Below are 133,110 nucleotides of genomic sequence, written 5' to 3'. Positions count from 1 at the left end.
TGTTTGCAGAACGGCATGATTTTATGATTTGTGTGAACGCTGCTGCACTGACCGTTTCTATATTTGGCTCCTGGCTGTTGGCCAGCAAGCCAACCTGTGTGATCCACAACATCTTGCTCTGTGCTGAAATTTAAAAGAAGAAGATATATAATCTCTTTTACACTAGACATTGTATTTCACAGACATCCCAAAGGAAACACAGATAAAATAGACCCGTAAGGGAGCAAAAACAACAACAACAACAACGTGGGAAGATGTTTAACTAAAAGAACTTCCATAAGAGTTTCTGGTCAGTGACTCACTGACTGTCTGGTGAAGCAAGTTGTTTACAGAACTTTAAAAAAAGTAGATGCTGAATAGTAATTGTCATTTCTCATTGCAGGTCACTTCATGTTTATATTCAAGAACAGCAGCAGTCTGTTTCCAAACGCTGCTCTCCGAGGACCGCGGTTCCAGCAATCGGCTGCTGCCTGCACCATGACCTTCTGGTTAGAGTCACACTACTTTAAAGCCAGCACATCACAACCAGTCTTCATTTCTTTGTCAAGCCCACAAAGTAGTTTGACAAGATTCATTGCTATGAAAACACGCTTTTCCACTTGCTGTCTCTCTGCTTTCTACTACTTGTTTGATCTCGTTCTTACCTCCACTCATCATTTTACCTGTCTCAGTTTTGCACTCTAAGCATATCTCATCTTTCACAATCACACACAATAAGAAGTATCTGAATCTGTCCTGTTCTGACAGTTTTATGGCCCCTGAAGGTTTATGTCTAATAACAGATTATAGTTTTCCCCTGGGTGATTGGAGAAGTTCTCCAGGCAGAAAGCAGGAGCTTTATAAATGGTCATTTTTTTCCTTCAGTGTCCTCAGGTATTATGTCCATTGAGTATTTTCACTACAGTATGTGGATGAAGGCAAAGGTTTCAGGTATAGCACGGGGGAATGCATCCATTCAAAATTAACATTTTGTCTTCCATCACTGTCTTATTCCCCTCAGGCATTATAATTCAGGCATATCTGTGGGAGCTGCTGACATGTCACTTCGAATCGAAGGAGTTGAAAACCACACTGTCATATGGAGAACATTGTACGACCAAGGACCCCACTGGAACCAGGTCACCGTACAGCTGGGACGCATCACCCAGCCTTTCCAGATCTCCCTGGCTAAAATCAGCCTCGGCGTGTTCGATGGAGTCGCCGCTCTAGACGATATCGCTTTCAAGAACTGCTCTCTGCCTCCGGCGGTGGATGAGTGCCCACCCCACACACATTTCCACTGCGTGCACACCAAGGCATGTGTGGAGCATCTGCAGCTCTGTGACCTTGTGGACGACTGTGGGGATGGATCAGATGAGGCAGGATGTTGTGAGTGTCTTTGATGTTTGTTCTGGATCAAAAGTAAAAGTACTCGTCATAGTGTTGCATCAGTGTCTACAGGGCATTCCCCTGTCTTAGCTTGTTGAGATGAAGCTACTTCATTTAATTTCACTTGCAACAGACTTGCAACAGTCTTGGTTTATAAATGCAGAAATAATAAACAAGTTTAATCTGAGGCATTCAGCTCATAAAAATATCTGTTTCTCCTCCCAAGAGGACTATATTCTTTGGTGGAGGAATTGTTCAGATATTTTACATAAAGCTGCTCATCTCTAATTTCACACATTAAAATCTGTTTGCAGGTCCTGGGTAGCGTTACTGCAGATATGAAAAAAGTTTTTAAAAGTTGCATAAAGCATTTTGAAGCTCCTTACTTCTGCTTAACGCTACATTAGCTGCTGCTGCTGTGTTAAAGCAGTAGATCTGAAATGGCACTATCTGTGGCGAAGTTAAATTATGGGTAAAACGTAGTCATGCATTCTCAAGTTCTGCTTGTAGACTGTATATGAAAATATTTATTATTTTCATGTGTGGCCAGTAGACTCTGCTGCACTGATTTTGGCACTTTTTTGTGTGTTTATCAATGTTTATCAATGTCAGTCTGGAAAATTCAAGTTTTCTTAATGGTAGATAAATACAATTAAATGGACAAAGACAAGATGTTGATTGCTTTTTATTGCTTTATATTGTTGTAGTTTTGTCTGTAGTGAATTTCTCTCTGTCATGTGTCACAGCTCCAGAGCTGCAGTGTGACTTTGAACATGGGCTGTGTAACTGGAAACAGGAACAGACTGGAGAAGATGTTTTTGACTGGACCATCTACCAAGGCCCGACTCCATCCTTTAACACAGGCCCTTTGAAGGACCACACATTGGGCACCGTCTATGGCCACTACCTCTACATTGAGGCGTCTGCCCCTCAGGAGTTCAAAGACACGGCGGTGTTGCTCGGTCCAGTCTTCAAACCCACCCACCACGATGGCAAGTCGTACAACCACTGTGCTTTCCGCTTCTATTACCACATGTTTGGAAAATATGTGTTCTACCTGGCGGTGTACTTGAGGACCACTGCTACAGGCCGTGGCCAGATGCTGTGGGTGAAATATGGAAATCAAGGAGACTTCTGGCACAGGGAGACTCTTTACCTCAGCAGTGCTCAGCCTTTCCAGGTTAGCTAATGGTAGCATTCACATAGACATTATTATAAAGCAGTGTGGCATTTTCAGTGAGGTATTTACACGTTTATTTCACGTTTGTGGGATTTTTCTTGGATGTTTTAACCTTTAAGCATCATTTTAAGAGTGTAATTGGTAAAACATGTGATGTGTTCAATTTAATCTGTGACTGTCGTTTTAAAAAACCGACTTTCAGACAGTACACTCAATACATGGCAAAATGAAAATACGGAAATAAGAAGAAAATATCTCAAAGTTCTGCTTACACAGTGGTTAAGATATAACTCTTAGGTAAACCCTGTGATGTTACAGTCTTGGCATCCCACTGTGAGTCATTTGCTTTTGGCTCCCTTGTGTAATCAAAGTAGATATGCACACATAAGCTCTAGGTAAAAACAGTTCCCTTTGCAGACAACGCCGAGACATTAGTGAAGCAAAGCGTCTGCATGGAGTGCACTCCACCATTGCGTGATGAAGATCCATTTAAAAGCTTCACTGCTTAACATCGATCCCTCAAGATGGATGTTCTGTTGTCATTACTCATGAGTGAGTATAACTTGACAGGCAGTTAAAGACTTTTGCTCTGCTATGGCAATGAAAACAGCAACTCTGTGTGTCAAGTCAATTGACTGCAGAAAGGGTAAAAGTGGGAGAAAAACAGACACTGATGAATTAAATTCAAATTCAGAGTGATCCATTTGCTCCCAGTGCAGGCAAAGTGCCATGAAATGACAAACTCTAAAAACCGGGCATCTGAATAGTCAGTTGTGTCAAATTCATCCTTTTACATTTTCATTAAGACTTAATGTGGTCAATGTAAGAACAAAAAGACATACATTAGTGCATTTCCTGCTTAAATCATCCAAATGTGATAATATGAAAACTTAAACTATTAAGGTGCCTTATTCTGCACGTATGTAGGATCTTATAGAGGCAAAATTATCTGTAAAAACATTTCTGTACTTTTCACGTTCAAGCTGTTTTCTTTTTAAAACCTGATGAGAATCTTTGTATTCGAGTATTTCTAAATGATACTTCCCTTTTTTTGCAGTCACAAGCATGCAAGTGACTGCTGAAACAACATCTCTGAGAAAATTGTTTAAAAAAGGGGAAACACATATAACCTGGATAACTGAATGCTTTCTATAAGAAAAATTCAAGTCAATAATTAAATGAAGAAATATGCGTCTAATTTATTGGCATTTCGGCAGTTTTAGATAAAGGAGGCTTTTGCCAAGTATTGATAATTGTTAATTTGCATTATTGAGCCACTAATATATCGAATCAAGTTGTCCGTTGTAGGTACCAAGGTGCTACGCATTGCAACAAAAACCTCCATCTAAACTTGCTTTGGTTGCTAGCAGATTGCTGCTGCCACTCAAAAACTTGAGAATTAGTGCCTTACTGTTAAGCAACAGTAAGGCACTAATCAAGAGCTTAGAAAGAAAAGCCTCCAGACTTCTTTAAGTTTCTTGAAGACGTTTCAACCTGTGATCCAAGAAGCTTCTTCAGTTCTAAAAGCAATTGGTAGAGAATCCCAGATTTTTAAGCCATATTGGGAGTGTCCCTAACAGGGTCGTGGACCAACTATTGATCCTCTGCCTAATCACACGAGTCAAGGTGGGAGAACAGTTGTGGGTAACGATCAGCCAAGGTTTCAGGTGAGCCCTTGTGAGACCTTGCCCCACTCATGTGACTAACCCTAAGTCACATGATAAGCTTGTGTGATTAGGCAGAGGATCAATCGCGAGGTGGTTTCTGGTGCACCACCATGTACCTATTTGTGACCAGTTTCACCTTGTCAACTAGTCCCTAGGCCTCTGTGCCTGAGGCCTTACAGAACAAACACACAAAGCTAATGTTAGCAAATTTTAGCATGTTGCTCAGACTGAAGGTGATATGATTAAACATTAAAAAAAAAAGGTTTTTTCAGTGTTTCCTCCGTAAAACTTGTGTGTAATCTGTCTGTGTGCAATCTTTTCTGCGGTGGCCCTGAAAGGCCAAACGAACTGCAACTTAAGAAAACACCAGCAATAAGAAAAATGCTGCAAAAGCACACAAAACACAATGGAAATAGGAAAAACGACAACGGAAATAGGAAAAATTCAAAACAGAAATAGGAAAAACGAAAACCGAAATAGGAAAAAACACAAGGGAAGTGTTTCTGGGGAGACAATAACCCGACAGACCAGTTGCAGGAACACAAAACATGGTAGGTGTGTTTTATCATGATTCATATAATACTGATGATGAATTTTTAGGCTAATAGTAAGGCTAACACCATCGGCGTAACTTTGTGCTGAACATTGGGGGGGTCAAGATCTCTAAATAAATAAATAAATCTGGATAAATTCCCAGATGATTAAACATGCAACTATTTGGTTGGTAATACCTGAAATTAGTAAAGAAAATCAACAGCCTATTTATGCAAGATAATTCATAATTTTATTGGGGGGGTTATATTGGTTTGGTCTGATTATTGGGGGGGTCATAACCCCCCTGGACATTACGCCCCTGGCTAACACACTTACCTCTCATCTTTTCGTTCCTCACAGGTCCGATAGATCCTACCCTTCTTTTAAGTGTCTCCCAGCGCAATTCTTAGCATATTTTGGTTCCTGCAACTGGTTGTCGGGTTATTGTCTCGCCAGAGACACTTCCCTTGTGTTTTTTTCCTATTTCGGTTTTTGTTTTTCCTATTTCCGTTGTCATTTTTCCTATTTCCGTTGTGTTCTGTGTGCTTTTGCAGCGTTTTTCTTATTGCTGGTGTTCTTAAGTTGCAGTCCGTTTGGCCTCTCAGGGCCACCGTACTTCTCTCTAACAGAGAATTTTTACTTAGACCTTCGTATAGCTATCTAATTGGGCTTACTTCAGTAGATATTAGCAAGGTAACAGAGACTGTTGTGAGTGAACCAAAAGGTTATATGAACATTTTTGAAATAACCAAAAGTGTCCCAGCAGATGTACTTAATACCAAAATCCTGAGTTCACTTTTAATTGGTTCCTAAATTAATACACCAGCAGCTACAGCTGTTCCTGTTAAAAGTTTTGGACGGACTTTATACGCTAACTCCTCGACTGAATATGCCGTGTGTTTATTTCCCAGATTTTGATTCAAGGTACAGTTGGAGATGATTTTACTGGAGACATTGCTATTGATGACCTTTCCTTCCTCAACTGTGAGCCTTATGAAGGTAAATGATTACAACACAAAACTGTACAGTGAAATTCTGTTTCCAGTGTTAGTTATTTTCTACTGTCTCTTGCTCTAGGAGAGCTCCCCACACTGAATAATACAACTCCAGCAGTGACGACTCCAGCCCCCACAGTTCAACCCAATATGTGCCATTATGGAGAGTTTCCTTGTGGGACATATGGGGAGTGCATTCCCTTCAGTAAAGTGTGCGACTTTAGATATGATTGCTCTGATGGATCAGACGAAATAAGTTGTGGTAAAACATTTAAAAGGCTTTAACTATTGCATTATCAGTCTTCTTAAATGTTTTTGAGACATTTTTTATTTTTATGTCCCCTCTTTTCCAGTGAAGGAAAGCTGTGATTTTGAAGGAGGTGACACTTGTGGGTGGAAGATCGTCAAACCCTCTTTCATACTAAATCACTCATTTCGCTGGTCATGTGACCAAGGGGAGAGCAATCATTTTGGAGAGGAGTACCACCGTCCTACTAATGACCACACCCTGTAAGCACCTACCTAAGAGTTTTTGTAATTTTTTCAGTATTATTGTTCATTTTGAAACCTTTATAATACCTTTCAGCATTGATACTTCCTTCCAAAACGTGCATGTGCACTTAGGCACCTCCATACCATCAGAGATGCTGGCTTTTGAACTGAACGCTGATAGCATGTTGGAAGGGCTTCCTTCTCCGCAGCATCTGGGATTACCAACAAGATTGTCTAATCTGGATATAGAATACTTTCCCACTGTGAGACAGTCCATTTCAAATGAGTCTTGTCCCACAGGACACGACGGCGCTTCTGAAGCATGTTCAAATATGGCTTTCTTTTTGCAGCTTTAGTTCGCATCTTAACTGTCAGTGGTTTCTGGGCCCATTTAGTAATGTCAGTGACACAATCATGCTGATGAGTGTTGCAGTCTTGTCTGAGGGACGGAGCACCATCCAATAAAGGTCTTCAGCCTTGTCCTTACACACAGAGACATTTCCAGTTTCTCTGAATCTTTTGATGATATTATGCACTGTAGACGATGACAGTTGCAAAGGCTCTGCAATTTGACGTTTTGGAACATTGTTTTTGAAGTCATCTTCTTACGCACTCTTTCACAGATTGGAGAGCCTCTGCCCATCTTTACTTCTACCAATTAAATTAATTAATTGCTAGATTTTCTCCCAGCTGAGTGTTTTTGAACTTTCTTACTTCTTCAGCAATTTATTCCCTCTGGGAAAATGTAACAATCTACAAAATATACAGACAGCTGCCAGTGGTTCTCCTCAGCCTCCTGGTAGATGCAGCTATGGTATCAATTGAAAAATCCTACATGACTTCCTTCTCGAGTTATCGCATTCACCAGATTCCCGTCCTTGAGATTTTTAGTAGAAACCCCAACGGTATCAATTTGAAAGTCCTACATCGCCTCTTTCTTGCATTCGTATTTGTAAGGGTGTTCACCTTTCCCGCCTGCCTGGCAGGGCAATAACAATATCCCATCAGCCGTTTAGGCCTGAAGGGTAAAAATCATAAACGAATATTTCCCAAGAGAAATGCCAAGAAATCACAAATGGGTTGTTTCCTTTAAGACAAATATTTTACTGAAAAAAAGTGTATATTTTTGCACTATACTACACTAAGTAAAAATACAGCTGTCAGTTCCAATGCAGAGCCCTTTCTCAGTATATCCAAGGCACTCAGGCTAAAGACATTACTAAAGCTGATTTAAATCCTCATTTCCGTCTCAGATCCGCAGCTGAATTTGAGATCTTATTCTGTATTCCTGATATTCCTCTGATAGCAACAGCTCCAAGGGGTGGTATATGTATGCAGACAGTTCAAACGGTGGATACGGTCAGACCACTGACCTCCAGACTCCTGTCATCTCCTCCACTGGACCGCAGTGCACCCTGGTCTTCTGGTACCACATGAGGGGCTTCACCGTGGGAACACTGAAGGTAAAGAGAGCAGACAGATCATTTCTGTGTATGGGGTCTCATCAGAATTGAGTCACGGAAATATGTTGCTTTTTTGATGTCTGCAGGTGCTGCTGAAGCAAACAAACATCACTCATGAGGTTTGGACTGAGACTGGTAACCAAGGCAACAAATGGAGACGAGGAGAAGTGTTTTTGGGGTTATTGAGTAATGTCCAGGTCTGTTACATAATTTTTCTCTAAGAAAACTAGTGAGATATCTAAATCAGTTTAATGCAATGAAATGGTTCATATCAACTTTTATATAAAAATAATATAAAATAGTCATTTTTAAACAATTTAGACATTTCATACAGTGGTATTTTTATAATGATGTACAGTAAAAGTATAAAATGACAGAACAACAGCAGCAAAAGTGAAAGGGAAGGTTTACAAGATAGTATTTACACCTGCTATGATGTGTGGATTGGAGAGAGTGATACTGACAAAACCAACGAATCTGAGCTGGAGGTGGAGTTGAAGATGCTCAGATTTTCATCAGCAGCATCAAAAGGGCAGCTCGGGTTTAGTGGTTTGGAGACAAAGTTAGAGAGGCAGGGCAGAGATGTTTGGACATGTGCAGTAGAGTAGTGGATGTACTGGACAAAGGATATAGACGATGGAGCTGCCAAGCAGGAGGAAAGAGGTAGACCACAGAAAAGATTCATGGATGTAGTAAGGAAGGATATGAAAAGAGTTGGTGCCACAGAAGAGGAGGCTAGAGTGAGATGAAGGCAGATGATTTGCTGTGGTTTCACCCTTTTATTGTTTTTAATAAGTAAAATTCTGGACAATATAATTTGGCTTTTTTTCTGATAAAAATTAATTCAAAATCATGTCAAAGTGAAAACAGAGTTTTACTAAAAAATGTCAATGATTTAAATTCCATTTAATTCTTCACAGCCACTTGACCTAAGGCAATCTTTAGAGAAGTACCTGTCCTTTCAAAACAAGAGATAATCAATGTCTTCATCTGAGGGGCAAAACTGCCACACCCAGATAAAAGTACAGTGCCTGCCCCGGTGGCTTGATTGCACCGGAGAAGTCATCCCACTGATGCACATTAACCTTTGTCAGAACAGAGAGTCAGATCAGAGCTGATGGTACAATCAGCAGCTGAAAGGCTTTACACACCAAACCTTCAGAGCCCTTTTTGAGACTACAAGTGCCCTTTTCCTTTCCCCTCCGAGCACTTCATCAGCTGACTGCCACTAGACGCGGAATAACAAGACTCATTAGGACAGGGGCTATCGGCTCTTCTGTTTCCGCGGCTTGCCTGATAACATTAAGCATCGACCTCTCCAAAAATAGTGAGGACTCAGAGTTGATCCCGGGTCTGTTGTTCTTTTTCAGGTGGTATTCTCTGCTAAACGAGGGATCAGCTACATGGGTGACTTGGTAATAGATGACGTCGGCTTCGTGGATTGCTCCCCTCCTCTTCCTTCAGACCAGCCTTGCACACCTGAGCAGTACACCTGTGCAAATGGCCACTGCATCCCTCAGGACAACCTGTGTGACTTCATCAACCACTGCGGGGACAGCTCAGACGAGAACCCCTACATCTGCCGTGAGGCCTCTTCTAATGTTTGGCTGATGACTTTAAGTGGAAGATTAATTTTCTGATAAATGAACAGCCGTGATTGAGTTCTTCTTTTATTGCCATCTTTCAGAGGGTTTTATTGAACGCTGCAGTTTTGAGTTTGACCTCTGTTCCTGGCGCCAGTGCCAAGAGGATGACTTTGATTGGAGGATCAGCAGCAGTCCAACCATTGGAACTAGGCCATCAACTGACCACACCCTGGGAAACTCCTCGGGACACTACCTCTACTTGGAAAGTTCATTTCCTCAGGAAGATGGCAGCACCGCTCGTATAATAGGACCCCTACTGAGCCGCAGGAGCTCACAGTGCAAGGTCAGGTCAAGGTCAAAGGACAGAATGTACGAGAATTATTAAAAATACAGCTAAATGAAGACGCTAAAAAAAACTTTACCACGGATTAAATTTTTAAATTCTGAGGTCATCAAAATTTGGCCGTTTCTATTGGTTTTGATGTGGCATGATTTGAGCTGGTAGGCTGGTTGGTAGACAGGTGTGTCCTGGTACCAAGACCACTAACACAAATTCCATTTAACCCTAGGATGGATGGATGGATTATTTGATCTATATAATAAAATACTGTATTTTTAATTAATATTGTAAAATATACATTATTTAACAATATATTAATAATCATCATGCCCTGTTGAATCCTCCCATCTTTGGGTTTTGTGAGTCAGTGGATTCCTAATTAGATCTCTTAAGAAACATTGCTTTATAACAACATGATTGATGTTATTCAGATAATTGTCTGGGACTTGTGTGTGTGCAAAACCTTTGAACTACAACTGATTTCTACATATTTTGCTTCCAATCAGCAAAACTTTCTTATACTTTAAATGATTTCAAGCAATAATTTTCCAAACTTCCTGAAGATCCTTGGAAGTTGTTCTTTGGACATTGGCTGTTTTTCAACTTTATGCACTAATGCATAATTTATTCCCATTTCTATTGTTGAATCTTTGAAAAATGCCAAAGATAACACAGTTTGACACTAATAAAATTGTATAGTTGCACCAACAAGATGATTCCCAAAGATATAATAACTGAAAATGTGCCATCTTTTTGCATGGTATGCAGTATGAGGAAACTGGACAGATAGAGGACAAATGAACAATTAACTGGCCTGAAAACCTATCTACAGCAGATTAATAGTATTTTTAAGTAATATCTTTAAGTAATAGGGGGAAAATATCCAACAAAGATCTGACAGAGGACCCAAGCCGTGCCAAGCTTTTGTAGGTGTCAGTGGAAGGGAAACAGGAAGAAAAGGCTGAGGTATGCCAGATTACACAAGAACTGCACTGAAAATCAGTGAAAACAGGTCTTATGAAGTTATGAATCCAGATTTGAAATTTCTAGTTGTAATTGCCACCAATGTGCTTACAGTGCTTACAGTGATTTCTAAAACACAGTGGAGGCTTTATCTTGATTTGTGGCTGTAGTGTTGAAGTGAACATTTCAATAAACCTCTACTTCTACCTTCAGTTTTCTTAGTAAAATATAAAGAAATAAAGGGTGTCTTGAGAACTTTTGCACAGCAGTGTATAATATAATATATGTATGTTTGACTTTCAGTAGTAACTAATGTAAAATATATATATTTAATATATATAAGAAGAGCTAAATTCAGTGGTTTTGGTATATTCACACTATCAAGATTCAAGTTCAACTTTTTGGAAAATACGCTCAGTTGCTGCTAAGAGCTAGCTGTAGCTAAGCTAACTTAACTTAGCTTAGCATAAAGAGGCGATGGAGATGAAAATAGTCTTTCTTGTCATTTAGTCCTCAAACAAGTGTAAAGATGAGATGTACTTTTCATGTAAACCCAACCAGCTGCTGACTTTAGTTTCTTATGTATTTCAGAGATGAGTGGAAAACGTTTATTAGGAAGGACATGAACGTATTTCTTAAAATTAAGAAATTCCTGTCAGCTTGCAAGTTTTAGTCTTAAGAAATGACTTTTAAATATTGACCTTCTTGTTCTTACAATTAGAACTGAAAACATGATGCAACTAAACAGGCAATTAGCAACTGAGTGTGTATGCTTGGTTGGTAGTATGTGTGTGTCCTCCCAGCTGTCAGCCCCATGCTCTACTGGGAAATGATTTCTTGATTGACTGCCTGGTTTGCTCTGTGTGTCGTGTCTGTCTTATCCTGCTCCTGACCTGTCAATCAATCACACGGTTAGCAAAAAGGCTCCAATTAAACTGAAGGGAGGGCTGTGCTATGGGGGAAATGCTCTCTCTGGCGAACGAGAGAGGGAGGTGTGCTGCCACAGCTCCTGAACAAGCCTCCATTTGGAGAGAAAGCCCATAAAATATACTGCTAACTCACTGATGTGTGATGGAAAAACACAATTTATCTCTGTGCCTTAATAAAGGCTACAACTGAAGGGAAAAGCACATCGATCCAGTGACAGACCGAGTGGATTAAAACTTAATCACCTTAGCATGCCTCTACTTTTTGTTTCTTTCCACAGTAGACCAATATAAGAAAAAAAAAGAAGAGAACAAAGTGGTATCAGTGTGTCAAGCAAGCGACCTTTGAAAGATCCAAGCCTATTATTTAGAAAGAGTACCAGTGTAGATATAGTAGCGATTGAATTATTTGACATCTTTATTACAGTACGGATATTAGTCCGTACCAACATTTTTCCCCATTTCCCAACAAAAAATTTAAAGTCTTCAGGGTTAGACATTACTGTTACTAAACTATTGATATTTTTTGTGCTATTTAAATTAACACCTTTTTCATTTTCCTCCTTTTCTCAGATGCGTTTCTACTTCCACATGTCTGGAGATGGCATTGGGACTCTCAGTGTGTTCAGCAAAAGTGAAGGCCATCTCCATCTCCTCCTGACCCTGACGGGAGATCAGGGCAACTACTGGCAGATGAAGGAGATCCCGCTGAGCAGCTCCAGGGACTTCCAGGTCATGTTCGAGGGCAAGGTAGGCCGAAATCCAAAGGTTGACATCTGCCTGGATGACATTACCTTCTCTCCAGGATGCCTTCTCGCTTCCTCAGCTACATCGCCCGATAACACTCCTTCACCTCCTCCAGGTACGCAGTTCACTTTATTGGATATATGTTTCATTTCGACCTTGGCTGTTTCTTTCCGTGTTATTGTACACCCTCCTATCATTCACAAAAATATGAAAAACTGTAAGCCACCAAAAACTACATAGTGCATATATTGCTTATAGTAAATAAACTAGAGCTTTCTATAAATCACAAACGTTTTACATCATGGTCTTCTCATGTGACGTCACATATTGCTCGAGAGTTGTCTGCCATATTGTACCTGACACAACCACCAGACGTAAGTGGAAAAACATGTATTCCCTGACTGGTTTGTGAGTGGTTTTCTAATAAGAAAAGCAAACAGTAAATGCAGAATGTTCAAAGCATTTCCTTTGGTCACCAGCAGATTGCTGCTTTTCCTCAAAGTTTGAATCACGTGGATTTGCCTGCAGCTACTCTTCAAGCGGTAGAGCAACGGTGAAAGGTGTGACACAATCGAGATACAGAGATTGTTTGCCTTTAAAGTAAAGGTTACTTTTGATGCTTGTTGACTGCAGCACTGAGGCATGACTTTTACTGAATCCTTGTAACTTTGCTGTTTCCCTGTTTCACCTATCAGGCGAAAAGTCTCAAAATCTGCAGTTGCAATAACTTTGGCAATCCTCTCTTTTTATAACTCACCAACACTGGGGTAAAAATGTGGAACAGCTACAAATACTGCTGACAAGAACCTCATCTGCTCGTGGTTCTTAGTACTCATTAGCAAATATTAAGGCAACAAGCTATACTGCAAATATGGCTAACATAATATGCTTATGACAAGAACTACTGTGCATGTATTCATGAATACTGTAGTTTAGACTATTTCATGAGTGAAGGAAAGCATAGCATAAAGCATAAATCTCTTTCAAAGCACATCTTATTGCATGCCATAGCAGCTGATTCCACTTTTCAAATTTGATCCCAGTTGGTTTACTCTCACGATTTACACCAAAGTTCTTCTAGAAAACAAGTGTCAGTACTCTCCAGCCATCTTGGTAACAGCTTCAGGCAGAAGCTGACTACCGAGCAAACGTCATATAAGTTATGTACAGAGAAAGCCCAGAAAACCATTTTATAAGCTTATCTCCATCTTTACTATAACAACAAGTTGGTATTTCTGCCAAAACAGTGAAAACGGCTCTGGTAAAAATGTGCCAGTGCAACAACACAACAGGCTCAGTTTTTGGTCTCTATTGGCTCTTTGGGCACAGAGGTTTGACATCCACCATCTTTTCCATCATGTCAAATGCCTCCTGTGAAGAATGCATTAATATGGGCCTTCAAATTCCAGTGAGACATTAAATATATGTACTCTTACTAGATGAAAGTGGTGAACTCTGAGAGCTTCAGTGCAATATTAACTCAGGGGCCAGATCTCACAGTTGCAAGCACTTAAATTCAACAAGGCGCTCACCTTGCCAAACAAGAGGTATTGCAATAAATGCCTGGCATGTTTGCTCTGCAGTCAAAATTAAAGGACTGCGTGTTTCTGCAAAAGACTGAATGACCAGATGAAGGCCAGAGTGTAGCAGGAAAAAGCTGTTTTTATATTATTGCTTCTAAAAGACCCGGCTATTCTAATAATGACTTTTTAATTCCGCTGTGGCAGGGCGAATTCTGGGACTGTAGTCATTTTCTGTGAAAAGCTGTTTAACTGTTTCCCTCTAGGGCTGCTTTATATGAGGATTTTATCACAAAAGCTTAAAGATCACTGTCATTGAGGCAGAACGGAACAGCACAGCCCCGAGTTCCCAATTAAACTATTTGGTGAATTTTCAGAAAAGATTTCACTAAGATGTCGATAACTACAGTTTTGATTACTTTCACCTTGATAGTTTGCTCATATGGGCAATCGGAGAATTAATAATGGCTCCTGGGTTATTATAACACCACCTTCATTTGGAGGTGAAAACTGGAGTTGATGAGGACTGGATTAAAATGAGCTCAAAAGCTCAACCAATCCAGATTTAGAGCTCTTGAAAATAGAGGTGGCCTATCAAACATGCTGGTTTTCTTTGGACTAACATTGTCAAACGTTGCACATTTCCATTTTTAACCTTTTCGGTATCTTCGGTTTTCCGTTAGACACTCGTCTTAATTTAAATTACCTATATAAAACATTCCTTTCTTGTTTTTTTGAGCAATTCAACAGTAACATCCAGTTTAAGCTGGAGTTTTGCTGATATAAAAAAATAAGATGTTTTGAACTAAAACGAACAATCTAAGGAGAAATGCTCTGAAACGTTTGCTCACCTCGGGGCTGAAGCTCTGACCAAAGCGAACCCATCATAGTTTGAATTTTAGACTAGGGAGATGTTCAGCATGTAGAGGTTCCTCTGCATCCCTTGCATTTTTTATGAGCGAACCCTTTAAAAGGCAAGAGAAAACAACAAGAGCTGATTTATCGGCATTGTCACTGTGGCTATAATTGGCCTATTAAACGTACTGCCTTTCCGATGCAGCTGATGTCGAGGGAGAAGAGAAAATCTGATTGCCTGTGCGCAGAAAGGGATAAAAACTGTGAAGCTCCCTGTCATTTTGAGCTGTAGAGGGTTTGTATCCAGCTGCATGGTGATGTGCAGGATTGTCCTTACAGCTGTCTCTTTCTCTTACCTCTCTCTTCGTTTCACTGTCTGTTTGCATTCGTCTCTTTCGGTGCCTACAGTGAATAGCTGTGCTCCAATATTAATCAGACATTATTAGAGAAGTAGTGTGGTGTCAATAAGAGTCGCTGCAGGTTTGCATGCTAATGATGCTTACCTTCAGCTTACTCCACTGCTCAGCTTGTTGATTTTTCTCATACTGTTGAGACTTAGAGGAAACTTTTATATATCCATCTTGAGCATGCAGCTCATTTTATATAGTTTCTTCTCATTATGATGGTTTAAAAAAAGTGCATGCGTTTTAGGTTTTATTTAGAATAGAATAGAATTCAACTTTATTGTCATTGCACATGTCACAAGTACAAGGCAACGAAATGCAGTTTGCATCCATCCAGAAGTGCTTTAGCCATGATATAGATATATTACAAAATTTATATTAGCAATAATATAGATATATTACCGAAATGGGTCTGTTATAGGTATGAGGGTACAAAAATGGGTCTATTATGGGTATGTTACAATGTACACGGTATGAAGGTATGTTATGAATATGCTATAACTATAAGTATGTACAGGCTGTAGTGGGTATACAAGCTATGTACAGGCTATGAACAGGATATAAATATAAAGCTATAGAAATATGCAAGTTATAAACAGTTGTTAACAGTTGTAGAATTATAATTATCGTATTGTACAGAATGATTGTTTATACAGAATTATGCAGTAGTGCAGTTAAGATAAGTGAAATATGTGGCTACTTTATTTATTTAGCTTGTCTAAAATTATGACAGCTAGGATAGGCTCCAGCGCCCCCCGCGACCCTGAAAAGGATAAGCGGAAGCGAATGGATGGATGTCTAAAATTATTTCATTTAAACTTGAGAAGGTCACTCATCCTTTCAGACTGAACGTCTATGTATGCTGGAATGGGAATCTATTCTGCTTTTAATTATTTTCATAGATATTAATTACACTGGTAGACACTTAAAAGTGGTCGTCTGACACTCTGGTTGCTACCATTCGCCCTCTGGCAGCTGGTATAGGCTCCAGTTCCTCTTGCAGCACTGAGTCATATAAGTGGAAGAAAATGCATGGAAAGATTTACAGTTTACACTATGCAATATATGTTAAGGGCTTAAACATAGGCCATAAGGAGCTGAAATCCAGTGCATAGGACTATTAGTTTGAGACATATAGCAAAATTAAAAGGGTCAGAAGATGCTTTTTTTCCCCCTTTAAACATGACAGGATAATTTTCTGAAAGAAGAAGGAAGAAGCAAATAAAGTAGTGTGAAAACAGGAAAGAAAGGCATTGTAAAGAACACGGTGATATGAAGTGTTTCTTGAAGGTTAAGTCAGGGAGTATCACCGCTGCCCTGACAGTGAGGTGAGTCCAAGTGGCCATTAATGAGACAAGAGGGAGAAGACTTGAAACAGAAACCTTTTCTCTTTGTGTCTCAGCAGCTGCAGGCTGCAGAGGACGTACAGTAATACTGATGAGAGCAGAGACAGCAGGAACTGTAATTATATACTGCTGTTCCCTCGGGAGCTTTTTCTTCCACAGCTTCAATCTATATAAAACCATCACACGATGGAGCAGAAAGACCGACCGCTTTTACTCTCCACTTGCACTTATTTTATAGCTCTGCCTGGAAAAAATACCCAAAACTGTAGAACAACACACATGAATAATGTTAACGTGGAGTTCTTTGTTTGTATCTGTAGACTGCATGTAAATGTGAGCGTGTGTAAAGGAGAGACAGAACAAAATGCAAATCAGATTTGAGCCGATCTTCTTCTTCAAGTCACTATTGTTTTGGACTTGCAATAGAACTGGGAAAATACAAGTCAAATAAGTTTTCCATTAAAATCCTTTAGTAAAGCAGTGAAAGCAAAACTTTTTAATCTTTTTTGTGGCTCTTTCTGTAAAAGATAAAAGCTGCAAACTGGAACATTTAGGGTCATCTACTCTTTAATACTCGTGCAGTCAAGTAAGTGGCTGTGTGCAATGTTCGTATTATGGAAATTCATTCATAAAGGTCCACATTTTACAGTAAAGTGTTTCTAATTAACAATAAATGTTATAAATATTTTAGATAAAAACAGAACAGTTTTCCAGTGAATTATCTGAAACCTGGGTGTCCTTCTATATTCAATAAACCTTCAATAAACTTCCTAGCCTGAAATAATTCACTGGGATTTAAACTTTAATGTTGAACCTGAATGACATTGCTGCACAAGGGGGCAGCATGCCGCTCAAGGCGCCTGCCCACATACTGTATGTAAGTAAGGACAGGAGCAGCCTGGTGACAAGGTCACATTGCCAGCAGCCTTCGAGCTCTTTGAGTTATCCAAGTAACAAGATATAAGCAGGAATTAATGAGGACAAATGAATTAGTGTGCATTCACAGGAGCAGAGCGGTAGCCACTCCTGTGGGTTTAGCAGTATGCTGCTAGCTGATCTTTGAAATAAATCCACGTACAGGCTCAGTACGTAGCAGAGCAGCTGGGAGCTGTGGCTTCCTGGCTTCCTATATGCCTTTGTGGGGCACATTGCTTCTGGTCCTGTGCATTTGAAGAGGAACAAAGGATTAGGAAGGACTTATACCCCTTTCTCTCCTTTAATTACAAGGACCGCCCCTCTTCATCACGCCTCATCTCTCTTTGTAACACTCCCTTAAGCTAAGCACTGACCCCACTGGAATGTTTGGCTCCAAAAGAAGCAGATTCCAGCCTTCTCCAGCCACCAGATCATACAGTGTTTCATTCTTATAGCCCCATGCCCTTTTGTCTTCCTAAGCCTCTTAAAGAGCCCCCGATGCCACATGCAGACGGTCCCCCTCTCTTGAGTTGACTGCTTACGCTCCAAAGTTAATGCTCAACTCATGCGGTGCTGTCTAATCTGGTGAAGCACACAGTAGTTATTTTGCTGAAACTCCTTTAGGCACAACATTTTTATTGCACTTTGTAATTCATAACAGAAAAGCTGGATGTTTTAGGAAATGCACAAATTGCTTTACTTTAAATATTAACCTGCAGCAGCAGCCTGCTAGCTTTGCACATGTAAACTTCTAAATGAACATACATAATTAACATACAGTGTCTGGAAAACAGTTTTCAGTTTTGCAAACGATATTATTTCTTGGTGAGAAGCAATGACTTCCTGCAGTCTGGTTCTTATACCTGTTTTGTATGGATAAAACAAAAATCATATACAGTTCATATATACAGTATATATGTGATAGCAGTACAGACAAATATAAGAAGAATATGGAGATGAAGCTCGACACTGACCTTTACAGTGCGTCGATCCAGAGGTGGTGTTATTTTATGGGACGCTCAATAATAATAATAATGACAATAAATTTTATTTGTTGGCTCTTTTCAAAACACTCAAGCTGGCCTGACTCCACAAAATTAACAAGATCCACAAAAAACACAATAGCAAGAAATATTTAAAATCCCAGAATAATACATATAAAAAATATAAGTTATAGTTTATATGCTGAACAGTTTGGCTTTAACATGTGATTGAAAATGTGTAATATGGTCTGGCTGATGGAGGTGAAGTGGTAGTGAGTTCCAAAGATCCAGGACGACTGGCGACCTGTCATATATTTTAGAAAAAATATGCTACTTCGCTACATTCGCGTCTGAGGTGTATTTCTTTTTTTTTTTGTTGTTTTATTGTCAGGGTCCTGTCCTTCGGGCTTCCTGCCTTGTGAAAATGGCAGGTGTTTCGCTCCATGGCAAAGCTGTGACTTCACGGATGACTGTGGCGATGGAACTGATGAGAAGCATTGTGGGACTTCGTGCACCTTTGAGAACGGACGCTGTGGGTGGAAGAGCTCCCTTGCTGATAATTTTCACTGGGTGCTGGGCACTGGGTCTGTCCAAAGCATACGGCCTCCGTATGATCACACGCTGATGAATGAGTATGGTATGAGTTTGCATTTTCTGGTACACTATGAACTCTGTACACATTTAAAGTTGTAGGATTTTTCTTTTTACCACCGTTTCTCATTAAAAAGAACAATTCTTTAATTACCGTTGCATAATTTAGCAGGTGCATCTGTGCTGTGAGTGGCTTTGTATAATCAGAATGAATGATTTTTCAAATTTTACCTGCTTGGGCCAAATGGCTCTCCACCATGTTTAATTCACGCTTTTGTAACTTTACAGACAAAATCAATGAGTTTCTTCTCAGCATGTGAAAGCGCACCAGGTGATTTATTCAAGGCTAAAATTCCACTTTACTCTGTGCATGCCAAAAAAGCAATACACATAAATTACTTATCACTTAAGCTAATTTTTATTATGCAGCCTCCTGCATGTATCTCCTACTTTGATACTGATCCAAACCAGCACCTCGTGGCAACCCAGCAAACATGGCTAATATTATTCCCCAGTCAAAACTGGACAGATGCTGATGTTTTTCCACATACCATACTGGTCCACTTAGAGCCTCAGATGATTGCAATAAGAAACAAATGCACATGATTTTGTTTTTTAATATGCCATTTCATTGTTATCTAATTTGTTTAGCAATTAGCAATGCAATTATGCCATTTGAGTTTAAATTAGCTGTCATTTGTTGCATAGCCATCACCTCCGTGCTTCCCAATGTTCCCATTATAACCCTGAGGTGAAGCTAACTGATCAGATAAGAAATGGACAGCAAAGCAGGAGATCTTTTTATTTTGTTCTAATCATTAGTTAGCACACTCGCTTGGGAAGCAAAAGATTCCTTTTTTGAATCCAGAGGTCCAAATCCCCTTGGGGTTACTTCATGAAGAGCATCTGGTGAAACACTGCTAAATAAAAAAATAATAAATGCAGAGCTTCTGACAGCATCTTTTTTTATTAAAAGGATAATGCATAGCAAATCTTGCACACAAACCTTCCTTTACTAAGAAGTCCAAGACGCCTGCTGGATGTGAACTGGCATTTAGAAACTATTTTTAAAAGTCAGATTGTGTGCAGGGAAGGGATTCCCAGGATGGCTGCAGCCTTTCCAGCCTCCACAAAAAGTAAAACAGCTCAAGGAATGCAACAAAAAGGCAGATACCTTGACCCGGCCTGCAAACTTTCCAGACCCTGATCTTATCGAGCGTTTGTGTGCCCTGACTGATCCATGGAGGTCACATCCCCAAACAAACTTAACCCAAAAGATGTGCTGCAAACATTACAGTGACTGCAGGACACTCCCGTCAGAGGTCTCATGTCCACACCCAGTTGCTCTTAAGGATGTGCAAAAGATTTCAAATGTGACACGAGCTGCTGTTGAAGCTAAGTCTGCTAGCTTGCTGGCTGACCCCCGTGCGTGCTGTGTCATGCACACGTAACATGCCGCACTTTCCTCATGTCATTTACCAAACGCACCCTCAAATTAGGATTTAACATCTGCCGATTTCCCATCTCCCTCTCTTTGGCATGTCAGCGCTCCTGTCCTGCATCACCAGCATCCTCCTGCAAGCTCTGGGGGCAACTTTTCCCATCACTCTCCAATTTCTATGTGTAAGATATGTGCAGGGAGTGATGAGCTCAGAGACATATCTGTTGCTTTAATAAATCATTTCAAACCTTGCCAAACAGAATAACAGTCACAGCAAGTATGGGTAAATACTACAAGAAACACTTGCTAAACAGCTTTTCTGTGAAGAAACAAAACAAAAAGCTTTTTCTGAGTCAGTTTACTGTGCAGCCAGACAAATAATGTTCTAATAAAGAAGTCAGTCAGCAATAACAGCCGTAACCAGACAACAACAGAGCAGAGAAAAGGGAGTTTGTTACAGAGGACGAGGAGGAGGAGGAGGAGGAGGAGGAGAAGAAGAATACCCTGCTGTGGCTTCTTCTCCCATTACTTTGTTATCTGCAAAAACACCAAAAATGAGGATGTCTTGCAGAGGCATTCATGTTTATTGCAAACTGTGGTGAGAAATATATTACATTCCCACTAAGTGCTTCACAGTGAAAGTCTTAATACAGTTCTGATCTAGCTGTGGGAACACCAGATTACATGCTGCATCATTTCTTGAAAAGCCAACTTAAAACCGACTGGTGGTCGACTGAATCTTAATATTCTGCTGAAAAATGTAGACCATAAAAAATTGAGTTTGATTCCATGAAAATCAGAAGAATTATATCTAAACTTTAAGTGTGTTTAAAATATTCAGTAACAGCGATACAAAAGCCATGTACTACAAAAAAACCCGATGTAAGATTATTATTATTAATGTCGCTAATGCTGAGTGCAAAGAAGATACACTTTCTTTATTTCTCATTCATTCATTTTCCTACTTTCTCCTTTCTCTACTTGGCTGAAAAAGTTTGAGTGCTCCCCTGTGCCAAAGGCAGTGAGACATTAGAAGATGTGTCAGAGATTACCCCGTAACTCTTGGCCCTCCTTCCCCCAACACGTTTTGTGACCTTCATGTGATTTGTCAGAGCCACCAGTGCAGAGATAGTTTTCAACCTCTGTGCTCACTTGCTGGCTCAGTGCCTTTCTCCTTCATCACTTTCCCTCATTTCTCTCCCTTTAGGGCATTTTGTCTATTTGGAAGCAACACCAGTGGGACTGAAAGGCGATAAAGCTCATATTAGAAGCTCTGTGTGGAAAGAGTCTAGCGCCATCTGCAAGCTCTCTTTCTGGTACTACATTTCCCACAAGGCCTCGGGAAGCATCCGGCTTCTGATCAAGGTAATGCATCTGCATATAGACAGAAATGACATCAAATTAGTGCAGCTGTATCGTGGTGTCTGTATTTGTAAAAAAGACAGGAGGTGTTTGATCTATAGAGGGAGGTTGTAGTTGGTTCTGAGCATCTGGGAAGATTCTCTCTTTGGCAGCTTGCAGTTCTTCTTACCCATCAAGTTTCTGTACACATGGCTGATTCTGAGGGATTAAAATTTCTATTTGGACTTTTCTGCCATATAAACTCTGGTGGGTTTGGCCTCCATCCTCTAGTCTATTTACTCTAAACTTTATTTCACTTTATCAGGTATGACTCAAACAGAAGGTGCTGCTGCTGTGCTTGACAAGATTCATTCCTCTGCAGGAAGGTGTAGCAGATCATTTTTCTGCATGTGTGGCACTTCAGGAACTTTTTATGCCATCTGCAACAAAAATGCTAATATAAATGTGTTTAGTTATTTATTTGTAGTACCTCCTTTTTCAAACATTTACATATCATTGCTCATGCAAAATAAAAGGCTGTTCAAGTTCATTTCAAGGAGGATCCACATTCAAACACACATGGCAGACAGATTTTGGTAGGAAGCTGAAAGAAAGAAAGAAAGAAAGCAAAGGAAAAAAAAAAAAACCCAACCAAACAAAACATCCAAAGAGAAAAGCCATCTAATGGGAGCAATAACTGAACCAGAGCAACTATGAAGCCCTGAAAAAAATTACACACTCCAGAGAGCAGGGTAATAAGGAACAAGAGCAGGCAATCGCAAGAGCACCAGAAAGAGGAATAAAACACCCTAATACGCATAGGGAAAGTGATTACACAAATAAAACAGGAAATGACTGCCAAAAAAATGGCACAATACTGGAATACATACGCAGAGGAAACACGTAGAGGAAACAATTAAAAACTCGGGCAGGGGTAAACAACATCAGCAACGGGAAAAACAAAACACAAGAAACATGAAGAGAGAAACAGAAGAAAAGCAAACTGTGGCTTATGCCTGTCTCTGACATGTTTCTGCTACTTTAACTTTTAATTATAAAAATATAAACATACAAACACATTTGAGGTGTCTTTATAAAATAAAAAACACTGCTAAGACCCTATGGGAATGTGGTGAAATTTGTGTATAATGAGTATGTGTGCCTGTTGTTTCTATATAGTTCTTTCTAATGGTAATTTTAAAAACCTACTTTTATCCCTTGCTGTTTGTTTCATTGTTCTTCATTTGTGAACAAAAACTAAAACACATTGAATGATTGTGGCTGCACATTAACAAAAAAAAACAACCTCGTTATGTTACTCATTCACTGATCACATGCTTGGATGGACACGTTACACTTACTGATGCTGTTTTTGTCTCAATCATTAGATAAATAGTCTTTACTATTGATTGTACATTAAAGCCTGCTGTAGACTGGATACTGCTATCATGATGGGATTTGCCCAGTCCCCCAGTCATCCAGCCGGCTGTTGGATTGATTATGAGGCTCTCCGAGAGGCAGGAGATGATAAATGCATGTGGACTATTTTTAAATGTGCACCCTCTTTCACATATGGGTTGAAAATGTAAAATTTGGCCTTTTAAAGAAGGTCAGCTCTGTGCTTTAAAATGAGGTGCTGGACTCATTTACACTTAGAGACACAGACGTAGTGGGTGGAGAGTTCAGAGGCCCTCTGTGTGTGTTTGTGTGTTGGTGGCTGTCTCTGTGTGTGTGAGGGAGAGAGACAGGCAAATAAAACCAAAATGCCTCAAGTGTTATGTGGCTATAGCTTCCTATGACACATAAATGATGATAAGTACATGTATGACCTAGAGGGTTCAAAGACATAAGCACTTACAGATTATTGGTTTGTGCTATAAGTTACAACATTAGAGCACTTTTATAGTCCGGATGTTGCAGCTACATAAATACTAGCATGCACACACATTTGCACAGGCAGGGCAATAAAAACACACAAACACGCTCACACTCTCTGCAAGCATCACAGTGTAAATATAGTGTATACTATGCATCTTTAAAGGGTGACTGAACAACAAAAAAGCTTATGATAATAAGAGTGAAAGGGAGGGGATTGTATTTACATGGCAAGCCTCCCCCCCTCCCATGAAGTTCACAAGGGGCTCAACAGGCGGCTCTATTTATATCACCAGCCGTGTGAACTGCTTCTTTTAGTCATTAGTCATCACACTAATGAAGTGTCTGTCCTCAGCAGCAGAGCAAACTGAATAAAGATGGGGTGTAAGAGTGAGTTAAGTAGCATTAATGTACCTGCCAATCTTCAAACTTCCAGCAACACTCCTTCTAATGTGTCTACATCCATTTATGTATGTATGTATACATGCATTCTCCTATGAGATGATGGATGATGTCCTAGAGGATCTCCTCCGAGATAGGACCAGGGCATCACTGATCTCCTGGACAGTCGGAGGTGCAACCTGGCAGTATCGGAAGGACTGAAATATATAATGTCCCAGAGTTGCTCAAGCATTTTATCCTGATATCTAATTGCAGTTAGGGTGTAGAGGTCTGTGTGCACCTCTGTTTCTCATTGTTTGGTCAAAGGCAATCACACCAGTGGCCTGGTGGAGGTCATTCTATAGCTTTAGCAGTGCTCATCCTGTTCTTTCTTGCACAATGAAGCAGATAACAGTCCCGCTAATTGGCCTATACAGACCTGTAGTAACCGCTTGTCTCCATGCTTCTCAGACTGAACTGGGAAATACAAAAGAACCTTTTGGCAATGACACATGTTGATGTGCAGTCCTGGAGGAGTTGGCCTAGCTATGTAGGGTCCAGGTATTGCCTCGTGCTACCAGTGGTAACGCTGACCTTAGCCACTTCCTAGTGGGCGGGTCTTAGAGAGAGACAGAAACTACAGAAGGAGAGTCCCCTGTTTACAAAGTCGGGCCTTTTTTTCTTAATTTTTGCCTTGTGCAACTTTAAAGTTTAAACATTTGTAACTTTTTGAGGGGTCAGGGATGAGATGGGGCAATTAAAGTTTGGTGAAAAAAAATAAAGTCTGGAACAGAATTAAAACAGAAATGGGACTATGCTAACAAAGGAAAATAATGTAATTCGTATTTTTCGTTATACCCCATTTCCTTGGCTGTCTCAGCAGTATAAAAGTTTCATCTTGGAGAGATGAACTCTTCCTCTTTTCATGGAAGAAATATTTTACTTTCCCTGCCGTGTATTTTTCATAATAGGCTGTTTGTTTGCCTTACTGACTGATGCACTTTGAGTCAGCCTACCATAACGATGACAGCAAAATTACTACATAGCTAGCTGTTTGCTCATTAATATAGTTATATATGGTGTTGTGGGTTCAGATGCAGCCTGCGATTATGGTGAGCCAAACATCTGCCGGTCAGCCACAGAGAGGACGTTCTGCTCGAGTAAAATATAGCATGACGAGGCTAATCATTTGTGCGTGTTTCTCGTCACGGAAACAATATGCAAATCTGTCCCTGGTGAAACATGGAAATATTTTTTTAAGTAAGGAAAGACTGAGTGTAAAGAAAAAAAACTTGTGATTTGACTAAAAGGTAAGTTGACAGAAAACAGCTGCCAGCAGTTTCATAAAATGAAAAAGCCATGAATACAAATTGGATTTTAGTTTTGTGGAACATTCAGTATACGGTTAAGACGTCAAGGATTTCACAGTTTCAATAAAAGAAGCTTTTTGTTGCGAGCACAACGTTGTTTCTTTCTTCTGTTTCTTGCATCCTGACTTTTACTGAGGGATAATAAAAAGAAATTATGCAAATGTATATCCTCTCTTCACTTTGAGCAAACCGAATTGGCGGCTTGCGCTGCCTTGTCTGCAAGCTCAGGAAATGATGCTTCAAATTGATCGAATAAATGCCTCGATTGATATGCCACCCAGGCATCAAATGTGAGCTACGTATGCCTGTAACGCGCGCTCGTCACTCGCTCTCTGGCTGCTTTTATGGATTGGGCCTTTACTCCGTGGCATAAATCTGGATAAGTCCTGCTGCAACGCTGCCTATTAATGTACGCTCTACTCTCACAGTAACAAGATTATTTCAAGCCAGGGCTTCACTGGCATAAAGAGAGAAGACAGTCTGTGCAAGCCTCACCCAAGGGTGCATTTTAATAGGCTTTCCAACCGCAGAGTAGAAAGTGACATTGCTTGTCCTCTGCGTCTGAGTATATTACACCAGGTTTCCTTTCACTGCAGTCGAGCCTCTGGTCACATATTGCCACCTCAAGTGCAGCATGTTTGCTGCTTTATTTTGTTAGGGGTGGTGTTTATTTCACACTCCTGCGACTCATTCCCCACTGCAGCACTGCCCTTAAAACTGAATAATTATGTGACGCTATAGACCTGCAGTTTTCCCATCACCTTTACAAAGAGCAGAGGACGAGGAAGCCGTCGTAAATTATTAGAGCTACAGCAGTATTAATATCAGACTCATGAGCTTCTGCAGAATAGGTAGTTAAATCTATATGCACCCCCATTAATGCTCTTCTCCGTACTGACCTGAACCTAAGATTGAGTTTCAACTATAACTGATATTCTAGAGGCAGAACAAAGCAGAATATACAATACTATGCAAAAGGCTTTATATATACATATATATACATAGAGAGATAGAGAGGTAGATAGATACATATATAGAGATATAGATATATATAATTTTTTCTAGGAAAATGGGAACCATTTATTCAAGGACTGTATTCCTCATGGTGTGTAGTGTGTCCTAATATAGCCAATGACTAACAGCTCTTCTGGATTCATCTTGTTGGTGAAAAATACAATTTTATCTATTCCAAACTGGCTTATTTTTGGTATTTTTCAAAGATTTAGCTGAAAAATAAAGAAAACGAATTATATGTTTTCATGGTTGCTGTAACAAAGTGCCTAAAAATACCAAAAATTGGTTCTTTGCTAAGTTGTATATACATAATACTGGTTCATCCCTTTAAATGATTCATCAGGTCAGTGTTAAGTGGCTCAACAAACAAATAAAAAACATCCATCCATCCATCTTCTTCCGTTTATCCGGGGCCGGGTCGTGGGGGCAGCAGCCTAAGCAGAGAAGCCCAGACCTCCCTCTCCCCAGCCACCTCCTCCAGCTTCTCCAGGGGAACACCAAAGCCTTTCCAACCTCAGCTGGCTCCTTTTGATGTGAAGGAGCAGCGGCTCTACTCTGAGCCCCTCCCAGATGGCTGAACTTCTCACCCTATCTCTAAGGGAGAGGCCAGCCACCCGGAGGAAGCTCATTTCTGCCGCTTTTATCCACGATCTCGTTCTTTCGGTCACTACCATAGGTGAGGGTAGGGATGTAGATCGACCGGTAAATTGAGAGCTTCGCTTTTACACTTAGCTCTCTCTTCACCATGACCTTGGGGAGGTTCAAGGACTGGACAGAAAAGGAGTAAAAAAGTAGATCAAAGAAAAAGAGAAACTTTGAAAGACCTTCGGAAGGTCTGGAGAAGTGCTGCTGTATAAGTTTTGCTCCGTACCTTATAGATGTTTGGGTATTTTTCTCAAAAGTTGTACAAAGTCAGTCTTGATCCATACTGGCTCAGTTTGCCAACAATTAGTTGCCATTTCTTACACTTCATTCTTATTCTTGGCTCAATGCTTTTGCAGATCTAACCCCATCAGAGACTCTTCAGCTACACCAACTCCAAGCGGTTCCACATTCTTTCAATAAAAGTTTTAAAAGTGGCCATGTGCTGCTATTTATTGTAGATGGGCGAGTTATTCAGACACACTGTTGCCAACCTAAACACTTATACCACATCCCTGATGACGTTACACAGTTTGAAAACATTTTTGATAAACCAAGCATGTCATTTTTGTCTTGCTAGCCCACAGAAGCGTTCTGCTAAGCAGTCTGTTTTGCTTCATTCTGGTCCCGTTATTGAAAACAGAAAAGGTTTCAGCTAAAACCGAGTGGGGCTGGTTAGACATGCAGTCAGGGATTTGTTTCATCCCCTTTGGCCAAACAAGGAGCAACAATGTAACCATTCATCCTCAAATGAAATACTCAAATAAACAGAAAATCTTCCACAAGCGACATACAGATGCAGATATTTTATGGGAAGGTTTTCAGCTTTAAGGGTTTCGTGTTTGAACAAAGATGAGGATCACATTAGATGAACAAATTCAGGAAATGATCTGCAGTACTTTACTGACTTGGATCATCTGCCATAAGTACAACATTGTATACAGTAGCAAAACACAGTGTTTTATGCACCACCGCTTCTATTTAAGTAAACATTTTTTCAGGCTGAACACGGATCACACTTCTTTCTTAACCATCACAGGACCATCGTCCCCACAGTTAATGAGCCCAAAGACTTCAGGTAGTTCTATCTTTTTATTACATAATCTAGGTGAGAAATCTTTAAGTAAATAATCCCAAACATTCATGCCGAGTTTTAATTTCTCAGGATTTTTTTTTTACTCATCTTTAATTATACTTAGTTACTTTATTTGTCTTTGTTGGCTTGACCGGAGCATGCAACAACAATTTGAAGACTTTACTTTGACATTGTACTCTTGTTGATACTTTTTGTCTTGATATATTTATTCTTTAGTTTCTCGAGTTTTGTTTTTTCTTTAATCCACTTCATCTAACATTCAGCATTACTTTTTAAAATCGGTGTATGTAGAGTACGGTTCTGTTTTATCTTATCTGAACTACACTATTGTTAAAATTCCATTGCATTTTCTACTACCTTCACCATCACCTCGCTAGATCCTGTTACTCTTATGCCCAAAGTATTTTAATATGAAGTGAGAGAGCTTTATAAAAGTCCCATTGATGCTTTTGACATGACAATAAAAACCAGCGATGAGATGCCGGCTCGTCAAAAGGCACGTCCACTAAACCCAAAGTCAAATTTGCTGTTTCCAAGCTGTATTAGTCATGATTTAGTGCCTGGCAAGTACCATGGGAAAAGGCATAGTGGGATTACAGAGGAATACACGTCAGTTTGTCTTTTAATATGTTCCATATGTGACATGAGAGAAATCTATTACTATACTCAGAAAGCAGGGTTTAAATGTGAGTCGCAGGTCTCAAGGCGGGGGAATTATTACTACAATGTTATGCTAATGCTAATGAGAGTTTAATGACTTCTCTTAGATGCCATTCGCTTTTTCTCAGCAGCAGCACTCTGTCCACATATCTGATTCAGCACGTTTTGACCAAGAAGTTCTTCACTCTCGACATGAGGCTTAAAGCTTGAAAAAAAAATTTCTGACGGTAATGACTGCTGTAGCTCTTTGAAATGAGACTGCAGCACCATAGTATGTGAAATGCTACCACATGAGCCTCTTTTTGTTCATCGCTGCTCTTCTCCACAGATGGAGAATAATTTAAAGGAGGTGTGGAATCAAACGGGACATCAGGGCAATAAGTGGAACCGAGCAGAGATCCCCCTGAGGAAGCTCAGGAACTTTGAAGTCATATTTGAGGTGGTGCGCCTAAAGGACGTGAGCGGTGGAGCGGCCTTAGATGACCTGGAGTACATAGACTGTGCCCCAAGTAGGTAGCATGCACAAACAGTACACAACAAGTTTTGCATATAGACTGGACTACAATAAAATAATTATGAAAGCACTATGAAGGCAAATTTCAGGTGAAATTGGGTCACTATAAGCCCATGTTTCATACACCTGGGGAGATTAATGACAATATTACTAGCATTTCTATTACTGCTCATTTTGTCACTGATGGTTTTGCTCCAAACGATTGTTTGTTCAATATTATTATGATTACATGTCATTTTTAAATGTACATTTTAAAAAAGCTATTGATTATATAACGCTTTTGAACACTAATTTAAAATGGGTTGAACCAGCATCAAAGCATTTATGGACTTTAATAAAAATGTAAAAGTTGTAGTGATGTAAAAATGAGTTATGTCAATTAAATGCCTGCGTACAATTATGAACGTGCAAGCAGGCATTTATTTTTTTTTAATTAAATTTTTTTTTAAAGATGCTTTTGGCAGATATATGGAAAATGACTGATAACCAGCAAATTCTAGCATGTTTAAATTGCATGTTGCTGTTAGCATTTAGCTTAAAACAAGCGACCTGGAGAAGTGATTTGGGTATTTCTTTTGTTATTGCAGTTAATTTAAAAAAGAAAATGAAGTTAAACACAAAAAAACATAATAGGTTAAATACATATAATGGTGTATATGTAAACAAAGTAAAATTGTATTATGTATGTATTGTATTATTATTCTTATTATTAAAACAAATATCTTAAAAAGGAAAAAAAAACTGAACTGAAATACAATAAAATAGAATTAGTGAATTTTAATTAGAAGTAAACTATTTCAAAATCGGCTAAGCAAAAGCACAATTTAACCAAATAAAAAATGACCGTGGATTCTTACACCAATGACAAAAGACAAGGTGAGAAATATTGTGACCAATTATTAGGCACAAAGCAACGGGCAAAGATAGAATAGTGTTAAAAGCTGCACAGTCGAAAGAAAGTAACGCACACCTTTATCTTTGATGGCAGCACACATCTGATAAGCTTATTGTCACAACATTTGTTCCCATTTAGAATCACGTTATTTTTTGCCACTTATAGTCATGATCGAAAAGTTGGAAGTGCTGCGTAAAGTCGTCTCCAGCAGATCCCAAAGATTTTGAGCGGGATTATGATGCGAACTCTGTGGCGGCCAATCCATGTGTGAAAATGATGTCTCACTCTTTCACAACTTGAGCCCGGTGAATCCTGGTATATTCATCCTGGAATATACAGCTGTCATCAGGGAAGAAAAAAATCCATTGATGGTAAAAATGTTTGACTCTGTCTTCTTTTAGTCAGCTGACCTCATTTTTGGGAAACATAATGTTCTTGAATCTAAACCTCCAATGTCATCAACGTCTCTTACATTTTTTACTTAGTTAAATCTAGTTGGGCTGGACAGTGTATTTATATCACATATTATTTATGTACATGTATCTGCATCTGCAGTTTTCAATGGTATAGTTTACAAGTAATTTACTATATAACTGTGAATTGCAGCCAGCAAAGGTAAATGATAAATAACGCACTGCAGGCACTATCGTAGGTGAGCAGAGGAGATAGGAAGGGTCTTTAAATTTCATTGTCCTAAAAAAAAGGAGCAGTGGAGAGGAAAAGTTTCAAAAGCCGGAAATCTCACCACCTGGTAAAGTAATCACAGGCTCGCTGGCGCTCAGCAAACCCCTGCACATATATTACCGTCGCTTTGTGCACAGTGGCAGTGCAAATCTTTCTTATTGCTTCTTAAATTTAAAAAGCAGCTTCAATTCAACTAAACTTTTAAAAGCATGAGGAAAATGTCTTTTATTAACTTTGTGTTCATAGCGGCTCATGTTTGCTGAAGTCTGGAGAATAGCCGTAATCTCGCCTTTAAAAGAAGCTGGACCCATGAATCAGTCCCTTTGTAAATGTGAGATTAAAGTAAAGCAATGCATGATGTAAACCCGCACAAACCCAGGTGCCTTAACGCAACAAAATAAATAACTCCAGCAGTTAGAGTGGTTGAGAAAATAAAAACTAAAAAAGATTTCAGCCTGAATTTCACAAAGTGGATTCAATTGTTTTCAGTTTCTCTCTAGCCTTCCTCTCTGCTTTCGTTTTATCAAAGTATTCTTCCAATAAGCTTCATAAGCGCGATATAACTATGCTGTGAAATTATTTTATGATCTTTCCAGCTGATAGTTTGGAGTATGAAATTGATTCTGCCGCCGGCACACTCAGAGAAAAAGAAAGGCAGAACTGGTGGGTCTCGAAGCGAGAGGAGAGTTTGATTGTCTTTGGGACGACAGTCGCTGACAGACGCCGTTTGATATTTATGTTTGAGACAGATGTTGTACATTAAACAGGACCTGGCACAAGGCTGGGCACCAGGGGGGATGTTTCCTGCTCTGCCGACTCTTTTCCATCTCCATCTCCAGTGCACACGTATAAACAAACACACACAGGAGAACATAAATACTGACCTGCAGATCTAAGCGGAGGCATAGATCAAAACAGACTGCAGACACACAAGCAGACAAATTGTCTGTCCAAAGCCAAATGACACAGACAGACAACTTCCATCAACTTTGAGTGCTCGCTAAAATGGATTTTCAGTTTATTATATGATGGGTTTTAACCCCACTGACCTCCCGGAATGAAATTCAACTCTTTCCTCATTTCACTCATCATTTAATGTCGCTGCCTTTGAAGTTTAACCACGCACACACACACACACACACATCTGCACAGACGTGGCTAATGTGTGTGTGTGCTGTCTGTGATCCACCTGATTTGTTTTCCTTGCTCTCTGTTCCATCTCAAACAAGGCGGTGCAGGAGGAAGGGGGCTTTGATTTCCCTGACAGGCCTTTGTCTGCGTTTGTTTACCTTCTTCTCCGCTGCTGTTCTTTGGTGCTGAGCACAGGAAGTCTGTGTTTTATTAATAAATTGTTCATCACAGCATTTTATTTCATGTCAGATTTAATTTGTCTGGATTAGAAAATGGGGATGAAATTGTTGAGGAATAATAGAAATTATGATTATTCATTGTAATTATCTGTGTGTTTTAGCCACTGTGGAGGCCGTTGGTTGTCCTGCGCCCACAGATTTTGTGTGCCGCAGCGGCCACTGCATTGAGTCCCACCTGGTGTGCGACAGCAAGGCCGACTGTGCTGATGAATCGGACGAAGCTGACTGCGGTGAGTAGAAATGATAAATAGGTCCCTTCTTGGAGAGCAGAAGGACAACTTTGAAACAGGACTGCAAACTCTTTCCTTTCATCTTTCAATTTCTTTCTTTCTGGCAGACAAAATAATTAGCTCGCCAGGTGCTTGTAGCTTCAACATGGAGGGAGACCAGTGGAAAGAGAGATGCCAACTTTCTCAAGACCCTGATGATGACTTTGATTGGAGGATTGGTTCCAGTACTGAGACACCAGGGGCTGGACCTATCACCGACCACAGCCAAGGTCTGCAGCTGCTCTCTGCTAAAATCTTACCAAAAATATGACCATACACAACAAGAAAAATGTGCTTTTACTTCTGCTTTCCTTTTCTCAAAGTAAGTCGAAGGTTTTTATAATGGCTTTTTGGGTGGTTGGCTGCAATAAGGTCTGAAATTAGCACAATGTGTTGTTTTACGGCATAAAATACATAGAAGTACTCCACTAATGTATTTTTAAGTTCTTTTATGTAACCCACAGAAGGCGCTCGCTAACCAACTACACAAAAGTTGTTCCATTTATGCATCGAGGTTCATAAAAGTAGAATTTTTGAGCATCATCTTACTGAACAAATAATGTATCATAAACTGATTTTCCCTGAGCTTATTTCCTTTAATTATCCAAAAAGTCTATAGAAAAGTCCACCGAGGGGTAGTTTTATTCTGTTTTCCTCATGTTTGGCTTTGTCTGAAAAAATCCTCCATCCTTGTGTCACTTACATGATACCCAGAATTACAATATGAGCATCTTCTGATCGGATGCTTCTGCCAGCCTCCTAGTTTGTTCCTGTTAATAACACTGGCAGAAAAAACAAACAATTTCTCAAAATTAGGAGCAGACAACATCTGCATTCTCCTGACACCCTCCATGTTTTCAGCTCTCTGGCAGCGCCTTTGTAATTACAACTTGACAGCTGGAAAATAGGACTGTGTGACACCGACATGAAGGCAGGGTTAAAAATACTTCCTGATCAATATCAGTCTGAGTCAAACTGAGCTTAACAGCATTCCTGCTTATCATATGAAGCAAAGCTGCTTCAAATATTGTTTTTTAAACTGATTAATTGAAAGGTAACGACACTTTGGCAACAATTACCCACATTTATGCGAAGCAATGTTAATCAAAATTTCCGTAAGACTTCAAGGCATCAATAACTCACCAGCTGAAAATACATTTGTTGACTACACCTGCTCGACTGCTTATTAATGCAAATATCTAATCAGCCAATCACATTTCAGCAACTCAGTGCATTTATGTATTCAGGCATCTACTATTAATATTAACTTGTATACTGATATGCTGTTACCCAGGGATTAAATCAGTTATTGCTGTATGTGAGCAAGTTTAAATATGAGTAAACTGGTAAATATACACTTTAGCATCTCTCCAAGATTAAACTGGAACTCTCCCCTCTCCTCCATCCCCTTGTGCACAGATGTGCACGAGTGCACGTCCACAGATCTGTCTGCCACAGCACAGTTAGCAGCTATTGTTTCTGAAGACATGAGCAACATAAAATTGTACCAATTGCTCACTCCTGTCTCAGGCTGTGTAAGGGGTAGAGAAAATGAGCGAGTGGCTTCTCCAAGCACGCCCTTTTTATTTAAGGCCTTGAATGATGACGGACCAGTTTGAAATGAGGACGACAAGCAGCATGAGTGGAGCGCACGGGTGAAAACTGTTAAGGAGAAAGTAAGGAGGTAAAGAAACACACACACAGCAGCTATTTTGTCCCTGCATGCCACATGAGAGCCATAATGCTGAGGACAAAGCAGCATTTTTCATGGGTGACAGTGCACTCAATGAACCAGCTGTTGTCTTCTGAGTTGCAGCTGTAACTCCACCTTGTACTGGCTGTCACTAGGTTGCTATTCCTGATCGGTCATTTGAGGTTATTGATCGGAAGGATGAATGATGGGCTGGATGGACTCGTGATCTTACAGCTTAAAAACACATGGACAAAGGCATGACTCTGCAAATATCCTGTCGTTATAGGATCAGGTAATGGAGCACATGCGTGTACACGTTCTTGGAAAACGAGCTCTGCCTGGATAGATGCACAGACTTTGTTTTGACTTTTATGATTTGATTCACCGCAGCGGAATCTGTGTTGTGGGTGTGAGCAGGTTTTTTTGTGCACTGTGGATTGTGATGGCCTTAAATCCCCCTAAACTCATGTGGAAAACTCCCACTTTGTTCTGGCACCGCACACATGCTGTCTCATCTCCAAGCCTAGCCGAGCTGAAGAAGCTCTCTGCAGCTTTTGGCTGCAGGATACATTTAACGACAGCCTTCCTCCGTCTAAATATCGTGCATATTTGAACCAGCAGAATAAGGTTATTGGATTTCTTTCCTGCAGCAAAGCTGAAATTTGATGGTTGAGCTGGGTTTGGCTGTGGCTTTTCTTTTGCCGTTTCAGCTTCATCGTTCATCGCACTGAGATATTACTCATGCCTTACATAAATGTTCTGCAATTGTAAAGTACTGCGTTTATCTCCAAAGGTGGTGGAGGGAACTTCCTGTATATAAACTCAGCCATTCAGCACGAGGGCGATGTTGCCAAGGTGACAACCAGGAGTCCATTTCCTGCCAGCATCGGCCTGTGTCACCTGCGCTTCTGGTTCTTCATGCATGGTTCTGATAGGATGGGAACATTGAAGGTGACCTCATCTCAGACAAATTTCTCTTCTGTTTGCTGCTTTTGAGCATCAGGCTTTTTTTTTTTTTTTAACTGTCACCTGCTAAGAAATGATCCAAAATGAAGGCTTAATTTGGATTTGTCAGAGATTTCTTTCCTCTTTTACTCAGCTTATCAACATATTTTGCTCTGCTTACTGTCAGTCACCTGATACCCAAAGGAGGGAATGAACGTCTTTCTTCCTGCAAATAAGCCATCAAAGCATGTCAGGTTACAAACGTCATTATCATATCAGTCTTTTCATGTCTTTTTAGGTCTCTTTGTTAAATGGGTTAATTTCAAAACAACAAACAATAAGCATTTGCTAAAAGCTCTACTTAGACAGGAAGTGTACTCCATGCGTAGCCACAGATGAGGCGCTTACAAGAAATCTACATCAATTATAAGCAAAACTACTCAAAAACTCACAGCTCTAAATTATGCATAAATTACTGTATTGCTAATCAAAAACAACTATTAAACCTTCAGAGTTTCCACTTTTGAAATAAGCCATCAGAAAGTATTGTAAGGAAGGATATTCTACGGTACTTTAATTGAGTTTTTCCATTTCGTGCTTCTTTTTGCTTCTGTTCCACTACACCTCTGATATTGAAAAGTGTATTTTTAAATTGAAACTCAACTAAACAAAGGAATACTCTCCCATAAAAGTCTGTTTTAAGAGACGATACAAAGGAGGTCAGTGATTCAGCTGACCTGATTTACTCAAGCAGACTGTTGGAGAAGCCTTGACTGAACATGCTTTGTATGCTTTGGTTTTCAGCCAGACCTCTGGAGCACAAAACAGACCACTGCCTGAGGACCTTAAAGTGCAGTGTGTGTATAAGAGATCAGAGATGTAGCTGGAAAAGAGGCCGTTCAGGTCTTTGTACTAATCAATAAAATCTTAAAATACATTTTAAAAAATGATGAGATGGTGTTTTTAGTTTTGGATCAGTTCGGCAGCCAAGTTTTGTAAGTGTACAAAGACAAAGGTCTCTCCATCTTTACAAGTTAATGTAAAATTAAGGTATGTTAAATAAAGCTAACAGTAAAGTGCCTTAAACCTGTCTTTTTTATTGACGAGCAGGTAGCAACTGCTTTGGTTTTGTATATGTGTGTGTAGCTGTGTTCCAAGTTGTTAGTTAGTTGTTTAATAAAACAATTTTAAAATTATGCTCCAATCTAGAGTAATTAAACGATGATTAAGCAGCATGTGACTTTGTAGTCAAGGTGCTACCCTATGAGAGTGAGTGTCCTCAGTTTCTCAGCCAGATCCATCACTCACTTATTTCATTTCATTTAAAATTTTAAAGAATAAGAAGAAATAAAGGAAAATAACATAAGATGACAGTAGCCAAATAACTCAGATTAAAGTTTCAAATCAGAACCTCATAAATAAGTTAGGCTCCAGCCACACAGTCCTAAAGTTAGTGACCGATTGGCGACCCCCTGGAAACCACCAATCGCTAGGGGAGAAGGTTGTATTTCCTGACCGGTTGGCAATTGGTTGTCCGATGCTGGTCTCAGTTGTCATGTGAAACTGGTCACAAAGAATGGCCTGTATTTGGAGTGCTCCAATGAAAACCTCCTCTCAGTTGCTTTGGTTGCTAGCAGTGTGTGAAGATTATCTGTAGTTTGTTAACAGAAAAGCACTACTTTTACTCGGAGAACCAACATTTTCCAGCTTATGCCACACTTTTCACTACAGCTCCATAGTTAGTTTGTGAGTGTTTGCAGACAAGTCTGAAAACAACCAGCAACCACAGCAATCTGCCAACAACCACTTGTTAAATGATAGGAGAATATGCATTTAACCTAACAACCATTTTGTATTATTGTTGGGTCTTACCTCACAATATAAAACTGCTGTTGTGATTTGGCGCTATGTAAATAAAATTGAATTGAACCAGAGGATGTTTTAATTCCATTTTCAAGAGGACGGCCTATGACTGGAGCCTAAGCTGGCTGCAGTGAGAGAAGTACAAATAATCTGGAGTTTTTTGATGCAGCACACTTTTTGAGACCAATTTTACCTGGCAACAGCTAGCAACCTCCAGCAATCACTTGCCAACCAGTTGGGGAATACAGTTTTTTCCCTTGTGACCAGAGGTTTTTAGAGGTTTGCAGACTGGTCTTAAGACCTGCATGACTGAGGCCCTCGGTAACATCACAGTGGCTACAGACATCTTTTATGTACATGTTGCACGTAAATGCATAAAGTATGACACACGGAAACACTGAAGCTCTATAGCGCTTCTGTTACTAGTACTCCAATTGTTTATGTTTTTCTACACTGCAGTTCTACTGGTTTTATTTAAGCAAAGAATGCACATACTTCTATTGCATGTAACGGTGATGTGTAAACACCCTGTCACCACTGAAGGAAAAATGTTTAAAGACTGAAAAAGAAACTTTTTTTATGTTGTTTGTTTGATTATAATAAATTTTGTATGGTGATGATACATGTTCTCACTCAAACATATTGTTACACATCAAATGGAAATGTCACTTTGTGCCACCTGACCTCACCAGGTCTTTACAGTTGGACCCAGCGGTACCCGTCTGTTGATGTGGGCAGCCACTGGAAACCATGGCAGACAGTGGACATACGCTAATGTCATCGTGTCCAGCACGGTACCCTTCAGAGTGACCTTTGAGGCCCAGGTGGGTGGAGACATGTGGACAGACATCGCCCTGGATGACATTTCCTACACTGCAGAGTGTATAGTTGGAGGTAAAGACCTAAAAGTTTTTCGCCTTCTTTGCCCTTCTATTTAGTTTTTCCTTATTTCCTATCCTTCTAGCACCCTTCTCATTTTTCATTTCATTTCCTCCAGTTTTCACATTCTCCCATTTCCCAATTTTTCCCTGTCCTCCAACATCTATGCTCGTCTCCTCAGTTTCCATATAAATAGTGTGAACCCTCGGGGAAAGTGTAGTGAGTTAATGGAGCCTGTTGCCCTGTAGGTCCATATGAATTCAATGCAGAGAATGGGTCAATGCCAAGGGACAGCATGGAGGGCAATGGGGAGGAAAAGCAATTACATTTATATTGTGTTGTTTCCTCACCCTCACCATTCTGTCCTCCCACCACCCCAAACTGTTTCTTTCACTGGCTTTCTGACGAAGCCTCTGTGGTCTCAAAAAAAAAACATTAACATACTTTCAAAAACAATCCTGGGATTTATCAATGGGGGATTTTTACTGTATTTGACTGAAAATCAAGTTTATTTAACCCTTTTGCATGCATCTCTCCACTGTGATTTTCCACCTCAGAACCTGTGACTCCTCAGCCACTGACTTGTGGTGTGAACCAGTTTCAGTGTGCATACTCCTTCCAGTGTATCCCAGAGAGCTGGTTGTGTGACACGGAGCCCGACTGTGCTGATAAGTCTGATGAAGAGCATTGTCCCACTGTTGTACCCGGAACTCTTCCTCCTCAGGTCCTTTGTCCTCTTGGTTATTTTCAGTGTTCAGATCATAACTGCCTCCCGTCCATAATGCGCTGCGATGGAGTCGTTGACTGTCCCACAGGAGAGGATGAATACAGCTGCCGTAAGTTAGCACCTCTTCATTTTTCACTGAGGATGAATGGCTGGAAAACTGAAGTGCACTTCTAGCAAAAAAGGAAATAATTGGCGGTTTTACCCATATTTAGACAAGATCCCATGAATTCATGTTTAATAAGTAACAGATGAGATGAAAACCTCTCGCAAATTCCCCTAAACATGTTTCTGATAGAGCTTAATAGTTCAAAAAATCACACGTGTTTACCAAAAACAACTTCTGGATAATCCACAAACCTCACTGCTTTCACTGGAACTACTATCCACTGAATAAATAGTCCCTTTAAACTGTAATGACAATGACTGTTTTCTCAGTGTCATCATCCAATGTCATCATCCAATGTAACATCTGAGATTTTTAAAAACAGGTACAATATAAAAAGTGTTGGGATAAAATCTTAATGTCTAAAGCAAACGGCAAAAAATGCAATGGGGTCACAGTATATATAGTAAAGCTGTTTCCACATAAAATGATAAGCCATTAAACCTCAGATTTATAAGAGGTTATCACATTTTCCATTAAATTTCCATCTTAGTGTCGTGTGTAGCATCCTGATGCAGTGGTTAGTCCTGTCAGCTTTGTGGCTTTGTGTTTGAACCATCTTGGGCTCTTCCTGTGTTTAGTTTGCCTACGTGGGTTTTCTCTGGTTTCCTCCAAGAGTCTAAAGCAATATGTCTCATTTGCAGCATGCTCCACTTCAAAAGCTGAAAAAGTTCACCCCCCCCCGCCCAACATCCATGTTTAATCCCGGGGATTTGGCTTTACATTTCCGTCAATGCTTAGTGGGCTACAACCCCCCCTCCAGCTTTATCTACTGTACTGTGCAAAATTCTTCAGCCACCCCTCATTTCTTATATGTATATATATGGGAAATGGTCAGAAATTTATTGAAATATCTGCAAACATACATGGAAATGCAAAATATAGGACAAAAATATAGTTTGTAAGAGTCTAACAAGCTTAAAGTCAGTATTTTGTATGACCACCTTTATTCTTTCTAACAGGCTGACCTCTCTCAGACAAGATTTCTTGTAGTTTCTTTAAGTAATCTTCAGGAATAGTTCTCCAGACTTCTTGAAATAGACTTAAAGCTCTTCTTTATAAGTTCCTGCCTTTTGTCCTGTTCTCCATCAAGATGACCTCACACTGCTTCATTAACGTTGAGGTCTGCTCTGGGGAGGCCAATCCATGACCGATACTGTTCCACTGTGTGTTTTTCCACCCAGGTGTGCTTTTACTGCATTAGCTGTGCATTTGGAGTCATTGTCCTGCTGAAAAATGAACCTGTTGCTAATCAGACATGTGGGATCAAATATCTGTGCTAACTTTCTGCCTTTATGAGCTCTTAGTTTTGACAAGATCCTCAAGACCACTGACTGAAGTGCAGCCCTAAACCATGATAGAGATACCTTCTTCTGACCTCCTCCTTATATGTTGACAATTATTTAAATCAGGAAGTTCAGTGATGCTGATTTTCAGTCCAGTTCTTGTGTGATTTGGCTTTTTTTCCCCACTTCACTTCCTTAAAAACGGTTAGGAAAAAAAGTTAGAAAAACTCAATTTAAAATGTGTGAAAAAGCAGCTAATGTCCATAAAAAATGTAAAGACCTTTAGAAAGCTTACAAGATTATTGCTCTAGACCACTTTAAAAATGAAAAGTCTTACTTCTTTGAAGCTAAATGTAAAGAAATGAGGGGTGACTGATGAGGGGTGCTCATGTGGTTAGAGGTCATAAGTGTAGATGTGCGCTATAGATATTATGTTCTACCAAAGGTAAAGGTTTACTGGTGCTATACTTAGTTCTTACTTAAACAGAGCAGGTTATAGTGGGTACTGCATACAGATTAAAGACCCTGTTTAATCATTTTTTATTTAGTTTTTAGCACCATAGGTTGAATTTCAGTCACCTCATCTGCACTGGGGTAAACGCAGTAATCAAAGATGTATAACAGGATGTGTGAGTGAGGATCACTGTGGGTACTATGAAGGCCTGTTGAGTTGCTGGTGTGTGTCCTTCTATTTAAAGTCAGCTGGTCTCAGTCCATGCTTTTAAATCCCAACACTCTCAGTGAACTACTTGATTATTTTAGTGTGTGTTACGTTTATATGGGCCTTGGTTAGTGTTTGTTGTGTTAAAATATGTTCCTTTGATAAAGTGAATTTGACTGTGTATTTGATTGACAGCATTAGTTGTACGGAGCCTGTCGATACAGTTTATATCTAAGAAGAAATGAAAGTTTTGGGAGTTAGAAGCTGGACTTTTTGAATATTTGTGCAATTGCTTGTAGAATATCTCCTTAAAATGCTTTAAAAAGGCAGTGAGCAGTGCACTTCTCCTACTATAATTACGATACACTCATTATAGTCTGTAAATTTAACACTCACCCTCTTCATATTTCCTCATTTTTTCCACCAGCTTGGCTCCAGTGTAAGCTGGGAGAACTGGTGTGTGAAAGTTCGTCTAGCTGTATCCCATTTCAGAGCCGTTGTGACCATTTTGTCGACTGCCTGCCATTCCACTCAGATGAATCCAGCTGCCATGGTAACACGCTTTTATTACCTTACCCTTTTTTGCCATTAACTGTAGCCCTGTTGTATGATTTCCTGACATGTCGCAGGTTGCACTTACTCTAAAGTGTCATTTCTACCACCTCTGTGTCACGTCTGTCTGTGCATTTAGCTGTGATCAAATGTCTCTACTTTCATTAGTCACTTCATGCTTTAATTTAGCTTCTTTTAAAGCTTTGATGTCAATCACTGTGACATTTACTTTCAATGTGCTGTTACATCTCAATTTGCTTTGATTCGAATGACACGTCTTTTCTTTGTATCCATTTACGAAAAAGTAATCTTTTAAAGTATTTTCACATTTAATTTAGCACATACCTTTGCCTTTTCTCTATATATTGCCCTCTCATGAGTCAGTTTTCCCTTAAGTGCTTCCAGTACTTCACTCATATTTGCCCATTTCGAGGGACTCTCAGGACATTTTCAGGTCTGGCTGTTTAGTCTTCAAAGCACACCTTACGGTGTTACTGCAAGCTGCCAAAATGTGATCCATTAAAACCTCTGCTTTCCTGCATCTTTGAGAAATAAGCCCAAACCTCCCATTCCGCCTGCATTTGCTGCCAAGCCAAAGTCACTTTATCAAGGGCTGAGCAGCACTTCAGGGTTTCATAATGGTATTTCCAGCATGATGATTATTTAAAAGGCAACCCTAATAACCCTCATCCAACCTATGGAGGCAGGAGCAGTCATCATCAGATAGATTAGGTGGGCGAGGGGAAAAAAGCATGCTAAAGTAAATGGTCTGTATTTGTACAGCGCTTTACTAGTCCCTAAGGACCCCAAAGCGCTTTACACACCCAGTCATCCACCCATTCACACACTGGTGATGGCAAGCTACATTGTAGCCACAGCTGCCCTGGGGCGCACTGACAGAGGCGAGGCTGCCGGACACTGGCACCACCGGACTCCTCTTTCACCATGGACATCGGTACAGATGAGAATCAGTCCTTCAGCTATTACTCAGAGACCAAACGGCTATTTTAAGTCAAAGATTCCTCAGTGTTCAACACAAAAGACATTTCTTCCAAAACAGTTTTACTGTAATGTTCAGACACAACTAAGGGAAGACACTGGCCACATTAATGACATGCACTGTGGTGGAAAGCAAATTGAAAAGACTGGAGTATTTTAGATATGCCAGCACAGTCTTGGCTCAACACCAGACGTGAAGTTGGTGCTTCCTTCAGATAAAAATCATGTGGGCAACTTTATTTATCACAGCCACAAGAAGAAGAAGAAAGATGGCACTTAGGGATCACTCTCTTTCTCTGATGCACCTTGAAAAGACCTCATAAAAACTCTAAGATGTTTGGAGTGACCTACCTTGAATAACTGACACATGAACTAAAAGCAAATGATTGTCTGACATTTACTAGTAAATAAAAACCATCGGTGTCTTTATTTTTGAAAACATACTCACTTTAAGTGGCTGGAATGCATGGTCTCTTAACTGCTCATGCTCTCTGCAGAGGTTAATGGATGACACTCAACAGTACCCCCCCCCCCCCCCCCCCCCAAACACATTTGACTGATTTCATCTTCTGAACAGCCACATGTCTGTTTCCTGTCAGATGAGGAGAGAAATGGTGGCTACTGACAGAGTACAGGGAGGGTTGGAGTATCCTGCCTTCTTCGTACAACGTGTGGTGATGCTGCATTTTCCTTTCTTCATTTGCAGAATGTCCTCCGATGTATTGCATGTATCACGGCTCATGCCATGTGATGACACAGGGGCCTGTTTGCATGTAAGCTGAACTTCACCCAGACACACACACACACACAAACATGCATCTATAAGCAGACTAATACACAAACTCAGTCACATTCATTAAGATGCACAAAAGAAAGATAAGTATCTTGTCTGTTCTTCCCACTCCCCCTCTCATCCTTTATCTGTCTGTGAGCTCTAAAACATGGAAATCCCATCAGTCTTGTTGCTTTCCTTGGAAAAGACACGCTCCGTGAAGCATGTGGGAATCTGCTTATCCCCTGCAGATTAAGCAGGATGGTTCTTCCTTCATTTAACCGCACCATAGTGTTTCCTGGGAATCTCTGATGGGTTCTCCTGGTCAATATTTAATCGTGGTCACCACTAAGAATAGCTATAGCGGGTAGACCCCCAAAAAGCCATGCATCAGATTAACCTGCCAGCATAATACAGCTGTCTACCTTTCAAAAACACATTCAAGACAGACACTCTGTTGGAGGTTTTTTTTTATTAAGCCCGTGAATCTAGCTGTCTGCATCAGCAGCTTGGAATGTCTCCAATGAGATTTTTCATTATAAAAGAAAGAATGCAATTATAAGACTTGGTGCTGGATCTGCTAACATCATTATGCACCAGTGAAGCCTTTCTGGGAGATTCACATTTCCCCCATTCTCTTTTCACCAAAGGTTAAATTCTCCAACACATGAATGTGAATCATGCAGCGGGGTGGATACACCTTCCCTAAAGTCACATAACTAACTGTACGCCATGTCAACAACCCAATAAGTGTCACGTTATTAGAAAAGCAACACCTTCAATTGAAATTAAATTCCTGCATGATATGAATTTGTGATGAAAATCTCTTGTTAAGACAAAACTGAGAAACTGGATTAATCCAAATTTGGTTTTCAACAACTTCACTTCCTTTTAAACCATTTTTACAGGAAGCTGGAACTGCTGCACAAGAGCTGCACACTTTGAATGCTAAGTAGCCCATACTGGCTTGTCTGCTTCTTATCTAACTTGCAAAGATGAACGCACGTCTTGTCGTGCACATCCTGACAAAAAGCGAGCTGCTAATGTCGGTTTGTAGGCTCGGCGACACGTACAGAATATAAATGTACCCGCAGGTATCAGTCCAGACAGGTTAGATGCTGGTGTGGTCTTTGCTTTTCAGTACTGCTAACAAGCTGTCTGCCCGTGACATGTGGGCACTACCGCAAATTTGTTTACTTTGTGTCCAATTTCACTGACAGAGCTCAGCTGCTGTCAATCAAGTGCACCCACACGCCTGCCCAGCCAGCAAAAAGGAGAAGCGAGCATTTCATCTTTTTCTCCAAACACCTCTTCTTCCTTTTCCTTCCTGCTTTATGTCAAAAGATTTTTTTGTTAATGCTTTTTGTCTCAGAAATGCTGCCTCATTCCCTCATTTAGTCCTGCTGTGTTTGATTCCCCTTTCCTATTCATGTCCCCGTCCAACATTCCTCAGTGCAGCGCCACCACCACCACCGCCTCCTCTCATTATGTAAGAGGACCTTACCGCCGTCATTCACACTGCAATGTGGTATGGACTTCCTGAAGCTGTTCCAGCATTGATAACAGCCCTGCTGTAGCAGAACTCATGGCCAGCACCTCTGGCTCAGTATTTGCCTCACGTTCCTCCACTCTGCTGAGCAGGATCCACCAGGGAACCAGGCCAGGAGCAGCCCACTGCCACGGCTAGACAGTCGCACAATATGCACGCTGACCCCCTCTGAATGATAATGACTCAGTCTGGCTTTGCTGAGAGCTGTGTGTTTCGAATTAGAAGGTCAATGTTGCTCTGAAATCAAGCTGATACTGAACAGATGTTGACTTGGAGCAGAGTCTTAGATTTGAAAAAGAGGAACTTACTTTCTTTCCAGATGCAGCTCCACAGACCGGCCAAACAATTCGCAATTAGCCTGTGTTTCCATGCTTGATGTCCAGCAGATAAACCTTGCACTTTTTGTCAAGATGGAAAAGACGCGTATGTTCAATAAGCTTAATAGAAACTGTCAGGATTATACTTCTTTTGTTTTAGTATTTGATTTTATGTAGCTTCAAAGTCTGAGGAGGTTTTTTTTACATTATCCTGTTCTTACTAAAGTTTTGATCTATGTCTATTTAATTAAGTGTTATATGTATATGTGCATGTGCAGTTCATTAGTAATGGATGACAGTGCCACTAGTTGCTTCGTGAAAGACAAGAAATATAAAGACATATTCAGGTATGCAGTGGTTCTTAAAGTGTACCTCAGGGCCTCCAACCCAAAATCTGATTATAAAACATGTTGTTGTGCTGGATTATTAAAAGAAAAGAGCATGATGGAGATCATAAAACAAGCATATTGTGTTCATTTATTCCTCTTATCTTTGGGCCAGTAGAGACTCACATTTGGGAAGCACATTTGAGTCAGACTCCTCATCATGGGATCACAAAACGGTGCTACATAAAACAAGACATGTGGTTTCAGCATCCGTGTCTCATCTTTCGTTTGTTTTTCCTTGCGTGGTCACAGCTGTCAGCCGGGATGGACAGGAAACCGTTGCCATGTCAGAGAGAAACCATCCCTCTCCACGCCTTCCCCGAAACCAGAGGACACGCAGATGGGTAATAAAGAAGCCCACCTCTTCTCTCACCTCTATTAAAATGACTCGCCTGAGTGTAATTACTGCATCCTTACTTACCCCGTTAATGTCACTGCAGTTCCTGTGTACGTTGGCATCGGCATCGGGCTGCTGCTGCTCGTACTCGGAGTCGCTGTGTGTGTTCTGGCTCTGCGCAAGAGAAAGTGCCACGTAATGTGAGTTGGAGCTGCATTCGTTCTGCTGTTTCACTGCTGATCCTTCGTGTAACGATTATGTTCATGATAAATGTGTTGATGAGTTTGTCTGCCGGCTCCACAGAAAGCCCAACCTGACGGACTACGGGGTGATGGATAACCCAAATTTTGACTGGAAAGCAGAGGTCAGCAGACAGAAATGTCCAATCAGTCATGTTTTGAGTAACATTAAGTTTCTCAGCCACACAAATCAAATATTTCTACCATTGTTCTCACATTTGTTCAATAAGTGGATTTAATTTTAGAAGAAGTCAGAAGGTGCTCGCCAGAAGCCTTTCTGCAAAATTAGATTTTTGATTTAGGATCATTGATTTTGCAGTTTGTGTGTCGCTATGAGTTTGTATTTCTCCGAGTGTTGTATGTACACACTATAGTGCCTATACAGCAGGTAGACACAATAACCGAACTATATAATCTGATCAAATGCAACAGCACAAGCTGCGATGCCAAAAATATCCAATTTAATCAAGATCACATGATGAAAGGCTTTAGAAACTGCTTCTTCACTGGCTTGCATTACCTTACACGGGCGCTCATATTATTGTCCGCCCACTGTGTGTTTTGTTTCCTGCAATTTTGATCTCTGCTATTATTCCTGCTATTAATGAGAAAGAGCCAAGCGTAGGACATGATGCAAGCACAGCTCTTCCATTTGGATAATGGAATGAGAGACACACACAAACACACTTTGTTCTTAGCTACACGGGCGTGTCACCGAGTAATACAAGTCAGAGTGATGTTTCATTGCTCTGACGACTCTGGATTAAAACTTTGCTCTGTGCATGTGGCATGTTTGTAAGAGTTATAATTCATAAACACATAAACACAAATGAATGTGTGATCACAAACCTTTCATGTACAGTTTCGTCATCATTTTATGAGCCATTTTTCATCTTCATGTACACGAGAAAAGAATTTATGTCGATGAATTCTAATCAGTACATTATTAAAGTGCATGTTGAAAACACACAAGCACAGCACACAAAATGTGTTTAACTACACTCATTTTTCTTACTGGCAATTTTAAGTAGAGCGTTGTAGCGCCAAACCAGTATATCCATGACAGATCCGCTTCAGCACTTACACAGCAGTGGAAACAGTTGGTGATTATTCCACCTCTGCAAGACGATGAAATATTTTATGGAGGTTAAAGTTGTAATTATGTACACATAACAAGGCAATTTGATTTTAATTGCGCTTGCATTTCATGCACTCTCGCACATTAAGCCTCATCTCATTTTAAACCCATGTACATGATTTTCGTTACCTCAGGATGAAAGAGCGGGCGGCTGTCCCAGTGTGAACCCCAGGAGGAGTGATGGTCACGGGCTTTCCATCAGTGTCTACCCGTGGAGGAAGGAGGTAGAGGTATGGTGTCTGTACACAGCCTTTTGACATTCACTCTAATTTCCTGTGCAGAAATCAGCACACAGGAAATGATATGTCTTTTTTTGTGCGTATTCATACATACAGGGTCTGAACTGGAAAGATGCCAAGCTGTCCTTCTCCAACCCCATGTACCCTTACCCCCCTAATCATAATGAGGCTGACAGCAAAACTTCTGATGCATAAAAACAACGGACATCACATTAATTTTTTTTTAAAGATATTTTTTGGGGTAAATGCCAACTAAGAGCATTGCAACAAAACCATCGAGATGCAGAAAACATGGAGACTGAATTGTGAATTGTGCGTACACACTCTTGAGGAGTTCGTCTTGACCCACTGCACTCAAGTCCAGACTGGGGGAGAGGATGCAAACGGTGACATGGATATATTTCACGATACCAGCTTGACTTCATGTGATACTTACATGTTTAAATAAAGGTTTAAAGCCCACAGAATAATTGATTGTTCAATCTAAGACATGCACATAAATATGACTAAACAGCACTGCGTATTTATCCACAGGAGTTCTGCTCTACGGACACCAAACTCTCTTGGTGAGACTTCAATGAGAAGATCAATAAGACTTGCATATTGGCCCAATTAAAATAGCGGATAATGCCGGAGGCTTAACCTGACTTTAATGGTTAGCATATCTGCTGCTTATCTGCTTAGTATAAAACACAGGTTATTTCACTCATCATCCTTTGCTTATCCAGGCTTCAACCATCCAGTAATTCTGTGTTGTGGGATGGCTGGAGACTATCCCAGCTGTCACAGAGCCAAAGGCATGACACCCTGGATAATCCATTTTAACTGGCCTAACACGAAGAGACAGACAACCATTCCCACAGACAATTTATAATTGCCAATCAACCCCCGTTTAGATTGTGACACAAAGCTGGTGTACCTGGAAAGCAGCAGGCATCCAACCTGGATTTGAACCCAGGACCTTCTGCTGGGAGTCAACAGTGCCCCCCCCAGCCCTTTTCAAAAGTATTCCCTATAAGAGACAACACTGTAGATGTAGGAGGCAACCATCAGTTGATATGTTTTGGCACTGAGTTGAGCTGTTGTCAGCTGATTTCAGGGGTTGTGGAATGAGGTTAACCTAACACTGTGTTAGATATATATTTTTTTAATCTGTACAAAAGCCAAACTGTAAAAAAAAAAAAGACCTACATTTAAAAGGTAGCTGCTACGTGTCTTTTATCCTGTTTTCCTCTCCTCATCCCCAACGAATTGCAGCAGATGGCTTTCCCTTGTCTGAGCCTGGTTATGCTGGGAGGTTTGTTCCTGTTTAAAGGGAGTTCTTCTTTCCCACTGTCGCCAAGTGCTTCCCCAAAGGGAGTCGTTTGAATATTGGGTTTCTGTGTTATTGTAGGGTCTTTACCTTACAATAGAAAGCAACTGTTGTGACTCGGTACTATTATAAAGAAACATAATTGAAATTTAACCGACCACAGCTTTGTCTTTCCTGCAAAGATATGAGTAGTCATGATCCTCTCCCCAAAATCGTGGCAAGAAAGTAGATAACTTCAGTCATTGTCATGTTAATCTATTCCATTAAAAAGTCTCAAGTATGCAGAGACAGTTAAAAATATTCTTTTTTTTAAATTGCTGTAACTCTAAGTCTTAGAACGGGTTGTGAATGGTGATTAAAGTTTTTTTTTTTTCATGTTGGCAAAAGCAGAACACATCCAGTTGACTGAATTAAAATGCTCTGCTGAACAACAGCCTCCAACAGGCTGCAGTCCCGAGTTCATTACTGATCTTTTTAAATCCTCACAAGTGCAAATAAAATAGTTTGGCCCTGCTTTAGTTGCAAATTAAAATCCATTGCAAGTTGTCGTTCTCTGGCTGCTGTGTGTGTGGTGTGAAGTGAATCTCTAACTCTCTGCATTAACCAACACAGGACAGCTGGATCATAGATATCCAGTTAAACCGGTCCAGTTATAAATCTGATGAGAGCTCAGGTTTGCGTTCTTTACGTGTGCCATCATAAATAGTCTTGTCGTATTTGACAGTCATCACTTTGATTTACAAGATCAGGACATGTACAGCGAGCATGCTGAAGAAAGCATGTAGGCAGCTTCCCAATTCAATTCAATTTTATTTAAATAGCGCAAGTCTGTCATTTACTTCTTGCCAAGAGTCATGTGATATGACCGATCCCACTCTTCTTGCTGTTAAACATGCGGTTACCCTAGCTTAGCGCACTTCCGGGTAACAGATTGTTTAATCTAACGTATGGGCATGACTGTAGAAAAGCTTGTCTTTTCAAAAATACTAATAATATAAATGTCAGTGACTTTCTTTAATACCCTCTCATTTATATTGTCATGACTACAGACTTAATAGGCTGACAAAATACTTGTTTTTTTCAAGGTTTTATTTTTTAAAGTTTGCATTTTGTAATTTTCTTATGGCAGCTTTTATGAGGAATTTGAGCGATGATGTACATACCTCTAAAGCCAGTGCAGTTGTCAGGTATATGTGTTGGTAACCACAGCCAGAGTACTCTGAGCCTTTGCACTCAGTCTAAGCCCATCAAAACAAACTCCCACCCCTTCGTACTGGTTCAAATTATGAGTCTTTCATTTTTAGACTTTATATGACCGCAGTCTCCATTGTCGTTACTGTTTAGTCTTGTTCTCCATCAGCGCAGAGTCTTTGCTGAGTCTGTAGGTGGCTTCTGGGTCAGAGATTTATCAGAGGGCCACAGGATCAATTTCATTCTGTGAGCTGCTCCTCTATTTTTATTGTTTGTGCCGTCGCTTTAGACGGCTCACTGCCTTTACTATAGCACACTGTTCTGCCCTTCAGAGCCAAAGAAGCACAACAGGGGTTTGGTCCCCAGTGACTACAGGCTGTTATGTCATGCCGATGCAGAATTTATTTACTCATTGTATTACTTACTAATTTAAAACAGCAAAACAAAAGAAAAGCTAAACATACTGGCTATTTCTTTCAAAATTTTAATCTCTAACTAAAAAGCATTTGTTTAGAAAGGCCAACAGATATTGATCCCTGACTTAATGAAGCAGCAGTCAGTCTAACTACCAGACTGAGACTAAATAGTAGAAATGATACAAGATTTAAACATATTGTGAATGCTATGAGACGTTTAGGCATGCCGACAGAAATTATGCCACAGGAATGTAAAATTTCTTTATATAAAAAATGGAAATTGACTAAAGACACATATAAGTGGAAACTAGCTTAAGAGATGGCCAAAATTATGCTCAGATAATTTGATATCCCTGATTGTACTCTGTGATTTGTGAATGCGACTGAACTCTTGACCCAAAATGATTTCAGAAACTGCATGTAAAAAGCAAGAGCTCCTGAAATTTTTGATATTATTAAACAAACAAAAAAATCACATATTTTTGCATATTGAACCTTTAGCTTTGCATTAAATTACAGATTTCAATATATTGTACTGTGTACAGAAATAATAAATCCAGTCCATGAACACAGCCTGTCCAAGTGAGGCTAACGGAGGATATCGAGTGACAGTTAGCCTGCAAAAAATAGCTATGGGTTGCCTTTGCTAGAAACTAAAACCAGTTTAACCTTTTTTCTTCTTTTTTTTTTGCCTGTCCTGTTTGGCTCTTTTGCCATCAGAATTATTGTCTAAAGGCAAAGAAAGATGCCCAACGATTTTACTTTACCAAATGGACCGTCCCAGCCTTGCCGTAATGGTCTATTTGATTCACCTTTTATTGTTTATTTTATTTTATTTTTTATTTTGCTAAATACGGGAAAGACTTCACTGGGGAAAAGTAAGGGGAGAAAGAAAGAGGGAAAGAAAAACAGTGGGGAAGAGGGACGGGGATAAAGGGCAAAAAACAAAAACCAACAAAATAAGCAGACAAAAAATACACATATCAATCACCTGGATCACCTGTTGAGAAAGAAAAAAGAAAAAACAAGCAGAAGACAAAAAAGAGCAACATAATAAACAACATCACAATGATATATGGGAATATGACAGTAAATACTAAATATTAAACATTATTGTGCAGCACGTAAGATCGACAGCACACAGTGTGCTTTGAGGTAGGAGCCAAAAAGGGCGTAGTTTGTGTGTGTGAGCACCCGTGTGTACACCTGTGAGCATGGACGCGCTTGTATTTAAAAAGTTCCTTCATGTAATGATCTGCTAGAGGGTGTGGGGGAGCCACAGCCCCGTCCTCCAGGGCATGAAGCAGGTATGGAGGAGATCAAGACTCCAGACATCCAGAGGCCCCCAGAACACAAGAGACCAAGGAAGACCAACAGAGGGGCAGCCGCGCCACTGTCCCAGAAAGAGCTGAGGAGAGTCCCAGATGAGGGCTCACTCAGCAGCCGCGGAGCAGAAGCCAGGGGGAGTTGCAGTGACGTGCCCGTGAGCTCCGCCGGCAGCCAGCCGTGCCTGAGTGACCGAGCCCCAGGCCGAGAGGTTGAGGGCACCCCACCCCCGAAGTGGCCCGAGCGAGCCCCAGGCTCCAGGTCCCGACAAGCAGCCACCAAGGAGTGAGCTGGTGTGTACCTGCACGCCCACCCCCGGACACCAAGAACCACCAACGCACCGATGTCTGAGGGCGTCTGCCACTGGCAGGGGAAGAGGTGGGGGGAGATAGGCCTCCATACCTTGGAGGGCCTGAGATGTCCCCAGAGAGGTGGCGTCTGGTACCCAACCTACATATAGACACAGACATAGAGGCACACACAGATACAAACATCCATTCCCACCCTCATGCTCTCATATGCAATTACTCAACACTCACCCAACGTGGAGACAAACACAAAGAGACACTGTACACACAATCACACTCCCCAAGCGTACTCTAAGAACCAGGTCTAGGTACCCTTGCCCCAAAACCAGTTTAACCTATTGATCCTTAGCTGTAATTACTTCATAAATCAAAGAGTATCCGTTTTTATTATTAGTCCACATCGGGTGAATTATTTTACAAATAACTAATGAGGTGACAGACTTAATCATGACTTATTCTGTACAGTTGTGTACTGTATTTATTCTTATTGTATTCTAATTTTTGCCTCATAACTTTTGCACTGTCCACTCCTGCTGTGACAAAACAAATTTCCCACGTGTGGGACTAATAAAGGTTATCTTATCTTATCTTATCTTATCTTTAAAAAATGGCTAATTAATGCTAACTACCATAGCTGAGAAGAAAAAACAGATGCAGAAACACCTCCAAAGATTAATGTATTGATTTTAATGTGCAATATTAACTGTTGGACAGTTTAATCACTTTTTAATCACTAATTTGTATTAGTCAGTAATTGTAGATAGGCTGCTCCAAAGGCAAAGTGCTGTGTTAGCATTTTAACATGTGGCTTCTATAGCCGTTATAGCTTACATAAGTAATTGCCCTAATTACTGTTTAATTTTCCTCACTAATTATGCAGAAACTATACAAATTCAGAATTTTGAGTTAAAAAGATGTTAAAGTTATGCATTAGATGTATCATTACTGACATTTATATTACTTGCTTTTCCCCAACAAGCCACACAAATGCACCTCCATCTCCCTCTGAATCACAAACATCACCAGCTCAGCCTTTTCACGGCCTCTCCATCAACGTTTATTTGTCTCACTCTGCTGACTTTTGACCTGACATGACAACAATCAATGCCCTACACAAAAACCTTTCCTACTAACATGCCACCACATGCTCGCGCAAACAAATCTCCCTTCTACTTGCCTTGCCTCGCACTCTCATACGAGGGCCTGCTGACAGGGAATGTGCAGCTATCTCTTTTTTTTGTCCGGGGCAAGCATCTCTCTGGTACTTTCGTTATTTGCGCTTTTCAATAGCGCGCAGGAGAGCTGCTACACGCCACAAGCCTTTGTCCTTGTGTTGTTGCTGAAGCAACGTTAGTCAGCTTTTCTCACCGGGGCCATTGTTGTCACACTTTTGCTAATCACCAAGCAGAGTCCATCTAGAGGTCACCGTTTTGTTTGTGTACCTCTCCGCTTCGAGAGGCCTACACAGTGAAAATGTTCCTGCAGAGTTCCTGTGATAGCCTTGGAGGACACTTTCTGTCAAAACACCAGCTGACTTGTGCATCATTTGCATACCTGTTCAGACATTTCCGAGCTCTCTCCTCCTGGGCTGTTATCCTAGATTTGTCTCTCACTGCAATTGTGGGCTTGAGGTACCAAGTAACCCTGTCAGGCCAAGGTGAAATTTATCTCTTTCCCTTATAAAGATGGCTCAGAATTGGTTCTCTCATCCTCTCTGGCTGAGTGCAGAGGAAATTGTCTGTTTCTTCTCAGTAGGAGTGGATGGCGATGAGCCCAGGGGGCCATCCTGACCGTTCATCATTGAGTTTCCAGAAAAACCTCCAGGTCTGCATCCACAGACGGCTGAGGAATAAAGACACTAGCGGGCTTTTTCTGATTGGATCTCTTGTGGTTTAGAAGCACTGAAAGAGTTTAATCTACACTTTAACTGCCTCCTGTGTTGTACAGTAAAGCTTAATTATGACTTGAAAGAGGAGTTTTATGTACCTTGTACATGTATGTACCAATTACACCGTTATTCTGATATGCAGTAAATGTCGACCTGTCCAGTACATCGATGCATTACTGCTTGCTTAATTAGGTTTCTTTATACAATATTGAAAAACATGTAACATGTAATAGTTGTACTGCAGCAGGTTATAAAAAAAGCCCTGCAACCCATTTTTTATATTTATCTTCTGTGTAATCCTTTCAGTATTCAGAGGAGCTTGCAACTAACCACACATTTCTCTTTGACTGAGATAGTAAAGACATTTTTCTAAATGTCAGTCTGAACAATCTGATGCTCATTGTGGTTATCATGTTGGGGGGTGGTGGACTGTTCACAGTGACAGGATCAAAAAGTTATTCAGACATTTGACAGCAAACAAGCTTGAAACAGAAAAAATGTCACCGTATTATTACCTAATGGAAAACAAAGTAGCAAAACATTATTGTTGAAATATTTGCACATTTATGGTCACGGAGCAACTCTTTCTTGCTGCAAAACTCCTGATTCATCCCTCCTCTAAGGAGCCAGACTATCTTCTAATGTTGGTCTTGAGCAATCATTCTCCAGGCTTTCTGAAGGTCAAAGATAATGCCAAAGATAACAGTTTTACAGTCTTAAATTTGCATTTTTTGTACAAACAAGATTATCCCCAACATGAAAATTTGGCATATTTCACCATAGTGTGCAGTGTGACCTTACAAAATTGAGGAAAATGGACATGTGGTATGGATTATGTTTGTGCCACTATTATGAGCGCACGTAAAAAAAAATTGCAGGTGCAAGTGTTGCATTTTGAGGAGAAATTTATTTTGAGCGAAGAAAAGCTAAATTTGAGTGAACAAAATTCATTGCTGCGTGCAAAAAATGTATTTCAGTGTTTGCTATTATCCATACACACACACACAATAGCAGCCCCTCTCGCTCAGTTTTTGCATTTGCGCTCGCTCGCAATGTGTTGCTTGCGCTCTCAACATTTCTGCCCGTGCGCGCTCAACTCTTTCTGTACACCGTTATATTTGTGCCACAAAACCAGCCAATCACAGACTTGGATGCAAAAAAATCTGATTGGCTGTTTTGGTCTCCAATCAGCTCGAAATGACGAAATGCAATATCCCAGAATCCATTTCTCCAAAACTCAAACGAGGCAGTGGCGGAGGAACACAGAGTGGCGGAGTTTGAAATATTACTCTTTCTGGGTCACAAAATAAACTTTTAAGATATTTTCATGCGAGAATGGTGCTGTGTAAACTTCAAATATCTGCTCGATTTATCAAGACATCACATATTTGCATAAGTGCTCTAACGTTTTCGGAGATGCCTGTTACCCACCAGCTGACCGGGTGGTCACTCGGGTTAAACATAATATATAAAGGCTGAACTGACAAAAAATCACCGACTACACCACCAGGTATTATAGGAAAAACCATAAAGCCTTTGAACTAAAACAAACGCTGTTGTGACAGTGATGTACACTGTCTTGTTGGTATATATGTATGATTTGTATCACCTTCATGTTTCCCTCTCACCACATATCCAAACCGATATCATGACCAGCAGCTTTTACAGCTGTGGCTCCAGCAAACATCAGCTGATACTAGAAAGTAATATTAAATAAATTCTAACAACAGCTGATCAAGCTTGAACGTGCTGCTGTTGTTTAGCGCGACATCCGCTGGTTTCCTCTTTCTGGCGCAAATTGGCAAATTTAGCTTTTCTTCATTCAAAATAAATTTCTCCTCAAAATGCAACACTTCCAATTTTTGCTGCAATTTTTTTTACTTGCGCTCCGAATAGTGGCACAAAAATAACGCCATACATGTGGAGAACAAAAGAAGAAGTGTGAGTCAAGACTTGCACATAACTGACATCCCTTTATTCATTCTCTTCTTAACTTTTGATTTGGTCTCCGTTGTCTTTTGGTAATCACAGATGCGTGCAGCAGCTGGCAGTAAACATTTCTGGTATGTAAAACAAACACAGAGAAAAATGCACAACAAAAACCTTCTTATAGAGATAAGTGGAGCTGCAGAATGACGTCATAGTGACTCCTGTTGCAGTGATTACGGTTGCTTTGAAAAGCAGACTTCAACAACCAGCTTATCCACAAAATGCAGTTGCAGCAGTTGATAGCTGAGGCTTTCACCTGTATTGTACAAAAATACAAAATAAAACCACTTTTTTTCTTGCTGTCTTTCTTCCGTTAACTTCCACAATGTGGCCTTGACAGCTTCTACTGCACAGAACTCGTAAAGAGAGGAAACGCTGATATTATATTTTCTTCACATCACTCCAAATACCACTGTTCAGTCACGTTGTTTGTTCGGGTATTCTGCCTCTGACATCTCATTCCTGATGAGCCGTACAGTTTGTCAAGTCTAACCAGTCACAGTTCAGATGTTATGATTGCCCCCGTGAGGCCTCACAAGATCACAGTCGTGTGAGATCACAAGCTGTGTGGTCAAATCAGCTTCCTCTGAGGAACTAAAGGTCATTACGTTTGCAGCTAAGCTCTGTAGCAACAGATGATTCATCTCCTCTTTTATTTATGTGACTGTCTGCATTTATGCATAAAGTGTTCTTACAAAGACTGCAGTAATTTTCTAATGATATTGTAACTCCCAAGCTGGCTATATGAACTCGCTGCTGGCTTGCAAAGCTATTCAGACTGCAAGCTGGTTTTCCTCACCAGATCCTGATTAATTGATCTGATTGGCTAAAGATAGCCTATGGTTGAGAGATCGATGCTTTATCCAAACACCTGCAAGCTGTTTACAGGGATGACGTTCATATGTTCTTTAAAAAGAGTCCATGTATAACAAACCATGTGACTTGCAGGAGGAGGATCTATCTATCTAATATGCACATGAATTCAGTTAGATTTTTGTTGAATATTGGTCTAGAAAAGGCACTTTTATTGTTTTTTGGCTTTGGTTTAAAAACAAAAAAAGACAAAAACAACTCGCTAGTGGATGCATGAAAAAAGTGGAAAAAAGCAGCCGCCATGTTTATTTGTGGTCAGATGGATGGAAAGGATGGGAAAGATTGCCATAGTTACCATGCTTAATTTAACACACACAGCTGTGTGACTGTAGAGATGATCTTACTGATCAGTTGTTTTGACTGAACTGTGGCAGCCATGTTTGTTTGGCGCTTTCTTATTATGAAGTGTGAAAAGTACAAATCCACCAATGTGTTTTCACAGCCTGGATGTTGACACGGTTGCCCCTGTTTACAAGGGGGACCTAATCACATGACATAAACATGGCTCGAAGCCTCTGCTGCTCAGGTGTAGTTTTGCGGTCCGGACCCACTCCCTAACAGAGCAGGAATGGACCAGGATGGAGAAGACGTCACAAGAAGAGGAAAAACAAGCACAAACAGTTTCTTTATTGAACTTTTAAATTGCATTTGTGTGCATTTCCAGGTTTGTTTGTGCCACAGGCGAGGCTGTCTGTCTGATTCATGTGATTATAAGTTTCCTGCTATCCAGGCTCACCACTTCTAAATACGACTGTGCAATAGAGCAAAGCATTTTCAAGTTTCCACTCAAAGCAAAGCGCAATTATTGTGTGCTTTCGGGTCTCCTTAATATTTGCAGCGAGACGGAAAAGGTAATAATAAGCAATGCTCTAATGGAAAGGCCAAAACAGAGCGGCACTTGTTCTTCTCAGTTTGTTGGTGTCTGACTGCCACACGGCCTCTTTGTTCTCCGCTTTTTTAAGTGACCAAACATCATAAATGCATGACATGCTGCACTGCAACTCAACATGTGGGGACCGTCTCTAGGCACAAACACTCGCTGGAAAATTCACACTTTCCACCACCCTCAGACCAGCAGCTCTTGATTCCTCCCATTTCACTTCGCTGATTTCGTCACAGACGTTTTGATGCTCTTTAAAGTCCCCCTGGAGAGGCAAAGTGTGGTGTGGTGTGCAGCCAAGCAAAAGTTCACTGAGTGACTGTGTCTGATCCTGCTTTATGTCACACTGGAAGGGGTTGGGGGAAGGGGGGGGGGTGGCTTAGGGAGATACTGAAGGAGGATGCTGTGGGAGATTTTCAGAGTGGTCAGCTTGTTTCTGCAGAAGTTGGGGAAGGGGGTGATTACAGCAGCAGAGCTGTGGCTGCTGAGACTCGAGTGCTGTGACGATTAGAGCTGCAGAGCATGTGTGGAGCCTCGGGAGCTAAATCACATGGCATGGTGACACTGGACTGCATCTGATTAAAAGATGTTTTACGGCTTAAATGGCCACACTGCACGTGTCAGCAATAATCTCCTTTTATGAGGGAATACATCACAGGGCAGCGCATTGTGTATCCCTACCTGGGTGGGATTGTTTGTGTTTGCGCTGCAGTCACTTGATGTAAGCCCCTGTAACTGGAGAAGGGGTGTGTGTTTGAACCAATCGTGCCGGGGGTGATTGGGATTTATCTGAGGAAATGAATGTGCCACAATCGTGGACAGGTGCTGTCAGCAGAAATTTATTTGAGTATTATGATCATAACAATGTCTCCTACAGCTGTTTTAGAGGAAAGTAGAGAAAATGCATGTTAAAACATTCTTCCTCTTTTTTTGTCATTTTTTTTGCACATCCCTAAAAGTGAAGTGCTCACACAAATAACAGAACTAAGCTCCCAAAAGTTGATTCTGTTCATCTGGATGTAGAGTTTTCAGTGGGAGAAACGTTTCGTCACTCATCCAAGTGACTTCTTCAGTCTCAGCTGACTGCAGGTTTCTCCAAATCTTATAAACAGTACATTTGCATAATGACTGAAACTATCACCGCTGATGAACAACCACTGATCAATGGCCATTGGTACCATTCACAGAGAGTTGGGGAATGGCTGCAATCACAGCATTGTAAGATGTACCCTTAGGCCCCCTCCTCAATTCAGAGATGGGCTTTCCCTTATCACATAAATGGCCTCCATTTATGTGAAAAGGGATCCTTCAGATCCTTCAAAACTAAGCGTCTGAAGGATCTCTCTACTACAGGACCAGATCAAAAAAGTTAAAGTACCAATACTAAATAATACAAATTATTACAAAATACCCTTACTAATAAAAATAGGTCTAATAAAGAAATACCCAGATTATAACACAAAATTGAAATATAAATAAAGTTGATCATGGTACCCAGATCAAAATGAATTTTTGGCCCAGATGTGCCCCACAGCTGCAGTTTATGGGCCACACTGGCTTCTGCATGTCAGTCACATGCCCACCAAATTTCAGGCCCATACGATACAATGTTCAGCCTGGCTTGCTAATGATTTTGGGCCACATAAATGGCACATGACAATACATCTGCAACACATTGCATTGTCAGATAGTTTAGTCTCTTTCTTGTACTGTATTGGAGCAACTGTAACCCACATAATTTCCTTAGGGATTAATAAAGTATGCTGATTCTGATGACACATGCCATTGCCGTACCTCAGTAATTCCTATTCTTTCAAAACAATTAATACACTAAGACATATATATTAAGATTTCAAATGTTAACTTTATTTCTCTTTATTTCCAAACTAAAGTCCATCAAATACCTTACCTGGAACAGTTTCTTTCTATGCCATTTTCATCACACACTGCTTTTAAGGACATTTCACGTGTTATTTCAGTGCAGTATACGTTTTTGACATGAATCCAAACAGGTTTGTCCCCTATTCTTAAAAGTAATAAAGACACTGAATGAAAAAACTTCACTGACTGCTGTGAGTTAGGCAGTAGTTCACCTCCTACTCCTGACCTTTCCTGGTAGTTTCTCTTGCAGCTTTAACTGTGGATTGCTTAATGTCTCAGGGAAGTAAACTAGAAGATTTTGTGACACTTCACCAGTTTGGCCCAATTAAATATGTTCAGTTAACAATTATCCGTTTGTCTTTGCCATATCATCATGACGGTACAGCTGTCAATAAGTTACTTTGATACTGAAGAAGGATTAAAACATGATATCTGGAGATCTGGAGTTATTGCACATGTCTCATATTTTTTACTGTTTTCCATCTGTTTCATTTCTTAATTATTTTATAATTGATTATCACGTTTTCAGAAATATTTCTAGAGAAAAAAGGGAAAGTGATGATTCTAAGAGAAAAATCTGATTGTTTTGGTGCCACAGTAAAATGTATTTAGTGCAGAAACAAATCCCCATCTCATCACTGTTGCACTGTTGGCAGATGCTGCTCTGTATGAATCTAAGTGGACAGGGAGGCTAATCAAGGTAATGACTAATTACTGACAAAGCTATAGAGTTAATTGGTATTTATTGATCTGTTTTGTTTAAGGGGCCTGAATTGTGCAAAATATTTGTCCTCTCAGATTTTTACAACTGTTTTCATCTTTTTCTCCACTGAGGTTTGTAGGCACACACACACACACAAAAAACCTTTAAATGTTCGAGATGCTTAAAGCAGCCAAATGCATCATAATGGGGTCCTTTGTGCAAAAGTGTCTTCTTTATTTTAAGCTTTTCCCTGACTCTAGGGCAGCTTCTGAATTCCCACAGCGAGTGTCTTAATTGGAACAAGCATGTGGTCCAAGTTATCCTTCCTGCGCAAGAGGAGTGCCAACTAAGCAATGAGAAAAGAACAAGTATAGTGAGCAGTCCCGAGAGCAAAGAAAGGTGCTTTGGAATAAAAGAAAAGAAACCTTCCCTCTCATGAAAGGTTTCCAAGTTCTTGCCCTCAAATGTCTGTTTCTGGGAAAAGCGAAAAACACACAGCCAAGAGAGGGATCATCATCAACGTACGTCTTCTGGTTTCGCATGTCTGGATTCAAATGCTGTGACAATCAGAAAGTAATATTTTTCTATGAATTACATTTAGCTATTACCACAAATCATATGTTTTGGGGGCCGAAGAGCCTGCGGTGAAACAGCTCAGGAAACATATTTAACGTGTTTCTAGCAGCTTGGTGCTTTTATAAGTCGTCCTAATTATATTAGAACTGCTTTTTGACATGTAGATAGAAAATTATAGAGCCTGACTGGTGGAAGATATTATCAGCTGATATATCTGTGGGGGGGGGGGGGGGGGGGAATTCTGAATATAATGAAGGAAAGCATGCTGGTGTTATCATGTAGTTTGAAACATGAAAATCAGAACATTACCTCCCTAAAAATTGGTCCTGCTATTCTGTTTCTGAGACTGTGAGGCTGTAAAATCTGATTTTTCAAATATTCTGGATTTGTGATTTTATACCTGTTTACCTTTTACACAGCAAATCAGTGCATCCATCCATTTGGGTATTTATATGGATACTGATCCCAAATGCAGCAGTATTATCAGAGACACCAGACCAGTGACGTTCCAACCTCCCTCTCCCCGGCCAAAGCTGAGGGGCTGGGGGACACTGCCGAAGCCAGTATACAGATATGACTTCTTTAGCGTGTCCTGGGCCTCCTCCTAGCAGGAAATGCCAAGGTGTCCAAGAGGCAACCTAGTCAGATGCTCAAACCACCTAATCCAGTTCTTTATTACGTGGAGAATTAATGGCTCTACTATCAGCTCCTCCCAAATGTGTGGGCTAATGATCCTACAACCAAGCTCCTCGTTCTACTTTACTAAAAATTAAAATCAGTGCACTTTGATTTTTGCTTGTAGTATTTTGCAACTTTGTTTACCGGAGATTTAATACGGAATTTTACCTTTAGAGCTAAGATCTAACTGATGCTTAAGCTTAATTACGTGTAATTAAGTAACATCACTTTGGAGTTAACGCATAGCTCATTTTATTTATCGGTTATGGTTTCAAAAGTTTTCCACATATTTAGTCACAGGAAAAGATAATGTGCATTTAAACAGAAAAAGTCAGGTTTCTATTTCATGTATTTTCACCATCACTCATGGTGAAGCTATTTCCAATAGAACAAAAGTGTTAATGTTATGTATCTGAAGAGGGCGCTCTCACAGTTCAATCACCTGAGTCTAGGGGAAAGGTGAGCGATGGGACAGAAGTGGAGTCTACAGATTTTTCTTAATTGAAAGAAATGCACGAGGAGGAAAAGAAGTAAGACGGACACTAAAAATAGAGCCAGTCTGTACTTCTGTACAGCCAAAGTCTGCTGTGTCTATTGCTCCATCTTTCATAAAAACAAGCCCCTCTGAGTGAAAGTCCCTTTTGTCCACCGGGGAGCCTTCAGTCGACAAATGCGTCATCCTGAACCTCCAAAGTATTTCTGCTCGCAATATTTTCCCACGTCACTCAAATACCTGCCTGTGTCCGCGACAGCTCGCTGGGTTTGCCTCCCCAGCTTCTGCACACGCGGAGCATCAAACAGAAGAAGAAGGGTCATTGGCTCTGAGGAGTTGATGACGGCGAGAGCGCACTCTTCTCCAGGAGCGCATTTTTAGCCTTTATTTGTCTGACTAACGCTCTGCATCTCCGTCCTGTGGGATGACATTACAGTGCAAGGACTGAGATTCGTATTTATGCGGTCACTTTGTTTGCTAGTATTTATTTTTGCTTAATTTTGGAGGCGGAGAGCGCGTTTACTGTCCAGAAGCGCGCGGCGTGGCACACGCTGGAACAAAAAAACAGCTCAGTGCAGCGCAGGCAGGTTTCCCTTTTAAAAGCAGCAGGACAGGCAGGAGAGTTACGGAGTCTTCTCGGGGAAGCGGTGTCTGTGCGTGACAGAGACGGACTCTAAAAGAAGACGAAGAAGAAGAAAAAAATCGGGATACTGAGCAGAAATCGGCAGCGGGAACTTGGATATGGCGCCTGTGAAGACGTTCGACCTTTTTGTTGGAGTTGTTTTAGTTTCGCAGTGTGTGTGGAATGTGCAAGCCGAGATCACAGCCAGTAACGGTAAGAAGACCGCGTTAGCCATCAGGCATTAACCTGCTAGGACCGAGTTGAGATCTGTGCCTTAAAGAGCCAAGTTCGTGCATAAGTCTCCTCTGCAAAGCGTGCAGGAGAAATGATGCAGACACAGGTGGACTGCTGGTTAGCCTCTGCGTGAGATTGTTTTACGCGCAGAATTCATTGTTTGCTGCTGCAGAGATCCACTTGTGTGTTTTAAAAAAAGAGTGGACAAACATCCTGTCTCCTTTTTATTTTAAGAATTCATTAGCCTAAAGAAGGCTGTCATGACCCACTAACTTACTCCCTTTCGAGTAGACTTGATCTGATGCTAATTATCATAATTTCCCAACTACTACAAGGTTCACTTAATGGCTTTGCTTTTCCTGCATGTTCTTATGCACTGCCTCCGAGCTCGGCTGATTTTTTGTGTTTTCGCATTAATTCAGCTTGTGCAGAAGCACAACAAGCTTCCTCTTCCTTGTTCTTCCCACTCTGACATGTAAGGTGGAAGTGTCAACCATGTGCAACTTTTCACAGCTCTTACTTTTATTTAAGGTTCAGGTTGGATACCTAGATGTTCATCCTGTTGATGTCCTTGATTGTAAGACAAAGTCCATACTGGAGAATCAGGATTCCTGTGCAAACAATATCCCTACCGTAGTCCACCTGAACCCCCCCCCAACAAACACACACAAACACACACACACACACACAAATCTGTAATCTCAGCCCATCCCACGTCAGTTTGCCCTCGGTGGGAGAAGTTCGTGCCAGCATCGGTTCTGTTCGCGCTGGCCAGCTCGTGTTTCCCAGGGCTTTTTTATTGCTGGCAGCAGATCTTCATCACGTATCAGATAGTGGTTAGAGAAATGTTCAACTGCTGACAGTGACTGTAAATTCAACTCGCATGTGTGTGTGAGTGCAGACCACAGGGCTGTTTGGCCCTGTTTGGGAGAGAGAGAGAGCACGATGCTATCAGCTGCGTGTGTGGTGGTTTGCACAGGGGCATGCACGTGCTGCTCGTGTTTTTTACACTCTCACACAGTCTCATTTACGAATCCTGCCACACTCCAGGCTCAGAGCTTAGATTAAATTGTCGGCTCATTTCCTTCGCCTGGTATTAAAGCTTGTTTTAGAGGTAGACAGATTACAGGAATGCCCACCAAACCAGCGCTACACTCGGAGTCCTTCATCAGTCCATCTCCTGCTTGAGCTGGATGCAGCAAAACTGTATGTGGGACGGTATTTTTAGATATCTGGGTGAGGTGCTTCCCTTGCCGTGGGCTGACCTCAAATCCGCTGGAAGGAGCAACCCCTGCCCTTCTTTAGATAGGCCTGTATTAACAGAGTGCAGGTGGACTCTTCCACTCTCTGTAGGTCCTCTGGGATGATATAATGCACCATTCACATTTAGAAAAGCTCGCAGGCCCTCTGAAAGTGGCTGAGCAACTCCACTAGAAGCTGAGATCACAGCAATGGTGGAAACATTCCCTTCTTCTTTATTAGTTAGATGACTTGTGGAACACATCTGGGCGAAATTACACAACATCCTGTGAGTGCATTAGGATTTGTTTTTTTTTAAAAGCTTTCAGTCTGTGGCTCTGGATGTTCACCCAGAGATACACTCAACAGGGGCACTCTCAGAAAATTGACACTGATTTTGGGGTTAATTTTCACTCTGCTGCTTTTCTCGGAGTGGAAAAAGAGATGTTCCACCAGAGCCTGGAGAGTATCTGCATGTGCGATAGGGGAATAAGAAGGAGAGCGTGAGAGAGAGTCTTGACTCATGTAATGATGTGGTCTGATTTAAAAGCCTTTGCTGAAGGCTGTTAATGTGCTAAGATTGCGGTTGTGTGTGGAATTTCATTTCGTTGCGGATGCTGGGAGTGGGGTTTCTTCACGGGCTGGAAGAGGCTGATAGAGGGTTAAAAAGCTTACAGGCTGCAGCGACTGTGGACGTCTCCAGCTCCAACATGACGCTCCTCATCCATCACGCTGCCAGCAGCTGCCTTTGCAGTCCTACAGGCGCACACTCAGAGGCACATTAAAATGAGAGCTGTGAAGAAAAATGCATGCTGGCCATCAAAGACTTTCATGCCTTGGTTTTATTCTTGTGGGTAAAATACCTAGCTATGTTCCTAGCTAACAAACCGCATATCATAGCTTTTATTGACGACCTCTGTGTCCAGACTCTGGACTCCAGAGTCACATGTTTCTTTCTCTCTGTCTCAGACACAAAACAGAGATTACAAGTTTGAACATGCGAGATCTCGGGCACATCAGGTGCTTTAAAATCCACCTGTTTTAAGTCCTTTTCAGTCTGTGCATAAACAGAGGTGAAGAAAAAACCTTTAATTCTGGGCTCAGGAGGGAAAGTTGGAGTATCAACAGTATAAACAAAGTCCAGTGGAAGCAGAATAAAGTTGAAACTTTGGAGATAAAATGATGACAGATGAGCCTTCTCTTATTTATTCCAGTATTGGAATTTAGTCAAAGTCATCAGAGGTATATGCACAAAACTCTCCTTGATGCCATTACGCTGTGGGTCAGGGCAGGTCTCACCTCCAACATGTGCTTTTTTAGGACCCTGTGGCATCACAATTGCACATGCTACTGTTAACAGAGGATTTATACTACTGTGTTAAATCTGCGCTGTAGGCTATGTCATAAACACAGACCCCTTTGAAACCTTACGATGTGAGCTATGCCACGATGCACACCACAGTGGAAATGTACTGTAGGTGTTTGGCATGGTCAGTGCTGTCAGTTCCTTCCGTGCATATCCAACTTATTTTTTTGCCACAGGTTTTAAATTCACCAGTAAGAAAATAACATCGCCTCAATATGAAGACACATTTATCAGCAGATTGCTGGAGGGAGATTGCCGAAACTATTGGAAGATAACTGCCTTGAGGCGACTGTTGTTGTGACTTGACGCTATGTAAATAAAACTGAATTGAGTTAAGCTGAACTGAATATGGGGGAATATACAAAGAACTGAAAAATGGAAGGACTCTGAAAAAAAGAACATTGACTAAAACAAAAATAAAGGGCCCAGGAGGGAAAAACAAACAAGTAGAAAAAAATACCCCAAAGGATATTCTTTATTTCTGGTACCACATGAAACACTAGGACATGACCACAAGGTAATTAACAGCACGCACAAGCATGAATGCTGGGTAGGGTAAAGATTCACCACAGCCCAAGTCCAAATTGGTACAAAGATGCAAAGCAGGTTTAATGTTGAGAAGGATGATTCATATTTTGAATTTATTTCATTTATTTCATCACCCCAATCTTTTTCTGAGCCTAATCAAGAAGTTTTTCGCCCCTAAACCAGACGCTAATTAAACTGGAAGCAAAGACTGAGCTAAAATGACAACAGTGTGTAAAAGCGGTGTTGCTGTGGCCACAATCTTGTGACAGATTGTCATTATTTGATGCCTGTGGCCACTACTAAGTTGTGTCTTACAACACTAGTAATGCAAATTCCTTTGCATTTGCAGTGTTGCTACATTTCCCTCTTCTCTTCGTCATGCTTCGGAGGTGATTCCCAACACAAACTGCCTGCTGATTCAAAGCAGGAGATTCCAGCTCGGTCTTCTTTAGTTGTTCTCCTTCTTTAAGCCTCCTCGGAATCTCGCCCCCACCATTTCTCCCTTTTTCTGACATTGCACATTTCAGAACGGACAGAATGAGCTAGCTTCTTTACCGGCCCCACTGAATGACCTGCTGAAAGGAGCTGCTATGAATGGATGAAGGGGGTGGGGGTGGTCTGAGGGGTTGACAGACAGGGAGGGGCGGCGACGGCGGCTGGGTTTATTGTGCTGCCCTCTATGTGGCAACAGCGGGCCATGGCATATCGTCCCACCCACCCCCGCTTAGTAGCATCCAACAGCAGCACCAGGTTCTTGCATTAGTCACGCCTGACCCTTGTCGCTCAGCCCTCCGCCCCTTTTAGTCCGAGGAGAAGCTCACGCTGATGGCTTTAGAGGGCTGGAGAGCCACACGGAGTTCAATAGGCTCAGAAACAAAAAGCAAAGAGGCCACTAGTTAATGAAGCCCAGTGCAGTTAAGCTACTCTTTAAGCTTTTTTCTTATTGGTTCAAAAGTTCCTTTACATCCAGTTGTTAAAACATGCTGCCTGAGCTATCACATAGTTTTAGTGATTACTGCTAGGCAAGAATCATGTCTGTAGAGTAAGCTTGAAACGGTCAGATGGAGGACCAGGAGATTTGTGATGGTTGAAGCTATGCAAATTTGGATGTCAGTGAAAGATGACAAGCATTTTCCAATCATCAGAAACATCCCCTCTCTGCAGATGATTGCAGCCAGTAGACCACAGTAAGGCTGTTATCTGCTCCTCCCTTAGACTCAGCTGAGGGATGTAAGAAATAGATCATAAGCTGAGGAGTGGAACAAGCACAATAGTTTTCATTTTGGGTAGGAGGAGTTGTGTTTTGCATTGGGAAACATTTGAGAGGATAACCGAGAAAGGGCGGAGGCCTAGAAAACAGGCACTTGCCCATCTTTTCTGACCGTCATAGTGAAAGAAGAGACAATAACAGCAGAACAATATCAAAATATGGGACTCTAAAGTGTAGTGAGTGATGATTAATAGCTGAGATTATAGGAAGGAAAAATAAAGGGTAGCAATAAAGGAAAACAGTTCCCCTGGGCACTCTTCTGCAGTTACATATTGTCAAACTAATGTTCTGCTCAGACGTCCAACAATCATTTACAAGTGACTAAGTGTTTGCATGCCTCATTTGCTTCTGGATCAGTTTATTTTCCCAAAAATCTAAACATGCTGCAGTCCATGCACTGAATTTCTGAGAGGAAGAAGTTTGTATATGATAAAAAACAAAGTGCAACAGGAACAGAATGAATCACAGCGTGATTGGAAACTTTAGAGATGAAAAGTTGTGGAAAAAAGTCTTTTCTTATTCATAAGGCATAAAATATTGATGTTTTGTTAAATTTGGCACATTTAAATGCACTTAGGACTGGCTGGGTGAGTTTTGTATATTTGTACAGTACATCTAGAGTCACTGCAAACTCAACTCTTATTGGGCCTTAAGCCAGACGTTTTCTGTATTTAAACCTAAATAAGCTTCTAGGGAAAGAGAAAAGTAAGAGCAAAGCACCCAGGGAGACATGGACCAATCTTTTGGCTCAGAAACCTGTGACTTAAGCTACTCTTCTTCCAGCTGAGGATCATGGAAGAGATGTAATTTGGTGGCATGCAAAGAAGCATACATGTTATATTTTCCTGAGGTCAGCCCACTGTCTTTGGTTTTGTTGTGTTTCTGCATCCAGTTCAAGATGCATGGTGGTCATGGAGTGATTTCAAGGATGTGTGTATGTATGTATGTATGTGTGTGTGTGTATATATATATATATATATATATACACATTACTCACATATATATATATATATATATATATATAATAATATTATATATATAATATATGTATGTATATATGTTGTATGTATGTATATATATATATATATATATATATATGTGTATATATATATGTATGTATGTGTGTGTATATATATGTATGTGTGTGTATATATATGTGTGTATATATGTATATATATGTATATGTATATATATATGTATATGTATATATATATATATATATATGATATATTATATATGTGTATATATATATATATATGTATGTATATATATATGTATATATATATGTATGTATGTATGTTCTCTATACCTGGTGTTCTAGGAAACATATTTTGTTTTACACTGATTTCATTCCTCCTCATAAAAGCTTCACTAGTGCTGGTTTCATCTGGCTGTTCTGCTGCAGTTAATTGACTGCAGATTGGAAAATTAACCCCAGCAATGACTCCTGATGTTTGTGTAATGATAGTGGAAGGAAATGTGTATCAATTCACAGTTGCTTTGCAGATTTTCCAGTAATTTGGATGTAGCATTGACAAAGGATCAAACATATGTCAACCAGACCGAGTTTGTATTGACAGTCTACAGATTATTATACAGTATTTAGTGGGTGGATATAAAAACAAATCTTCTGTCATTGTTATAGAATTTATTTGAAGGGTTTTCTATCCATTGCACATTATAACAACCAATGATGTCACTTTTCGACCGAGGCGTGAAGGTGTAGCATTTGCAACAGTTGACTGTCCTCTGTACAGCCCTGCACACTACTCCATCCAGGATCTCAGCCAGACTTTCCATTTCTTCTGTTTTTGGCCTTTCCAGGACAAAATGCCCGGCTTATAAACAGTACTTAAGCTGTCAGTTTCAGTCTATGTTTATTTTGGTACTAGACCATGTGAGAATTGGAGTTCATGGAAGATTTGCTGTTTGCTTTAGTGTCTGTTGTAAGTGTGTGACATGTGTGTGCCTCCCTGAGTGTCTGTGACTAAGATTGAAAATATCTGCAGCTTTTTTATGTTTCAACAACTGTTTTATTAACATGTCCCAAGCTTTAGGGTACTTTTAAATAGGAAGTGAGCCCTTCGTTCTTTCCACACACCAGCAGGTGAAAGACAAACAGAATGACAACGTGTTTTCCACTTTCAGTCTGAAGTATTAAAACTATCCCAGCAATATTTTAGAGATGATGAAATCTGCCTGTTTGTTACTGCTGACGGCTAACTTTGGATCGCATCAGTATTGGAACTTATAAGTAACAACATCATTTGTTGGATTCTACTTTGGTTCACAACGCAACTACACTGATATCTAAACTGATATATAGTCCAGCCTGTCTACGTGTGTTTTGCGGACTTGGAGAAGACCACTTCCCCCAGTGAGGGCTTCAGGTACAGAGTATTGGACCTATTGTTTCGAGCTATCTATTACCGATATATAGTATGACCCTGGTTTGCATTGCTGACAAAATGCAGTTGTAGTTCTGTTGGTTTAAACCAATTATGAACTTCAGCTTGCATTGGGGCGGTTTGCAGTTGAGTGTGGTTCTAAGCTGGTATCCACGCTTGGTTGGGAATGAGTTGCTACCCCAAGTTATGGACTTTTAAGTATTTCGGAGTCTTGTTTATGAGTGAGAAAATGAGAGAGATGAGCATGATAGTGAAGCTTTCGATTTACTGGTTGATCTATGCTTCTACCCTCACCTACAACCACGAGAGGAGGGTAGTGACTGAAACGATGAGATTGCAAGCGACAGAAATGACCTTCTTCTGGAAGTTGTCCAGGAAGAGTAGAGTCCCCACTCCTCACACTGAAATTGGCCAGTTGCGGTTGTTCTGGCATCTGCAGGCTCAGGTCTGTACTGTACTATCCCTTTTATTCCAACCATGAAACAAGAACAGCCACCGAAGGTATAAAAGTTTTGTAATGTTTTTGTATGATTGTGTTATCCTAGAAAACAGCTGGCTGACTGTTTTTGGAGGCTGCTCGAAGCCTTTCCTCAATCGCCTTCTGGTTTATGTCCCTGTAAATTATGTATGAGTGGACTGTCAAACTGCAAAAATTCAATCTTCTTGTGTTTTGTCAACTAAAAGTAATGTGTGGTCTCGATAAACCTTGAAAAATAAAATGAGTCCCATACTGCCTCTTGAAAAGCTGAATGTTTTTCTATCTTGGAAGAGGTGCTCTTGATTCATGCAAACGAGCCGCAGTTGTCTCCCAGGACTGCGTACACCTGGCATACCGCCACACGACCCGCCTATTGAAACTACACTGATAATTCTGATTAATTAGATGAGATGGACTGACTCCAAAACTCTTTTCTCCTCTTTACTGTAGACTCAGTTTCTTCTTGTGAAATAGATCGTGACAGAAAATATCAATGTACAAAACAAATATAGTTATGAATGAATTCCACAAAACATCCAATGCAACATATTTTATGTTGACGCCCCTTTGCAAACGTGCATGCTGCCTTTGAAGTAAATCTCTCCCATGTTAATACATTCACCTGCACAGTGTTGCCCCTTTGTTTTTAGTTTTGCACTTTTGCAAAGGTTTACTGGATCATCTTTTTTTCTTCACTTTGTTTGAGGTCTTCGAGGGGTTTGGCCTGATACAGGCCAGCAAGTCGCTGGTATTTAAAGTCAGGTTTTGAGTGCTGAAATTTATGTGTAGCATAACATAAAATGGCCGGCTGGTTGTCAGTCAGCTGTGGGGTCTGTAACAGGAGTCCTGTTAACTAAAACCTCATATAACATCCTGAAGATGTAATGATGGGAAACACAGATGGAGTGATTTCATGCTTGCCACTTTATGGCAATATGTCTTTTTATTTGTGTCTAATGGGAGTAATTGCAGAAATTAATTGCAGGTGTTACAGAATCATGAAATCTAATTTTCCCTTCAAAAAACATATCAGCTTATATATTTACTCTATTTGTATACTGTAGCATCGTGACCTCTCTCTGGGCCTTTTTTCCCCAATACATAAAAAACCCTACCAGTGCTCATAGTATAACCTAGCTGTGTAAAATAAGAAAACTGTATGCATCCTGTATGCACTGAAATGATGCAAAGATATGATGCACTCAATAAGGAAGGTTGAAAGCAGCAGCTCTCCAAAGGGGACGTGATGGCTGCACTTACAGCCACACAGTGGTAATACCCACCATGTTAGTGTAGAGGCTTATAAGTAACATTGCATTCACATTTCTTTCTTTAAATATAGGAATTAATTTACAGGACAATAAATAACTGGTTTTGGTTTAGAATTCATTCACATATCCACATAACACTGCATTCTAAAATAAGTGCGCACATTTTAGTTTACACTGTTATGTATGATTAATCTTTTGTTTTCTGAGTTACCTTAGTTGCAGCTGTTCCAGTCCCTTGATTAAGGAGCCAAGAGGTGGAAAAGGGGCGGAGCGAGCTTTAAAGGAAGGCTACAAATTGGTTCACGCCATAACTCAGGACCATGGGGGGGAATTGGAGTTCATTATGTTTGGTTTAGTTAGGTTTTGTGTTTTTTACCCCTTTTCCTGTTTTTGTGGGCTGATCAGCCACTATTTAAGTTTCCCCTCGGTCTCGTTAAGTTAGGTCCGTTTGTTTGAATTATCAGTTGTGTTGTCAACTTTGAGTAGAGTTTTGTTAGTTTGACCTCTTTTATGGGCCCAAGATTTTGATTCTTTTTGCATGAGTTAACCAATTATGTTTTTTGGGTTAAATAAAAAATCATTTTTTGGACTTTAACCTGTGCCTAAGTTTCATTCACTGCTCGGTCCATCACAGGGGAACAAAGCATTGCATGCATTGCTATCATGAAGGAGAGAAGAGAGTGTGATGTTTCAGGCGGTCCAGGCATGCTGAAAGAAGATAAGGTGTCAACCCAGCCGAGCAGCCTGTCACACCACCCTGCAGCGGGCTTCATATCCTCCACCCAGCAGGAGCGATGGTTTAGCTTTGTCCCACTCAAGCAAGTGTCACTCACGGGGTTCATGGCATGCTGCTACATGCCTTCGCCTCGCTCAGTGTGCATGTGTCTGTTAGTCCTTAAGCAGCAGTTTTCACTGTTGTTTTGTTGCTTTCTTTATTTTGCAAAAAGCAAAACCTTTCTCACACACACACACACAAACACACACAAAAACCTGCACTTGGTTGGCTTGATTTACAGATTTAATCTTGTAAACTTAGTTAGGTTTCAAGGACTGGTGGAAACTTTCCAGTATTTTGTTAAAATAAAAACTAGCTTCAGTTTGGTTCTGTGGCACCAGTGTTTTTGAATCTTCACTAAAATCATCTAGTAACGTCATGTTCTTCAATTAGGTCCGCCCTTGAATTGAAATGGTAGTCAGAGGGTTTGGAGGAAGGTGTCGTTCTTCATATTTATGAAAACATCCATTGAGCCGGCATAGGGTGAGAGGCGAGGTGCACCCTGGACAGGTCCCCAGTCGGTTGCAGGGATAACAATCTTTAAAAGCAAAAGTCCCAAAAACGTGCCCTTATTAGCATATATATTATCACTAGTTTACTACTTAGAGTAGTGATCAAGTGGTACCATGGTAATAATGATCAGTCATGTGTGCAGTGCTTTACTTTAGTAACAGCAGATTTTTCAGGAATGCACTCTTATAACTGACCACTGCACTAAATTCAGCAATCACACTAAAGTTATTAATCGATTGCTAGAAAAGCTGTGGCCACATTTTTCTGTGAAGTGCGGTTTGGGATGGTTTTAAGCTTTACTCCCATATTTGTGGTCATACCTAAACATTAACAGAAAGAGCTTACGTGGGTGTGCTGTAGCTATCTGCTTTCAGGTTCGATGTGTTGTGCGTTCAGAGATATGTTGGTTGGAACGTGAGTTACTGTTGCCTTCCCATCAGTATGAAGCAGTCTTACGATTCTCTTCTGACGTCTCCCAACAGCAACCCAGAGAATAACACCTCACTGGATATTTTCTCTTTTTCTGACTATTCTGTAAACCCTAGAGATGGTTATGTGGGAAACTCCCAGCAAATCAGCAGTTTCTGAAATGCTCAGACAAGCCCATCTCGTACCAAAAACCATGCCACGTGTGAATCCCCGTTCTGAGTCTCCATTTGAAGGGTTAGTGTTGATATTATCGTCTGAAAAATATCAGCTAAACATATGCTATGTTAAGCTAACAGTTAGCTGAAAGTCTGGCAGTAATGTGCCATACTTCCTGCCCTTGCTGACATAATTTTTGCCAGAAAAGGCCAAAAGGCCACATTTTTTCAGTGATCGCAGTCACATTAAACATGCTGTTACTGTTCTGTTTGTTGATTGGTTTATTAAGCTAGCACACTCGCACCAAACGGCATCAATTGCAGGTTGTTTTCTCCCTCCTCTAATTTACAGCTGTCTGGTGTAACATGTATCTTTTGCAGTTATTATCCTGCTAATGCTGCACACGCTTAAATCTGTTCAATCAATCTTTTCGAACTGCTCCAAGTAGGGCTGCACGATTAATCGTTAGAAAATCGCGATCTCGATTCATACTTATGTGCGATCTCATTTCCAAATGACAACGATTTTAAAAAAAAAAAAAAAAAAAGACGACGACGATTGTACCGCATTTTGATCCGGGACGTAATCTGCATGAAAACAAGCGCTCACTCTTCCTGCTCAACAAATGACAAGGGCGGAGCCTTATACCACGTGATACAGAAGCTGTGCCGTGTGATGCTAAAATTAGCAGGGAAAAAACAACGGAGAGCACGTCAGGGATGACGAGAAAGTGACAGGAGAAAATCCGTCCCGGTCAACCACCCAAACATCAATAACGGGAACCTTATACAGCGCTTCCCTATACACGTCGAACTCCCGCAGGCACAAAGAAATTACGGAGGCTATCACTTATCACCTGACCAAAGATATGGCTCCCATCAACACTGTGCAAAACGAGGGATTTAGGAAAATGATCAACACCCTAGACCAGGGCTGCCCAATCCCAGTCCTCGAGAGCTACTATCCTGCAGCTTTTAGATGCATCCCTACTCCAACACAGCTGAATCAAATGGTTTGATTACCTCTTCAGCATGCCATCGTGTTTGGCAAAGGCCTGATAACAAGCCATTCATTTGATTCGGGTGTGTGGGAACAAGGATGCATCTAAAAGCTGCAGGACGGTAGCTCTCGAGGACCGGGATTGGGCACCCCTGCCCTAGACAAACGCTACACAGTGCCGTCCCGCAACTATTTTTCTATTGTTGCACTACCTGCTCTATACACGCAGCGTCGAGCAACGGTGGAGACGGAATTTCAAGCAGTACAACATTTTGCGGCAACAACAAAACGTGAGACATTTGTTGTTTTTATGTTTATTTATTGTTTTTATGTTCAGTCTCAACTGTTACGAAGTTGATGTGCAGTTAATAAGTGCAATAAATATTTATACTGGAAAAGAAAATCGTGAGAGAATCGTGATCTCAATTCTAAGCCAAAAAATCGTGATTCTCATTTTATGCAAAATCGTGCAGCCCTAGCTCCAAGGGAATTCTTGCAGACACTCATTTAGTCTTTTCCTTGCTGTAGATCCAACAGCCCTGCCTTTGTTAGTCTGCCCGGAAAGTGTCTCAGCCTCCCCGATCCAGAAGTTCCTCTTTCCCCACCAAACTCATTCTGACAAAGAACAAGTATGCCCCGCAGCAAGTGCTCTTCACAGGACAACACAGACTGCAAGACTCTGACAGATCGTAGCATTTTGGAGAGGAATGAAAAGGTTTACAGCCACCACTTTAGTTCTGAAAATAGATGGCGACTTTGATGATGGCAGCATGTTTTTTTTGTTTTCCACCTTGCATTTATCTCTATGGACAAATCTTTAGGATCTGGCTTGCTGTTTTTCTCTAGTGAACACGTCATTGTTCTACATGCTTTGAGGCATGTCTTTGTGGGTTCAGTGCCATTTTTTGATGCCTTACAGTAAACACCAAAGAAATTGAAACTGACTCAGATGCTGGATCTTTATAGTCTCCGGGAATTAAAATTGGACATCGTCATCTGCTGCTGTGCTTGAAACAGAGCAGTCAGCGTTGTTCTACAGTTTGTTTTGCTATTCCCCCGTCGAGTGAGTCATGAAGACTAAACTTTTGTAACTCATGTGTATGGCTTTCTTCTGGCCATGGTGTTCATCACTCGACCCTCCAAGAGTCAGGGTTGCCAGGAATTAGGAGGATAAGGGATTGTTCTCACTGGCCAGTAGAAGTTTCTGGAGGTCAGGGTGATTTTTTTTTGTTTGGACAAACTTGTTCCAGAGTGTCCCAGCTGTCTAATTTTGGACTGAGCTCATACTGAAGCTGTAAACAGGAGGCTGGTCTTCTTAGTGGGAGCTACGGCACATTTCCATCTGTGCCCTTTTTTAAAAAAGAAGTTCTTGGGACATATCTATTTGACTAGTGCATAAAAAATTAGAAAACTCTTCTCACAGTTCTTGGAAACAATGTCACCATTCCCATATTTTCCCAGGGAAACATGCCAGACAGTGTCCAGTACCTCTTTAAAAGGCTACAATACCAAACATGCCTCTATTGCAGGGAACCAATTTAAACATTCAAATATCAGAGGAAATTGGATGAAGTGACCCCTTCTCCTTCTTCCTCTGACCTGATCCAACATGTTCAAAGATATCAGTGCGACTAAACAAAAACGGACCATTAAAAAAAAGGAAACACGTCAACAAGTGGTTCTGGTAAATGGTTTAGTTTGTGCCAGGTGTTCAGGTTTCTGTCCCCTCGCCAGTGTGGACTAGCAGAGATTTACTGGCAGTGCTCTGCACAGAGCCAGGAACAAAGGCTTTCTTTGAGTCTTTGTGGTGATAAATTGCAAAGGTGTTCAAGCTACCTTTGTGTGTGTGTGTGTGTGTGTGTGTGTGTGCACTGTAAATGGGAGAAAGAGGGAGAGGCTCGTATCAGTTCTCATGCTTTTCCCCAGTAACTAGAAACTCTCAGGTCTTAATCCAGAGGTCTGTCCTGCACTAACTCTGGGAGTTTATTGGTTTTTGGGGGGTTTTTCCCTGTAGCTTCTAGCATGAGAAAGCATGCTGGTATCAGTGTAGGTCTGGGTGTGGTGAAATGTACAAGTTATGATCAAGAATGCAACAGCACGTCATTATCACAGCCACAATTGCTCAAAGTCTGTGGTTTGGCTTTGTGAGAACCAAGTTGGCTAGTCTGCATGCCTCAGTCTGACTGCTCTATTAAATACAGGTATTTGTATACATGGGTGTGAATATATCTGAGAATATTTAGTCATTCTCTTTGCTGTCCTTTTTTCCCATGACAAAAAAGACAGAAGATGAAGGGAAGTGAAGGGGCAACTCAATAATTTCCTTCCTTTAGGCTGATGGGTCTTTAGTCTTGTCGCTAAACACAAAGTATTTTCTCACTATATGTCACTGAGGATTAATGCTCTTCAGATCTGCGACAATCCTGCTGAAGTACTCTATCACCTCTCGAGGACTGCCGAGCCGCTTCACGTTTGAAATGTATTACCACTTTTCAGCAGCAACATGTGCATTTCGAACCTATAAAGTATTAATTGTAGGCAGCTAAAGCCTTGTCCAAAGAATGTGATAAACAACCGCTATTATGGGGGGATTCTTAGAGTGGCGCTCTAACTGCATCATAAAGAGGTAATTGACTCCCATTTAAAGGCCTTTGTCTCCCGTGCCCCAGAATTGACTAATTAAATGGCAAAGAAATTAGCGCGAGCAGTTTAATTATGAATATGTTATTCATACCAGTGTACGAAGATAATACACATGCCCTTGTCCCAAACGGGCTGGGTGGCAGTGACACCGTGGAGGCAGCATGAGTGACAATAAAAGATTTCCACTCAACTACAGGGGCATACACGTGGAGGAGCTCTGGGGTGCAAAAGACAAAAACATCATTTTAGAAAACACAATGCAAAAGAGACAACGCAGCACTAAAAAAATCACAGCAGTTAAACAGAATACACAGAAAGATTAAAGATCAGTAAAGGAAGATTTTACACGTTTGACACAACAGTTTCAACAAGAAGCAGCATTTTAGACACTAAATACAAAATGCATCACATAATTTTATAAAATATAAAACAAAAATTCAGAACACATTCTAGGAAATTTAATTAAAAATGAATAAACAGTTTCTTTTTTAGGAAAATGAAATCACAGGGACAAAATTGAGACATTTTGCAAATCTGTGTGTTGTTTTTATTGTATTTTCTGAAGAGTTTTGCACCTAAGGGCCACCTTATTAAAGTTAGAATAGACAAAAGCAGTGTGTTTTTCAATACCCAGTCTCTCTTTCTTGTTACTGTCTGAGACAGAGGCAGTGTGGAGGGGTTTATCGTTGAACTGGTGTCCCACAGAAACCTAAAAATGTTACGTGACTCGGCTTCAGGAGGTCCAGTTATTGATTAAATGTCTGGCTGGTTCCCCGTGCACCTGAAGGCCTCTGCTATCGCAGACGCTTGAAGTGGTCAAGATGCCAACTCACTGTCCATCATCGCAACTGAAACCTGCTCGCTGCCAACCCAACTTAATCTTAAACCATTTATTTAAGTCATAAACTGTGAGGATCTAATTTGACGTCTATGATGCAATAAATATTTCTTTATTTTTTGTCTTTGACTTGATGAAATGAAAGACCTGCCTCCCAGCACATACTGAATGGGGGTCAAATATAAAATCCCCTCTATCCAGGGAGCTGCCAAACCACTGATATATGCCCGGAAAATCCCATCCATCGACGAGGAGCCAAAATTGAAATTGAAGGGAGACGATATGATTATAAATGAGTTATTTGATGCCCTTTTTGCCACAAGCCTGCCCCGCATGGCTGGCAGGTGTGCTGGTTTTCTTTTGAACACCCGTTTCTCAGCCCTTCAATAATCTCTAATTTCTTTGCTGTCAAAGTTTGACTGTCATTTGAAGGTTTATATAATTTTTAGAATATCATAAAATGCCACTACATGTTTTTTTCACTATTATGCAAAGACTAAAAAGCTGTTATGGAAAAAATGAGCCAGCAGAGAAGTTCATGTTTATATGGTGTGTAAAAACAAAAAAAACAAGGCTTCAAGGCTTCTTTTGTCTAAACGGATATGGAGCCACATGCTGGGGTTACAGAGAATCAGATCAGAGATGATGATCGGTTCATCGGATCATACGCTGAGGGTAATTCTTTGTTTGCACATCATCATTAGGACAGAATGGGAATTGGAAATTTAGTGAAAGGTCAGAACCAGCTTGATGTGCCTGCTGTGTGTCTGTGCACAGTGTATCTGAGTCCGGCTTGTGTTCAAACCTGTTGAGCCAGTTGCAGCTGTCAGTGTATGAAGTGTTTTCTGAGTTATTGGGACTGGCCTCTGCAAAAGGTAAGATCCTCTTTTTAATTAAAAAAAAATCCCCTTTGGGGTGTAACAGTTCATCAGATCACTGTAAGTGGACACGTGTGGGCGAGCCTAAAATCAGTGAACCTGATTTGGATCCCAGTGTAACGTACAAGTGCTAAGGCAACAGAAAATCAAGCGCACGAGTCGAGTTGGCCTCTATCCCCTTTTGTCTCATAGCTGTTAAAAACACAGTCTGCAGGATCTGCTGACATTATCATCATTAGCAAGTTTAGCTGACTGTCTTCCAATTTTTGAGTTATCTTTTTAGCTTAACTTGCCAGCCTCCCAGTAGAACAGAAACTTTAATTCATGTCTGGTGCATCCTCCGAGATCTTGAATATTTTAAAGGCCAGAAGGTTTCACTCACTAACAGCGGGTAGCCAGTTCGGTGTGTGCTAACTTAAAAGCTTAAAAATAACCCTCATGTTCTTTGTTGCCAGTTTAAACTAAAGTGAGCAATTAATGGAGATTTGAACCTTGTGAATTATCACTTCTGAAATGTTTGAGGACATAATTTGAAGTGAAAATGGTGGAAAGAATATTAACTCAAATGTCAAAATAAGACATGCAAATGAATACCTCTTTATACCATCCATATCCATTTATCCATTTTCTGTTTCTTATGCGGGTCTGGGTTACAGAGCAGCAGTTTAAGCAGATAAGCCCAGACCTCCCCTTCCTCGACAACCTCCTCCACCTCATCCAAAGGACACTAAAGTGTTCCCAAGCCAGCCGAGAGTCATCATCACTGCCTAGGATGCACCCAGGAGGTATCCTAATCAGATGCTAGAATCACTTCAACTGCCTCCTTTCGATGTGCTCTACTGAATGACCGAGCTCCTCACCCTGCCTCTCAGGGAGAGCACAGACATGCTTCAGAGGAAGCTCATTTCCACTGCTTGTATCTGAAATGTCATGCTTTCACAATTTCACTGCTTGCCTTATATATTACATAGATTTCACTCTCCAAAAGCAGACATTTAACTAAAGTCAATGGGGACTGACTTCAGAGGAGCCTAGCCATCGCTTTAGTTATCAGTAAACCATGGAAGGTGACATTTGTCCTAAACTGCATAGATACGTCCCAAATAATCTTTAACTATTCCCACACCAGCTGGAAAGAACCTCAAAAGTAAAATCTTAATTCATAGATTGATGTGATACAAACAGACACGTTAGAGGCCCTGAGGTAGACTCTTTCTACATCAGTGGGGCTCAGGGGCTCCCGCTGCTGCCTTCTTATTAAAGTTAATGTGCCACATGTGATTAGCTTTATTGATAGCTTGTCCGTGCTCTTGTGAGTCGCCCCAAAATGACCCTGAGCGATGTGTTTTTAATAAGCTGGAGGTCGCTGTAACCTGCTGCCGAGAACGGAGGCCACCTTGCCTCTTGTCGCATCTCTTCCTGGTGCACACGATGGTGGAGAACAAAGTACAGCTGCAGGCATTCACACATCCTCAATGCCTTATCTCATGTTCTGCCCTGTAATCTGTTTTCCACAATCTCCCCGTCTCTCATTTCCCCTCCCACCATTATTCTCATTTCTCTTACTGCCCCACTTTTCCATACGTGTGAGTTGAGTAGCTGGCTTAGTGTTTTTCAGCTGCGTCATCCAGGTTTGGTTGTAAAGCCTGTCCTTCACCTGCTGCTGGCCTGACCTGATGAAGACTGCGGAAATCAATAAAACAATAATAGCGCTCTAAAGAAAAAAAAGTGATATGAACTGATACTGAAATTACAGCAAAGTAATAACAGCAACAAAACATCCAGTCTAAACTGAACAGAAGTCACATGAATCATCATGTTTCAGTGTCGTCTCTTGTCTGTAGAAAATTTCCTACAAGGTTTTTGGAACTTGGACAAAGATCGAAAGCAATCAGTAATGATAAATACAAAGTTTACACAAAGTACACAAAGACAATAAATTTTAAAAAATCACCAAGAAACAGCAACAAGAGGAAGCCTAAAGCATGAAGAGCTTCCTTTCCTATATCCATCAAGAAAGAAGCCAGATTTAATTTTCTCTAAAAAGCCATAAAAGTGAATAAATGACCTCATTCTTTATGTCTGATAACGCTCCTGAAGGATGCAAACGCATTCTGTCAAGGATGCTGGGAGTCCAGGAAGATGACTTTAACTTTCTCTACGGCCCTGAGTTGATAAAAGTTGCAGGGATCTGATGAATTTATGTTCTGGCTCTGATGTGAGGACCAACAGCAGCTTAACAACAGTAAAAAACATATTTAGAGTGCATGACATTTAACTAACTGCATAGCTTTATTAGACAGAAATACCCCCACATCAGTGTTAAAGTGCCCCAACACATTATTTTAAATCTCAGAAGATATCATGGCTGCAATCCATCTTTTATCCTTTGTTGGAAGCTGAAATGCAGGAGGCTGAGCTGCTGATTATGATCTCTTAGAACGCGCTCGTAAGATCGGCTCCCTGGAAATCAGAAGCGTTTACAGATGCATTTAGCTTTTTCAGTTTTAGCGCTCACAAATATTAAGTCGTGAAGTGAATTTGAATATGCAGTTTGAAATTTCCTCTCTGATATCATAAAATCTTCCATGAGTTGAGTCACTTTACTTCAGTGGTGAAGACTGTAGTAAAAGGAAATTGTTATATTCATCTGCAGTCATTTATATTTGTTGGAATGAGTCTGTTCTATGTCCTCCCCATTAAATGTCCGCTCTACTCTTTATGAGCGCATACATAGAGCTGGCAAAGTAGCAGCAAGACCCAAGCACTGTAATGACAGCAGACATTTATCCTTGGAGAACCTGGATTTGTGATGCATAATGTCTTGCACATAACTGTGGGCAGATTAAAGTAACTTAATGATTCATAAAAGTTATTAGCTGAGCCATCAGCTGATGTGGGCTGAACTGGCATCATGCGATCTGCTGGGATTATGGCGAAGCTTGACTTTGTGCCCTGCCTGAGCTGACGCTTTGTTGTTGGTGGTTTGTTTTGTTCTTTTGGAAACGCCTTTGGATGCAGTTTAAATCCTGCCCAGCTGTGGTCTAGTTTATCCCAGCGGTGATGGTTGGGATTGAAAACAGAGCTGTGTCCAGACTGTGTGTTACTTTCAGGAGAAAAATGTCATATTCAGAGCTGTCCAGGATGGATTCATTTATCATCCGCAGAAAAACACTATATTTTCACTGCCAACTTGTTTAATGGTTCTTTTTTTATTTTGCATGAGCAGCAAACCACATTCACTAACCAGTTTATGAGGTTAACTTGTTCTAGAACTATTTACACAGGTTAGAACAGGCAGCAATTCAATGCATTTAGACATGTGGACAAGGTCGAGACGACCACACAACCATCAGTGTTTACAGGAAAAATATCCATTGGGTGGCATTTCTGTGAGAGAAAAGGCTTTGTTGATATTAGAGCTCAGAGGAGAATGGCCAGACTGGTTTGTGTTAATAGGAAGACAGTTACTGGAATAACCTGTTATTACAACCGAGGTATGCAGAAGAGCATCTCTGAATGAACAACAGGTTGAACTTTAAAGCATATCAGCTGCAGAAGCAGAAGACCACACCTAGTGCTGATGACTCATTCAGATCGCAGGGTAAGAATTAGACTTGAACAACATGAAAGCATGGAGCCATCCTACCTTGTATCAGTTCAGGTCGGTGGAGGTGTAATGGTGTGGGGCATTTTCTTGGCACACTTTAGGCCCCTTAGTATTGAACACCACAGTCTACCTGAGTATTGTCCATCCCATTTTATGACCAGTGTACCCATCATCCGATAGGTGTTTCAACAGGATAATGCACCATGTCACAAAGCTCAAATGATCTTAAACTGGTTTCTTGAACATGACAATGAGTTCACTGTACACTGTACTGTTGATCTCAATCAAATAGAGCATCTTTTGGATTTGGTGGAAGAAGACATTCACATCATGGATGTGCAACTGACAAATCCGCAGCAACTGTGTGATGCCGTCATGTCAATATGGACCAAAGTCCTGGAGGAATGTTTCCACCACTGAATCTATGACGCGAGGAATGAAGGAGTCGGCACTGCCGCTGCATTTGGTTAAAACGGATGGAGTCGGGTGTAACTTTGGCAGCAGTTTACATATCACAGCCCATCTTTCAGCAAGGGTGTCTGCCAACATTTTTGTTTAATAGTGTTTGAGTGCAAACATATCAGAACTGATATATATATAATTATGTTTAGTCTACTAATAGCTCTGCAAGTACACACACATTCAGACTTTATGTCAGTAGACGCCAGACCAAGCTGCATGTGAAGCCTCATCCCTCCTTTAAACAGAACGATTCTTCAGTCTGTTGTTAACGCGTTAGCTTAAAGGTAAAAGTACACATGCTTATAATATTAGCTTATTCTATTGGTTTGGGCTAAAACGACTAGCAGGTAAAGTGTAGTCCAAACACAGTTTCCCCCTCTCCAGCCTACCTGTGATTAGCTAAAAGGTTGGTACAGTTGCAGTCAACCAAGAGTTTATTTGGTTGACTGCAGCCCTACATGCATCAAGATTTATAGTATTAATAGCCAGAGGGCAAGTTCGGTCCAAGCATGTTGTGACTGCTTAGAAGCAAAACACTGTTTAAATATAGAAGTCAGATGACAAACCAGACAGAGACAGCCATTATGTGCCTCCGCTTGACCCTTGACCTTTATCTCTCAGCAATAGAAGACCTCTGCCTGACTCAGCAGCCCGCTGGCTAAATCCATCCCCGTGTCTGGGTGAGAGGGAGGCAAACACATTAACACTGTGGTACCACCAGCAGAGCTTGGACAAACATGCTACTTCAAGACAAATATGAGAGAGTAGACTCTCGGAAAGGTTTCTAATCGATTAGCAAATACGTGAGCGCATGGGCCGATAACCCTCGATCTTTTTATAGCTGGAGTAAAGGCTTTCAGTCAGCGCTAGGAGGGCTGGAGTCTAATTCCTTTGACGAGAAAACCGATTTGTAGGAGGCTTTTTAGAATTGAAGCATTTTAATCCTGTAAATGTGTCTTGTGTAATTAGATTGCCTGAAAATTTAATGGGACAGCTTTAAAGCTTCAATTTATTTGAGGTTTGTCATAAAAAAACAGGGAAATGATTAACATTTGTGCTGCATGTGTTCTTCTGATGAGTGTTGAAAGAAATACCATAAAACTGGCAGCAGTTTAACTTATTGTGTAGCAGGTTTTTTGTCTTCATCTGCAAGTAACAAATTCTGGGCATTCAGAAACAAGTCTCTGTTTACAGCACAAGACTGTTGTCACGGAAATGCTTTGGGTGGGGCTTTTATGATTGGTAAGGTTGGGGAAGTCTCACTGCGTTTGTGGTTTTCGCTTTCTTTAGACAAAAAACACGCTATGCCTGTTTGTTTGGACTCATTAACCTCAAAACTGTTGCTAATCTGTCACATTTTCTCAGAAGAAGTTAATTTGATATGATAAGTGAATGCTTTCACCTTAAGGTAACTCAAAGATCAGGTTATATATGTAAGAAAGGTACGGCACTCAAGTCACATTACCTTCTAAGTTTAATGCTTAAAATTCCTTGGTATGATTTTTCTGCTTATAGTCACAGCAGCTAATGCTGCAAATTCAGCCAATTTTAATGCTACTTTTGTCCATCGTTACCTTACAAATGTTGTGCTTGGTCATGTCGGCTTGTTTTATTTATTTCTTTTAATTTGTTTGCTGGATTTCAGGCAGATTTTTCCTTAACTTGTTACATTTTAGTGAAAATGTAGCTCAGCCCAGCTCACCAACCAGTAAGGATCCAGGTATCCTTTTGAAGGGTTTCATTTCATGCATGGTGTAGAGAGAATTTTCAGCTTTGTTACTGGTATGCAGGCTTGATGTGCTCCTGTTGTGCAAAGTCTTTGTGATACGCCTTTGTGACTCTCCATCTTCTGCAGAAAGCAGACAAATACGCCGGCGTGCTTGCAGTGAAGCAAGAACCAAAGACTTTATGTGAATTCTTGAGCTTTAATATGACTTTTAAATGCAAAAAACTATCATTTGAGTCTCAAGTTAGAATTTAAGCCTCTGTTTCAGCCACTGTAAACACCCTGCTTGTACAAAGGCTGGTTCGCTTCCTGTGATGAAACACCCACTTGTATTAGGTCAATATGGAGGCAGCTTGTGTCACTGATCTGATAGAATTTCATCAACCACTTTTGAACCTTCTCAAATCACAGTCCTCACTTCATCAAGTGAATGCCCTTAAAGGTCCACTCTCTTGTTACTTTCTTTTTTTCCCTTTTAAATCTTTGCCTCTTTTGATAAAAGCGGATCTTTTTTTACAATTACTTGAAAAGTGCTCTTTAAGAACCAGTCCATTTACATTTTACAATCTGTAGTCAGAAGCCACAGATTTCTCAGCAGTCGCCTATTTAAATGTTTGCATACAAATGTGGACCTGAAGCTTTCAGTCTCAGTTGTGCCAAAAATTATAGAATAATATTAGCTTTTCTTCTTCTACTGCATCTGAAAATCTAAAAACGGTAACCTCGATGCTATAACTAAAGATGCAGTGATTGTAATTTTCTTGGCCAATTCCCATTTCTGTGTTCGTTTGGTTGACCTGCCGATACCAATTTTTTGTTAATTCACATTTTTCATTTCTAAGAACTACAGGGAGTGCAGAATTATTAGGCAAATGAGTATTTTGTCCACATCATCCTCTTCATGCATGTTGTCTTACTCCAAGCTGTATAGGATCGAAAGCCTACTACCAATTAAGCATATTAGGTGATGTGCATCTCTGTAATGAGAAGGGGTGTGGTCTAATGACATCAACACCCTATATCAGGTGTGCATAATTATTAGGCAACTCCTTTCCTTTGGCAAAATGGGTCAAAAGAAGGACTTGACAGGCTCAGAAAAGTCAAAAATAGTGAGATATCTTGCAGAGGGATGCAGCAGTCTCAAAATTGCAAAGCTTCTGAAGCGTGATCATCGAACAATCAAGCGTTTCATTCAAAATAGTCAACAGGGTCGCAAGAAGCGTGTGGAAAAACCAAGGCGCAAAATAACTGCCCATGAACTGAGAAAAGTCAAGCGTGCAGCTGCCAAGATGCCACTTGCCACCAGTTTGGCCATATTTCAGAGCTGCAACATCACTGGAGTGCCCAAAAGCACAAGGTGTGCAATACTCAGAGACATGGCCAAGGTAAGAAAGGCTGAAAGACGACCACCACTGAACAAGACACACAAGCTGAAACGTCAAGACTGGGCCAAGAAATATCTCAAGACTGGTTTTTCTAAGGTTTTATGGACTGATGAAATGAGAGTGAGTCTTGATGGGCCAGATGGATGGGCCCGTGGCTGGATTGGTAAAGGGCAGAGAGCTCCAGTCCGACTCAGACGCCAGCAAGGTGGAGGTGGAGTACTGGTTTGGGCTGGTATCATCAAAGATGAGCTTGTGGGGCCTTTTCGGGTTGAGGATGGAGTCAAGCTCAACTCCCAGTCCTACTGCCAGTTTCTGGAAGACACCTTCTTCAAGCAGTGGTACAGGAAGAAGTCTGCATCCTTCAAGAAAAACATGATTTTCATGCAGGACAATGCTCCATCACACGCGTCCAAGTACTCCACAGCGTGGCTGGCAAGAAAGGGTATAAAAGAAGAAAAACTAATGACATGGCCACCTTGTTCACCTGATCTGAACCCCATTGAGAACCTGTGGTCCATCATCAAATGTGAGATTTACAAGGAGGGAAAACAGTACACCTCTCTGAACAGTGTCTGGGAGGCTGTGGTTGCTGCTGCACGCAATGTTGATGGTGAACAGATCAAAACACTGACAGAATCCATGGATGGCAGGCTTTTGAGTGTCCTTGCAAAGAAAGGTGGCTATATTGGTCGCTGATTTGTTTTTGTTTTGTTTTTGAATGTCAGAAATGTATATTTGTGAATGTGGAGATGTTATATTGGTTTCACTGGTAAAAATAAATAATTGAAATGGGTATATATTTGTTTTTTGTTAAGTTGCCTAATAATTATGCACAGTAATAGTCACCTGCACACACAGATATCCCCCTAAAATAGCTAAAACTAAAAACAAACTAAAAACTACTTCCAAAAACATTCAGCTTTGATATTAATGAGTTTTTTGGGTTCATTGAGAACATGGTTGTTGTTCAATAAAATTATTCCTCAAAAATACAACTTGCCTAATAATTCTGCACTCCCTGTATAACTGACAGCTTATACAAACAAAAGTCATCTTTTCTTTAATGCAACATATTGTTTTATTTACAAAATAAATTTTTAAGCTTTACATTTTTCCCAAACTGCAGTAAGTTACAGGATCTTTTCTTACCTCAGCAACTAATAAAGTACTCTGCTGCTGGAAGACATACAGGTCATTAGCTGAAAATAAGCTGCTGCCCACCCACATTTATCTGGCATATTTTACCTTAGCAAACAAAGGCAGATGTAGCTATTTTATTTAAAAAACAAACTAAGAATAAATGAGAGGCCCTTACATAATTTTCCATCATGTTTCTAACTTCACCAAATAGCAAAGCATCAACATTTCCCCTTTTCCCCTCATCTCCAATCTCATCTCCATTTACCTCATAACTGCTTTGATCCTTTGCTCATTACCAAGGCTGCTCCAAGCTTTGGCTAGCTTTAGCCGCAATGTCTTTGTTATCTTTAAATGATCTGCTCCCCCGTTGTCTGGGTGACAACGGGGGGATTTTTAGTGTTTCAGCCCGAGGTGCTTGTGTTCTGTGGTAGATTTGCAGTGACAGGCCCCTGCCGAGACATGACAGGCAGCATATCCGGCTTGATATGAAGCTACAATCACGTTGACAGCGAGGTAATGAAAGGCCCCGTCTCCATGACACCTCGGCAGTCCTGCTCGGTGGCGTGCTGAAGTGGATTGCGGAGTGATTGACGGTGATAATTTGACCCCGTCTGTCAGAGCGACTTTCTTTATGGAGTAGCATCACTACGAGGACCCGATTGTCTCGGTGGTCACAGGTTATCTACTCAGAGAGTGGGCGCACTTAATCTGTCAGGGGTCTGTGTTTACGACGGTCTGATTCGTGAACTTGGAGGGGATGTCCATCTCTTTTTCATCCACTAGCTTTGAGATAATCTGGTCAGATATTGTAATAAATCAATTCAACAGCATGTTTTCAGTTTAAGAGGTTCCTTATATTAGCTGTCTTCTGTAAAACATTTGGCATTCAGAGTCAAAAAAGGAAAAAGGAAGCTCACACCTGTCTTAAAAAGGAAGTTTTTGGCTTTCTAGAGACACACAAAGAGAAAAGGAAGTGTAGGGTTTAGAGATATAGTTTAGAGTGGGAGCTGTGGAGAAACTTTAACACGGTCTGAGCTCATCCAAACAGCTGGAGTCACACAAGCTTCCTTTCAGCCATATTCTGAATTCAGCTGCAACACTCCAATGTGAGACTAATCTTTTATGGCTATAGCTTTCCAAAGGTCATCCAAAGAAAGCCCGGACTCTAAATGTTGCATTACATGAATTGTGGAGTTCATAGTGCTGCCTTGAAGGTCAAAGTTCACTATTATTTTGTGTCAGCAGTCTCTCTCTATGCTCCCTGCATTTTGTTGTTGCCCGTATAAACAGAATAAACAGTTTCAGTTGACACTCAGATTCTCATGGTTGTAGGCGAAAATAGTCCACGGTCCACAGCCTCTGCTGATGTCATGTGAAATTCAGGAGTCTATTTATTCTTGCTTCCTTTATTTTATTATTTTTTTAAAGCTACATTTTCTGCAGATGTCTTGTTTTTTCCCAACCTTGTTTCTTCACCACTCCCTTCTCTCGCTCTCTCCTGCAGATGTCAAAGTTTTTGTTAGTCTCTGAACATCCTTTTCCTGAGTTCTGGATAGTTTCAGCTCTCTGGCCAGGAATACATGTATATTTTTACTGAATAGCACACACGGCGTAGGTGTTTTATGAAAGATAAGGTGCTCTCACATAGTTGTTTTTCTAAGCACCTTTAAGCATAATGCTAAATTCTTTCCTGTGAGGTGGGAGAATTAAATCTTTTCCTTTTGTGTCATTTTTTTTGTGACAACTTGCTCTAAACTTAACAAATTTATTGCACCAATTCCAGAGAAACTGCAATTGATTCCCAAATTTTTTAAATTAATAAACTTCAGTTGAATTCAATTTTATTTATATAGCACCAAATCACAACAACAGTTGGCTCAAGGCACTTAAATAGTTAGATTAAAATTTAACAATTAAAAAATGGCACCTTTTAGCAAAGTAGTTTAACATGGGATTTCTTGCTATTTTGCCAGGACTAAGATGAAAAGGTTAACATGTGGCTGTTCAATAAATATGCAGCTATTCACCAGATAGCTTAGCTTAGCATAAACATCATTTCCCGACCTTACATTTGAGTCTGAATTACATGTCATTTGCATAAAAAAGCTGCTTTGTTTCAATGTCAGTCGTGAAACAGCTGACAGGAGCCCAAGTGCAGATTTTCCAGGTACATTTCGCTACAAGGACAAACTTGTCTGTCAAGGTCATTTTGCAAGATCAAGAGAGGCATCTGTGTCTGGCATGTTTCTGCAGGTCTGTCTCTGGGTGGTCACCCAGTTCCCAGCTGACATGCTCATAAACAATGCTTTAGATTCACCACAGCCCAACACACCACTCTACTGTCTTTATAGTCTGTAAATGAGCCAGGAGTGTCCATTATTCCGTTTTACACGGTGCTTGTCCTGTGGGACAAGTCTATACAAAACCTACCTGGCCTCACTTCTTTACAGGATATCAAGTAGAGGAGTTCTCATCCGAGACAAATCACCAGATCTAGCTTCTGCGTGGCTACACTCCCGCTGTGGGTTTTATTAGATTTTCTGTGCCTCTGAATTTGATGAAATCTGATGTAACAGTTCAAAGCTGCATTCATACCCAATCTTCCCTGTGAAGTGAAATGGTATCTTTCCACTTTGATCAATATTTTTTAAATTATTTTTAATACTGGGCTCTGAAACCCGGCAAAAGAATGATGAGAAATCAATTAGACGAACGGTTATAATCTCGGTATCTGCCAAGTATTATGGGTACATTTGGAGCAGGACCAAAGAAAGGTCTTGTTGATCCATTGTCTTACTGCCAGCCAGTAATGATATGCTAATGCTGCAATTATTTTCCCTGTCAAACAACAAACTTTGTCTTTGCACGCAAGGGCAGAACTATACTTTGGCTGTCTTAAAAATAGATGGATTGCTAAAAGTCGCTGCTCAAATGGCCATCATAACATTATAATAATCGCCTCCTCTTGACAAATTTGGCCTCTCAAATTTTTTAAGAAAACGTGAACGGCAGCACCAGGAGTCTATCTCTCTCTGCCAGGAAGAGCGCTGCACAGGCTCCCCATGTGCGTCTGAGTAATGGAGCCTGTGTTTTCTGCCTGTAAAGCCTCCGGCAGTCTCGCTCCTGTGGCTGAATCCTCCGAGACAGGTGGTGTGAAGTTGCAGGATGGTGTCTGCTTCAGTGTAACAGAGTGACTCAGCCCACCTTCCAGCCCCCTCAGGGCCTTTCCCCCTACCGCACTGTGGCTCTGACAGCTCCACTCCCGCTGTTTCCCCACCTTCATCATAACCTGGCATCATCCCATTGAACTTCGGCCGCTTTTAAGAACCCCTTTTGACATTGTTTGTCTTCAGGATCTGCTTTTCCACCATTTCTTGACATGAAATCCTTAAAAGCAGAAAGCAGAATTTGGGTTTCTCACCTGTGTCAGAGCAAAGCTGTCCATATTCCATCTGATGTGTTTGGAAAAAGCTGAAAGCTTTCAGGTTACCACTGCAGGGAGATTTTCATGTTTTATTCATGTTGCACCCCTTCTTGTTGTTTCTCTATAGGCATTTGCCTCTGAATATGGCCTTGGTGCAGCAGCACAAGTTTTGGGAAAAGTACCCGTGGAGAGTACATTTACTTGAGTACTCCGTAACTGTGATGCCAAACTAAACAACCTGGGCTTCTATTTTTGAAATATACCCACTGTCCTCATCATCGGGCCACAGTGACAAAGTCAATAACACTGGAGTTATTGAAAGCGTCCAAAAAATGCTCACGTTTACTTATAAAAAGACCCTCCACCTTCCAGCGTCCACATTAATGTTTCATATTCAGTGTCTCATCTGTACCTATACAGTGTATTGGCAGCAGAGTGGATGACTTTACAAAGGAAAATAAACATGTACTATGGGAGAAATATGAAATAGACACATAAAATACAGATGAAAGCAACAGACAGGTATGGTGTGAGCGTGTGGGAGAGGAAAAGCAGGAAGGAGGACTAGGAAACAGCTGCTATGTAAATAAAGTTTAAAATCTGATGGGTTATAATTGTCAAATCAGCATCTTCTTTAGAGTTACACAAACTTTCTTGGGCTCAAGGATCTAATGATTAGAACCTGGTGGTCAAAGGACAAACTCACCTCACCAAACACGCCTTTGACCATGACTCAAGAACTTCTGCACTAATTGTGAAGGATTTTCCCCAACATGTCTATTGGGATGAAATTATAAAGTGATAACATTTTATATCCTGAAGGTTAAATGTCAAGTCTGGAAGGACTGATGTAGAGTGGAGTAAAATGTGGTTATTTAATATTCTACTATATTCTAGAATTATGAAAAAAAAAAAGTAAACAAGAAGCCAGTGTGTTGTGCTTTTTCAAATATTTGACATGCAAAAAATTTTTTTCAGACTGACTCTAGATCATTCATATGAGACAATTTGGTTTTTAATTCTCTTGCAAATGAAGTGCAAGGTTTTTAGTTCCAATTAAGGATTTCCACTTTACTATTTTTGTACTTTTACACTGAAAGGGTTTGAATGCTTTTTTTTCTCCAAAGATGGAGAAGCTATCCAAGGCTCTGTCAGTGCCGGGGGGGTCCTGAAGTTTGATCAGTGAAGCCAGGAGATGCAGACCATGGGCTCCACTGCTGATGGCAGTGTGCCCAGAGGCATAGCATACTAAGTGTGGCGGGGTGAAGCGTACTTGTCGCACTTTAAAGTCCCAAAGTGGGGAGATTTTCAGCCAGAGTAGATTCAGGGTTTAGCTTTCCCATAAAATGTCAAGCTACAGCAACCAAAATACAACTCTCTTACAGTGCAGTTACTACAAACACTATATATATTACCGGTATATATATATTTTATTTTACAAAGGTCTTGCACAGCTGAAGTCATACTGGCCAAACTCATAGGACCAAAATGAACATTTTACAAGTTATGCATTGTTTTCTTTTAGGAATATAGATTTATCTCACATATTGGTTTAAACTTTGTGAAAAATAGAAGCATCTGCTAAACAACATTGTTTTTCCTTCCCTGGACTCGAGAATCACACTCTACTTTTACAAATAAGCCAGCAGTGCATAGCTTTCATCTCTAAATCGAGAGAGCCCAGGGCCCAAATAGGTGTGAATATGAATCTCTCACTGACTGATTAGGAGCCTCTCTCGCTGACTGTGAGCCAAAACAAAGGCATCGTTCGTTGTTCTCCTGGGGGAAATTGTGAGGGTGTGCAAGTGTGGGTTGAGATTGCCAAGGTACATCCATCTCTTTACCCAAATAACACAGCCATTCTTACACCTCCTCCCCTCTTCATCATCACCTCAGAGGCAGCGAACTAACCGTCATCCTCGCTCGCTGTTTAAGACTGCAAGGGACAAACAGGAGAGAAAACTGGAAGATATTCGAGAACAAGTGTATCCAATTTGTATTCAAACCCAGACACTTCCAGGCTCTTTTTTGTCAAAGGCCACTGAACTGTCTGTTTCTATTAAAGACCCTGTGCAGCCACGCTGAGCTGTACGAGACAAACGGCACCAACAGAACCTGAAGTGAACAATTACTCATGCGTCCTCTGCAGGGGTCGTAGATATGTTTGGATTGGATCGATAGGCATGTTTGAAGGATCGATGGGGCAAACCGCAGACACAGGCAGGAGCATCTTAGTCGGCTAATTTCATCCTCCATTAAAACCAGTTGGACTTTTTAACACAAACATGAATGCCAGAACGTGCAGCACTATGACAGGACAGCATCAAGGCTGCTGAGCTGAACAATATGAGCGCCTGTCCCGTGAGAACGAGGAGCAGGAGGCAAGCAGGAGCACGAAGCCCTGAAAGAGTCTAAAGCCCATCAGCTGAATCATAATTGGTTGTGCACTAATTTTGCAAAGCATTCTGGGACAAGAGTGTAGTAATACTGCGCTAATTGCCAAACAGTTAGTACTTTTGGAGCCAGACACCATGCAGGCTAAAAATTACAATAACTGGGATCAGTGTGCACAGTACAGGCATCGGCACGTGCTATAGGCCAACAAATATGGGGCCAAAATTTGGCTTCTTCTTCCATCCTAGCTGGCACTTTCTTGCGGAAAGCACTGCTGACCCAAACACTCATACATGTTAACAACCTGCAGCTGCACACACAGCTGTCTGGGGTTTGCATCTGGGAGTGATAACCCAAGACCTTGTCTTTGCTAATATTCCCGAAAAGCCGCAGAACAAAATGAGACAGCTTGACAGTTTTTCACCAAGAAACCAATTAAAATCCAAGTGAAGAGCACATTTCCTCAGGAAATCATCTCTTACGTCTTACCCAGAGAAATTAAAGATTTGCAGGCTTTATTCGATTGTTCGAGACAGCTGATAATTTTTTTTTGCACTTGTCATTTCAGTGACATACAATCACCAGAAAGAATGAAGTGAAATAAATGGGAAAACTAATGAATTACAGAATTAATGAGTTTAATTAAGCTTGCATGGTTTGAAAAGGAGAGAAACCTTTGCGCCTTCATTGTCCTGTCAGAAAAGAAATGACGCAGAGCTCAGATTCAATATTTCCTCAGCTAAATCTGCATAATTAAAAATTTACACATTAGGTAAAAAAAAAAGAAATCAGTATAATGCAAATGAATTGCAAATATTTGCCATTGTTGAGCTCTGATTGATTGGAAGTCGCATAAACGTGATGCCACATCTACTAAATCCTCACTTATGATGGGATTTTTGAAGGGAATCAGCCATCTGCTCTGCGACATGCCGCTGCGTAGGCCTCATTTTCTGCGAGGATGTTGTGTTGTAAACAATATTTAATATTGATTTCCTGTGAGTGGCTGAAGTTGCCACTCCTGAATGGCAAGAGGCAGAGGCAATTATAGTCTGCGACTTGGATGTGGCTCCCAGTTTGTCAGCAGATGTATGAAATGTATGCCGGGTATGGGTTTGGCAGTGATAAGACTGGAGGTCCTCTGTTTCTTTTAGTCTCTGCTCAGTATGTACTGCAGGAGAAAAGAGTCTGAAAATCTATGTTTCCTGGTGTGCTTCTGCGGGATGCTGTGGATTCTTGGTGTATTCATTCTTTTTGTTGTTTGCTAGCTTGTGGGTGTGGGTGCCTGGAGGCCATTGGTGGGAGGATATTATGGGATTTGGCAAGTTATAAAGAAGTTTGTCATATGTTTTTCCACATATTTTTGTAGAACATAAAAAAAAATCTTGGGTATATGTTTATAACGGCTCACAGGGAAATTATCTCGGAGAAAAACATGTGTAATGCATGTTTTTGTTTAATTGGTTTTCTGTTACTCACATTTTGAGTATTTATGGCTTCAGCAAATTGGCTTGATTATCAGGAGTTTCAGAAGTGGGTATGAGGGCTGCTTCCAGGGCCGGAAAACTGACTGGCTGTGACAACCACAGTACGTGTTGTTGGTTGAATTTGTCTTCATGAAGGATTAGACACTGTACTCAGAGAGTACTGGAAATCACATAACTTCAATATTTTTAAAGATTTTTTAGCCTTTTTTCGTTTCTCGCAGTAAATGTCGATATATATATATATATATATATATATATATATATATATATATACATCGACATTTATATAGATGTGTGTGTATATATACATATATATACATACACATATATTTTAACTGTTTTTTTTACATAAAATGTGGGACAACAACAACAACAAAGCACACTGATGTTTTAGATGAAAAATGCTGCTAATAAACCTAGAAAAGAAAATATTAAACTATTAAAAAAGGAAACAGTGTTTCTTTTACAAAATTAATTCATGTCCGGGTGTTCATTAGAGCAAAAATACTCACTATTAAACTGTTTGTACTGTATATTGGGGGGGTTAAGATCTCTGTATAAATACATAAATAAATCTGGGTAAATTCCCAGATGATTAAACATGCAACTATTTTGCTGGTAATACCCGAAATAAGTAAAGAAAATCAACAGCCTATTTATGCAAGATAATTCATAATTTTATTGGGGGGGTTGTATTGGTTGGATCGGATTTTTTTTTTCTTTTTTTTGGGGGGGGTGTCATAACCCCCCTGGAAATTACGCCCCTGCTTTGATCGACCTAAATTTAACAGTAACACCTGTGTTGGAAATCTGGTTTAGTCACACAGACCTAGGAGGGCTAATTAGAAAACATTTGCCACTCGATAGGGAAACATTCATATTCCTGAATGGCGAACAGCTGCTGTCAGTCACTAGGTGAAATCGGTTGCATAGAGCTTTGTGGCGCTTTTGATTACTTCAGTCACAAACAGGATGTTTGCGTGGAAGATACCAATTTGTCTGCAAACCCTTGCCAACTGCTCTCTGAGTGGCAGTGAAATTATCCGACACAGAGGAGACCGTTTGCCTTTTCAAACGTGTTGGCTTCAACTGTGAGCTACAACTTTTACTTTGAAGGTGAACATTCTCAGATTCTGGTTTTACTGGACTGTGTTTAGCAGTTAGCCAGTGTTTGCAAACTGCAGGCAACGTAATCAAAAGAAGGTTTTTGGTGAGTCTCCCTTTCAACATGTGTCAAAAATTCAAATTATATACCAGTTTTAAATCGTTACAGTGCAGTTATCTGGATTTTATTGACACTTTTATGGAAGTTCTACATACATTCTACAATAGATTAAAGTTAAAGAAATAACTGTGTTTATGTTGTGTCGGTTGTGGACACGTCTTACTTTAAGTAACACAGAAGCCTTTTAGATATTTTATGATGTGATAACAATGCTGCTACACCATCTAAAATAATACAATCAAAAGAAAAAATGCTCTTAATCACATTTAGTGACTTTAGATCGTCTCAGTAGATATTTGGGATTCAGGTATTTGTTTTAGTTTGATACTGCAAAGCATTTGCACTCCCAGAGTGTATGTTACTGTAGGATTAGTGACATATGATGAATTCAGAGGGTTAAAACAGGTCCACACTATTTTGTACCAGTGACTTTCTGTCATGTAGAAGATTTTCTTTTTGCAAATATATCTGTTACGTTGCAGTTGGTGAATATCAGCCTGTCTGATATTTTAAAATATGATATTCTTGCCCTCCCCTCACACTCCTCCTTAGACAGCTGGGCTTTTTTAACTGTGGGAAATAACAGGTCCGCTGGGAGAGTTGGACCCCTCTGCATGTGTTTACACAGCACTCAGCCCAGAGAACATTGGAGTGTGGAGAGGTTTGGCAGGGTGGACCTGTGAGAGGCTTGGTGATGCTGATGGATTAGCAGGAAGGATGAGGACAGGCCCTAGGGCCCCTGTCTGGGCTTGCCTGAAGTCTCCAGCTCAGAGAGAAAGTGGGAGGAAAAAAGCACAGTTAATACACCCATACTGGCACTAAATCAGTCTCCACCTGCAGACATACACATCAACACACACATCTAAACACTCTCAGAACCTTTTCCACGCTAAAGAGAATCAATCTTCAGTTAAAAGGGTGCCGCCCACCACCGGGCCTGATATTTCCAGCGCGTGCACATTGTCTCTGGGTGACCTTTCAGATCAATGGCTTTCAGAGTTTACAGTGCTCAATTAGCCTGAAGTGCCTGTGGTAATCAATATGGTTAAAATGATCATAATTTACAGCACTGCCAAAGCAGCCTTCAATATTAGTGTGGCGGTGCTATACAGGAAGATGAAAACAGATTCGGCACTGAGCGATTTAAGTGAATCAGATAACAGTCCGAATCATAAGATGGACAAAAGAAAAGCCTGTTTTTGTTACAGGAGCTTGTTTTCTTCCAGGTAATATAAAGAAAAAGAGCAGAGCATTGTGGACAGCTTGTAAACTCCTGACAAAAACGCTGCGATGAGATAAGAATAGCAGACAATCATTTCTTCGCCTTAGCTTCACTGCTATGACAACTTGTACAGTATGTTCTGTTTTCCACGAACGGCTGTCTGCATTTATAAATTAATCACACCTCCAGGTGCACAGGACTGCAGCCAATGATTATGCCGATTAATTCCTTAATCACGCAGTCATTTGGTCTATGAATGCAGCTATCTTTAATATAACTACGTATATGCTTTTCAGATCATTTCTGCAAACAGCTGCTCTGCGACCCTTTGGAAAGCACACACAGTTGCATACCAGTGAAACAAGCGATCACAGAAGAATATAGCAATATCTCCAGTTTATCCAATTTAGATCTAAAGCTTCTCCTTTGGCAGAAAACATTTTACTGTATGACAATAAGGCTGGCTTTTGGAGGGGAAAAAGTGAAAGATTAACCTATAAAAAAACACACGCAAAGGCTGGGATGAGTTTGGAACTGAGAAAAATGTCTCTAATTATTGAAAAATTTTCTCACACTGTGAAGCATCTCTGACCTTCTGTCATTCAGTGTCCATCTGACTCTACTGATCAGCTGTTAGTCAGCCAATAAAAATCAACGATTATGCCAATTATTGATTTATGTAAATTAGATTTTATTTTTAGTGTCTAACTGAAGCACTTCAGCAGCTGATTACACTCAGTGATCTAATCAGGAGAGGTGCAGGTCAACTTAAGAAGACTGACTGAATTCAGTTTACCTGTTTCTGTTTTACGGTGCTGGTTTCAGTCACTGTTATTATGACCCTAATAACAGCATACAGCAATAAAGTGATAGAGCATCCTCAAAACTGGTGTTGAAGGGGAATTATTGTGCTTGTTTTCATTCTTTACCTTTGTACCTTTAAGCCAACTTTCTTCTCATTGGCTGGTCTTTACAAGCAAAAGGTCTGAACAGCATGTGGGTCAGGACGCTATGCTAGCGATATCTTCTCTATTTAGACTGAAACCTGAACTGAAGTCCAACACTTTTGCTGCTGTAACATGTCATAGAGTTTGCTGTGAAAATTGTAAAAGACCTCACTTTGTGGCAGTGTTTGATTGAATATTGAACTCATTTTTCCGCACTGTGTTAGCAGATGTGTAGCTGGCCTAAAATATACAAGACAGGAATGAGTCAGCGAGTTCGTGACCTGAAACCATCTCTGAGGCTAAAGCGACTGAGAGATCAGCTCTCGGAAGAAGATTGGGGAGGCCGAGTGCTCTGAGGATAAGTGGACAAAAAGAGTGATTATAGTGTTGAGTCCGTCCCAGATGTTAGATTTGTTGACGTGTTCGTGTCCCTTAGAAACGCAGCTGAAGATCGTGTGAGTCCCATTGTTTGTGAATGAAAGCGTTTGGTTCTGCCTATTCACCAGTACTGATGTCAGCATTTCCAATTTTAGGCTATGTTAGGCAGGTACTTGAGGACTGTGGGAAGAGTGAAAGGACTTCTTTAGCATTTTCATGCAGAGATTTAGGCAGAGTGAGAGATGTTAAGGTTTTTTCTCTCAGTGGGGATTTGAGCCAGTTGACCTGTAAGGATACAGTCCTATTACCACAGGTAATAGCTCGCGCTGGAGGGAGGAGAAATAATCTGTTGCGGGACGTCCAGTGTCCAGTGATGCATCGCCCCCCAGCCCCAGCTTCTCTCACGGTGGAGTGAATCAAGGCCTCGAGGCTCCAGTGCAGTACTACTCATTCGCAAAGTGGAATGAGGGCCAACAGCCGCGCTTCATCGTCCTGCAGTCTATCACTCAATCTCCTGGAATATGAGACAGAAACTGTGCCTGACTAGAATCCTGAATTCCTTAGCGCTTGTATCACTCAGGAAGCGCTCTCATCTGTGTGATCGTGCTGCCTGCCTGCCATGCCTGCCTGTGTGTCTCTTTGCCAAAGCATTTTTGTGTACACTTCCTACACTGACCAATGCCAGAGCCAAGACAACCAACAATTACATAAAGAAAGCCGCAGCAGTGACAGCAGACTCCATGATGGTTGACTCCAGCACTTTAAACCCTGTGTTTTGGGGTTTGACACACTGTGCTCAGGCATGTTTCTGGGCGCTTTGTGGTTTAGCCTGCTTGGGATTTTGTGTCCACTGCTTTTACTCAGAAAGAAAATTAGCAGCTCCCCACAAAGCCATAGTAAAAAAACAACAAAAACCTGTTATGTTCCTCAAGGTTAAAGCCTTGATTAAAAATCACTGGACCCGAAGCAGAACTGCCTCCTAATTCCGCCTCATTTTCTCTCCCTTTGGCTTCATTCCTTCTTCTAACACGCAGTCCTGACACCTGTCCTCTTCACGGACGCTGTGTTTCCCCAGGCAGTGTGAATGCAATATTAGTCACCTTCTAATTCATTCCCTCCACCTCCTTTCTCTGCAGATTGTAATTAACATGTTCAGAGTTCAAAAATGGGCTTTTATTTATAGCCCCCCTGCCTGCTTTCTCATTTTGGGCGGCATAAAGGAGGGCTCGCTCACAACATGCTCGTTTCCTGGTGCCGGTGATGCCGGGAGCCATTCTGATAAAGTTCATTGTGTCCTGCACAACAAGCATATCAGCAAAAGTCAGAACAAGTTTATATGATATGAGTGTGTCCTTTAGCGTTTTGATTCAAATTCTGAAGCGTATCTTTGCACTCTTTCTCTTCAAAAGGGGTCACAGGCTCTAACTAATTGCTGAAGTGAGACATCAAAATTTCAGTGTAATAGTTACAATGTGATTTCTTCAACAAGCTGGTTATTATGTTTCAAGAAAAAAAATCGTTTTTTATCGGCGGACCTAATCTGAACCTCGGGGGATGTTTGTGCTGCAGTGCCCCGACTTGGAAAGACGTGACTAATTGTCGGCAAAACAAATCTGTGGTGAAACGAAGCGTTCATGACAGGCAGGACGCCAACTTGATGTTCCTCTCCAGGGGGAAAGACATCAGAAATCCTTTTAGAAAACTGGCTTATGAATTTCTTTTAGAGGCTTTTCCGTAAGAAGAAACCGATTTTGTTCTTTTGTTCATCTGCTGCACTATTTTAATTCTTATCCTGACTTGTCTCACGCTCTGATTAGCTCAGATTTCGGCGTATGATATTCGGATTGCGTTCTAGGAGCTCTGTGAAACTGGATCTGTTTAACTTTCTCTCAGCTTTACGACTTTATGTGTTTGCTTAATGACAGGTTGTGTTTTTAAGAGGGGATGCGTAAAATCTGAGACACCACAGGTCAACAAAGCACACTTTCTCTGCATAATAATTACTGAGAGTTGTATGCCTGGAATTTATGCGCAGCAGTGTGCAGTGATAGTAAAAAGAAATTATACCCTCTAAGGTTTTTCCTGTCATGATATAATAAAAAAAATCAATCTGGTCCTTAGTAGGTGTTAAAATTGGGTAAATCCAACTTCAGATGAACGACAACATGTGCCATATTACACTGTGTTGTTATTTATTCAGCAAAAACTAAGCTGAAATACAGGCGCATTGTGTGAAAACTATGTACATCTAATGGTGTACCGTCACACAGACGGCCTCAGCTCATACTCCAGAAGACTCTGGTTCACAGAAGAGTTGAAGAGCAAAGTGTGTCCAGATCCTGTGGCTGCAAAACAAACCCATCACCCCTCCACCACCGTGCTGACAGCTGGTATGAGGTGTTTGTCCTGATATGTTGTGTTTGAGTTTCACCAAACGTGGCGCCGTTCACCTCTACTTTGGGCTCATCTGTCCAAAGCACGTTCCAGACGTCTTGTGATTTGTTTAGATGCAACTTTGCAAACTTAAGCCTAAAGCTGCAACTACACTGGATAAGATATGACCATGGAGACCATGGAAAGCTCAACTTAAGCACACAGGTGCTGCCTTTTTTAGTTAGAGAGAAGAGGCTTTCTCTTGGCACTGCCAAAGAAGCCATACTTATTCAGTCTTTTTCTAATTGTACTGTTATGTTAACTGAGGTCTGAGATGTAAGTTTTGGGTTTTTTACAGTCTCTCTGAGCAGTTAACACTCTGACGTCCACTTCTGGGAATACTGACATCTGCCTTGATTGTTTTCCACTTGTGAATAATCTTTTCACTAAAGAATGATGGATGTCAATTTTTTCAGAAATGGTGTTACAACTTTTCCCAGATTGATGGAAAGCAACAATTGGTACATTAAGATCACACCTGAATGCTCCTGACCAGCAAACTGCCAAAAACCTCACCTTTTATAGAGGTGCTCACACTTGCTGATGATCGATCAATCAGGTAATCAAGTGTGCTTGATTAGCAACACCTGTCTACTGTTCACAATCTTAATTCCTTTGGAAGCAGTAAGGGTGCACTTAGTTTTTCACACACTGCTTCAGCATAATAGTACAGTGCACCGTGTGTGCATTTAAAGGTTTTCTCTGCTTCAATTTGAAGTAAATGTCTTTGGAGTTTGGGCCGTTTATTATATAAATCAAGCAATTTGATGTCTTTTTTTAATGAAATATAAAATATGACATGCTCACTAGCTTTTTCACTCTCTGACCTTGTCAGTGTGACTCAAACGGTGTTTAATTTGTTTCAGCAGGTTAATAAACAGTCAGGAAAGTTCTTGAAAGTCAGTTACGTCAAATCCTTCTATTGTTTTAGGTGTAAGCAGAAAAGTTACATACTGTAAACTGACCTCCAAAAGCTTTTTCCACTGTGTTTCTTCTTCTTCTGCATTTTAATGACTAGGTTAGTATTCCCTTGCATGATCAGATTTTTGCACATGTTGTTAAAAGTACTTCTTGTGACAAATGTCCCTAATCAGCTGTTGCTAATGAAGAGACAAAGTGAAAGTGAATGGAGGAAAAATTGCATTGTTTTTCTTCCCAGTGCAGAAAGATTTTGATCACATTGTCTGTTCTCTGTGAGAATTAGTTTTGTGCCGTGTCAACAGCAGATCCTTACTTTTTTCTATTTCAAAGATAGTTATAGTTGCAGAAAGTTGGAAGCTTCTGCAATAGTTACATCAACTTAATCCATGTGGACCCTGGCGAGCTGATGTGAGTCAGCACAGTTCCAGCACAAAATACTGAAGGTCTTCCAAAGTGCTTGGCAGGGTCTGCGGGTACACTGATAAAGCAGCTTTCAGTGGGCACTAAATTAAGCACTCTGACACCAAGAGATATAAAGCCTAAGGAATCGTTTGTGGATGTGACTTTTTCTACATTTCTCGCTGAAATTATGCACAAACGCAGTGAAGCATTCCAAATCATCTACTTGTCAAGTTTGTAAGTCTCCTTTTGGCACCGCGGCGTCAGGTGGGAACCAAGAGAAAACAAGAAAACAGTAAAACAAGCAGAAACTGAATGAAAGAAAGGGTGCAGACAGGATCTTCATGCTGCGATTTTACTGCCTCAGTGTCTTTGAACGATTTCAGGTGGAACCAAAAGCGGTTTGTGAATCAGGGATGTTGACAGGCGTGAGTCAGGCCAACAAGGGTGCTCGACAGAGTCAGGGTGAAGGTATGCAGTGGCTTTGAGAGGCAGTGAAAGAAATGCAGAGGGGTAAGATTTCCTTTCTCACAAAAGAGGAATAGCCTCGTTAGGAGGAGAAGCCCCCGTCCTCCTGGGGAGGTTTATTTTAGGTGTCCCTCGGTGGTCTGCCCTCAGTGCCCTCCCAAATCCTTGACAAAAGACCCTGGACAATCAGATATACTGCCATCCCTGCATCACAGTACTTCTGTGTTCACAAGAAGAAATGCAGGTGCATGGGTGACTCATCATGGCTCACAGAGGGACATGCTGGGAAAAGAGCAACCATTTGTCAAGGGCCCTGTGTTGTGTTTATGTGTACTTTGCCAGTTTTCCATCGTATATTAAGGATCCTTTAAAAGGAAATAGATGTTTACACATCAGTGGAACGGTATGCGTAGGTGCCTCTTGGATTAGCGTATTTAACTGCTGTTGACGGGATGTAGCCTGGGCTGCTTTGTCCACACGGATTTGATCTGATTAATGACTATTAGGGATAGGATGAGTGTCAGGAAGTATTAGAGGTATGCAGAGAACGAGACAGGGAGTGAATAGGTGGCCACGGAGACCAAACAAGAGTGAGATTATCCACACTGGAAGATAGTTTTGGGAGTTTTGGCTCACTGCCATGAGGACTCCTACTTTATATCTGGAAGTATATGAAATGATTTTATAGCAATTATATGACATTGAAAGTAACAATTATGTCATAGCTCAGTGATAAAAGTATCTTATAAATGTTTTCCAAATCTCAGAGTTGTTATTTTTCTTAATATGGAAGTTAAAATTTATGTCTGGGTCCTGGATCATACACCAGGATTCCTGGCTCAGTTTGTGGTCTTTAACTTCAGAGACTGAAGGTGACTTTTAATTGTTCTCCTAAAACAGTTATGTGCAAATTGTGAGGCAGTCATCCCAGACCCATTTCATACTCTTCCTCTGGCCACAATAAATTCTTCCCATGTGCATCAACACCCCACCCCCGTTAGAGCAGATTGGTCTCTTTGCTTTTTGCCTTTGCCAACGCTCATTATAAAGTGAATCTGTCAGCCTCCTCTTTGAGCGAATTAGCATCTTAAGCTTCTCCACTTGCTCTCGCTGCCTCTCTTCTCCAGTGGGGAGAAGAGAGGCAGTCGGGGCCCCCCGACCAGTGCCTCTGGTTGGGGGGCCCCGAGGGAGGAGCGGGGAGGAGGGACGGCAGCGAGAATGAAATGCGAGCGTTAAAGAAGAGACGGAGGGGAAAAAGTGGAAAATGCTCCTTACTAGTTAAACCCAGTGACCTCTGTCTCATTAAAGAGAAGCAACATAAACTAAGAGTAGAGGAATCAGCAGTTCCCCTTGTTCCAAAACCCAAAAAATCTGCCATGAGCCTTTTTTAAACTTTGTGTCTGGATGAGTGCAACGAAAATTAAGTTTGTTACAAATTTACATTATTAGCCCAATCCTAGTCAGGTCACCAGGGGGAGGGGCAGGATCTTATAAGCCTGAAGGCAAACAAGCCTGAAGTCATAACAGGACCGACAGATGAACAGACGTCCGCGGCCTTCTGTGATGCATCTGAAGCAGAGAAACACTTGTAAACAAGTGGAGAACAAGCATTCTTTGTCAGGTTTTACTTTTAATCACGTCTACTGCTCTACTATGGAAAATAAGGAAAAAAATAGATATAAGAAAGCCATAATGTTACAGTATGTTTATAAAACTATACGCTCATAAAAGCTTGGAACTCAGCAGCAGCTGCTGACCTTATAAAAGTGCTCAAGGTGTTCTAGTTTTATACCAACCTGAAAGAAACAGTTTGAACATTGTACCTAAAGGCACAACAACTAGCCTATTAGAATATAATTGGAGTATATTACTGTTTTTCAAAGTCTCATTTCCAATAAGCTGATGGCTTATTGGAAATGAGACAAAAATGGGGAAAATCAAACACAGGGTGGGGTTACAAAGGACACAGTTACAAAGGAAAGAAGAGCAAAATAGGAGGCGATGCTGTGACAGTCTGTGTGCCAAAGTCTCCTTGGGCAAGAAAGTGAACCCTGTTGTTCTATGATTATAGAACAATGTTAGTTTAAAATATAATTCTATTAAAATAGAAGACAGTACCAGAATGTGAGTGAATCAGGCAGAAAAATGCTATATAAAGACCAGTCCACTTATATTTTTAATAACAGTGTTTTTTTTTTACTCTAAAAGCCATGCAGGGACAAAATATTAAGAGTCCTCAAGCACAGTGCAGAGTGGATGAAGTCAATTACAGTTTGAGTACCTGTCGTTGAGGGATGCTCCAAAAAGAAGTAAAGTGAATATAATTGCAACGTGTCAGACAAAAAGATTTTAATTGTCTGCACCATATTTGGAAAAAATCAGCTTCAGGAATTCTGATATATTTGGTTTACAAAAAACAATATTTTCTGTTTTCAATAGAATTCCAAGGTGGAGGTATGCAGTCTCTGCATTTTAGACAGAAATGTGGGGAAAATAATGTTTTGTCCGGCCAAGACTCAAACTTGGGATTTAACATTGCATTTGCGTGCTGTATCCACACTATGAGTTGCAAACTTTCACTTTCAAGAGCAGAAATTCAGGAGAAGTTTTGCAATCAGTGAGAACAACCTGAGTATAAGGAGCATGGATTAACTGGTGCGAGCAGAAATACGTGTAAAAGCAGAGTAGTGTGAATCTGCGCATTGCCGTGTCTGAATGTGAAAAACACAAAAATATTTATGTCGATTTATAGATTTATACACAACATCCTGTACTGTCAGGTGGTCTTCTTCTTCTTCTCTTGCTGTGACCAATTTTTGCACATCTTTGCATGTTACTGTTCCCTGTCAGTAAGTGCCATGCTGACCTTGTCCATAAAGACACCTCTGCACCTCTAATAGAGGTTAAAAACTCCACAGTGAACCTTTAAACTATAACCTTTTTTTTTTTAAATGCATCTTTGCAGACATCTGTTCACACCACACTGAGGCTTTTCCATCTAAATGAGAAGTAGTTGTTTAACTATATAAAATACAAACTGCACAGTTAGCTCCTGTTGAATTAAGGCAATGATTCAAATCAGCAAAGCGCTTCATTATGTCACTCTGAGAGAAGAAGGATGGAATAAGGGAAAGTAGATTTCTTATAGTGACGCAGCAGATTGTATCTCCAATCCATCTGTCTCTGGCTCAGATAATCAAGTCGGTGTTTACAGTAACTCGGTGCCATTTCTCACCTGTCACCGGCGTCTCGTTTCAGACTGAAGGAACCGGGATGATTAGCTGTGACTGTGGCCCACTGGTCTGTGTGAAGGCTGCTGACTCATTCCCCGTGTGCATGTGTTTCAGGCAGATGGAGAAATGAGAAAAGTCAACTGACACTGTTACTTATTACATTAATGGCTTGAACAGTCCCCACGTCTGTAATTTGACTGTTGGCTTATTGAAAGTAAAAATACTTTGGTGGTATGTGATTATCGTAGCCCTGAAAACTGACAGTTTTTATTACACAGCAACAGATTTTACCTTTTAGTTGACTGTGAGAGGGTTTAATGGTTTAGGTTCTCTAGCATATCAATCAAAGCTTATTTCTGGTGGGTTATCATACATCTATCTACCAGTGTTGTTTAGGCAAGGCAAGTTTATTTATATAGCACAATTCAACAACAAGGTGATTCAAAGTGCTTTACAGAGACATTAAAAAATAAAAAGCACAATTTAAAATTGATTTAAAAAAAAAAGTAGACAAAATCAGTAGTTAAATGTAAGTTTTGAAATTTAAGCTTAAAAGTGTGGATTTGGTGCTTTATTCAAATGCAGCTGAGAACAGGTGAGTCTTCAACCTGGATTTAAATAAACTGAGTGTTTCAGCTGATCTGAGGCTTTCTGGGAGTTTGTTCCAGATATAAGGAGCATAAAAGCTGAATGCAGCTTCTCCGTGTCTGGTTCTGACTCTGGGAACTGATAAAAAACCGGATCCAGATGACCTGAGGGATCTGGAAGGTTCATACTGGGTCAGGAGGTCACTGATGTATTTTGGTCCTAAACCATTCAGAGCTTTATAGACCAGCATCAGAACTTTAAAGTCTATCATCTGACGGACAGGCAGCCAGTGTAAAGACCTCAGAGCTGGACTGATGTGGTCCACTTTTTTGGTCTTAGTGAGGACTCGAGCAGCAGAGTTCTGAATGAGCTGTAGTTGTCTGACTGATTTTTTAGGTAGACCTGTAAAGATGCTGTTACAGTAATCAAGCCTACTAAAGATGAATGCATGGACTAGTTTTTCCAGGTCCTGTTGAGACATCAGATCTTTTATCCTTGATATATTCTTAAGGTGATAGTAAGCTGATTTTGTTATTGTCTTAATGTGTTTTTCTAAGTTTAGGTCTGCATCCATCACTACACCCAAATTTCTCGCCTGGTTTGTGGTTTTTAGGTGTATAGATTGAAGTTCTCTGGTGACCTGTAATCGTTTTTCTTTGGCACCAAAGACTATTACTTCATAACCAGTCGTTAATTTCCTCAATGCATTTACCAAGAGCCTGTACAGGGCCTCGGTCTCCTGGTGACATTGTGATATATATTTGTGTGTCATCTGCAAAGCTAGTTTATTTTGTTGTTCTTTATAATCTGTGCCAGTGGAAGCATGTAAATGTTAAACAGAAGGGGTCCCAAGATGGAACCTTGGGGAACTCCTCATGTGATACTTGTCTGCACAGATGTGAAGTTACCTATTGATACAAAGTATTTCCTGTTTTCTAAGTATGTTCTGAACCAGTTTAGTACAGTTCCTGAAAGACCTGCCCAGTTCTCCAGTCGTTTGAGTAATATGTTGTGGTCAACTGTATCAAATGCTGCACTGAGATCCAGCAAAACTAAGACTGACATTTTTCCACTGTCTGTATTCAGACATATGTCATTAAACACTTTGGTCAGAGCGGTTTCAGTGCTGTGGTTCTGTCTAAAACCTGACTGGAAGGCATCATAGCAGTTATTCTGTTTTAAGAAGTAATTGAGCTGTTGAGAGCTGTTTATTAATCACACTTTCCTGTTCTGTCTCCTTAGGGGTACCATACTCATACGTGCAGGAGCAGGCGAGAGATGAGGATACAGATGTTGACGTGAAGCTTTACAGTCACCGGTGGAGGAGATGGCTCCCCCCAAAGCCTCGTAACATGGACAGTAACAGAGCCAGTCAGGAGCAGGACCAGGAGCGTGAACAAGAGGAGCCTGAAGGCTTCCCAGGCCTGGTTTCAGCAGAGGAAGCAGACAACAGCTCCCAGATAGAGGTAAGCAACGATCCAAGGACCACATCTTATTTTTATCACAGCTTCTTTTTCTTTTTTTGCTTTAGAAGGCTAGGACAATAAGTCAAAAGCCAAGCATCAAGCTTTAAAAGTAAAGCTTATTTTACTGCATATGCACAGATTAGGCAATAAAAGAAAACAGCAGGTAAGTGAACCATACTTTCAATTGCTTTAGGTTAGAAGCAACGTCTGGCATGCTTCACTGGTGTTTAACGGCCAGTAAATGCCTGAAGATGCCATTGTTTCAGTCTTGGAGATGCCCAGTAATTGCACTGGTATGTCATTGTTATTTAGGCACTTCCTCACCTTGTAGTGTTACTGCTACCATCCTTACAAAGGCTTTCCTGCAGATGTTGGCATTCTTGGCAGGTTATCTAAGAGTCTTAATTATGGGGGAAATTAAATGGGGGAAGTGAGCGTGTATTTTTGTTGTGGAAGATGCAAAAAACAAGTGTGCTGGAAAGTTTCAGTATTAATTTCCTCTCACGACAAGAAGGTCCTGGGTCAAATCCAGTCAGTGGGTTCAGGTTAGATTAATTGTCAATTCTAAATTGGTTGGAGGTGTGAATGTAAGCTTGAGCAGCTGCCTGTCTTTCTGTGTTAGCCCCGTCATAGATTGGTTACTTGCCCAGGCTGTATCCCACCTGTGTCCCATGGCAGCTGTCATACGCTCCCCTGCAACCCAGATATAGAAAACGAGATGAAAATAGATCGATGGAAACATAAGAAACAGCCAGTTTTCTGTTACATCTCAATATGGAATTTGATTTCATAACCAGGTGCTTCTCTCATAACGACATAACTTAACCGTAATGGTTAAATCAGGGGTGTCAAACAAAACACTTGGGGCCAGAATCAGCCTGGCAAATGTGAAGGAGATTTTGAACTTTTAACTGTATTTTCATGGGTTTTACAGCTTTTCTAATTATTAAAGACCCCCCACTGACATCCATAACACACCAAAGTACAAGAAGATTTTCTGCCAATTAATGAAAACTTTGTATTCGAAATTTATACATGTAATTACAAGACAGTCTGAGCAGTGAACTACCACAAACCTTTTCTGTAACTTTACTTATTATTTATCATTTATCAATCTTCCTCTGACCCAAACCGGTCATGGCAGATGGCTGCCCCTCCCTAAACCTAGTTCTGCTGGAGGTTTCCTTCCCACCATTGCCAAACCATTTGCCCAAACATCAAAGTGGGCTGTAAGTTTATATTAAATAATATGTTAATGAAAGATGTTAAAAGTTCTCCTGCAGTTCACAGTTTCTGCATTTTCACTCACCAGCCTTAATTCATTTCTTGTGTTTGACCGACCTCGCGCAGTAAATCCTCCTACTAGTATGAAATGAATGAATCAATAAGGTCCTCTGTTGAGCCAGACCCAAAAATACTCTTAGGTCACTTCCCTGGAGCAATTATAAATCTCCTTACAAGAGTGGATGTTTAGTAATGAAAAAAGAAGACGAGGAGGGGCCTTTAAGGATTAATATTTTATATCAAATTAAGCCCAGCCCTCAGGTGTTCATTTACCTTCTATGTGGGACTGGATCCTTTTAAATTTGACCTCAAAAAGAACAGAACAGGAAATTAACCCAGCCCCCTACAATGTGAATGGTCTGGAGGACCTGCTGGAGATTAATAGCTGCTCTCAATCTGTGTTTGTATCTATGTAAATGAGAGGCATCGCCCGCATACCTTGTTGTGGCGCCTTGGATGGCACGCAGCATGGGGGCGTTCAGCTGGGTTGTAGACAGCTCGTTAAGTTTTCCCGTGGCCTCTAATCATCTCAGGTTCACAGCCCTGTCTCTCTCAGTGACAAGGGCTGAGAAGCTTTGATCGTCAGCTGTAATCATTCACGCTCAAATTCGTGTGTAAGCACACACACACCACTTTAAATTTCACACAACTGTAAACACGCTCGGACTACAGCACGCACCCGGTGCTCCGTTTGTCATAGCCACGCACATTTATGCTTACATAAGTGCTCGCCGCCACTCAGACATGTCCCGTCTCGTTGTTTTTTGTCTCTCTGAGCCTCATTTGTTGTTGCAGAATGGAAAAAAACAGTCGACAGCACAAACAGCCCGTCAGTCCTCCCTGCCATTACTCAGCACACGCACTCCCTCACCTGCCACCAGCAGAGCCTTCATATTCAGAGGGCAGAAACAGTAAACACTGAGCTCAAGGCTTCCACGCGGCAGTGAGCTGAATGGGTTTAAAGACCGTCCGCTCAAACAGCTTTAGCTGTGTCCTTCTGGTGGAGAAATCTACTCTTTGACACTTTAGCAAAGGTATATATCACCACTCAGTGATGGTAAACACATCCCAGGAGTTATTTTGTACCCTAATTTATTTTGTTGCGCGAGTCTTCAAGCTGCTTTCATCTCTTCAAATAGTGATTTACAACCAAAATTACCTGTCAAAACAAATGTGAATCTAAGCTTGCGCTGAAAAAGGTCGTATAGCTGCATTACACTCCAGTCTGTTGAAATTACTGCCTGTCATGCCATCAATTTCTCGCTGTGTTATTGTTGTTCGTTGATGTGCAATAGTGGGTCTTAAGAGATGCCGTTACGCAGTGATTTTGTCAAAGTGAGTAACAAAGACTTGTGGTAATTACTGACGCTTTGCATCAGTTTGTTTAATGACAGCAAGTTTGATGCTCTTCCAAACTAAAAGACAAAAAAAAATCCCCAGCTATCTTTGTGAAAACCTGTTGGGGTTTCAGACCATATGAGCAATGAAATGTAAAAGAATTTCACACCCTATCAGGTCCTGTTTGGTTTTAAGGTTAAAGTAAGAGGTGGAGCAAGCAGCGGTCGTTCGAAGGCGGGTTGTCGAGCTCATTTTACACCGTGGGCCACATAGAGCCCACTTTGGTCTTCAGTGGACCAGTGAACTCCTCTTTCTGTCAGTATAAAGAGCATTAAATACATATTTAATCCCTGAAATATCTAAATATAAGAAGAAGTTCAGTTTCAGCCACATGTCTCGGTTTTTCTACATGATAAAGAAAAAGCGTTACGCTGCTGCTGTAACTCTTTGGGCTTAAATTGTAATAAATAAATGTAAAAAATTACAGAAAAGGTTCTGGTAGCTTATTGCCCACACTGTCTTGTAATTATAAGGCACAAAGTTTTTGTTAATTTTAGTTATTATTAATTTTTTTTTAATCCGAACTCTATACCCAGCTTCACATTTTCCAAAGCTGTCCAGTGGGCCAGTTTGGAGTTTTTGCCGGGTTGCTTGTGTTTGACATCCCTGCCTTAAACAAGAACGAATCTGAGATCGGCATGCAGCACCTAGGCAGCTCACTCTCTGGGCAGTATTTACCGAGTTTATAGCATTTATAGCAGTTTGGGGTGCAAAGAGGAGGCTTTTGTTATTTTCTCTGCTGAAATTATGCTTCAAATATTTGTGAGCACAATTATTTTTATTGCTTCTATTTATGTGGATATAGTACGTTGTGTTGTGTTTGGTAAATATGCTAAAACAGAAAAAAGTTAAATGCTTAACCAGCTCTGAATTTATGAATACGATTTTTTTTTTCTTATTTGGTGCATTTGAGAGAGGACAGAGCTAGAGTATAGAGAAAACCCAAAACAGTAAATACTACTTGTTGTCCAATTCCACTTTTTTGCTTGTTGTACAATGCAAATAATTAAAAATGTAGAGTTTGTGCTAAAAAGAAGTCATTTTTGTGTTACCATTTAAAGTCAGTTTGTCAGTTTGAAAAAGAAAAACACAACTATACAACCATACAGAGACTCACAAGGCCCCAAACTTTAAGTTTTTATGCGTGTTTTATCCAAGGATAGACTGAATGCTTCCTAGTTGAACTCATCCGCATCAGTGCAGGTGTAAAAATCTGTTGATCTTTTTCTTTCTCCTTCCTTTTGAGGTCATTCTGTGCTTGTTTAACACACAAGTTAGCCAATAGCAGCTTTCATGTCACCTCTACATGAAGGTTTTAACCACAGCGGCTTAGACAGCAGACTGTCTGACGCCTGAACGACGGTTACTCACTGCAGCAGCTCTCCGGATCATTAACCCAGATTAAACAGCTTCTCTGCTGAAGGTGTCCTCAGGTCACTGTACGATGGAATAAGAAAGGCAGAATCAAACTGTAGGAACGAGTCAGGGTGTCTGAATATAAGCCAAGTCTCATCAGCAGCTGAGCACACTGAGGTCTCTGCACACCCCGACATGCTCGCAGCTTGTGGTGGTTCTGTTGTATTTTTCATGTTTGTTATCTAATGGCTACCTTTCAACATGTTATGCAATTGTGGCTGCAGGCACTTCATGTACAACATAGAGTTTTATTTTTTTCTGTTTTGAAGAACATGAAGGAAACTATAAAAATATCTCTGAATTTTTATCCCATAAATCACAACCTAATGGTAACTAATGCCATAATTTTTTAATGCACAGTACTTCTTTAATTTCCTGTTGTAAGGGATCATCTAAACTCCTCCAAAAGTAACAGTATCAATAGATCGTGAGGGAACAGCTGCTATGTATATACATCTTTGTATTGGGCTGAAGAGACATCAAATAAATTTGAACTAAGGCAGTGGCTGTGTTTTCATGTAATACTGCTTTCTACCACAAGGTCATACACAGAGTTCATGTAACCGTTATTTAACCAGGTAAAGGAAAACATTTTCAGCGGTGCAAGACGAAGGAAATCGGTTCAGGACTAAAAATGTTTTTGTCATGGAGGAAGAGCTCTGCCTTTAATCAGTGTAGGACAGGTAAACAGCATAGGCGAGGGCAGGTAAAAGGTAAAACAAGTCAATACACAAGAAAATCCAACATTAATACAACAGAATAAAACAGGAAACAGGAGGAAAAGACAAGTTTATGCCGTGAAAACTTTACATCAGAGTTGAACAAAGACAAGGTGGCAGTGGGGATAGCAAGGCTGGAGGCATTTATACCCAAGAGGACACGTGTGGCACAAAATAGGTGAGAAACAGAGCAAAGGATGGAAGTGCAACTAAATGAAATACACAACAAACAGATTTTTTTTTAAGCAGGAGGCGACAAAAACCAAGGTTCACATCTCGACAAAAAGCACCAAAAAGGTTTAAAGAACAGCAGCACACAGTTAAGTACACATACACTAGTAAAACACTGCCCCCTGTGGTGAAAGTGTTAAAATTATAGACCCTTTAGTGAATATCCACCATTTTCCATGGTGTCCATGTAACACGGACAATGCTGAGTATTCTTTGACATACATAACTACAGTAACAGTCACACAGGAAAAATGCACTTGTGAAATATAAGGCGGTCAGGCTCTCACTTGCTACAAAGGCTCAGTGTTTAATTCCTTCTCATAATTAAAGTTAATATTTTCAAAGTGAAAAAGATAAACTGAGAAGGGAAGACGACCTGTCCAAGTGTGAGGCTTTATTTCTTCTCTGAGTAACTAATTAAAACATGGATGCTTTTGTGCTTTTACCTTCGGGTGAAGATGCACTTGTTCTAAATATTGAGAGGGAAGCCTCACTACCATCTCTACAAAAATCTACGCTTGTGTCTGATCTGACTCTCGTATCCCTGGAGCCCATAAAAACAAAATCAGCTAGCAGACGACAGACCTGAGCATGTAGGTGCAGCAATCCATCAGTAATCTGATGATCTCTATAAACTGATATCTACATAAATCTGGAAGGAAGAAACAACCGTCTCAGTGTGGAAGCTTTCTGTTTGTAGTCTGACTAATATTAACATGTTTTTGGGGGGATTTTTAGTCTTTTTGGATAGCAAAAGGGTAACATAATGGCTGAAATGCATTCTCAAAACATCAGCATTAAGCTTTTTATTAATTTGCTATTCTTTTTCTAAATTTTATCTACATTCAAAGATTTTCAATCTGTTCCCTGGGTGTCCACTGGCTACATGAGAACCCCAGTTAACCACAGAGGCTAATGGCATGTTCATGCTGCCAGTAAAGGGGTGACTAGTTACAGTTAATTTTCAATGGAAAGTCATATAAAGCAAAAAAAACACCCGCAAACATTCCTTTCTTTTCCAGGTTTCTCCTGCATTTTAAGACATCTCCGGGCACCCTCCCCTTTTGCTACTTCTCCTGGGATATTCACAAAATTTACGTGACCCTTTCGACCAATTATAATGCACGGATTAGCACATTTTGTGTGTCATCTTATGTTACCCAAGTTGCCAGATCGCCTATCAAAAAAATCCATGTACATAACCCACAACATGATTCAAGGCCAGCTAGATGCTGAATGATTTCGCTGGCTTCTTAGCTGTCATTGGCTATTTTAGCTTAGTTCCAGATGTGTATGGATGCTTAAGAGAGTAAAAGTGGCTGCAGCAATTCTATAAAAATATTGTATTTCTATAAGAAAACTGTGTATAAAAAGTAAATGATATTGTGAATGGTGTTAATAGATTTGATGTCTAATTGATTTATCGAGTGTTTGATTTTAAAGCAGAGTTCAGTGTGATGATGATAAAAAAAAAAGTCCTGTGGGGCGTGCTGTGATGGATTTATGACATTTACCTCAGAGCAGACATGCAAACAGCTGATGTGAGATAGGTAGGTCGTTTACAATACTTTCTGAAAGCTGCATGACGTGCATATGTGTCTAAGAGCAGGCAGCTGTGTGTGGCCATCTTTAGTGCAGCTTTTATGAGTCTCTGCAGAACTGTTTCCATATGTGTCAGAGCGCCCTAGGTGAGGACACTTTCAACGGTGTATTGGTAGAAAGACAACAGAAGGTTTTTGAGAGAGATTCATTTTCCTCAGGGATCTCAGGAAATACAATCTTTGTAGTGTTTTTTTTTTTTTTTTTGAGACAATGTGTGTGTGTTCTGAAACTACAGACTCTCTCCACCTCCTCTCCGTTTATGCTCGGTGGCAGGTGTGCATGATTTCTCCCAATTATGAACAGTGATTAGGGAAAAATAACTGTTATACAGTGTCTTCAAAATAACTTCACACATCAGCGGTCTGATAAACACCCCCACCCACCCCGTGTAAACAAAAAAAAATTTTGTCAGTTACATGATGCTCAACACTTGTTTTTCGATGCGCGAGCGAAGTACAGCGAGTCAAAGTTAAGAGAAGAGTCCAGTGAAATATGCACAAGCCCGTGAATAATATTAACACATTAACTTTAGAAACACTTCCACAGCAGCATGAAGCTGGTCACACTTTGTCAGCAAGAGCATATCTTAAAAAAAGAAATACAGAAGTTTGGTAAACACTGTTCTTCAAGTGCAGACTTCCTTTAAATGAGATGCTAGCACTCTGTTAACGTTGAGAAAGGGCAGACATTGATTTGTGACAGAAACATGCAGAAGAAGAGCGCAGCCCATTTCCTTTTTTAAATACATAACGCCGCATTCCTGCTTCATTACCCTGCAACACAGCGTTTGCAGTCATTGTTCACCGAGACAGGAGATAAAAAGCATTGCACCTTTTCACCACCTCTACTTCCACTCCAACAAAAACTCAGTCCTAGAAATCACCTCGAGGTCCTGTTCGCATACCAAGCAGAAGGAATATGTAGCCCTGAACTAAAGTGAAGCCATTTTTATTTCTACAACGTAATATTACAAATCTGCGTCATTGGGGCTTTACACTCTGCACAGCATTAAACACCCTCTGTCCTTAGAGTTTGAAGTGAGATTGGAAACACCCTTCAGTGAGAGAAATGAAAGTAACCTCCTCAGGGAGCATAAGTGAGGATTAGACAGCAGCACAATGGATGGATGGCGTGTTTACTGAAAAGGAACAGATTCACAGAATAGACAATCAAGGAGACAAAATTACAACAAGTAAACATAAGACGACATACATTTGAAAAAGCTCTACTTTGCTTTATTTTACTCGGGGTTTCCTGCTGTCAGAGGCAACATTTCAAATCTTATCTTTATGAGGAATAAAACCGTCAGCGGCGGAGGGCATGCAGCAGCCGCTCGGATGATAAATTGTGCAGACTGCTCCTTTTTCAAATCCCTTATCATGTTGCGACAACACAAGAGAGACATAAAACTCCTTGTGGTCTCTCTGAGATGAAAATATACACTTATGTTCACATCTGGATGTTCAGATCTACACTGAGCTGATATTTAACCAGAGTCAAGCATGTCAGATTGCCAGCAAAAATATATCCGTTTTTCGGGGGTTTATCCATCCCACTTCTATTTGTGTGTTTGTGTAGCTTCCTTTGATGTGTAGTAATAGAGGTGTGGTTTATGGTGGAGACATGTTATTGGATGTCTGAGATACATGCTTCACTACATTCACTATTTATTTGTGTTTCTTAAGGGAGTCATTCGGTTTGCTAATTTTCATTACTTTGCTCGCCTGAGCTGCAGTTTCAGAACCTGCCCTAATTTGTTTGTTTTGTGTTTCGGTTTGTCGAGTCGGTTAAAAGATTCCCGGGGGATAACGTGTTTGGAAAGAGATGTTTACCGCCTATACACTGCTCACCGTTTAGACTGTGTAATGCCATACCATCTCAGGCAGCTGCTGCAGCTCACGGATGCTCTTCCGATGAACCCACGCTTGTTTAAATTCAGTTTTGAGTTTCTACCTTGCAGCAGTACGGGTGTAGACGTTTCTCAGTGGGTCAGGCAGCTCGTTGGTTTGTAGTCACTTCTTCAGATGAACAAAGAGAGCCGGTAGTGTGTGTAGTCCACTCTGTGTATTTCTGAGTCCATGGAAATCGCTTTAAAGAGCAGCCCCATCAGACAGTTTGCAAATTAAATTCTACTGTAAACCCACAGATGAGAGTACACATTGAATTATACATTAGATGCCTGGATTCACTTCAGTCTGCTCACTGAATGTATTCTCCATTTGTTTCACTGCTCTTTGAAACATGATCACTTGTCCTGAGTTGTATTTAGTCTTTATCAGTCAATGTGGTTCTGTGCAGCCTGAGTTAAGGCTATAGTTTGGGCCCAGTCCAATGATAATCATTGGATTAAATACTGCCACTGTCCTCTGAGAAAACAGGTAACCACGTGAATTTAAAGGGATGGCTTTGATTGTCCACTAGCTGCTTTTCCTACCTTCGGATTTCCACATATGAAGGAGCTGTGGTCAAACTACTAGTGCAGGTATGTGAGATCTGCCAGTAGGATGAGTAGAGGATTGTCAACTGACCCATCTGCTGATCTGTATTGTGGATGAACTTGATCTGAACTAACGTTATGCTCAGTAATTATAATGCACATTTGTTCTTTCCAGCCTGTCAAATGTGTAATTGATCGATTATTTGATCGTTAGTTGTAGATCAGTCTGCGAACCCGTTGGCTGTGACCTGTCTGTAGGGATGATGGTTAACAACTTCCTGCTTCTTGCAGTGGTGATTCTTTACATTCTGACCATAGATTCAGATAAACTGAAGGTGAATCATTCTCAGACAAAATCTGATATCAGCCAAATCCTTTCCTTTTCCAAATGAGCTGTTTGTGTGCAGGTGTGTCATGATTAAGGAATATTATTTGGATAACTAATAGAACCCAGGAATTGGCTGGTAGCAGTACAAGATCTAGTCCATTGATTATAAATTCTGCATGTCACTGTGTAGAAATCTGTTTTCAAAATGGAATAGAAATAGAAAATACAAATATTATTACAAAATGAATACAAAAATTATAGAAATTAATGATAATGACGATGCTATTCTCTTGATTATTATTGGAGCCAGTTTTGCTATCCTTTGGTTTATTTTGGGTCATGCCTGAGCATTCTGGGAAATGGCCCGGTCCAACATTTTGCATTCATCATAAACCTTTAGTTCAGTTTCCATTCTGCTGTTACAGCAGGTCTGAAATACTCTGGCACAGCCATGATGATGTTTCCCTACCAACACCAGCAAGCTGCTGAAACTAGAAGAAGTGTGGCAAAAAGTAATGGATGGCAACCATTATCTACTGAAGAAGAGCCGCACACATGAGCGATGGCGTCCTTTAAATGCTTTTTCAAACACGCTTCAGCGTGATGTAACTGTGCACGATAGTGTTGTCTTGGGAAAAAGAAAGCTGGCAGATGTGCATCTTAATCCCAACATATTGAATCATTTATTCAAAGCTCGAGTCCTGCTGCAGCAGAGACATGATCACAGTTGAGGGGATTACAGTTTTTAGTGTACTCTCCTCTTATCCTCTGAAAAACCCCATCGAATCACAGCCGCAGCTATCTACTTTTGAATAACAATTTAAAAAACGTATTTTATTTCAGTAATGGACCCAGAATAATCTCAACGTGCTAAATTACTTTATTTGGTTCTACTTTATATTATAGAGTCATTCAGTATTGAAACTATGTTGGCCCAGATATTCAGGTCTCGGTATAATGCAATATTGATGTAATGGGCAGCCTGAGTAAATGCCTCAGACAGAGATGGGAGTGAATCGAGGATGGGTTTTGTACTCTGAATCTTTACAGCAGTTTGTTTTTGTACACGAGATCCACAAAGTGATCCATTATCAACAGCAATTACAGTATTTCTCCATCTCCATCTATTTGTAGTCTATCACTTTATGAAGAAGAGATGAAATACTGGATCTAAGAGACATTTTTTCAGCTTTCACATTCACCTCCTCCTGCTTGAGCTTTTCAGGGCAGCTGATCCACATCTGTAACTCTGTGGGTGTCAGTTTGAACTTATCCCCACTGTGTATGAATATACAACTGACATTTGACTTTACACTAATAATACACACATAACCACTGAACCTTCTATTCCACCACATCCCAAAGGTTCTCTATGGGATTGACATCTGGTGACTGTGGAGACCGTTTGAGTACACTGAACTTATTTTCATTTTCAAGAAACCAGTTAAGATCATTTGAACATTATCTTCAAAGTAGTCATCAGAGGATGGGTACACTGTGGTCTTAAAAGAATGAACATGGTTAGCAACAATACTCAGGTAGGCTGTGGTGTTTCCATAGCTAAGGGACCTAGCTGTGGTGCTAAGAGGCTGACAGAGTGCCAAGAACTCGCCTACCATGCCACCACCCGCCGGTTCTTAGCTAACATGAGTGGCACCCGGTGTGGTCTTCTGCTGCTGTAGCCCATCTGCTTCAAGGTTTGTTACATTCAAATATTCTCTTCTGCTTTCCTTTGCAAGCTGGTAATTATCCTCTTAAATGGTTTTGTGGGAAAATCCCAGCAAATCAACAGTTTGGAAAATACTCAGATGAGCCCATCTGACACCAACAACCATTCCATAAAGCACACAACGACCGAGACTGTGCAAGCCAGGGCTCGAACCAGCAAGGCGAACTCCCAACTCTTGAGCCACGATCGCCCCATGTTCAAAGTTACTGAAATCCTCTTTTTTCCCCCATTCTGATGCTCGGTTTGAACTTAAGCAGGTCATCTTAACCATGTCTACATGCATAAATGCAGTGAGCTGCTGTTATGTGATTGGCTGATTGGGTAATTCTATTGATGAACACTTTACCAGGTACCTATAGTGAATGATCATGTTAAACATGGGAAAAGTTTAATTAGACCCCTGAGAGCCAAAAGCTTATAGATCAGACTGCTCTATCACCCAGTTTCTATGTGTATTTGTCTCTCTATGATATCAAGGAGACGAGGTATTCCTCATACTATTACTATTAAAAAAAGAAATCTCAAATATGATGCACTAGGTGTTCATGAGTTCAACTGTGCAATAAGCTGAACTACAGAGGTCAGCTCAGGGACGCCGCAGTTTAAGCTGAAAACAGAGATGGGTATCTCTTCCATGTAGCTTCTAATAATATATTAAAAATATTCTGCTCCACATTTTTGGATTTATACTGTCACCAGTGATTTTTCAACTGTTTTTCTTTCTGGTGAGTGGAACGTCTAACAACCTCTGTGGGTTTTGATTTATGAAAGACGTCAGCTGTCTTTATGTCCTGGTGTGCGTTTCAAAATGCAATCGTGCATATGAAAGTGACTGCAGTTACTTTACCTTAAAGGGATTTCTCTAGGTTTAGACTTGTCAAAATGTCACCATGACTTAATGCCACACAGGCAGCTTTCATGATGATGTTTTTTATTTTGTTATATATGTGAATGATAGTGTAACATTTGTATGAATGTGGCTGTTTGTATAGTGGGGTAGACCAAAGGGCAAAGTGTTTAGGATGGATTTAAAGCGTTTTTTTCCTTTTAAATCAAGCATAGCGTGAGATCCGGTGGGGCGATGAAGTCACGCTCAGCATCAATCCCAGCAGGTCTGCCAATCGCAGTGCCAGCCCTCATCATCTAATGGCAAGACAAAAAACACGGTTCAAGTCGAGTCAAGAAAAAGCTGCATTTTAGCCCTATTTTTAAACATGTAAGTGCATATGCATACACAAATGAGACCATGAAACGAAGCCTCATTTCTATATCACTTACAGGCTTCAAATGGAGTAGCTTGTCATGTCAGAATGTTGAATGAGATGCTAATTCTTGCTCAGAGTTTGAATTTAACTTTTGGTGCTATCTTTACTTTGACTTGGCTCACTGACAACCTTTACTCTGGAGATGAATTCTGCATGACGAGGACAGGAAGAGGAAGACGATAAAGAACGGTTGGATAGTTGTTATGCTGAGACATATCCAGACACTATATGGTTGATTACAGTCACTTAATCCTGGCTGTCAGCATGTGCTTCACCGCGGCTGAAGCTACTTCTCCCACCGACTCAATGCAAACTTTCCACAACAAAGGAGCTACTATCACACACAAGTTTCTTAAAGGTTTCTTAAAGGAAAACTGGCAGTAAGAAGAGATTTTGCTACTTCTGATTTTAGATTCCTTTAAACTTTAATGGTATAGCAGGAAGTGGTCCCCTTAACCAAAAAAGCAAAAACGCAAAGGAAAAAGACAATGCCACAGGCATCTTAATAAGATCAGAATCAGAAAGACTTTATTTATCCCCAAGGGGCAATTAAGATACAACAGAGCAGCATGACATTGAACATTACGACAGGGCATAAAGAGGCAATAAGAGTGAGATAATAAATACATAGAATATGCAGTACAGATGTCATCCTCTTCCTTTTCACCTCAAGCCTCATTTGCTGAATTCAAGTCAGGCACTTGAACAAACGAGAATATGTATATACATGCTCAATTATTCCCAATATTGTCACAATTACTTATTGTCCTGCAACCCTCCACACAGCTGACAAGAGCCAGCTAAACAACAACATTAGCTGGTTTTAAGCTAACATCATGCCAGCTAATGTTAGGTTCTAGTATGCTAAAAATCTTTCCTTTCCCTCTGATAAACAGTTTGATTACATTTTCTCATGGGGAGTCCATCAGATGTTCATTTCAAAGACTGTTTCACTAACACCTGCTAACAGCAGCTAAATGAGGCTAACAGTAGCTAACAGCAGCAGAAACTACCAACAGTTCTGGATATCCTAAACAATCCACTTCAGTATCGCTGGTATCGGTCAAAAGTGAGCTTCTCTGGCTCACTGACCTGTATCAGACTCATTTCACAAAGTTTTACCGCTTCTTCCAGAATAAATAAGCATTGATAGCTGAACTGACAGCCATCCACAGATAGTGAAAAACTTTGGGGCAGATCTGGATCTGGTTCAGACATTAGTAGAAACACGCTGGCCAGCCACAGCATTTATTGGGTACAGTCTAAACTTAATGTTTTTGATCTCTCTTGGTTGACGAAAAGATGTTTGTCCTGTAGCAGCCACCCTAGTTATGTTTATACACTTGAACTGGGAGAAAAGGAATGCTGCAATCTTCTTTTACACAGTGTAACTTTAACCATAAGCACTGTCTACTCTTTTGAAGACAGATGAAGGCTAAACTCAAAGAATCCTAACTGAATCTCGGTTTCTTGACCAACTTTTGGACTGAAATCTAATTAAGTAGAGTTATTTGTTCTTTGTCTTGGCGCCTACCTGTTCCAGTTTCCCATAAAAGCCACCCAAAACCGAGACCAGAGTGAGAGCAGATTTCTCACCATGTTTGTATTTTCCCACACTGATTTTGAGTACTACACTTTACTTGTTGGACATTTTTGTGGATGTTTTAAAGAAACGGGACCTTCCTCTTTCAACCTCCCACCAAAACTATTTGTGTGAGCATTTTTTTTATGCTCCTTGTACTGTGTTTGTTATTCTCTTGAGAAGCCCCCACAGCTTCACATCCACCTACACCCAGCTGGACGATGGCGCCCTGCCCACCGTCCCCTTTACTTGAAGAACTCTCCAGCTGGCCCCTCTCACCTCTGAGGAGCCTACATCTCCCTCGCTCTCTCTGCGTGAGACAAGAAATCATCCTGTGCTGATTAGCAGGAAACTTTACAGCCCTGCATTTGTGTGTTTTACAAGTAGACTTGTTTTTCTATTCTGGGAGTAATGTGCTGAATAAGGCTGCCTGAAGGGGCCTTTTTCCCTGACATGGTCTGTCTGCACGTTAATCTGTGATGAAAGGCTTGTGGCAGTGTTTGTTTAAATGTACACATTAATCAGAAGCAGCACCACCTACATGACTGAACTCCATTTGGGATTCAGATATTTATCAGTCCCACAGAGGCTTTGCCAGGCCTGAAACATTATCTCCCCTTGTCTTATATAGCAGGCTGAATATTGAATAGCGGTATTAGATTATAACTCTCTGAGGGGAAATATGAATCCTTGAAGCAAAACGAACTGAACAGGGAAGGATTGTGCTTTAATTAATGTTTGTCTCATGGCCTTTTGACAAGCTCTGAATATTACCGCCCATATATCAAAGCATCTGCAGAGCTCTGTGAGCTCCTATTAGTCAGATCACAGTCGCAAGTAATGTACATCCAGCAAAACATAAACTTTAACAGTGTTTCAAATAAAAAGACACAGCTGCAAGGTACCTCATTAGACCCTGCGGGAAACAGACAACACGAACATTCTTCTTAATTCTGCACAGGAAACAGTAAAAGCAGACAAGCCCGTCTCGTATGGCCTTGTAAAAGTTCATGGATGGCTCTGTTATTAAAGGCAGCCCTGACTTTGCAGGCTTTTTAAGAGAAAAAGGAGCTGATTGCATTTTTTTGTTGTTTAATTTTATTAGGAAACATTAAAAGCAGTACATGTGCTGAGCGCTTTGAAGGAAAGAGGTTGAAGGAAAGGACGGGGACTGTTATAATCTAATTTAGTGGGTAATTTGGTTAGCTGCAAAATTAAAAATACTGGATGTCAGTGAATTTCCATATGCATGTGTTTTATTTTTATTTAGTGGTAACTGTGTATTAGACTGCAATGAGCTGCACAATCTCTATTTTTAAATGTGTTTATATTCTCTACACTTTGCGCCCTTATTATACTGTACAAACTTCACAGATCGACTCAGACTCACCCGATGTATTATCTTATTTTCTCTTTCATTCTTCAGGAGGATACAGATCACAACTACTACACATCAAAAACGTACGGCCCTTCAGATCCGATGAGCAAGGGCTTGTGGGTAAATATCGACCAGATGGACAAGGACAAAGTGAAGATCCACGGCATTCTGTCCAACACACACAGACAAGCTGCGGTAAGTCAACACACATCATGAGAGGAGATTTACTCGATGTTGGCATATTTAAAGACATTTGATACCAAAAATTATCCATCAGATGTGTGTTTTTCACTCTGATAAATGGTTATGAGCTATAATTTTGTTATCCTGAAAATGAATCTGAGCATTTTAAAGGAAATATGTTTACATCTGAACCTTACTTATGTTGAATTCTGTGTACAGGTGCTTTGATCTGCTTTAGCTCGGTTCACAGATGTTGGTGTTTTTTCCAGAAATGGACCTATTGCTCCATCTACAACTGCTGCTCACTACAATATCTGTGTTACTGTGGAACCACAATTATTATCCAACTTTAAGACATTTTACATTTGACACAGTAAAGATTGGTAGGACATAATAAGACTAACAGTCTTTCTGCGTTTAGTTGAACAAAGGCACAACTTTTGTATTTCTGCCACTGTACAACAGAAGTTTGTGGTTCCTTTTTTGTATATTTTTATATTTAATGACTGAAAAGCATGTTTTATCAGATTGAGATCAGGTGACTGACTTGGACATTGAAAAATGCCCCATTTCTTTGCTTTGGAAACTCTTGGGTTGCTTTTGTGGTATGCTATGGGTCATTATCCATTTGCATTGTAAAGCTCTGTCTGGTCAGCTTTGCAGCATTTGGCTGAGTCTGAGCAGAGAGCATAGCCCTGTACACTTCACAATTCATCCTGCTACTTCTATCAGCAGGCACATCATCAATAAACACTAGTGGCCCAGTTCCACTGGCAGCCATACATGCCCATGCCATAATTCATCCTTTGAGCTGTTTCTCTCCTTCATCCTTTTCTCTTCCTATCATTCTGGTTCAAGCTAATCTTGGTTTCATCTGTCAAAATAAGTTTTTTCCAAAACTGTGCAGACTCTTTTAAATGTTTTCTGCCAAAGTCTAATCTGTCCTTCCTGTTCTTGACTATAACCTTGTCATAAACCCTCTGTATTTCCATTCATGAAGGGGATACTTGCTTAGATGTTATGAAGTAGAAATAATTCACCATGCACTTTAGTTGACCCTTTTTAAGAATGAACCAGATTGTAAATTTGGGACATCCAACGAAGCAGACATAACATATGAAGCTGACTTAAAGTGTACAATTTGTCACTGTAAATGAAGAGGATCGTGACAATAACCCCTCTGAAAACAGTTATTTTCTTATCACTACACACACATTACTGGAGGGACTACGGTTGTTTTTAAGGCTAAAAACAGCAAGTAATTCTTCTTGCATTTTTACCATTAAAAGTATCCCTGCAGTGAAAAAATTAGAAAGCTCCCCTCCCTCCACCTCAGCACAAGCAGGTGATGCATGCAAGCTGCATACTGATGGAGTCACACAAGGCAGCAGCAGACTGACTAAGAAACAAAGCAGAATTGCAGTAAAAGAAAGAGAGAGAGAAAGAAAAACTGCCCAGGGTGAGCAATAGCTGGCAAGGGTACAGAATAGAGGCCCACATTGTGAATTCTGCTCCTTTACCTTCAGCTGGGTGGTGATGGATTGAGCTATCCACTCTGAGGCAAGCTATTCATTTTAGCCACTGAACGTCCCGGCTAAGAAGCGAGGCGTTCTTGTAAACAGCATCGAGGAAAGGTTCTCTGACTTTGTTTTACGAAGTGAATTCCTAATTCAGCGGTCAACTGAGGAATCTGGAGTCAAAAGTAGACGCTGGAATTCTCGGCTGAGTAATTTGATTTCATATTGGAGCGAAAGAAGCAGGGAAAACCATCTGGGCTGAACAGATCTGCGGCACAACCTCAGCAGACTAACATTTTAAACAAATAGACTTTATAATGAAGACAGTTAAAGTCCTGCATATACTCAGAGATCTTCCTTCCAAACTGTGCCGGCTGCCAGCTATTACTCAAAGAAATTGGCTAATAAAGTTGTAAAACAAAATGCAGTCACAGAGGTTAGCTTCATCACCGGAGTGCAGAAAAGTTAAGCTCTGGATTGTCTCTATGGTCTTCAAGATTCATCGTGGTTTGCCACAGGATTACTCCCTCTGGCACAATCTGTAGAACCATGCATAATATCAGCATGTTCACTGTGGACTGTCCATCTCCATAACACTTACTGGCAGTGTCTGGAATTTAACCCGAGGGATAAAACAATGAATGTAAACTATAATTTATAGGATACATTTTTGGCTACCCTGTAGTCTCTTAAAGATAATTTTATTATGTCTCCGTTCATTTGAAAATATTTATAAATACAATATGAGCCCATCTCTGTGTAAAAGCTTGTTGTTTAAATATTTCCCGTGAGAAATGGTAGGACTCAAGAATCTACAGCCATGCTAGCAGCTCTATGAGGGTACGCTGGATAATGCTTTGAGCTAAATGCTAACGTTAGCATGAAACATACATTGGTAACAGTGATGTTGATGATTTTTGGCTGGTCAAATTTTACCATTTAGAAGATTTTAGTATGGTGAGTTAGTGTGAAAAGAAATAGCTAATTAGTCTGGATGAAGCACACAGGAAAGCTATTGTTAGCTGTTAAACTTAAAGCATGACTTTCCTCCGCTACGAAGTGACCGGATAGACTATTTCTGCTAACTGTTACTACCAACTCCAGCACAGTGTTTCCTAATCACTGTGCAGCGGCACATACGTGTGTCGTGAGAAATCATCAGGTGTACTCTAGATTTTCAAGGTGCCGAATTGCACCTCACTGAGAGGTGACGTGTGCACATTAGTCATGCGATTATTCCTACTAGTATGCTAGAGCAGTGTTTCCCAACCTTTAGGAGCCACGGAACATATTTTACATTAGAAAGATCACACGGCACATCACCAAACAAAAAAATCACCAAAAGCAAATTGATCATTTTCCCCCGCGCACCAGGTATAGCAGAATTGGTTCGATTTGACCCCAGTATAGCTTTTATGCTTTCTTGTAACCACTACTCATGCTAGGGCCTTCATCTCCAGGACCCAGGTCAGATTGACAACTTTCTCTTTTCAAATATGTATCTATTGCTATCATGCGCTGGATCGTCTCACAGTTGGCAACCTATTTAATTAGAGCAGGTAGTTGTACTGCCCTCTAGTGGAAGAGAATGTAATTGTTCTGCCCGTTACTCAGGCTGATTGCTTAGAGAACTAATCACACCTGATCATTTCTCATGGCACACCTATGCGCTGTGGCACAGTGGTTGGGAAACACTGATCTAGAGGGTTGAGATTTCTACCGGTAATATGTGTCTTGGGTTTTACCAAAAAGATCTTTTCCTGCCATGCCATTTTTTTTTCTGTCTCAATCTAATAGAAATTTATAGTAAAACGTAAAAAGTGGTCTCAAGTGAGCCTTGAATTTTATGTATGGGTCAGTTCAGAGGGTAGGTAAAGACATATTTCTGACTTTGGGAGTCACAGTGCTGACATGTAAGTCCCGAGCCATATCCTCATTTCTCTATATTTTGCTAGGAAAATGGGGAATAGTTGCACTGATTTATTGAAGCATGTACAAACATACATGGAAGAACAGTAAACCCTACTTTTGTCCACTGCCTTATTCACAAGGGGCCAAACTGTATAATATATTTGGCATTTTTTGACAGATTCAACTAAAGAAGTGGGAAGCATTTGTATTTTAGTGAAACAACCTTTGCTCACCGTACTTTTTAAATTCAGAAGAAGATCTGGCTCTTTGAAAGCAGAATATAATGAACTAAGGGGTGGCTCAAGACTTCATGTTTTCCTAGGTAAAAAAACGACCGCCACTGAATAGTTACATGCAGAGATAAGGTGTATATGTCATTTAATGGTCGGGCATTGTACAGCTACAAGCATTTCACCCCCATGTCATACTGTGTATGGTTGTGTGTGTGTGACAAATAAAATTTGAATTTGAATATAAGTATTTCTCCATGAGTGTTTAAGAAAGTACTGTCATTGCTTCACATTGTATATTTCAGCTGTGACATAAACATTTTTTTTCAGCAAAACTTTGAGTTCAGTGTTTGTCTTTTTTAGTTTGTAGGACTTCTTTCTTCTCATAAAGATTACCCTGTAAAGTAGAGCAGATGTAACACACCGGGCACTTTGGTATTTGTTTTTCACATTTTCCTTCTGATCTAAATCCTCTTTGTTTTTTTAAGATCAAAACAGCTTTTTCTTGGATCCTGTCTTAGCTCTATCATCCTGACTGAGGTCATCTGTCTGTTTTTTGTTTTTGTTTTTTCACAGAGAGTTAATCTGTCCTTCGATTTTCCTTTTTACGGACATTACCTGCGTGAAATCACAGTGGCGACCGGTGGTAAGTGAACACTGCTTTTGCCCTCTGTTCTCAGTCATATTTATTAGTGTTATTATTGGATATACTGCCTGTGCTTGGTATATTATACTGTACACAGACAGATTTTTATTGCTATGGGGTTTAGCAGGGAATGTGGTGAGATTTATGAAATGAGTCTGGAGTACAGAGGCATTTATGAAATGGGGAAGAAAACCACAGTCTGTGTGCATACATGTGTTCATGTCTGAATGTGTTTCTAGTACTTGGTGAACCTGTGGGTGTGGTGTGGCTACTGTACAAAGAGATATCCCCCCTAAATACAGAAAAGGGGACCAAACAATGAGTTATTTCTGCAAAAGATGCTTCTTGGAAACTAAATCAGGGAGATTCAGGGTTTAAAAACCTTGTCTGGCACAAACCACAGTACAAAACCACCAACAACAATCTTCCAGCCAAGCAGGCAGCCTGATACAAGACATTTACAGCTCTTACCTCCGTGGGATAGTCTGCTAGAGTAGGGGATAAAACAACAAACCACTCCCAACACTCTGCACACCAGACTTAACTGGAGGAGCAACCAGACCAGTAGGTTTGGACGGGAGACAGGAGTCGTTCTGCCGAGTGACCCAGCGCACCCTGATAGACGTGGATAAAGAGGTTGGGGTATCAGAGGATGTGTATCTGGGGGCGAGACACATGACGCAGCAGACGTGTTTGCCAGAGTGTGCAAAGCAATTTTCCACTTGAGTCTTGATGGCGAAACCGCAACACCCCAACCGTCTATTATCACATCAAAGACTAAAGCCCTGCACTTACTCAACTATTTCAGAGATGTTGTGCAGCGTTTAACTGTCGGTGGAATAATAAAGAAATAATCAGTTGTGTCTCTTATCTTCATTCTCGTCACTGTCTCGTGTCCCCACTTGAGCCTCGATCGCTGGGGAAAGTTCAGCGGGCTTTAGAGACGTTCTGGATGATGGTGAGGAGGAACGGATGGGCAGAGGCGCTACTAGCCCGAAAGAGATAACAGGAATTTGCATTTCTCCAGACAGAGATGAAGGGACAAGGCCGCGAAGAAGAGGAGGAGGAGGCAGCTATCTGCCTCTCACAGGCCTCGGGGACTTTGTCTCCGAGACACCCTCCTCATATCCCTCCATTTCAGGACCTATCAGTCAGCTCGCCCTCCTCTCACCACTGTACCATCTTTGCAGCCTGCCTTCATTTCTGTCAGCAGGTCACACTTTTTACTTAAGCAGATATTTTTCTTTCTTGCTTCCTACACGGAAAAACTCTGCTGGAAAAGATAATTTCTTAACAGAGGGTGACAAAACGGCAGCGGAGTTGCATTCGGATTTCATTACTTTCCAAACAGTAAAGCAGCCAATCCTCAAACACATTAATGATCCAGGCACCAAGACTGGGTTGGCATGTATCCTGAATACACATCTATGGTCCAAGTGTACTTTTCAACTTTTTTGATACAGTGACTGTAGATTTAAACATCAAAAAGGCCTCATTCTAAGAACTTAAGGTGCATTTCCTCTTTAAACTGCCTACATTGATGGACTCTCATGTTAAACATGGCCAAAGTTTCAAATAATGAGGTTAGCATATCCCAGTAAGCCAGAAGCTTGAGGCTTCAAGTAAAAACACCCTGTTTTAGACTTTTTGTTGTAATATTTGCTTTATATGATGTCAGTGAGAGCAGATATCCCTATTTTGTTCACATCAGTTGAACAGCTCAGGCTGTGAGCACAGAAGCTTCATGCACATTCTGTTAGCGAGGGGCATCCAATCAAAAGAAAGGTGGCTTAAAGGGAGGTTGGCGTCAACAGAGACAGTTCTGGTGAACTGAGGCACTGGGCAAAGGCCCAGTATAATACACATAAAGATTATTCTAAACTACAGAGAGCCAACATTAAAGTACAGAGTGAGAAATTAACCGAGTAGGTTCCCATTGATGTTTTAGCTTTCTGGAAAAGTAATGGTGGCTGTTTTAAAATGAAATAAGGCAGATTACTGTAGATACTAATACACAAGGACGTCAATTTCTAGTGGAAACAGGTTCAAGGAATGTCTTTAACAATGAATAAAAATAATGAATACAAATATTGATAATAGAATTAAGGCTTTTCTACTTTTCTTCAAAGTAAACTAAAAGAAAAAAGTGACGCATGCACATTTGAATAATTCTGCTTACAACATACTGCAGTCAGCTGAGAGCCAGAGTAGAGAGGCTGAGTGTGAATATAAGTGATGAAATATGATCTGACCGCTGCCAGCTGTTATCAAGCTGTGCACTGATTTCAGTGGTTGGTCTGTCACTTGTTAGAGGAAGAATGCATGCATCGGCTTACAGGAAACACAGGACAACTGCACGAACCAGCTTGGTTTTTTTCATGTTTTGCAGTCATTAATGTTTAAGGTGCCAAATGCATAACATTCGTGAGGTGTGAGGTACTTAAACTCTTGGGAACAAAAGCTCATATGAAATGTTATTAGAAGAAGACATGAGGAAGACAACAAACAGCAAGATTTTAATTAGAAAGAGTCGCCCCTCGATCTGGACTAACAGCACTGCTCTGTTTTGTGTTGTTTTAAGAAAATCACTCTGTGCATCAGACTGCCACACTATGTAAAAATGTACTATATGAGAGCAATGTTATACTGTTCCTTCAGTCTCGTCTTTGTGTTAGTGTCTCCCACCTGTTTCCCTTAGCCTCAGTAGCTTGTTTAGAAATTGTCTGAGTCTCTTCTTGCCCTTTGTCATGTTATCCGCCAGTGCTGCGTGTCCCTGGCTCTGTGGTTACCAGTATTTAGTTTTTAGTGTTTAGTTTTTGGACTTTGTTTATTTTATAAATTTGAGATTACACTGTCTCCTTCGATCCTTAGCCTTCCTACCACACAGCTGTCCTGTGACACCCACTCCCTCCCTAATTTTTTTCTTATCAAATCTCTGTGTGAAACCTCTTCTTGGCTCACAACTGAGCTGTGATGAAGAGAAAAATCCTGTAAATTAAAGACAGCTCAGTACGAAGGAACAAAGATTGTCTAAACACAACGTCAGTAAAGTGAAGCTTTGACCTGGTGGGACTGCTAATTCCTGCTCATGTTTTTGGACAGCAGCACACACAGACACAGCTCCTGAAATAAAGAAGTGTCTTCCGCTGTCCCTCCTTTCTGAACGCTCCCTCTTTCCATTACTTCTATTTCTCTGTTGTTCCCTCGTGTATGCCTCCTGTTCTGTCCAGTCTCCTACTGCTGTAAGTGACGGCCATAATGAATGAATTGCCTCTCTATTGAGCGCCCCGCAGCTCTCACCTCTTTAGTGTATTGAGAGGCTGTCTGATTTTCTTTAGACTGTCAAATAAGTGGGATTATGTATTCAGGGGGTTGCTGGTGGTAGAAAGCAAAGGCATCAAGGCTAAGAAATAAAACATTTCAACCCTGGGCTTTATGTTTTCAGAGAAGTGTGTGTTTGGTTGGGTATTTTTTATTTCTTTAGCTTTTAAGGGTTGAAAGTGGAGCCCAGAGGCAGAAGGTGAGCTACAAGCACAGGCTTAGGTAGAATGATGGGTGTCAGGTTTGTTTCTGTAATGCAGATTTGTTCACTCCTCTGCAGTGTCTTTTATTTTGAAAAATTTGCAGACGCACTGTTCAGTTCCTTTGTCTGACTTCCTCAGCAATAATGGTGCCCTTGCATATGTTGCATATGTGGCTAATGCCCTTGTCCCTTCTATAGTTTTATATTAAAAGATTCAAATTATTGAGTTAAATTATTAAGTCTAATGATTATTTGGCTACACAATGTGAAACAGTCACAAACCCCATGCCATTTCTACTTCTAGAGGACTGAACTGAATTGCTTGAAGTATTCAGCTAGTTGTTTTTCATACTGCTTATTTTCTCAAGCACAACTTGTATCCTTTCTTATCCTAATGAAATACTTCTTTAAAATTCTCCCTGGCATCAAACTTCAAGGAAATACCCTCTGAAGTACCTACCTGTCAGGCATCATAGCAGCTAGGATGACAAGACATAAGGCTCAATACATGAGTGGGGCACAAGTGCCTTGGGAATCCCACAGGCAAATGGGAACCACAAAGAAGCCACCAGGAAAGTTGCAACCACCAAATACCTGCAGAGGGTAAGGCAAGTCCTGAGGAGTGAGCTGAATGGAAAAACCAAGATCAGGGTAATCAACACCTGTGCCCTGCCAGTGATCAGATACCATGCTGGGATAATAAGCTGGCCAAAGAAGGAGATAGAAGCCATTGACATCAAGACAAGGAAGCACCTTGTCTAGAAATCCTACCAGTGGCTGGACAATGCTGGACTGAAAGAAAGCGCAGAGGCACTAATCATGGCAGCACAGAAACAAGATCTATAGAGGCAGGGTCTACCACACAAGGCAAGATCCCAGGTGCAGGCTGTGTACAGATGCAATCCAGTACATAACTGCAGATGGCAAGATTCTTGCAGGCTGGGGAAACATTGAATGCCATAACCAAGTGGCCGGCATAGTATACAGGAACATCTAAGTTAAGTGTGGCCTTGAAGTCCCGAGGTCAAGATGGGACATGGTCCCTAGGGTCTTTCAGGTACAGACAGAAACTGGTGATGGCTAACCAACCGGACATAGTAGTGGTGAACAAGCAGAGGAGGATAACGATATCAAATGAGAGCAACATCAGGAAGAAGGAACACAAGAAGCTGGTGAAATACCAAGGGCTCAAAGAACCTGAGAAGATGTGAAGGGTAAAGGTAACAGTGGTCCCAGTGGTAATCGGAGCGCTAGTTGCAGTGACTCCCCAGCTAGGCGAGCGGCTCCAGCAGATCCCAGGAATAACATCGGAGATCTCTGTCCAGAAGAGCGTAGCTCTAGTAATTGCAAAAAACAGTGCAGGACCCTTAAGCTCCCAGGCCTCTGGTAGAGGACCCAAGCTTGAAGGATAAAGACCGCCCGCAGGGGTGAGAGGGGAATTTATATATACATATATAAGCAGTCCTTCAGTGAGCCAAAAGGACTGCTTTATTCACTCTAAGTTCACTCTGCATTCAAGACTTTACACAAGAAATATAGTCAGATCCATATTTCTTGTCTCCTGCTTTCAGTGCTGACAGCACTTTTTATACGGAGGAAATTCTGAGCATGGAGATCTTTGGGGAAAGATTGATTCCCCTCATAGTATGCTCTGCCTGTGATTTCCACAGTGATAGATGTGTTTTATAGCACGCCCACCATATCAGACATACGGTGACATGAAATGAGGTTTTATACTCTGGCCTCAATGACATTTTTCCCAAAAATTGTTTCTCAGCAGAGTTTTTTATGCCTATATGCCTTAGGCAGCCACCTTATATACAGTATATCTCTTGAACCTGAGAAGAAAAGAAAGAGATTAAATTCGTATTCTGACCTGTTGAGTGATTTTACTGTGAAGCACCGCATAACTAAAAGACCGGCTGTCCTAAAATCAAGTGAGGACCAGATGTTTTCATGTACAGCATGTGATTTACGGTGTTAGGGTTATGTTAAGATTTCTGATTTAGATTTTTTTAAGGATAGACATGGCTGTATGTAAATGTCTAGTTTTGACTGTTTAACACTTCCATCTTCATCTCCAGTAGACTTATGTATATGTACAATCAGGACACAGCTATCTAGCTTGAAAAGCAGTGACTTTGTGTCAATGTACTGTTGCTTAAATAGTTTGAACACCAAAGTTGCTTTGAAAATAGCAACTGACTGTGAAATGAAACCTGTTGGCCTATCACAGTATTATGCCATGTCTTGAGGCATTGCTTCTCTTCGCTGCTTTCATTAATTAAATAATTTACACAGACTGCCTGTTTCCAGTGTTTGTGCAAAGTTAGTAACATGCTGGCTTCATACTTTTATATATTGTTCTTAGGACACATTCAACAATTTGCTGCAGATTTGTTGACTACATTCATGACTAGGGGTGCAACGATACTCGTATCGATATTGAACCGTTCGATACAGTGCTTTCGGTTCGGTACGCATATGTAT

At 40.7% G+C, this 133,110-nt stretch overlaps 2 protein-coding genes across 2 annotated transcripts in view; both read left to right on the top strand.

The window, feature by feature from the left end:
- Nucleotides 1-49,043, top strand: part of malrd1 (MAM and LDL receptor class A domain containing 1) — a 66,338-nt gene extending 17,295 nt beyond the window's left edge. The window contains exons 8-33 of the mRNA XM_014330317.2: nt 383-488; nt 1,001-1,368; nt 2,115-2,548; nt 5,661-5,748; nt 5,827-6,006; nt 6,098-6,254; nt 7,543-7,699; nt 7,786-7,896; nt 9,070-9,283; nt 9,387-9,628; nt 12,088-12,376; nt 18,676-18,921; nt 21,524-21,681; nt 29,024-29,204; nt 32,260-32,388; nt 32,496-32,657; nt 34,914-35,071; nt 37,621-37,822; nt 38,365-38,643; nt 41,072-41,197; nt 42,902-42,968; nt 45,472-45,563; nt 45,660-45,756; nt 45,860-45,920; nt 47,068-47,163; nt 47,269-49,043. Of these exons, the coding sequence (XP_014185803.1) occupies nt 383-488; nt 1,001-1,368; nt 2,115-2,548; nt 5,661-5,748; nt 5,827-6,006; nt 6,098-6,254; nt 7,543-7,699; nt 7,786-7,896; nt 9,070-9,283; nt 9,387-9,628; nt 12,088-12,376; nt 18,676-18,921; nt 21,524-21,681; nt 29,024-29,204; nt 32,260-32,388; nt 32,496-32,657; nt 34,914-35,071; nt 37,621-37,822; nt 38,365-38,643; nt 41,072-41,197; nt 42,902-42,968; nt 45,472-45,563; nt 45,660-45,756; nt 45,860-45,920; nt 47,068-47,163; nt 47,269-47,367 (4,499 nt within the window). The 3' untranslated portion in view covers nt 47,368-49,043. The remainder of the gene's footprint in view (nt 1-382; nt 489-1,000; nt 1,369-2,114; nt 2,549-5,660; nt 5,749-5,826; nt 6,007-6,097; nt 6,255-7,542; nt 7,700-7,785; nt 7,897-9,069; nt 9,284-9,386; nt 9,629-12,087; nt 12,377-18,675; nt 18,922-21,523; nt 21,682-29,023; nt 29,205-32,259; nt 32,389-32,495; nt 32,658-34,913; nt 35,072-37,620; nt 37,823-38,364; nt 38,644-41,071; nt 41,198-42,901; nt 42,969-45,471; nt 45,564-45,659; nt 45,757-45,859; nt 45,921-47,067; nt 47,164-47,268) is intronic.
- Nucleotides 49,044-61,678: 12,635 nt separating this feature from the next.
- LOC102309618 (plexin domain-containing protein 2) lies at nt 61,679-127,097 on the top strand (the record flags this gene model as incomplete). The annotated part of the gene is given in 4 exon segments (XM_014330318.2): nt 61,679-62,521; nt 107,018-107,241; nt 122,659-122,805; nt 127,028-127,097. Coding segments are annotated over 4 exon segments (535 nt in total), but the record flags the coding sequence as incomplete, so codon positions are not given.
- Nucleotides 127,098-133,110: the final 6,013 nt, after the last annotated feature.

Source organism: Haplochromis burtoni, unplaced genomic scaffold (assembly GCF_018398535.1).
Source record: "Haplochromis burtoni strain Fernald_Lab_line unplaced genomic scaffold, NCSU_Asbu1 Contig_757, whole genome shotgun sequence".
Classification (NCBI taxonomy): domain Eukaryota; kingdom Metazoa; phylum Chordata; class Actinopteri; order Cichliformes; family Cichlidae; genus Haplochromis; species Haplochromis burtoni.
This window is presented reverse-complemented; position numbering and strand designations above follow the sequence as displayed.